This window comes from Salmo salar, chromosome 12 (assembly GCF_965601325.2).
Source record: "Salmo salar chromosome 12, fSalSal1, whole genome shotgun sequence".
Classification (NCBI taxonomy): Eukaryota; Metazoa; Chordata; class Actinopteri; order Salmoniformes; family Salmonidae; genus Salmo; species Salmo salar.
In genome coordinates, this window is record NC_138302.1 from 36,285,766 (window position 1) to 36,429,944 (window position 144,179).

At 42.7% G+C, this 144,179-nt stretch overlaps 7 protein-coding genes across 32 annotated transcripts in view; 4 read left to right on the plus strand and 3 right to left on the minus strand.

Moving 5' to 3' along the window:
- The first annotated feature begins 11,519 nt into the window (after window positions 1-11,519).
- Window positions 11,520-29,369, plus strand: aplf (aprataxin and PNKP like factor). Of its 5 annotated transcripts, XM_014131297.3 has the most exons (12): window positions 11,520-11,683; window positions 12,422-12,546; window positions 16,485-16,556; window positions 17,448-17,611; window positions 19,089-19,293; window positions 19,641-19,776; window positions 21,926-22,128; window positions 23,679-23,977; window positions 24,770-24,901; window positions 25,675-25,724; window positions 26,074-26,179; window positions 26,915-29,369. In XM_014131297.3, exons 2-12 carry the CDS (start codon window positions 12,454-12,456, stop codon window positions 26,943-26,945), a joined length of 1,491 nt encoding a protein of 496 aa, XP_013986772.3. In that variant the 5' UTR covers window positions 11,520-11,683; window positions 12,422-12,453; the 3' UTR covers window positions 26,946-29,369. The 5 variants fall into 5 exon arrangements, with proteins under 5 accessions (XP_013986772.3, XP_013986770.3, XP_013986773.3 ...); XM_014131295.3 differs by lacking the exon at window positions 26,074-26,179; XM_014131296.3 differs by lacking the exon at window positions 26,074-26,179 and having other exon boundaries at window positions 11,540-11,683; window positions 12,454-12,546.
- A 652-nt stretch (window positions 29,370-30,021) lies between these two features.
- Window positions 30,022-31,935, minus strand: prokr1a (prokineticin receptor 1a; the record flags this gene model as incomplete). The annotated part of the gene is given in 5 exon segments (XM_014131524.3): window positions 30,022-31,307; window positions 31,310-31,374; window positions 31,376-31,544; window positions 31,547-31,703; window positions 31,705-31,935. Coding segments are annotated over 5 exon segments (708 nt in total), but the record flags the coding sequence as incomplete, so codon positions are not given.
- Window positions 31,936-42,836: 10,901 nt separating this feature from the next.
- snrpb2 (small nuclear ribonucleoprotein polypeptide B2) lies at window positions 42,837-48,448 on the minus strand (the record flags this gene model as incomplete). The annotated part of the gene is given in 6 exon segments (NM_001146377.1): window positions 42,837-43,238; window positions 43,784-43,872; window positions 44,826-44,864; window positions 47,630-47,764; window positions 48,007-48,179; window positions 48,362-48,448. Coding segments are annotated over 6 exon segments (660 nt in total). The 3' UTR covers window positions 42,837-43,078.
- Window positions 48,449-48,861: 413 nt separating this feature from the next.
- On the plus strand, window positions 48,862-84,869 carry LOC106564840 (kinesin-like protein KIF16B). Of its 17 annotated transcripts, none has more exons than XM_014131288.3 (28): window positions 48,862-49,219; window positions 50,520-50,589; window positions 51,072-51,185; window positions 52,494-52,610; window positions 54,668-54,765; window positions 55,317-55,426; window positions 57,133-57,275; window positions 57,606-57,774; window positions 58,044-58,175; window positions 59,595-59,770; window positions 60,178-60,243; window positions 60,437-60,496; window positions 60,679-60,798; window positions 60,940-60,991; window positions 61,141-61,278; window positions 61,963-62,045; window positions 62,411-62,499; window positions 63,592-63,624; window positions 63,948-64,001; window positions 66,060-67,415; window positions 72,336-72,512; window positions 74,287-74,392; window positions 74,618-74,665; window positions 74,975-75,025; window positions 79,041-79,166; window positions 79,351-79,440; window positions 79,546-79,629; window positions 81,071-84,869. In XM_014131288.3, the coding sequence occupies exons 1-28, from the start codon at window positions 49,173-49,175 to the stop codon at window positions 81,239-81,241; spliced, it is 4,080 nt and encodes a 1,359-aa protein (XP_013986763.3). In that variant the 5' UTR covers window positions 48,862-49,172; the 3' UTR covers window positions 81,242-84,869. The 17 variants fall into 17 exon arrangements, with proteins under 17 accessions (XP_013986763.3, XP_013986764.3, XP_013986765.3 ...); XM_014131289.3 differs by having other exon boundaries at window positions 79,044-79,166; XM_014131290.3 differs by lacking the exon at window positions 74,618-74,665.
- Window positions 84,870-108,489: 23,620 nt separating this feature from the next.
- On the plus strand, window positions 108,490-119,971 carry LOC106564836 (ESF1 homolog). The gene is made up of 14 exons (XM_014131273.3): window positions 108,490-108,588; window positions 109,873-110,330; window positions 114,057-114,394; window positions 114,514-114,627; window positions 114,742-114,851; window positions 115,016-115,168; window positions 115,581-115,695; window positions 117,300-117,462; window positions 117,683-117,850; window positions 118,069-118,196; window positions 118,281-118,371; window positions 118,492-118,577; window positions 118,749-118,901; window positions 119,194-119,971. The coding sequence occupies exons 2-14, from the start codon at window positions 109,898-109,900 to the stop codon at window positions 119,533-119,535; spliced, it is 2,394 nt and encodes a 797-aa protein (XP_013986748.2). The 5' UTR covers window positions 108,490-108,588; window positions 109,873-109,897; the 3' UTR covers window positions 119,536-119,971.
- LOC106564837 (BTB/POZ domain-containing protein 3) lies at window positions 119,972-124,748 on the minus strand. 5 transcript variants are annotated; one of them, XM_014131279.3, is made up of 5 exons: window positions 124,493-124,748; window positions 122,911-123,157; window positions 122,622-122,712; window positions 122,252-122,370; window positions 119,972-121,912 (listed from the first exon to the last, which is right to left on the minus strand). In XM_014131279.3, exons 2-5 carry the CDS (start codon window positions 123,057-123,059, stop codon window positions 120,880-120,882), a joined length of 1,392 nt encoding a protein of 463 aa, XP_013986754.1. In that variant the 5' UTR covers window positions 123,060-123,157; window positions 124,493-124,748; the 3' UTR covers window positions 119,972-120,879. The 5 variants fall into 5 exon arrangements, with proteins under 5 accessions (XP_013986754.1, XP_013986753.1, XP_013986750.1 ...); XM_014131278.3 differs by having other exon boundaries at window positions 124,480-124,748; XM_014131275.3 differs by lacking the exon at window positions 124,493-124,748 and adding an exon at window positions 123,520-124,138 and having other exon boundaries at window positions 122,911-123,184.
- A 5,473-nt stretch (window positions 124,749-130,221) lies between these two features.
- The window catches only part of LOC106564835 (ERO1-like protein beta), a 32,048-nt gene continuing 18,090 nt past the window's right edge, over window positions 130,222-144,179 (plus strand). Inside the window, exons 1-4 of one of the 2 annotated variants that reach the window (XM_014131270.3) lie at window positions 130,222-130,747; window positions 133,672-133,791; window positions 135,298-135,381; window positions 135,773-135,814. In XM_014131270.3, the coding sequence (XP_013986745.1) occupies window positions 130,577-130,747; window positions 133,672-133,791; window positions 135,298-135,381; window positions 135,773-135,814 (417 nt within the window). In that variant the 5' untranslated portion in view covers window positions 130,222-130,576. Of the gene's footprint in view, window positions 130,748-131,632; window positions 131,938-133,671; window positions 133,792-135,297; window positions 135,382-135,772; window positions 135,815-144,179 lie in introns of those variants that run through there. The other variant, XM_014131271.3, reaches the window with a different exon arrangement.

Below are 144,179 nucleotides of genomic sequence, written 5' to 3' on the forward strand. Positions count from 1 at the left end.
TTGACCTCTTTCTCCCCTCTCTCTCCAGATGAAATCTTGCGTCTTGTGACGGCCGGCCGCCCAACAACCTGCCCGCTTGACCCTATCCCCTCCTCTCTTCTCCAGACCATTTCCGGAGACCTTCTCCCTTACCTCACCTCGCTCATCAACTCATCCTTGACCGCTGGCTACGTCCCTTCCGTCTTCAAGAGAGCAAGAGTTGCACCCCTTCTCAAAAAACCTACACTCGATCCCTCCGATGTCAACAACTACAGACCAGTATCCCTTCTTTCTTTTCTCTCCAAAACTCTTGAACGTGCCGTCCTTGGCCAGCTCTCCTGCTATCTCTCTCAGAATGACCTTCTCGATCCAAATCAGTCAGGTTTCAAGGCTGGTCATTCAACTGAGACTGCTCTTCTCTGTGTCACGGAGGCTCTCCGCACTGCTAAAGCTAACTCTCTCTCCTCTGATCCTTCTAGACCTATCTGCTGCCTTTGATACTGTGAACCATCAGATCCTCCTCTCCACCCTCTCCGAGTTGGGTATCTCCGGCGCGGCTCACTCTTGGATTGCGTCCTACCTGACAGGTCGCTCCTACCAGGTGGCGTGGCGAGAATCCGTCTCCGCACCACGTGCTCTCACTACTGGTGTCCCCCAGGGCTCAGTTCTAGGCCCTCTCCTATTCGCGCTATACACCAAGTCACTTGGCTCTGTCATATCCTCACATGGTCTCTCCTATCATTGCTACGCAGACGACACACAATTAATCTTCTCCTTTCCCCCTTCTGATAACCAGGTGGCGAATCGCATCTCTGCATGTCTGGCAGACATATCAGTGTGGATGACGGATCACCACCTCAAGCTGAACCTCGGCAAGACGGAGCTGCTCTTCCTCCCGGGGAAGGACTGCCCTTTCTATGATCTCGCCATCACGGTGGACAACTCCATTGTGTCCTCCTCCCAGAGTGCTAAGAGCCTCGGCGTGACCCTGGACAACACCCTGTCGTTCTCCGCTAACATCAAGGCGGTGACCCGATCCTGTAGGTTCATGCTATACAACATTCGCAGAGTACGACCCTGCCTTACACAGGAAGCGGCGCAGGTCCTAATCCAGGCACTTGTCATCTCCCGTCTGGATTACTGCAACTCCCTGTTGGCGGGGCTCCCTGCCTGTCCCATTAAACCCCTACAACTCATCCAGAACGCCGCAGCCCGTCTGGTGTTCAACCTTCCCAAGTTCTCTCACGTCACCCCGCTCCTCCGCACACTCCACTGGCTTCCAGTTGAAGCTCGCATCTGCTACAAGACCATGGTGCTTGCCTATGGAGCTGTGAGGGGAACGGCACCTCCGTACCTTCAGGCTCTGATCAGGCCCTACACCCAAACAAGGGCACTGCGTTCATCCACCTCTGGCCTGCTGGCCCCCCTACCTCTGCGGAAGCACAGTTCCCGCTCAGCCCAGTCAAAACTGTTCGCTGCTCTGGCACCCCAATGGTGGAACAAGCTCCCTCACGACGCCAGGACAGCGGAGTCAATCACCACCTTCCGTAGACACCTGAAACCCCACCTCTTTAAGGAATACCTGGGATAGGATATAGTAATCCTTCTAACCCCCCCCCCCCCCCAAAAAAGATATAGATGTACTATTGTAAAGTGGTTGTTCCACTGGATATCATAAGGTGAATGCACCAATTTGTAAGTCGCTCTGGATAAGAGCGTCTGCTAAATGACGTAAATGTAAGAAGAATCCTAGAGTGTCAGCTAAAGACTTACAGAAATCTCTGGAGCATGCTAACATCTCTGTTGACGAGTCTACGATACGTAAAACACTAAACAAGAATGGTGTTCATGGGAGGACACCACGGAAGAGAGCGAGGAAGTTTGCAAAAGAGCACCTGGATGTTCAACAGCGCTTCTGGAAAAATATTCTGTGGACAGATTAGACTAAAGTTGAGTGGAGAATGTGTGGAGAAAAAAGGCATAGCACACCAACATCAAAACCTCACCCCAATTGTAAAGTATAGTGGAGGGAGTATCACGGTTTTGGGCTGCTTTGCTGCCTCAGGGCATGGACAGCTTGCTATCATCACAAAAAAATGAATTCCCAAGTTTATCAAGACATTTTGCAGGAAAATGTAAGGCTAACTGTCCGCCAATTGAAGCTCAACAGAAGTTGGGTGATGCAACAGGACAACGACCCAAAACACAGGAGTAAATCAACAGAAGAAAATACGCCTTCTGGAGTGGCCCAGTCAGAGTCCTGACCTCAAGCCGATTTAAAATGCTGTGGCATGACCTCGAGCGGTTCACACCAGACATCCTAAGAATATTGCTGAACTGAAACAGTTTTGTAGAGATGAATGGTACAAAATTCCTCCTGACCGCAGGTCTGATCCGCAGCTACAGAAAACATTTGGTTGAGTTTATTGCTGCCAAAGGAGGGTTAACCAATTATTAAATCCAAGGGTTCACATACTTTTTCCACCCTACACTGAATGCTTACACGGTGTTCAATAAAGACATTAAAACGTATGATTGTTTGTGAATTTGTTTAAGCAGACTATGTTGGTCTATTGTTGTGACTTAGAAGATCAGATCAAATTGTATGACCAATTTATGCAGAAATCTAGGTAATTCCAAAGGGTTAACATACTTTTTCTTGCCACTGTATATACTATTAGTTCTGTTACTATACTGTAAACCAACGGTATCCTTTCAGTTGAGCGTACTAGCGCTTTGCCTGTCTACCAGATGCTGTTGCTATGCAACCTCTTCCTAGCTTGTTAGCATAACAAATTATTAGCTAGACATTTTACGACTTTGGGTGTGTTATTAAATTCAATCTTGAGTGCCAGAGTGCTCTCAGTGCGATCTGGGTGTTTGTAAATTCAGAGCGTTTCGCTCTCGGCGCGTTCAGAGCGCACACTACCAGGCAGTATCACTGGACGCTCTGGCAGAGGAGTAGGGTTGATCCGAGCAGTTTGACCTCACAACGGCAGTCAAGCACCAAAGCTAACTGGCTAACTTGCTAGCTACTTCCAGACACAAATGAGAGAACACTTCACTCTGACCATTTTACTCGCCCTAGCAGAGCTGGTTAGGCTGTTTCCATGTTATCCAGAGCATTGGTGACTGTAACTGTGCTGCTGGCAACAATTTAATTGTTTTTTTGCCAACGTTTACTGACACCAGACATATTCAGCTGGTGTTGAGTGTTCGTAAATTAATCAGTTATTCTGAGCTCTGGCACAGGAAATCTCAGACGAGAGTGCTCTGAAATGGGAGTAGACAGCCAGAGCGAATTTACAAACACACCCGAATGTCCATTGAGAACGCACAACGACTATGCCACTTAACTAAACTAAGAATGACAGGAATAATCAAGTCAAACTTTGGGTAGTTAGTTAGATAGCATCTAGTTAATATACTGACAAAGTTTGATGTATTAGTAGTCAACTGACATTTGGTAGCTAGCTAACATACCGGTACATACTGCTGTAATGATATGCTATGCGGTTTGTAAGGATAGCATAGCTAAGAAATTGTCAACCAACATAACATGCAAAGTAACTTATTTGAAAAGTCATTACTTTATTACATTGCTCAACATAATTAGTTAAAGCAATGGATTTGTATCTGCTTTCGTTGGACTTTGGCTGAATATTTTCCTGCCCTTTTCTTCAAATCTGAAAATGTTGTAAAGCCACGCCCATTTTCTGAAGAATTGCATTATGGGCTCTAAAAGCACGGAAAAAGTGTCCACTGCTTGTATACTTCGTATTTTGGCAAATGTAGTACGACATCCAGGAACTTTTGGCATACTCCATACTCAACTCAGCAACAAAAAAAAATAAAAAAATTCAGGACCCTGTCTTTCAAAGATATTTGGATTTTTATGAATTATCTTCACAGATCTTCATTGTAAAAGGGTTTAAACACTGTTTTCCATGCTTGTTCAATGGACCATAAACAATTAATGAACATGCACCTGTGGAACGGTCGTTAAGACACTAACAGCTTACAGACGGTAGGCAATTAAGGTCACAGTTATGAAAACTTAGGACACTAAAGAGGCCTTTCTACTGACTCTGAAAAACATCAAAAGAAAGATGCCCAGGGTCCCTGCTCATCTGTGAGAACGTGTCTTAGGCATGCTGCAAGGAGGCATGAGAACTGCAGATGTGGCCAGGGCAATAAATTGCCATGTCCGTACTTCGAGACGCCTAAGTCAGTGCTACAGGGAGACAGGATGGACAGCCGATCGTCCTCGCAGTGGCAGACCATGTGTAACAACACCTGCACAGGATCGGTACATCTGAACAGCATACCTGCGGGACAGGTACAGGATGGAAACAACAACTGCCCGAATTACACCAGGAACACACAATCCCTCCATCAGTGCTCAGACTGTCCGCAATAGGCAGAGAGAGGTTGGACTGAGGGCTTGTAGGCATGTTGTAAGTCAGATCCTCACCAGACATCACCGGCAACAACGTCGCCTATGGGCACAAACCCACCGTCGCTGGACCAGACAGGACTGGCAAAAAGTGCTCTTCACTGACGAGTCACGGTTTTGTCTCACCAGGGATGATAGTCTTCCCTGTGGCTCAGTTGGTAGAGCATGGTGTTTGCAACGGCAGCATGGTGTGTGCAACGCCAGGGTTGTGGGTTCAATTCCCACGGGGGGCCAGTACAAAAAAAAAAAAAAATGTATGAAAGTTGCTCTGGATAAGAGCGTCTGCTAAATGACTAAAATGTAAATGATGGTCAGATTTGCATTTATCGTTGAAGGAATGAGCGTTACACCGAGGCCTGGGGAGGTGGTGCACAGCATCATCGGACTGAGCTTGTTGTCATTACAGGCAATCTCAATGCTGTGCGTTACAGGGAAGACATCCTCCTCCCTGATGTGGTACCCTTCCTGCAGGCTCATCCTGACATGAACCTCCAGCATGACAATGCCACAAGCCATACTGCTCGTTCTGTGCGTGATTTCCTGGAAGACAGGAATGTCAATGTTCTGCCATGGCCAGCGAAGAGCCCGGATCTCAATCCCATTGAGCACGTGATGGATCGGAGGGTGAGGGCTAGGGCCATTCCCCCCAGAAATGTCCGGCAACTTGCAGGTGCCTTGGTGGAAGAGTGGGGTAACATCTCACAGCAATAACTGGCAAATCTGGTGCAGTCCATGAGGAGGAGATGCACTGCAGTACTTAATGCAGCTGGTGCCCACACCAGATACTGACTGTTACTTTTGATTTTGACCCCCCCTTTGTTCAGCGACACATTATTCCATTTCTATTAGTCACATGTCTGTGGAACGTGTTCAGTTTATGTCTCAGTTGTTGAATCTTGTTATGTTCATACAAATATTTACACATGTTAAGTTTGCTGAAAATAAATGCAGTTGACAGTGAGAGGACGTTTCTTTTTTTGCTGACTTCATGACCAATAAGCATGCTATATACACAATTTACATCACAAATAGTACAGTTAGTGTGGCTAGTATGAGTATTAACTAGAGGTCGACCAATTATGATTTTTCAACTCCGATACCGATTACTGGAGAACCAAAAAAAGCCGATACTGATTAATATATCGGCCGATATATATATTTGTAATTACAACAATACTGAATGAACATGAACACTTATTTTAACTTAATATAATACATAAATAAAATCTATTTAGTCTCAAATAAATAATGAAACATGCTCAATTTGGTTTAAATAATGCAAAAACACAGTGTTGGAGAAGAAAGTAAAAGTGCAATATGTGCTATGTAAAAAAGCTAATGTTTAAGTTCCTTGCTCAGAACATATGAAAGCTGGTGGTTCAATATTCCCAGTTCTTCAATATTCCCAGTTAAGAAGTTTTAGGTTGTAGTTATTATAGGAATTATGACTCGCCGACTATTTCTCTCTATACCATTTGTATTTCATATACCTTTGACTAATGGATGTTCTAATAGGCACTTTAGTATTGCCAGCCTAATCTCAGGAGTGGATAGACTTGAAGTTATAAACAGCGCTGTGCTTCAAGTATTGCTTAGAGCTGCTGGCAAACTCAGTAAAGTTTGAATGAAAGCTTACGAGCCTGCTGCAGCCTACCACCACTCAGTCAGACTGTTCTATCAAATATCAAATCATAGACTTCATTATAATATAATAAACAGAGAAATACGAGCCTTTGGTCATTAATATGTGTAACAGTGTAGGTTCCGTCCCTCTCTTCGCCCCAACCCGGGCTTGAACCAGGCACCCTTGCACACATCAACAACTGACACCCACGAAGCATCGTTACCCATCGCGCCACGAAAGCCGCGGCCCTTGCAACGCAAGGGGAACAACCACTTCAGGTCTCAGAGCGAGTGACGTCACTGATTTAAATGCTATTAGCGTGCACTACCGCTAACTAACTAGCCATTTCACATCAGTTACATATGGTCAAATCCGGAAACTATCATTTCGAAAACAAAACGTTTATTCTTTCAGTGAAATACAGAACCGTTACGTATTTTATCGAATGGGTGGCAACCTTAAATCTAAATATTGCTGTTACATTGCACAACCTTCAATGTTATGTCATAATTATGTAAAATTCAGGCAAATTAGTTCGCAACGAGCCTGGCGGCCCAAACTGTTGCATATACCCTGACTCTGCGTGCAATGAACGCAAGAGAAGTGACACAATTTTCCTAGTTAATGTTGCCTGCTGTTAGGGTTGAACTGGCTCTTTGTTTGCATAACCTATATAATATACCAGGGAAGCTATTGCTACAATATTAAGTATACAAACTACGGATAAGTCAACTGCTGAAGACAAGAACTACACCCAGCAACAGGAAGTGCGTCACGAGGTTGGGACCAGCCTGCACGCCAGCGATAGGATGAGTAAGTTTAAACCACGCTCATCCTCCCTCTGACAGGCCAGCATTGAGCGGGAACTATCTCTGTCAGAGTATATAAGGGAGAACAAAAGGATGTGACGTTCTCTTCGCTGTTTTGCCCTGCGTGGTGTTACAGTGAGACCGTATATACGAACATCATATTTACCATTCAAGTGTTTGCAATAATTAAAGAACAAAGAAATCATGAGATACTCTTTGCTAAATAATTTGTTCTAATACCAGATTCGAATTGACGTGACCCGACACGGCTAACATGAATCTTTTAACTAAATATGCAGGTTTAAAAATATATATTTCTGTGGATTGATTTTAAGAAAGGCATTGATGTTTATGGTTAGGTACATTAGTGCAATGGGCTTTTGTTAAATCATCACCCGTTTGGCGAAGTAGGCTGTGATTCCCTGTGGCTCAGTTGGTAGAACATGGTGTGTGCAACGCCAGGGTTGTGGGTTCGATTCCCACGGGGGGCCAGTACAAAAAAATGCATGAAATGTATGCATTCACTACTGTAAGTCGCTCTGGATAAGAGCGTCTGCTAAATGACTAAAATGAAATGTAAATGTAAAATGATGATAAATTAACTATATGCAACGCAGGACAAGCTAGTGTAACAGTATAGCTTCCGTCCCTCTCCTCGCCCCAACCTGGGCTTGAACCAGGGACCCTCTGCTCACATCAACAACTGACACCCCGCGAAGCATCGTTACCCATCGCGCCACAAAAGCCACGGCACTTGCAACGCAAGGGGAACAACCACTTCAGGTCTCAGAGCGAGTGACGTCACTGATTGAAACGCTATTAGCGCGTACCACCGCTAACTAACTAGCCATTTCACATCGGTTAACCTAGTAATATCATCAACCATGTGTAGTTAACTAGTGATTATGTGAAGATTGATTGTTTTTTTATAAGATAAGTTTAATGCTAGCTAGCAACTTACCTTGGCTCCTTGCTGCACTCGCGTAACAGGTGGTCAGCCTGCCATGCAGTTTCCTCGTGGAATGCAATGTAATCGGCCATAATCGGTGTACAAAGATTACGATTAATCGGTCGACCTCTAGTATTAACACACAGCTGATAGCTAGCTAGCTAGTTAACATTAGGTCACCGTTCGCGTAGTCAGACTTTTCTAAGTGGTAACATGCTAGCTAACCATGGCATCGGTCTCTTCAATGGCTGTTTTTGTGCGTATGGAACATTTCTAGCCTCTTGTATTTCAGCTCATTAAACATGGGACCAACACTTTCTATGTTGCATATATATATTTTTGTTCAGTATAAAAAATATATAATATCTACTTGCTAGGTTACGTGCTACATGTCGATGAGTTTGCGAGAAATGGCTCGAGGCATGACGTCAAAGTTTGCGTCAAAAATGTGTAGTTCTGTATGATATGCCGCATTCACGTGCTAGTCGGAACTCGTGCCGCGTTCAAAACAACTGGGAAATCGGGACTTGGAAATCTCAGACTTCCGACTTCAGTGCGTTCAGAACAACTGGGAACTTGGGGGGAAAAAAACGAGCTCGACTGGGAAAAATGTATTTGAACGGTCATCCCAACTCGGAATTCCAACTCGGAAACTCGGGTCTCTTTCTAGAGATTCGACTATCCGACCTGAAGCTCACTGATGTCATGATTTGACCTCGTATTTTTCAGAGTTCCCAGTTGTTTTGAACGTGGCATAAGACATTCAGAAATGTCCAATTTGCTAACTGGTTGTAGTTATACATGTGCCTCATTCAATGAATCAGACAGTTAGAAATGTCAGTGTTTCCTAGTTCTGACTAGCATGTCAACACAGCAATAGCCACATAAGTGGCTAATTTCCATTTCATTTTTTGGGGAGGTGAATATGTTGAAAAAGTTACCTTGTCTGAGATTTGCGCGGTTATCAAAACGTCACGCCAGCGTAAGCCTACACGAAACACAGACCTTAAATGAAGTAGTTCTAAAATCCTGATGCAAAAATGAATGGTTGAAAAAACGTATTCTTCTTCGACGAGGTTTAACGGCGTTTGGCATCCAATAAATATTGCATTACCGCCACACACTAGCCTGGAGTATAACTCCCTTGTACTTTACTTGAAAAAGATTATATATAATTATTATATGAAATAAATACAACAAATACTCTAACATCTAACACTACACTCACCCCCCAAAAATATTAACTTTTTTTTATTTACACTCTACTATTTAAATCTATTTAGTCCTACTTCAGCCCAACAGCCTGAAAGGATGGGACACCACCACTTAACACACAATGTAACTCTTCTGATGTCAAGTCTCACACACCCAAATACCGCTCTGCAGCTGCCACCACAAACTTTATTTTCTGCGAGTTACATTCCATCCCTGCAGTACAGATGATAACCATTGCTATAAATGCCAAAAATCCAATCTTACTGAAACATATATCACTTATTGGTTTATCCCTCTGTACTGGTACAGATCTACTACTGACACCACTCCTCTCAGGATCCCTCCCCCTTGACCCATCTTCCTCTACTTTCTTCACTGCTTCAGCATATGACAACTTCTGCACTACTCTAACCCTGGAAACCTCAACCTGCCTCTCTCGCACGGGACATGTATGATCGCCAGCCACATGGGCACCCCTACAGTTAACATATACCACTACTTCACCCAATGCTACACATTCCTTTCTCTCATGCCTTTCTGCATACTTCTCACACCTAGGAACCTCCCTCCTACACACTGCTGCCACATGCCCATAAGCTTGACATCTGTAACAACATAATATTTTCGGCACAAAAGCTCGTACAGGATAACTTTTATATCCTAACATCACTTTGTCAGGCAAAGACTCAACATCAAAACTCAAAATAACAGACAATGACTCTTCTGTTTCTCCACTCACGCCACCCTGTCTGCGTCGCACCAAACAACGAGCATCACAAACACCGGGAATCTTCCCCTTCAATTGGTCAGCTTTCACATTTACCACTACCCCAGTAATCACTCCTTTCAATGGCTCCCTTTCTTGAGAGCAAAACAATTCACATCTCTTTTCCCCATTCGTTTAACACGGAGCGCCTGCTCCCTCTGACCAGCAGAAACACAAACAATTATCACAAGACCACTTCTGGTTACCCTCACAGCACCCAACTCTGTTTTCACCCACCCTGAAACCACAAATGGATCAGCCAAAAGGCAAGGGTCCACTTTTTCCAAAAACCTCACTCATACTGTCACAGACTCATCTTCATCCTGACCCTCGGTGCAAGCCTTGGGCTCCGAGAACTTTACCACACCTACCACCTCCGTTACTTTGCCCTCATTCACTTCCATTTCTCCTCCAGTCTTCAACTCACTCTGCTTACACTTTCTACCATTCTTATTTAACAAACCATCTCCCTTTTTTTCCGCCATTTTACCCGACTCAAGCTCACCCTCTTCCTCCCTCGCTCTCTTAGACCTCCTCTGACCCCCTCCATATTCCAAGTAGAAGTCTCCTTATGATAATACTGCACTTCTCCTGATATACATCTTGTTCTTGCCTTGTCAAGGGACGCCATTTAACCAGCTGTCAAATCTCCGTACAATCAGCACGAGCCCCTCGGGATGTAGCGGTAAAACAGTGCATTCCACTTGTAAAGCAGCTGCTTCGTCTTGATGTTCTTCTTCATCAATAGCCAACACAAAGCTTTTCCATTTCAAACAAGCACACCATCTTTGTCGCGGATTCCTCTATTCCAGAAAATTGTGAAAAAACAATTGGATGGTAGAGACATGCTGTGCTACTACCCTCATGCCATGAATATGCATAGACAACTCCCATATAAAGTGTTTTTTCTCGAAGTTTCTGGGATGTCACGTGTCCTTCTAACAACTTAAGCATTACAAAACTTTTATTAGATCAAATAAACCTCACGTAGCAAATAAGTCATACTTTTTTTGTTGTTGCGCAAAGTCGACATTCATTGACCGCCATACAAATTCTCTCTTCCTCTCTGGTTACATGCTGACCAGACCGGACACGTCGTGTGTGCGAGCATCGCAAAATACATTTTGAAATCCATGTTATTCAATTATTGCATCCACACTGATCGAGCTCGCAAACGTGTCTGCGATGCCAAGGGCTAAAATAGAACTCCTTTCTATTTCTGAGGCAGATCGTGCTGCGAGTCCTGCCTCTCCCATCTCCTCATTGGTTTATAGAAGCAGGTACCCACGTGCCATCTCTTCATTAGTTTTACCCACGTGGGTGATTGAAAGACAAACTGTTTTGCTGGTTGTCGTGGTAATACTATGAAAGTTTAGATGCTGAACACCATATAAGTTCAAAGATGAAAAAGCCTGACTAGAAACGATTCGGTTGGCCGTTTTATGTGTGGATTAATTGTCGGAGTAGAGGACCTTGTGCATTTCAGGTAAAATAACAACTCAATGTTTATATCTCAGGACAAATTAGCTAGCAAAAGCAAGCTAGCTAAATAGGACAAATTAGCTAGCAAGTGCAAGCTAACTAGCCATACATGTTTAATGCTTTTCGACCTGTCCCCAAATTAATGTCATTGGTTCAGAGTTTGTTTTGATATTTTTAACCTGCGTTTGGTGTAGGGGGACAAAATCAATTTATGCACGATAGCGCACGCGCGCAGTCGGTTTGGCTTCCGCGTTACACTGGATTCTGGAGAGAGACGATCGTCGCTGAGGAGTGACGCAATCTGACGTGAGATAATGCACGCTCTCTACATAACAGCCCGGAAGTTTCTGAAGAAATCCATTAAGTTTTCACGTTTTACTCAGCACAAAGCTACCTAGAACAGGTAAAATAATGTATATAAATCATTTTGCACTAAGCAGTATACTCTGGTTGGTCAGTTAGGTAGCTAATTATCTGAGCTGCTATTCAGTAGACACAAGCTCCAAGGTGGAAGTCCAGCAGAGAGGAAGAGGCGAAGTGAGAGGGTTTACGCCGCTCAAAATCTGTCCACGGAGTGATGCATTTTTATATGGCGGTCAATGAGGGTGTCAAATTTGGTTAACCAAACATGTCATTGCTGATTTGCTACGTGAGACTTATTTGATCGAATATAAGTTTGGTAATGGTTAGGTTGTTACGAATGCACTGGTATAAGTGGACGTGCATTTCGGCAAATTTGAAAAAAAATATATTTTTTGTCGGAGTTAAAATGGTCTAACCCGATCTCGCCTCGAGTCTGCCTTCCATCTTTGAGGACATGCATTTCCATTGCTAGAGCGGTCACTCTACTATCTTGTCAATATAATAGATCATCTTTGAGTCTAGAGTCCGTCAAACGTTTGTCAGTTTAATGAATTAGCTAACTAGCATTATGCTAGAGAACATTTTGGAAAAACAAGTAGTTCAGCCAGCTAACTAAACATACATCCTCATTACAGCTGCCTTGTTTACCATGACAACACTTATTTTCAACTAGCTAACGAAACTAACCTGTAGTGAAGTCCACATTCATTCATAGCTACCAAAGTATGGTTTTCTACCACAGATGAAAGGGGATAATTATCATAGTCTTTCCTTATAGCATGTTATTCTGACTGCAACAACCACCCGCAGATGGCGGGGTTCGATCTCGTGCCTGTAGATGGTGGCAGTCCAATACACCTGCCTGAGGGGGAGACACTGCTGGGAAGGGGTCCATTCCTTGGCGTAAGTAGCTAGCTTTATTTGGAAAGTCTAGACTAGTAGTATGGAAAGCCGTTTTAACATAAATTAATTGCATTTTTTATATCGATTATTGTATTTTTATATCGATAATTGAATTTTTTATGTAAAATTCGTATTATCGATATTCAAGCCATGAATGCACTGCACTAGTTCTTTTAAGTGGCTGTGAGTTAGATTCCCCCTGCAGACCAACTTGTCATTAAAATTATACAATTATTGATATAAATCAAATGTATTTATATAGCCCTTCTTACATCAGCTGATATCTCAAAGTGCTGTACAGAAACCCAGCCTAAAACCCCAAACAGCAAGCAATGCAGGTGTAGAAGCACGGTGGCTAGGAAAAACTCCCTAGAAAGGCCAAAACCTAGGAAGAAACCTAGAGAGGAACCAGGCTATGAGGGGTGGCCAGTCCTCTTCTGGCTGTGCCGGGTGGAGATTATAACAGAACATGGCCAAGATGTTCAAATGTTCATAAATGACCAGCATGGTCAAATAATAATCACAGTGGTTGTCGAGGGTGCAACAGGTCAGCACCTCAGGAGTAAATGTCAGTTGTCTTTTCATAGCCGATCATTGAGAGTATCTCTACTGCTCCTGCTGTCTCTAGAGAGTTGAAAACAGCAGGTCTAGGACAGGTAGCACGTCTGGTGAACAGGTCAGGGTTCCATAGCCGCAGGCAGAACAGTTGAAACTGGAGCAGCAGCACGGCCAGGTGGACTGGAGACGGCAAGGAGTCATCATGCCAGGTAGTCCTGAGGCATGGTCCTAGGGCTCAGGTCCCCCGAGAGAGAGAATTAGAGAGAGCATACTTAAATTCGCACAGGACACTGGAGAAATACTCCAGATATAACAGACTGACCCTAGCCCCCCGACGCAAACTATTGCAGCATAAATACTGGAGGCTGAGACGGGAGGGGTCAGGAGACACTGTGGCCCCATCCGATGATACCCCCGGACAGGGCCAAACAGGCAGGATATAACCCCTCCCACTTTGCCAAAGCACAGCCCCCACACCACTAGAGGGATACCTTCAACCACCAACTTACCATCCTGAGACAAGGCCGAGTATAGCCCACAAAGATCTCCGCCATGGCACAACCCAAGGTGGGGCGCCAACCCAGACAGGAAGACCACGTCAGTGACTCAACCCACTCAAGTGACGCACCCCTCCTAGGGACGGCATGAAAGAGTACCAGTAAGTCAGTGACTCGGCCCCTGTAATAGGGTTAGAGGCAGAGAATCCCAGTGGAGAGAGGGGAACTGGCTAGGCAGAGACGGCAAGTGCGGTTCGTTGCTCCAGGGCCTTTCCGTTCACCCTCACACTCCTGGGCCAGACTACACTTAATCATAGGACCTACTGAAGAGATAAGTCTTCAGTAAAGACTTAAAGGTTGAGACTGAGTCTGCATCTCTCACATGGGTTGGCAGACCATTCCATAAAAATGGAGCTCTATAGGAGAAAGCCCTGCCTCCAGCTGTTTGCTTAGAAATTCTAGGGACAATTAGGAGGCCTGCGTCTTGTGACCGTAGCGTACGTGTAGATATGTACGGCAGGACCAAATCAGGAAGATAGGTAGGAGCAAGCCCATGTAATGCTTTGTAGGTTAGCAGTAAAACATTGAAATCAGCCCTTGCCTTAACAGGAAGCCAGTGTAGGGAGGCTAGCACTGGAGTAATATGATCAATTTTTTTGGTTCAGGTCAGGATTCTAGCAGCCGTATTTAGCACTAACTGAAGTTTATTTAGTGCTTTATCCGGGTATCCGGAAAGTAGAGCATTGCAGTAGTCCAACCTAGAAGCAACAAAAAAGTATATAAAAGTATATCAAACAAAAGGAACACCTTCCTAATATTGAGTTGCACCACCCCCTTTTGCCCTCAGAACATCCTCAATTTGTCAAGGCATAGACTCTACAAGGTGTCGAAAGCGTTCCACAGGGATGCTAGCCAATGTTGACTCCAATGCTTCCCACAGTTGTCAAGTTGACTGGATGTCCTTTTGGTGGTGGACCATTCTTGATACACACGGGAAACTGTTGAGTGTAAAAAACCCAGCTGCGTTGCAGTTCTTGACACAAACCGGTGTGCCTGGCACCTACTACCATACCCTGTTCAAATGCACTTAAATATTTTGTCTTGCCCATTCACCCTCTGAATGGCACACATACACAATCCATGTGTCAATTGTCTCAAGGCTTAAAAATCATTCTTTAACCTGTCTCCTCCCCTTCATCAACACTGATTTTGAAGTGGATTTAACAAGTGACATCAATAAGGGATCATAGCTTTCACCTGGATTCATCTGGTCAGTCAGTCATGGAAAGAGCAGGTGACCTTTATATTTTGTACACTCAGTGTATGTTAAAAAGGCATTCCATGCTAGTAGAGTTAGTTACGTCTGTGTTCCCCAACCCTGGACCTGGAGCGCTACTAGATATAACCAAATATTATTGGTGTAAATTACTGGCCAGTACAGGAAAGCCCCATACAAACTGCTGCCATAGATTTTGTTTTTTCAACTAACCTATTCTTAGTGATACTTTGTTCTCGTTTCGGTGAAAAAAGTAACTTACAAATGACAGTTTCCAGAAAATAACCAAATCTTTGGTTATATCACATTATCTAGCAAACAATCTGTAACTAGAGAGGTATCAGGATGGTTCGTATGAGGCTAAAAGCAGGCATCCCCTGGCCTGTACCTCTCCAGGACTAGAGTTGGTGACAGTTGCTCTAGCTAATGCTTCATTGGTTTAATCTGCAATAAATGAATTATGACCTTTCCACTTTATGCAGGTAGACGTCCAAGCATTTAATTGCTCACCAAATTATTATTATTATATATTTTTTTTCATTTAACTAGGCAAGTCAGTTAAGAACAAATTCTTATTTACAATGACGGCCTACCCGTCAATTTAGACAAATATCCAAACTAGAAACTTGGAGAAAAAAGTAAATACTGAACTGTACCTTGTTATATCGCCTCTGTCTCTTATGGAAAGAAATTGATGTCAGTGGACGTTTAAAATCCCTAGCCATACACCATTCCGTTCATGCATAATATACCTACAGTACAAACAATTGTCTTTGCCCAGTCTGTACACAATTGACGGTGGCAATTCTTGGGAATTTCCAAGTACTGTTTGACTTGTTTTTTATTCAGTTTCTGATTTCCCATTTGATTTCAGACTATAAAAAGCTGTAGAATATATATATCATGTTGTACCTAAATTAAACACAATGTACTTCCATGAAAACAGAACATCTACCATGAGGCAAAGATGCAGCTTATTAGACTACCTGATTATGACTATTGTGAAGTTAAAATATGCATTTCCTGGCTGGTTTCCTGGACCCAGATGAAGCCTACTCCTGGACTGGACTAAAAATCATGATTTTCAGGAGTAGGCTTCATTTGGATCTAATTAAACTGTCCTTTGGCGTTTTACTGAAGTGCATTTCAATTTGCAATGGCAGATTTTTAGACTGCAATCAGATCAGTCTTACAGTGTAATATATGTATTGAATTTGTAAAGAAAATGCTTTGACGTGAATTTCAATTAAAGATCAGTTCTTAGGATAATCATTTGAGTGTGAGTCACATATTATCAACATGCACTTATAACCTTATTTCAGCAGCCCAAAACTTTTTTTATTCTCATTATTCAGGACCCTTTACTATGGAAGTGCCCTTCTTCATTTTGTATTGATTTGTATTGTCCGGATCTCCCGCCTGCTGAGTGCCCGTTGTCTCTCAGGTCTGGGGCCGTATCAAGCACCTCATAATACGCTGATGTAGGATCTCCCTGTCCATATAATCTTCTTCATTAGGATCTAAAAGGCTAAACTGGTCCTTTTCAGCTCTCCTACTCTGAGACGTTTTAGATATTTTGAATACGGGCCCTGATCTGTGTGTTTCAGGTCAGCGACAAAAGAGTCTCCAGACACCACGGCCTCCTTGAGAACCTGAACGGGCAGCTGCGCATCAAACCTGTAGGCTCAAGTAGAATTTATTCTTTATTCCGAGTAGACTATTCTCTCTCATCTAGGGCTCAAGTGCATATTAAGATAGCTAAATGCCGAGGTGGTCTATTGTGCCAAAAACAACAAGTCTTTGAAATCCGACATCAATAGTATGTTCAAGATGGCCCCTCGGTAATCACCATGTTTTATTTTTATGTTTTGGAAGGGTTCTTGAACCATTTGAGAACTTGTAGATTTTTACCCCAGGGAGACTGTCTTGTGTGGTCTTACCACACCTTACCTTTATTAGAAATTATTTTATTTAATAGTTTAGAGTAAGCGAATAGGGCCCAACACTTATGATTTCAATGGTTTATTTTAGTTGTGCAGCAGATTCATTTTCAGTAATGGTTTGGTCTAAAACCCCTCCTCAGGCTGCCTGTAAAATGACAGAGATTCTCTCCATTTTGTCAAAGGTCACAGCCTGAGGATGTAGTAAGGCCTTTGGACAGCAACATTGCTGCAGATGAATTAAGGTTAAGAAAAAACACTAGGAACATTTGAATTCAAGTAGTTGTAACCTTCTCTTTCATCTAGTCAGCTTACTGAGATTTTGGCAATTACCACTCAAGGGCAACACTTACACTACATTAAAGGGTTAGTGACATTTTGGCAACTAACTAACTTTACTACTTAACCAGAGTCAGATGAACTTACCCCGAGTCAGTTTCTGGAACAATTGCTGACTAGCATTAGCATGCTAGCCCTTTAAAGTGAAGAGTGGTGTGAGAAAGACACTTATTTTAAAAGACCACTAATTGTTTACAGCCAGCTGTTGTGCGGAAATAACAAGTATATCCAACTGCACATCATGGCCACCAATAACTCAAAGAATGCCATTCTTATTCTTTCCAATCCCAGACGCATGTGAACCCCTGCTTTTGTCAGTCCTCACTGGATGACCTCCCACAACCCCTGGACAGGAACCAGTGGCATAACCTTGGACAGGGAGACATCATCTCCCTTCTTCCTGGGAAGTACATCTACAGGGTGGTGGCCGTGGGTGGAGAAGATGGAACACCCAGGTAACTCTACTCCTCATCTCAACCCCTGCAGTTTCCCCTCAAGGTCTAAATATCGAATTGGCTAAAACTTGAAACCAATAAACAATGAAATCTGAAAAATGATGACTGGTTCACACGTGCACAAAGACGTAGCTTTTGAATTTTTAAAAATATTTCTATACACAGTTGCTTTTTTTTGTACTACAAGAAATACAATTTCTACAGGACTAACAACCCCTAATGAATGCATCTGTCTAATAATTATTGTTTGCAGTTTTGCATTTTACCATTGTGTGCTATAGTTAGCCAGTTCCCTTGGTAACCATGAGTGCATAAAATTATCCTAAGTCTCCTTTTCATGCGTTTTCACATTTCTGATAACCCTGCATACTACAGCATACAACAAAGTTCTACATATGTAGGATCTTAATTTGGTCACCTTTTTGCAGGAGAACTTTCCTGCAATCCAGGACATTTTTAACTTGTAGTGTATTTGAGTTTTAAAAAGGCTTTCATGCAAAAAAATATTCCTCGAAAAATGATTTTCTCTGTGAATTACGTACTCACCTTATATGATGGGAGTCGTGATATCAAATCTATAGTCTAACAAATATTGGCATATAAGATCATCTGATTCCTTTTTAAATTAAGCTTTTCAACATCACCCTCTTTTTACCTATAAAGGTCTCATAATGTAGCTAACATCTTTGAAATCAAATCATGTATTACCTAGACTACTTAATATATTTTTCGGGTCCATGCTTATGTATTCCTACTTACACCTCAGGTTTAAACCTTTGTTAGCTTTTCCGATTGGGAAAACATGTCACAATTAGTCGCATTACGTCTCCAGTAGCAAAATATTTTGTGGAGAATAATTAGTCGCTTAACATTGCTATAGAAAAGGTCATACTAGCAGAGCGACTCCTTAATGAATAGTTTTATATCTCCCTGTTTCTATGTTTCCTTTGAATACACGCAAACATCATTATCTATTTGCCGGTCAATATGCACATTGTGATTTATGAACGGCTCGCATCCCGGTTGTGCATCCTGATCACCCTTAGACAGATTTGGAAAGATAAGGATTGTCCTCTGGCACTGGCATCAGACATTAGCTTAACTAATTGATTTTCAAATGACTAAATTAATTTCTGCCTTTCATCTCCCAAAGACAGGCTAGACTGAGTGGACTGAATAGGAATAAATACAAGTGTCTTTTATCTCTTTTCTATGTAAAACCAACACCCAAGCAACATTAACTTATGTCATATTTTTGACATGGTGGTCTTCTGTTTCTGAATTTTTACGTTGTCAGTTTTTTTTTCTTCTTCACGTTCCATTTTTGTTTGAAGATTAGATCAAAAGGATCCTAACCAGGCACTCGAGTCAATTTAGCTGCGGTCTACTGCCTACGTTAAAGAAGGAACATGCATGACTCGTGTAACCGGTGCAGAGAAGGTGCTCATGTTCGCAACAAGTTGTCTCTCCCTTGCAGAAACAGTCAGGCTCTTCAAGATGAAGACGAGGCTGTTGTGAAGTCTCCTCCTGCCTCCCCTGGACCAAGCGACGAACCTGCTTACCCCACTCGACGGGGCACGGGGTGGACACCAAGCTCCCACCAACAACAATCTAGACTGGGAGGTAGTGTTGACCAGAAGGAGCCATATGAACAGCTACCTAACCCGCCTACCTCAAACCAGGTCAGGAAATCTGTAGTGTTAACACACGTTTTATCTTGAGATTTACTGTTGGCTATTTTCCTGGGATCCCACTGCTGACACCAATTTACGCTTCATATTCTACTTCTGACACCATTTAGCCTTGTAATCCCATGCCTAGCACCATTTACCATTGGAATCCCATGCCTGGCACCATTTACCATTGGAATCCCACTTGTAACAGCTATTAACTTTGGGATACCACTTCAGACACCACTATCCCAGGGAATCCCACTCGTGACTCCAATTAATATGTATATTTCTAAATGTTTCCTGTGAATATGGTGGTACCAATAAACCCGGTTTGCGTTGTGGTTGTGTGCTCACAGACAGAAGCTGGGGTAGCTGAAGCAGAAAATGACAAGAACGAGCCGAAACGTGAACCAAAGAAAAGAGTGTTACCTGCTTGGATGACTGTACCCATTGCATCTCCCAAGAACACCACCACCACCACCACCACCAAAGGTATCGCTCCTATTTAGGGCTGTGACATAATGGGATTTTGGATAACAATTAATTGTCATGCATATGACGGCAATTAACGTTATAATTGTTATTATTACAAATTAAGACAAGATTCCTCATCAAATGAATGATGCCAGGTTAGAGTGGATTGGCACATTTTACTATTGACACAAGGTTAGTGCATGAGAGAGATGGAATAACCTAGTTGTTAACTGCTGTTGCTATTTCTGAATAGGTCTAACTAGTCAGACTTCCACCATTTTTTTTTTTTTTAATAGAATATTGATATGTTTATTGCCCTACTTGATTCACGCACTGAATGAACTGTGCTGGAAGCAGTTAGCTGTGTCCACTGCTTCCAAGGAGCGGTATTGAACTGTAGTTCTATGTCATATGTGAAAAGAAAGCTGGAAAAGCACGAGAAATGGCGGATCTGTGCTCAAATCACTGTTTGCTTGCAAAAAAGAAAATCAAATGCATTAAGTTTTACGAATAGTTGCTAGCTTTACAAGGCTCCATGTTAGGATTCCTCTGAGAGCCAGTTGTTAAGAATCGAATCCTACTTAAATGAATAATAATATAAGGGGCTTACAACCCATTATCTCAACAGGATGCACTGCATTGGTTTTAAACTCTTACTTCTATTCAATACAACTTGAGGCCAATTGCTTGTTACTTTACATATAGCCACCCTTTAAGTATGTGTGTGTGTGTGTGTGTGTGTGTGTGTGTGTGTGTGTGTGTGTGTGTGTGTGTGTGTGAGAGAGAACATGTACAAAAGGATGTATCAACACACAACTCTTACAAGGTCTTGTACAACAACAGCAGAGGCCAAACCATAGCCTATTCTATTGGCAATCACTACAGTAGTTGATAAATGGAAAACTTGGGAATTTCTAATCTTGAGTCGGGAAGGGATCTTGAGAGCTAGGCCTACATTACCTCAACGTTCGCTGTCATGTGTAATTTTGTACGTCTACGAGTGGAACACTTTGAAACAACCTACCACTCTTGAAGATGTCAATATCCTCTTCGGCGTGCTGTCAAACCTTACTCTTTTGGATTAAGCCTTTGTTATTTCCTCATATCGTTGCCCTAGTTTCCTTAAAGTTCCCCTGAAAGTTTCAACGTCCTCATACTGACTCCCTCTGGAGTCTAGTGACCCATTTACCATGGTGCATCCAAAATGGCACCCTATTCCCCATAGAGTGCACTACTTTTGACCAGGGCCAATAGGGCTCTGGTCAAAAGTAGTACACTCTGTAGGAAATAGGATGCCATTTGGGACGCAGACATGGTTTCCTAATGCTAATTTAGGCTACATAGTGCTGACGTTATAGTAAACAATGTCAAAAAGGTTATCCATTAGGCTTTAGATTTGTAAATGGTGCAGACAGTGGCTTGCTCTGATTGATAGCCAATGCCTCTGAGCAAGCCTTTTAACAGGGACCGTCAATCTATATTTTAGGTTACGTCAATCAGCGGTCGACAGCACATAACCTTTTTCAGATTCCTAATTTCCTATCTTGAATTTGATCTAGGATCAGTTTTCCCTTTTCATTTATAATGAAAAGGATTACATGAACAGGGGGGACCTTATCCTAGATCAGCACTCCTACTCTGAGACGCTTTGAGAACAGGTCTGGGCAATGAATGGCATTAAGTGAATAATTAAACTCCAGGGAGAAACTGAAACCAGGGTGGACACTGCAGCCCCTGGGCCCATTTTTTATTTTTCTTATCCGAATTTTGCCTATCCGATTAGGATTAAATGCATAAAAATAGAAGGAATAGAATGGGAGTCCCCATTCAAGTCAATGATTCGTCCTTTCTATTCATTCTATTTCTACGCATTTAATCCTATCCAGTAGGCAAAATCCAGATAGACAACCTTTGAAAAATTGGGCCCTGATGATCAGAGCTTCCCCATCTCTGCTGTTTTCATTGTGATTTGCACCTGGCGTCCCTTTATCAAGGATGGGCAACTCCAGTCCTCGGCGGCCTGAATGGTGTCGCACATTTTCACCTGCCTTTTGAGAACATATATTTTCATTGTTATAGCAGTCACTCGACTATCTTGTCAATATAATAGATCATTTTTTTTACATGACACAGTCGACCCGTTCACCCAGAATCGTCCTCGTTTTAGGATTTGGAAATCGAGGCAGAGGAACCGCAACCCCAACTACAAGCACCAACCAGGGCGCGGCCAAACGGGCCAGGTACACAGTGCCCTTGTCAGGGGAGGAAGAGTCTGAACACAGCGAGGCAGAGCCAACACCCAGGAAGAGGGTGAGGAGGAAGAAGAGTGACGAGGATGAGGACAATGAGGAAGAGGTCCAGTCTACAACAGTTGAGTGTATACTAACGTGTGTGCGTGTGTGTGTGTGTGTGTACACACAGTACAAGTCAAAAGTTTGGACACACCTACTCGTTCAAGGGTTTTTCTTTATTTTTACAATTTTCTACATTGTAGAAGGAAAAGCAGCCAACAAGTGCTCAGCATATGTGGGAATTCCTTCAAGACTGTTGGAAAAACATTCCAGTTGAAGCTGGTTAACTTTTTTGGGTTTCTACATGATTCCATATGTGTTATTTCATAGTTTTGATGTCTTCACTATTATTCTACAATGTAGAAAATTGTACAAAAATAAAAACCCTTGAATGAGTAGGTGTGTCCAAACTTTTGACTGGTACTGTAGGTGCACAGGTTGAAAGAAATTTGAGTAATCAAGGTGACGGACAATGACACATTCAATACCGCCATGCACAATCTTGCCTGGATCTAGCTGATCTAGGGTGTAATCATTAGTACAACAGTTGCAAACAAGAGTTTCTTTTGGACAAATTCAGGAATGTTTATCTCCGTTTTGTTCCATTTGCTTCCGTTTAAGAAATGTTTTTCAACAGGATCTGCGTAATGAATACACCCCTGATCACAATCAAACACAGTTCACTTTCATAGCAGCTACATACAAACAGAATAATCCCTTTGATCGTTGGATAATTCCTTCTCGCATCCACACACTCTCCTCCTTTCACCTTTTCCCGTCGCTTGTGGACTTCAGTGCACAACACATCAGCTGTCTGTGATCAGCCGAGAGAACCTTTGCTAACCAAACCTTCATGTCATCATAACCGCCAAACGCTACACACAGCCTACATTGTTGTCACCATATTAGCTAACGTCAAGTCAACATAGCTACTAAACTATCGTGTTAGTTAATCCGCTACAATCATCCAATAAAGTGTACAGTTAGCAAGCAGTTTAGCAGTTACGCTGGTGGGCCCCGGTGGCAATAAATGAAAAAAACTATAAACACACCCTGACTTGTAAGAGTTTGTGTTGGATAGCCTCTCTCTTTGAGTCAACTACTCACAACATTTTATGCACTGCAGCGCTAGCTAGCTGTAGCTTATACTTTCAGTACTAGATTAATTATCTGATCCGTTGATTGGGTGGACAACATGTCAGTTCATGTTGAAAGAGCTTTGATAGGTTGGAGGATGTCATCCGGAAGTTGTCATAATTACTGTATAAGTCTATGGAAGGGGGTGAGAACCACGAACCTCCTAGGTTTTGTATTGAAGTCAATGTACCCAGAGGAGGACACAAACTAACCTTCCTCCGGCTACACTATGGAGCTACCCTACAGAGTGCTGTTGAGGCTACTGTAGACCTTTATTGCAAAACAGTGTTTTAATCAATTATTTGGTGACGTGAATATATTTACTATAGTGTTTTCTAAAAATAACTTTTAATATGTTTAACTATTTACATTTTTCAGAAATACACTGAGGATGGTCCTCCTCTGAGGAGCCTCACTGTTGTCTGTAATGTGCAGTATTGTGTTTGTTGTGTGTTGTTGGTTAATGTACAGTTATGGTATATCACTCCGCAGGAATTTAAAGCCAGGCAGCAGGTGACGCCTAGTAAAGTAGAGGAGAGCGAGGAGTCGGACCACTTTGACGTGGAGGAGGACGATGGAGAGAAGAGAAGAGGAGGAGAAGCTTCCACAGTGAAAGGCAGCAGCACTTCTACGAGCAGAGCAGAGGCCAGTGAGTCCGAGGACCGGGGGAGAGAGCCTCAGAACGGTCAAAAGGTCGGCAAGGGGCCTCAAGGGTCAGGTGGCGTTTCAGGCCCCGCCCAGTCCAAAGCTCGGCTCAGGACGACCTGCCCCTATGGAAAGGACTGTTACAGGTACATCCCCACATAACATTGTCTGAACAATAACTGTTAGAAATGTTTATTTAAGATAGTACTTGAAAAGACCTGCAGTTCTGAGAACATGAATTTAGTACGGCAAATGTTCCAACAAGTAATTGAATTCAAAGACTTGCCATATTTGATGGGTATTTTTATTTTATGTTGCTCCGGGTACTACAGATGAGATAAGTGCACTTTAGCTATTATGCATGTTACAAAACAAATGTATTCTGTTCAAATTGGTTCCACGGCAGCTCTTTCTGATATCAAAGAACTGAACATGTGCAGTATGTTTTTTCCCCCCAGATAGTTTCTCTTATTTAAGGTTGTGTTTATTTTCAAACCACAGATAGTTAAAGAACAACTACGTGAAGAATGGGATAAGCTACTGTATTGTCCAAGATGAGAGTGCGTCCCAAATGGCACCCTATTCCTTTTATAGTGCACTCCTTTTGACCAGGGCCGATTATGGCTCTGGTCAAAAGTATTGCACTGCATGTGTGTATATATAGGGAATAGGTTGCCATTTGGGACGTACACAAGGATTAGCCTAGATAGGGCCACAGGGTCCAAAACTAAATGGCAGAGAGCCGGTTCAAATGTAGATTCTCTTTATTGAGGCAAAGGAAATGAGCAAAGAGAAAGTGCTAGCTCAAAAGCTAAATGTTCTTCAAAGAATACCAATCAAAATGGGATCGACCATAACTTTCAGTGAGTTTCACTGTTTTAATAGCGAGCTTTCAATGATTTTCTTCTCAAAATTATTATTTCTTATTTCTATCAAAGGAAAAACCCAGTCCACTTCCAAGAATGCAGTCACCCCGGCGACAGCGACTACGAGGACAGTTCCGCGAAAGACGAGGAGGAAGAGGAGGACGCGGACCGACCTGAGTGTCCGTACGGCACAGACTGCTACAGGTAGGATGCACACCACCATTACAGGATAAAGGAGACTGGTATGTAGTCACCATTACAGGATAAAGGAGACTGGTATGTAGTCACCATTACAGGATAAAAGAGACTGGTATGTAGTCACCATTACAGGATAAAAGAGACTGGTATGTAGTCACCATTACAGGATAAAGGAGACTGGTATGTAGTCACCATTACAGGATAAAAGAGACTGGTATGTAGTCACCATTACCGGATAAAGGAGACTGGTATGTAGTCACCATTACAGGATAAAGGAGACTGGTATGTAGTCACCATTACAGGATAAAGGAGACTGGTATGTAGTCACCATTACAGGATAAAGGAGACTGGTATGTAGTCACCATTACAGGATAAAGGAGACTGGTATGTAGTCACCATTACAGGATAAAGGAGACTGGTAATCGTGTCTCAAGACCACTGTTGTCAGTAATGGCAGGAAAAAAGTAGCCTAATAGCTCCTACAATTTCAACAGGAAAAGAGAATATAACCTATTTATTATAGCCAGATCTCTATGACCTCAATGGAACGTTCTGGATACAGGAAGGTTAAATAAAAGAATAAGCCAGCAATCATAGTACTCGGATGACAGGAGAGTGTCTGACTGGACTCAATTTGTTGGCCTCCATTTTAACCTTGAGCGGTTGATATCAGCGACCAAAAGGCTTGCACAAAAGGAGAGTCTGACATTTTAGCCTCATTGGCATTTGACAAGTAGTCCTTGGTAGTAAATCAACCATTTTCCCTGTTTTCTTTCCAGGAAAAACCCTCTTCACTGGAAGGAGTACAAACACACCAAGAAGACTCGAGGTATGTTCATTTATAGCTGAGAAAGAAAGACATGCTAACCTCTCACCACCCCCCCCCCCCCAAATGTTTTTTTGGTTCCTCTTCAATGCAGAATATAATCAGCCGTACATCAAATGAATCCAACTGATATGCAGAGCAGAGAGAAAGCCGAGACATAAGAGAAACCTTTGATCTGAAGCAATGCTGTAAATGCCATGGATTGTGCACATGCCCAACAATCTTATCTGTGCTATTGGATTGTTTGTTTTAATCTTTCCAGATTTAGTCAGACAGCGATGTGTATGCATATCAATACGCTGTCGCACTAGGGAATACATTGACCAAACCTATAATCCACATTCCCCTCCAGAGTTTAAAGAAGCAAAAACGATGAAACCAATTGCCCTCCATTTCTCTGACGTGACGTCAGCAGGATCTATAAACTCATTGGGTAACGTTGACTTTCTGAAAGGGAGGTGTGTAACTCAATTTGTATTGCCTCATCTTACAGACTCATATTTATGATATTGAACATGACAAGACACTGATCTTGGGTCACTTTTTCATTTTCCGCACTAATGGTTAAGGTAAGGATATGGGAAGGGGATGCTAATCCAAGATTGGGTTGGGCAAGCTTTTTGACTCGAGGGGCACATCGGGATTTCGAAATTCATTGGAGGGCCACGCAGATTCTTTTTTTAACGATTTATTTATCAAAATCCATTTCCATTTTTATTTCTATTTATAATGCCCCACCACCATCAAACCTATTGCCGGCCATAGTTTGCCCACCCCTGTTCTAGATCATTACCAAGGGAAACTTCACCCCAGAGCGTAGGTCACAGGGTTGGGTAGGTTACTTTCTAAATGCAATCCATTCCAGTTACTAGTTACCTGGCAAATTGCTTTCAGTTACTTTTGGATTACTTTCCCCTTAAAAGGCATTAACAGAAGACTTCTGGTCGGACTCGCTCAGGTGGAACAAACTTAAACTTGCGCTTTTTTTTCAATGATGAATTGAATGATACCTATTTGAATCCTGTTATGAGTGAATGTAATAAAATACCGTTAGCCGTGCTGTTTTTGTGCTACGTACCATAAAATATTGATAAAGACACAACCAATGTCTTGTGCTAGCATCAATGGAATTATACAGCACGTTGATAATACTAGAAATGGTCGTTAACAATGTTATACAATCCCTTCTGCAGCGAAAAAGCCGGTATCATACAACAACGATGATGATGATGATGATGATGATGAGTTTGGGGACGATGACAGCTTCATCAATGATGAGAGCGAGGACATTGGTGGAGACTCTGACTATGAGCCACCTGACTCAGACGACAGTGGCAAGGAGGACCTCAAAACACTCAAGAAAGAAGCCAAGGCCTTCACAAGGTCGAAATGAACTAATGGCCTAAACTGGACTAATCTCCCCTTACCTGTTTTAAACTAAGCGTGCTATTTCAGCGGAGTATACCTTTTTTCCTCTATTCAAACACACTTGGAATCCAGCAGGTTTACAATCTCGAATAATATTAGACTCCCTGTGCTGGGAAAATACAGTCAACAATTTACCCCATCAGTTGGGACGAATCAATAACAGGATTCTTGACTGATTTGTGTATGATGATGTCATAATGCTGACTTTACCTTTTAAAAAGTGATTGAATTTATGTGTGATACACAATGATACTTTCTTGGATAGTAATTAATCACAAACATTTTTGACGTGTAGGAATTCTTGGTTATTGGTTTGTTTGAATAGTATGGACAAGCTGTTATTTTTACTTCCTTTAAAAATAATTGATCAGTGCCTTCAGAAAGTATTCACACACCTCGACTTATTTCACATTTTATTGTTACAAAGTGGGATTAAAATGTAATTTTTTGGTCAATGATCTACACAAAATGTTTTGTAATTTCAAAGAAAAATGCTAGATTTTGTATTCATTAAGGACAATAATCAGTACATGTTAAACACCTTTGGGTGTGAATTGTTTTGGGTAAGTCTCTAAGAGCTTTGCACACCAGGATTGTGCAATATTTGCCCATTATTCTTAAAATAATTATTCAAGCTCTGTCAAGTTTGTTGTTGATCATTGCTAGACAGCCATTTTCAAGTCTTGTCATAGATCTTCAAGCAGATTAAAGTCATAACTGTAATTAGGCCACTCCGGAACATTCAATGTCGTCTTTCTGAGCAGCTCCAGTGTAGATTTGGCATTGTGTTTTAGGTTATTGTCCTGCTGAAAGGTGAATTCGTCTCCCAGTGTCTGTTGGAAAGACAACTGAACCAGGTTTTCCTCTAGGATTTTGCCTGTGCTTAGCTCTATTACGTTTATTTTTATCCTGGAAAAACTCCCTAGTCCTTGCCGATTAATAAGTATATCCATAACATGATGCAGCCACCACCATCCTTGAAAATACGAAGAGTGGTACTCAGTGATGTGTTGAATTTGCCCCAAACATAACATTTTGTATTCAGGACAAAAGTTAGTTTCTTTGCCACATTATTCACAGTTTTTAGTGTCTTTTTGCAAACAGGATGCATGTTTTGGAATAATTGTATTCTGTACAGGCTTCCTCCTTTTCACTCTGTCATTTAGGTTAGTATTATGGAGTAACTACACTGTTTTAATGACCTCATGGTGAAATCCCTGAGGGGTTTCCTTCCTCTCCAGCAACTGAGTTAGGAAGGACGCCTGTATCTCTGTAATGACTGGGTGTATTGATCTAATGAATAACTTCACCATGCTCAAAGAGATATTCAGCATCTGCTTTATTTGATTTTTACCCATTTACCAATCGGTGGCCTTCTTTGCGAGGAATTGAGAAACCTCCCTGGTCTTTGTGGTTGAATCTGTGCTTGAAATTCACAGCTCAACTGAGGGATGTTACAGATGATTGTATGTGTGGGGTATGGAGATGGGCTAGTCATTCAAAAATCATGTTAACCACTATTATGCAACTTATGCGATTTGCTAAGCAAATGTTTACTCCTGAACTTATTTAGGCTTGTTATCACAGAGGTTGAATACTTATTGACTCAAGCCATTTCAGACAATTCTTCTTCATTTGTAAAACATTCAAAACATAATAATTTGACATTATGGGGTATTGTGTGTAGGTCAGTGACACAAAATGTAGTTCTTTAATCCATTTTAAATTCAGGCTGTAACACAACAAAATGTGGAAGAAGTCCAAGTGATGTGAATACTTTCTGAAGGCATTATAAACAATGTATAAAACCAGAAGTTGTGTTTAATTGATAGTAGTTTGTCATGATTTTTATACTCAATGCCAGTGTCATGGTTTTTCTACAGTAAATATGCTTTTATAGAACAATATTCATTGTCTGTCTCAATGTAGAAATATTTGTAAAAATACAATGTTTGTTGTATGCTGAATATTTGTTTACATTTTCATGATCCTTCACTTGGTAATTGTAAAGCATTCTAAACCTGACACATTCACTTCCTTATTCATGGTTCCAATTACATTATCACCTCTGGGATCATGAGAACCCAGAGTGTAATACAGTGTTTAATTCTTTTTTTTTTTTTTTTTGTGAACAAATTTAGATTTATTTTGTCATCCAGTTTGACCTCTCATTTTGTAAACCAATCAACATGCATTAATTAATAAACAAAAACACTGCCAGACAGCCTCATGTTTTTCACCTGGCAGTGGTTTTAATAACATCTCCCTCACAATTCACCCTATTTTGTGGACAGCATAACAAAAATGGGTAAATACAGCTCCATACATTGTAAAAAATATGTTCATAGATGTTCATAAGAAACAGGAAAATAGATAAAAAAGGGAAAATACTGAAATTATCCTAATTGGCATGTTCTCCTTTCCCATTTTCTGGAACCTGCTGGAAAAATATACATAATGTGGAGACAGGTTGTTTGATTCCTATGACTAATTCGAGCCTAGAAGTGGTAAGGGTTCTGACTTGAATTACTGTAAATGTCAAGCGTATGTCTCATAACAAGTACAAGTTAACTGGAGAAGACCCTCCTGTTGGTCTCGTAGCATAACAAGCAAGGCAAAAACATTTCTTTTTTTTTACACTATAACAAATGTAATTGCTCCCATGTATGGCGTTACCATATGAAAACGTTAACAGCAATTTTGTAAAAGAGAAAGAAAAATTGGTAGGCTACAACAGTGACACACTTTCTATAATTGATTTACTCCTAAAATATGCTTTTGAGTCAACCTAATGGTTTATAGTTATCATCATTCTTGAGATCCCAAAAGGTAGCTGTGAGAACTCAAAGTAGCCTGAGGAATTTCAACGCCAATATGAACCTGGTGATTTCAATTTTTACTTCACCCTCTACTTGAACAGATTATCATTAGTGAATTTCTTTCAGCCATTTATTTGACATTACGGATGAAAACTGAGGAACTAATTGATAGCGAAAGAAGCAGTGACGATGTCACCAAAAAGATCCTCCCATGCTTTTGAAGCTGATCTGGGACCAGCACCAACTTGCAGCGGTTATTTCCTCCCGATCTCACTCCTCCTGTCAAATGCCAGGCTTTACAGTGTGACTCCTCTGATGGCCATTGTCAAATCAAATTTTATTTGTTACATGCAACGAATACAACGTGAAATTAAAGTAAATAAAATAGTGTCAAACAAGAAAGCACGTCTTAATTGATTTAACCTAACTGTTAATTGTCTAGCTAGCCCCACGCCACAATTCTATTTTAGATTCTTCGATTCGATAAGTCTGCTAGTTTGTCTTTGATTATAATTTTTTTTAAAATTAGAATCGAGAGTGCTCTTATTATTTAAAAACTATCTTGAATATTTCATATACAAATGTGTATTAGAAAGCACTATAAACTGATAAATTATTTATTGTAAGACATAGAGACTTGAAATAACCACCTGAAATAACTTGTTTGTTTAGTAACCTCCAGGATTTCATCAAATCAAGCCTCTTGAATAAATACGGAGAAAAATCCTTTCAAAGTCTAATGCCCTCCTCGTGAGTGATTCCACATTGTGAAGAAATTCTAATTCCATTAAACTTTCACGTTTTTTTCAAAATGGCCTCCATGATAGCAGTGACAATGTGAGGCATTGTACTAGTAGGAACTAAGTTATCAACGTGGCAGGACAATGCATCAAATTCACATCAAAATCGCAATATTGACATGTGCAATGTCCGTATCGCAGAAACATGCAATATTTTGAAACGTCACTCAGCTGCGTGTAATGTCCGTTTTTATAGTTTACTCCGTCATCTCTCTCGTGGCTGTTTCCCACATACAAAGCCCCGCCGGCTGTCACTCGAGCAGCACAGTTCAGCCCTACTCTGTGTCAACAGTCTGGACCTCTTGTCCAACGCCAAATCGTTCCTTTGACTCAATCTTATATCTCACCCTTTTGGCTCTTAAAGAACGGGAAAAGTGTGCAACATGCCAGAATCTACTTGGACAAGTGGTGGTTCTACCTTTCGATAGTGTCGATTATCTCAGGATCAGGCCTCTATCTCAGGCGTGTGCACTCTACATCCTCTGTCATGCGTAAAGACGAGGTGTGCTTATCCGCCGTCGTTCCGCTGCACATTTGACAGACTTCCAGAGCAGCCTGGTCACTGTCCGCATGCACTTGACGTTGTTGCGGACGCTCACGAAACAACGTGTTGATGACCCCGTTGCTCATGGCAGTGCACTCGATAATGTAGAAGGCCACCAGGGAGTTTCTGTCCCTGGAGATCAGTGTGGGGTGGAAGTCCCGCACCAGTATGAAGCCGTAGTACGGCGCCCAGCAGAGCACGTAGGCAGCCAGCACCGCCACCGTCCTCCGCGTCTGTGCAGCCGCTTCCGGATCTGTTCTGTCTGGAAGCCAGGCACGCTCTTGAACCACAGCTCCCGCAAGATCCTGGCGTAGCACAGGGCCTTGACGGCCACGTGCCCGGCAAACTCCAGGGCGAAGAGGAAGTAGGAGTGGTAGTAGAGCTGGTGATCCCACGGGCCAGATCTGAGCGCAGACGGTCTTGTGGCTCTGACTGGAGATGTGCGGGTATGTGGTCTCAGAAGCAAAGTAGGCAGAGGGGATGGAGATGACGATGGGTATGATCTACACGCCCAGGATCAGGCTGTAGGCCGTCTGGTACTTCATGCGAGGCTTCATAGGGTGGACGATGGCCATGTACCTGGGAACACAAGGAAAAGACAGACGATGCAAAGAAACCAGTTGGAAGGTTTGAGTTATGAGTGTCAAGGTGTTTTATGTCAAGCTTTATATGCCAGGGAGTTGGAAAGACCAAGTGATCTCTGAGGTTATTGAATGATCTTGGATGTTCTTGGAAAATCTGTCACAATGTAGAACTTGATTGATGGGACTGTTAACTAGGGCAAATTATTCATATCCCAAACCTGAAATGATATTATGGAGCTTACAGTCTCTTGGCTTCCTACCAAACACTGCACATAGCAATAATGGGGAATTTGGAAATGGTTTAGCATTTTGAGATGATGGGAAATTAAATATCAATGTTTACCTAGTTGGGCAGGTCAGCAATGATTAATAGGAGCACGTTGCCTTGTCCAAGTAACTTCCTCCCATATTATTCGAGAAGGGCAGTGTGATAGGACTAACTAAAAGCAGGTGATGGATTTTGGTGGGAAACCCATTGGTTTTGCTCAATTACTCTTACTTCACTGGGAATGTTATGTTACCACACAACATGGCTGTTTGTCAGTGCTATATCATCTTAGTTTCGATTTTTTTTATTTCCCCTTTATTTAACTAGGTAAGCTAGTTGAGAACAAGTTCTCATTTACAACTGCGACCTGGCCAAGATAAAGCAAAGCAGTGCGACAAAAACAACAACACAGAGTTACACATGGAATGAACAAACATACAGTCAATAACACAATAGAAAAAAGTCTATGTACAGTGTGTGCAAATTTACATTTACATTTACGTCATTTAGCAGACGCTCTTATCCAGAGCGACTTACAAATTGGTGCATTCACCTTATGATCTCCAGTGGAACAACCACTTTACAATAGTACATCTATATCTTTTGGGGGGGGGGGGGGTTAGAAGGATTACTTAATCCAATCCCAGGTATTCCTTAAAGAGGTGGGGTTTCAGGTGTCTACAGAAGGTGGTGATTGACTCCGCTGTCCTGGTGTCGTGAGGGAGCTTGTTCCACCATTGGGGTGCCAGAGCAGCGAACAGTTTTGACTGGGCTGAGCGGGAACTGTGCTTCCGCAGAGGTAGGGGGGCCAGCAGGCCAGAGGTGGATGAACGCAGTGCCCTTCTTTGGGTGTAGGGACTGATCAGAGCCTGAAGGTACGGAGGTGCCGTTCCCTTCACAGCTATGTAGGCAAGCACCATGGTCTTGTAGCAGATGCGAGCTCAACTGGAAGCCAGTGGAGTGTGCGGAGGAGTGGGGTGACGTGAGAGAACTTGGGAAGGTTGAACACCAGACGGGCTGCGGCGTTCTGGATGAGTTGTAGGGGTTTAATGGCACAGGCAAGGAGCCCCGCCAACAGCGAGTTGCAGTAATCCAGACGGGAGATGACAAGTGCCTGGATTAGGACCTGCGCCGCTTCCTGTGTGAGGCAGGGTCGTACTCTGCGAATGTTGTAGAGCATGAACCTACAGGATGAGGTAAGATAAGGGAGGTAAGGCAATAAATAGGCCATAGTGGCAAAATAATTACAATTTAGCAATTTAAACACTGGAGTGATAGATGTGCAGAAGATGAATGTGCAAGTAGAGATACTGGGGTGCAAAGGAGCAAAAACAAAATGTAACAGTATGGGGATGAGGTAGTTGGATGGGCTATTTACAGATGGGCTATGTACAGGTGCAGTGATCTGTGAGCTGCTCCGACAGCTGGTGCTTAAAGTTAGTGATGGAGATATGAGTCTCAAGCTTCAGTGATTTTTGCAATTCGTTCCAGTCATTGAACTGGAAGGAAAAGCGGCCAAAGGAGGAATTGGCTTTGGGGGTGACCAGTGAAATATACCTGCTGGAGTGCATGCTACGGGTGGGTGCTGCTATGGTGACCAGTGAGCTGAGATAAGGCGGAGTTTTACCTAGCAAAGACTTATAGATGACCTGGAGCCAGTGGGTTTGGCGACAAATATGAAGCGAGGGCCAGCCAACGAGAGCATACAGGTCACAGTGGTAGGTAGTGTATGGGGCTTTGGTGACAAAATGGATGGCACTGTGATAGACTGCATCCAATTTGCTGAGTAGAGTGTTGGAGGCTATTTTGTAAATAACATCACCGAAGTCAAGGATCGGCAGGGTAGTCAGTTTTACGAGGGTATGTTTGGCAGCATGAGTGAAGGATGCTTTGTTGCGAAATAGGAAGCCAATTCTAGATTTAATTTTGGATTGGAGATGCTTAATGTGAGTCTGGAAAGAGAGTTTACAGTCTAACCAGACACCTAGATATTTGTAGTTGTCCACATATTTTAAGTCAGAACCGTCCAGAGTAGTGATGCTAGACGGGCGGGCAGGTGCGGGCAGCGATCGGTTGAAGAGCATGCATTTAGTTTTACTTGCATTTAAGAGCAGTTGGAGGCCATGGAAGGAGTGTTGTATGGCATTGAAGCTCGTCTGGAGGTTTGTTAACACAGTGTCCAAAGAAGGGCCAGAGGTATACAGAATGGTGTCGTCTGCGTAAAGGTGGATCAGAGAATCACCAGCAGCAAAAGCGACATAATTGATGTATACAGAGAAAAGAGTCGGCCCGAGAATTGAACCCTGTGGCACCCCCATAGAGACTGCCAGAGGTCCGGACAACAGGCCCTCCGATTTGACACACTGAACTCTGTCTGAGAAGTAGTTGGTGAACCAGGCGAGTCAGTCATTTGAGAAGCCAAGGCTATTGAGTCTGCCGATAAGAATGTGGTGATTGACAGAGTCGAAAGCATTGGCCAGGTCAATGAATACAGCTGCCCAGTATTGTCTCTTATCGATGGAGATTATGATATCATTTAGGACCTTGAGCGTGGCTGAGGTGCACCCATGACCAGCTCGGAAACCAGGTGGATAGAGGACAAGGTACGGTGGGATTCAAAATGGTTGGTGATCTGTTTGTTAACTTGGCTTTCGAAGACCTTAGAAAGGCAGGATAGGATAGATATAGGTCTGTAGCAGTTTGGGTCTAGTGTCTCCCCCTTTGAAGAGGGGGATGACCGCGGCAGATTTCCAATCTTTGTGGATCTCAGACGAAACGAAAGAGAGGTTGAATAGGCTAGTAATAGGGGTTGCAACAATTTCAGCTGATAATTTTAGAAAGAGAGGGTCCAGATTGTCTAGCCCTGTTGATTTGTAGGGGTCCAGATTTTGCAGCTCTTTCAGAACATCAGCTATCTGGATTTGGGTGAAGGAGAAATGGGGAGGCTTGGGCAAGTTTCTGTGGGGGGTGCAGGGCTGTTGACCAGGGTAGGGGTGGCCAGGTGGAAAGCATGGCCAGCCGTAGAAAAATGCTTATTGAAATTCTCAATAATTGTGGATTTATAGGTGGTGACAGTGTTTCCTAGCCTCAGTGCAGTGGGCAGCTAGGAGGAGGTGCTGTTATTCTCCATGGACTTTACAGTGTCCGAGAACTTTTTGGAGTTTGTGCTGCAGGATGCAAATTTCTGTTTGAAAAAGCTAGCCTTTGCTTTCCTAACTGCCTTTGTATATTGGTTCCTAACTTCCCTGAAAATATGCATATCGCGGGGGCTATTCGATGTTAATGTCGTACGCCACAGGATGTTTTTGTGCTGGTCAAGGGCAGTCAGGTCTGGAGTGAACCACGGGCTATATCTGGATAAAGTTACCCTGGATAATGATGTATATTCCTATTCATACATTAAATGTGCTTTCTGTGATGACAGTAAGGTGATTTTCTTATCTAGGTTAAGTTTGTGGAACAGGAGATAGTTGCTTTCCACCTTTTTTTGGTCATGATTAATTTTCCTACATATCCTATAGCATGCAGCTAGCAATGCTATCTGACTTCACCATTTTGGAGGGAACTCAACAGCTTGATGGCACTTGCAAAACTTCGTTTCGACTGGCTTTTGGTACAACTTGGAGTGAAATGAAAATAAGTAAATTGATGTGATAAAAGCAGAATAACTGTCACACTCATGTTCAAAGGTTTCCAGCCTATGTTTGCAGGCATGTATCATGAGCAGTCACTGGACCTAGAGCAGCTTTTTCCCCCAAGCCAGAAGACTGCTAAATAGTTAACCAAATAGTAACCCGGACTATCTGCATTTAACGTTTTTGACTCATCACATACGCTGATGCTACCGTTTATTATCTGTCACTTTATTCCTAGTTGTATGTACATACAGTGCATGAGGAAAGGATTCAGACCCCTTCCTTTTTCCATATTTTGTTACTCTAAAATGGATTAAATCATTTCCCCCCTCAATCTACACACAATACCCCATAATGACAAAGCAAAACAGGCTTTTAGAATTTTTTGCAAATGTATTGCAAATAAAAAACAGAAATACCTTATTTACATAAGTATTCAGACCCTTTGCTATGAGACTTGAAATTGAGCTCAGGTGCTTCCTGTTTCCATTGATCATCCTTAATATGTTTCTACAACTTGATTGGAGTCCACCTGTGGTAAATTCAATTGATTGGACATCATTTGGAAAGGCACACACCTGTCTATATAAGGTCCCACAGTCGACAGTGCATGTCAGAGCAAAAACCAAGCCACGAGGTCAAAGGAATTGCCCATAGAGCTCTGAGACAGGATTGTGTCGAGGCAAAGATCTGGTGAAGGGTACCAAAAACAACAAATGTCTGCAGCATTGAAAGTCCCCAAGAACACAGTGGCCTCCATCATTCTTAAATAGAAGAAGTTTGGAACCACAAAGACTCTTCCTAGAGCTGGCCGCCTGGCCAAACTGAGCAATTGGGGGAGAAGGGCCCTGATGGTCACTCTGACAGAGCTCCAGAGTTCCTCTGTGGAGATGGGAAAACCTTCCAGATTTAAGGACAACCATCTCTGCAGCTTTCCACCAATCAGGCCTTTATGGTAGAGTGGCCAGACGGAAGCCACTCTTCAGTAAAAGGCACATGACAGTCCGCTTGGAGTTTGCCAAAAGACACCTAAAGACTCTCAGACCATGAGAAACAAGATTCTCTGGTCTGATGAAACCAAGATTGAACTCTTTGGCCTGAATGCCAAGTGTCACATCTGGAGAAAATCTGGCACCATCCCTACGGTGAAGCATGGTGGTGGCAGCATCATTCTCTGGGGATGTTTTTCAGCGGCATGTTCTGGGAGACTGGTTAGGATCGAGGGAAAGATGAAAGGAGCAATGTACAGTGAGATCCTTGAGTAAAAACCTGCTCTAGAGTGCTCAGGACCTCTGGGGCAAAGGTTCACCTTTCAACAGGACAACGACCCTAAGCACACAGCCAAGACAATGCAGAAGTGGCTTCAGGACAAGTCTCTGAATGTCCTTGAGTGGCCCAGCCAGAGCCCGGACTTGAACCTGATCGAACATTTCTGGAGAGACCTGAAAATAGCTGTGCACCAACGCTCCCCATCCAATCTGACAGAGCTTGAGAGGATCTGCAGGCAAAAATGGGAGAAACTCCCCAAATACAGTTGTGCCAAGTTTGTAGCGTCATACCCAAGAAGACTCGAGGCTGTAATTTCTGCCAAAGGTGCTTCAACAAAATACTGAGTAAAGGCTCTGAATCCTTATGTAAATGTAACATTTCATTTTTTTTATTTGCAAACATTTCTGCAAACCTGTTTTTGATTTATCATTATGTAGTATTGTGTGTAGATTGAAGGGAAAAAAATATTTGATCAATTTTAGAATAAGGCTGTAACGTAACAAAATGTGGAAAAAGTCAAGGGGTCTGAATACTTTCTGAATGCACTGTATATCCCTTAAACAATGTCAACTACGCTTCGGTCCTTTTATTGCTCACACAATCTGTATTTGGTGCAAAATTGAAAAACAATGTAACTGGCAATCAAAATGGCATGCCCATACTCCAATATTTCACAATAATGCCTTGCAATTTGGAGGGCGGCCTTTTGCATCCCCCCAATGGTCCAAATGTGAAATCCGTACCCTTGCTTATATCGTGGACAGTAATGGTTTGAGAATATTCCAAGATTTGAAATGCATATCCACATTACCAGGCAACTCCTTTTTCTATATTTACAACTTGAGTCAGCTTATGGAGTTCTTTGGGAAACCCAACTACCGAACCATCCAATGAGGGAATTTATAAATAAATGATCTGGGCTCCCCAAAGGACTGATGTCTATAATATATATATATATTTTAAATTGGACTGACAAGCGACCCAAGTTGCTAGGGGGATGGAGACATGTTGGGGGAATGGGGTGGGAGGTGACTTTTTGGCTCTGTGGTATGATCATGGTGATCAATGCTTTGTATTTGCGTACTTAAAAAAAAAAAAAGGATTATTTTTAAGTGGCAGCCCATGGGTGGATGCGAGCTAACTATGAAATTATACAAATGTGTGTATTGTGCCTGTACACACACACACACACACACACACACACACACACACACGAAAATGACACAATTAATAAAGATTTAGCCCCCGCCCCCAAAAAATGTGTTTGACAAGAATTGATGATGATGCTATCAAAAACGTGTTATATTCCAGTAATTTTGGAACACTTCTGCCGTTATTAATGTATGATAATTATGATTGAGGTATTCAGGTTACTCACTAGTTCATAAATTGTCTACATTAGGTATCATTAACCCTGTATCCAAATCTTCATAATATACCAACCAGCACTATTTACAATGTAAGTAAGAGGCACCTATGATAAACTACAGGCCAAACTGTGATCTACGTGCAATGTACTGGATGTGTTGGGTGAAACAGTGGAAATAGGGAACACAACATCATTTGCTAAGCTGTAATGCGTGATCTCGTCTAATCTTTGTGAAAAACATCTGAGCTATAAATGAACATCTAGTTTTTTAGGCTACCATCTAGATAGGTAGGCTACTGCATAGGCGATTAGCTCTCCCTTCACCCAAAGCTAGCCTACATTTGTAACAACTCTACCCAATTACATATTGTATCAACAATAGAAAGTTATAATAAATTACATTTGTTGAGCGCTTTTCCTTTACGGACGTAAATCGCAAAGCTCTTTACATTGAGAGTAACCATTAAAATCAAAAAGCTTTAATATAGGGCTAAAAACACCAGAAATGAAAAGAGAGCTAGCGGTCTAGTACTATACAAAATACAGAAAATAATAAGGGCGGTCACAAGGACAAAACAATATAACTTGAAAATAATGTATAAGAGCAACAACAGATACCACGACATAGATCACATTAAGCGAAAGCCAGTTTGAAGAAGTGTTTCTTGAGTTCAGACTTAAAGCCAGTGGTGGTCTGGGGCCTGTAGGGGTGGGGAGACACAGTTTTTAGGCGTGTCTTTGAGTGAACGTGAAGACTGTTTGGGGCTGAGGAGTTCACTGAGGTATTGGGGACCAGAAGCATTAAGGGATTTGAAGACTAACAGGAGGATTTTGAAGTTGATTCTGAATTGGATGGGTAGCCAGTGGAGAGAGGCTAGAATGGGGGTGATGTGGGCAGATCTCTGGGTTCCCGTGAGGACCTTGGCAGCTCTGTTCTGCACAAGCTGCAAGCCTGTGGATGCTGTTTTTCGGGGAGACTACCAAGGAAGGCCTTTCAGTAATTGAGTCGGGAGAGTTAGTATGAACTTTAGCAAGCCAGTAATATTAGTCGCAACTCTAGCAAATGACATTTGTATCAATTCTAATCTTAGAACTTTTGAAGAAAATATCTACCTGAGGCTACCGTTTAGAATTTGGAGACAAACTGAAATTACATTCACACTGTCAAATTTGAATACAGATTATTGTAGGAAGTAACTCCAGAAATAGTTTAGTATTTGGTAGCCTAACTCTGCACACTGCCAACAGGAATGAAATATCAATATGACCGAGCAGGGCCAGCAGCAGTGTAGGAGGATATATGCAAATAACATAGGAATAGTAATTGTTCTATTATAATCAGATCGCCTTGTGACGTAATGCTGCGGGCCAAACACTCCATCCCACCTAAACAGGCTGAAATTCCAGGCTTTTTTACTCTTCAAATAGCTCTTACACAGAAAGGGCATTATGATCATTTTCACAATTTCAGAGTGTTATTTCGACCTCATAGTGTGGAAATATAATTTAACAATATACACAGCTCTGGAAAAAATTGAGAACACTGCAAAAGTATCCTTTTCTCTGGTTTTACTATTTATAGGTATGTGTTTGGGTAAAATGAAAATGTTTGTTTTATTCTATAAACTACTGAAAACATTTCTCCCAAATTCCAATAAAAAATATTGTCATTTAGAGCATTTATTTGCAGAAAATGACAACTGGTCAAAATAACAAAAAAAATATGCAGTATTGTCAGACCTCAAATAATGCAAAGAAAATAAGTTCATATTCATTTTTAAACAACACAATACTAAGGTTTTAACTTAGGAAGAGTTCAGATATCAATATTTGGTGGAATAACCCGATTTTCAATCACAGCTTTCATGTGTCTTGGCATGCTCTCCACCAGTCTTTCACACTGATGTTGGGTGACTATATGCCACTCCTGGCCCAAAAATTCAAACAGCTCGGCTTTGTTTGATGGTTGTGACCATCCATCTTCCTCTTGATCACATTCCAGAGGTTTTCAATGGGGTTCCGGTCTGGAGATTGGGCTGGCCATGACAGGGTCTTGATCTGGTGGTCCTCCATCCACACCTTGATTGACCTGGCTGTGTGGCATGGAGCATTGTCCTGCTGGAAAAACCAATCCTCAGAGTTGGGGATCATTGTCAGAACAGAAGGAAGCAAGTTTTCTTCCAGGATAACCTTGTACGTGGCTTGATTCATGCGTCCTTCACAAAGACAAATCTGCCCGATTCCAGCCTTGCTGAAGCACCCCCAGATCATCACCGATCCGCCACCAAATTTCACAGTGGGTGTGAGACTGTGGTTTGTAGGCCTCTCCAGGTCTCGCACACGACAACAGTCCCCGGATCCACAACCTCCTTTATCAGAATATATAGATGTTATAGGTATAGAGGGTTAGATAATATACACTGAGTTTACAAAACATTAGGAACTCTTTACTCTTCCATGATATAGACTGACCAGGTGAAAGCTATAATCCCTTATTCATTTCAACCCACTTCAATCAGTGTAGATGAAGGGGAGGATTTTTAAGCCTTGAGACATGAAGTGTGTATGTGTGCCATTCAGATTGTGAATGGGAAAGTACACCGGCACACCGGTTTGAGTGTGTCAAGGACTGCAACACTGCTGGGTTTTTAACGCTCACCAGTTTCTCGTGTGTATCAAGAATGGTCCACCACCCAAAGGTATTCCAGCCAACTGTGGGAAGCATTGGAGTCAAGATGGACACCTTATAGAATCTATGCCCTTGAGGGCAAAAGGGTGTGCAACTCAATATTAGTTGGTGTTCCTAATGTTTCGTACACTCAGTGTAGGTATGTGTGGGAGGAAATCCAGAGTCCCTTAGTGGAGGAGTGTGTGTGTGGGACCCAAACCATCGGTCACTGTGACTGCAACCTATCTTGACCTGCACTTTGAGCCAACAACTGAGTGTGTATGTTTGTGTGGTACCTGCCTGGTAAAATACCCTGACAGTAAAACATTGGGGCACGTGTTGAGGACTAGCTTAGGGGAAATGGCTCTCTTTGATGCCAGTCAGTGCTAATATAGAGCAGAATATAGTACTACAGCTCAAGCAGACCAGTTAGAAGTGGAGCAGATCAATATCCAGACACACGTCCTAAATGGCACACTATTACCCAAAAAGTGCACTACTTTTGACTGGAGCCCTATGGGAATAGGGTGCCAGCACTAAATACGAGAATAGGGTACCATTTGGGATGCACACATACAGTATCTTATCTTAAACCAGTTGGTCCATTTACCAGAGATTCCCCCTCCCAATGGAAAATGTGTCCTATCTTCACGAGGCACTTTATCACAGCATGCGATTTTCAAAAGCAGTGAACATCTGGACTCGTTGTGACGCCATCACATTTTATAAATCTTTGGGAGATAAATCTGTTTCTCATTTTACCCTTCTCTCCATTGCTCCAGGGAACATATACAACTTGATGACAAAGGTATAATTGTTCATTTGGAAATTGCTGAACCCATTGAATGCACAAGCTTTCATCAGACATCTGATCAATACGTTGTGTTCTGACTATATATTCGTACACACTATTATTGATGTGTCTGTCAGTTGAGATGCTGAAGTATTACGAAGGCAGGCAGACAGTGCTAGATCCGAATAGATTGAACAGTCTGAATGAATGGTAGCGAATTTACTATTGTTGGGAATGCTGATCCAATAGCTTTGTATTAACCTCCAATTCAAAGTTAGGAAGTCAATCCAGCCACTTTTAAGTATTGTTTTGGGCTAATGACTGCAGGAGAGCCCAGATGCTAAACCCAACAGCAGAACTGGCAAGAGGGGTTTCCGAAGTTTAAATTGAGCTGTAATAACTGTATTCAGGTCAATCTGACCATAAGACATATAGCCTATGCTGGCACTAAGACTGCACTCAATGAGCTGTATACGGCCATAAGCAGGAAAACACCCATCCTAGTGGCAGCGCTCCTAGTGGCACTGGGACTTTAATGCAGGGAAACTTAAATCCGTTCTACCTCATTTCTACCAGCATGTTAAATGTGCAACCAGAGGGGGGAAAATTTTTTGACCACCTTTACTCCATACACAGAGACGCGTACAAAGCTCTCCCTCGCCCTCCATTAGGCAAATCTGACCATTTTTACGTGACTGGGATGGGAACTATAACAATTTGCCCACTTGATCACTGGACCAATGATTAGCATCCCCAATGTGAATTTGCAAAGAAAACAATTTCACATTCATGTTTTCAGAGAGTAAGGATGTCATGACACTACATTTTTACATGTTATTGGGCTTGAATCTAGAATCACCAACTGTCCTTTTGAGGCCTTCAGGACCAGGGCTATAAATTTGGAACATGTCAGAGGAAGCATCTGAGGCACCACAGTTACACAAAAGTCCTTTATTACTGCGCCATATAAAATAGAGACGATGTTTAGAGGATTCTCTTCACACTCCACCTCACAGCGACTGCACAGAAATCAGTCAAAAAAAACTAGGAAAACTCCTGGGAGATTCCACAGTCGATGCATAAAAACGAAGGGGGGAAGAAAAAAAAAATCAGGGGGTCCAACCAATCTCTAACCCAGAGTCCAATATGTGTCCCCTGTCCAGTGAAGTCATCGTGGGAACTACTTCTTTGCATAAGTGATCTTCATGGCGCATTGGGCCGTAATCCGGAAGCCCTGCAGTGCATCTTTGGCCACTCCCGCCTGGCCCTCGCTCTCAAACTCTACAAAGGAGATGTCGTGTTTGCCAGGGACGAGTCGCACCTCTTTGAAACCAGGGAATCTACGAGGAGAAAAAATAAATACAAATTTAAATCATGGGTGTATTGAGAGAAAGGAAATGTTCAGAAAACAGAAATGTCATGAATAGAGCTGACGTGATCTCCCTTTTCTACATGGCAGACAAACAGGGTTGTTCTACACAACGCATTTCTATCTGAAAGTTCTATAGTTTCGGACCGTCTTGAACAGAGCCCCAGTTGCCATGCTGCAAAATATAATATATCAAAGGCTTCACCACCTGGCAATGGTGAAGTGTGAAAAATATAAAGCAGAGGTGCTTAAACGTTTTCAACTCGAGACCCAAATGACAAATTGGCTGTCCACTTGTGACCCAAATCGTCCTCCATTATACCTCACAACCCACCTCTCTCACACGCTCAGGGCTCCGACCCATAGTTTAAGAAACCCTGATATAAAGCTACTACTGTATATTTCACAGGTTCATGAGCCAGACTCAATAACAATTGCTGCCAAAGTTGAATGAATGCAAAAATCAGGCATCTAGGCTAGTTTACTCATTTGACAACAAGATCATTCAATACTCACTGATTGAACAGCATGGAGAGCATCATTTCATTAGTTTCCTCTGGCAGGTTATTAAGGAATAAAATGTAGTTGGGTGGATTGTCTGGAACCTAAAAAGACAAAAGAAATCAGTCTAATTGTCACAAAACCTTCATATAAAGCATTTTTTACAGCTTAGTCAATAAGCAGACCAGACTATCTGTAGCACTCCAACCGTTTATCCAAACAGGGCGCGTCAAACAGTAAAATGTTCCTAAAGTAGTGAGAGTAGAGATTTTTGCAAGAATACAAGGCATTGCAACATTGTGCTTATTAAAGAGAGAGTCCATCATCCCAAGTGATTTAGTCACTCAGAAGGGACATTTGCTGAGTAAACACAACCCCATTATACATCTCAATGGAGTTGAGTTGCGATGAGTGTCGGCGGAGTGTACCCTCTTTTACAGTCGTATCAGTCGATACTTTAAATGCGTACCTTGTACCCATGTTTCTCCTGTGTAACTATGTTCTATTCTTTGGATGCTGCAATCCGTCGTTTTTTTTGGAAAACAGCGTTATTTTACGCGACCTCCGCCAAGGGAGCTGTTTGTTAACGGAGAAGGAGCAGCCACATCACTGCACAGCTGATTATTTTGGGGGGGCAGGAGATGCAAAGAATGCAATTTCTTATCAAAAACTATGGATTACAACTCCCACTGACAACTCTATAACAATCAGGACAAGCACAGGTACACTGTTAGCATCAAATCATTTCTAGAAGCAACGCGTGGTAGTGCATGTTTGAAGTCACCAACTTCATATTCTATTGGAAAACAGTGGATTACACAGAGCAATTTGACAGACGTCACATAAAATGCAGTTTTTTTTATCATAAACTACAGGTGGCAGCACCTAAAGAAAAGAACACAGGTACAAGGTACAAATATTGACTGATACCGACTTGATGTAGTCGTAGGTACACTCGCAACGCCACGTATGTGAGGCGGAGTTTACTGAGCAAAAGGGAAAAGAACAAGTTCACTTAACATTCTAGGTTATTATACTTAGGGCTAGAAAGGCTTACCTGCATGGTTGTTGGAACGTTGTTTGTGCTGGCTGATCCCTGTTAAGATAAAAGATAAACAAGTTATGAAAATCACGTTGGAGTAAAATGACTGACTACATTCAAAAGCGTACAGGATGGCATATAGGCTCTGGTCAAAAAGATTGACTATAATATATAGTATGCTCTGGTCAAAAAGATTGACTATAATATATAGTATAGGGAATTGGATGCCATCTGGGAAGCATTCATGTAGCCTGTGTGCCGATGCTGGCACTAAGACCGCACTCAATGAGCTGTATACGGCTACAAGCAAACAGGAAAACGCTCATCCAGAGGCGGCGCCCCTAGTGGCCCTGGGACTTTAATGCAGGGAAACTAAAATCCATTTTAACTGATTTCTACCAGCATGTTAAATGTGCAACCAGGGGAAGAAACAACAAACTAGACCACCTTTACTCCACACGCAGAGATGCTTACAAAGCTCTCCCTCGCCCTCCATTTGGCAAATTTGACCATAATTCTATCCCGATTCCTGCTTACAAGCAAAAACTCATACAAGAAGACCCAGTGACTCAGTCAATAATAAAGTGGTCAGATGAAGCAGATGCTAAGCTACAGGACTGTTTTACTAGCACAGACTGGAATATGTTCTGGGATTCTTCCTATGGTATTGAGGAGTACACCACACCAGTCACTGGCTTCATCAATAAGTGCATTGATGACGTCATCCCCACAGTGACTGTAGCGTATACCCCAACAAGAAGCCATGGATTACAGGCAACAGCCGCACTGAGATAAAGAGTAGAGCTGCCGCTTCAAGGAGCGGGACTCTAACCCGGAAGCTTATAAGAAATCCCACTATGCCCTCTGACGAACCATCAAATAGGCAAAGCGTCAACACAGGACTAAGATTGGGTCATACTACACCAGCTCTGACGCTCGTCAGATGGGGCAGGGCTTGCAAACTATTACAGACTACAAAGGGAAGCACAGCCGAGAGGTGCCCAGTGATACGAGCCTACCAGACGAGCCAAATTACTTTATGCTCGCTTCAAGGCAAGCAACACCGAAACATGAATGAGAGCATCAGCTGTTCAGGACAACTGTGTGATCACGCTCTCCATAGCCGATGTGAGTAAGACCTTTAAACAGATCAACATTCACAAGGCCGTAGGGCCAGATGGATTACCAGGACGTGTACTCTGAGCATGCGCTGACCAACTGGCAAGTGTCTTCACTGACATTTAACCTGTCCCTGACTGAGTCTGTAATACCAACATGTTTCAAGCAGACCACCATAGTCCCTGTGCCCAAGAACACTAAGGTAACCTGCCTAAATGACTATCGACCCGTAGCACTCACGTCTGTAACCATGAAGTGCTTTGAAAGGCTGGTCATGGCTCACATCAACACCATTATCCCAGAAACCCTAGAACCACTCCAATTTGCATACCACCCTAGCAGATCCACATGATGCAATCTCTATTGTACTCCACACTGCCATTTCTCACCAGGACAAAAGGAACGCCTACGTGAGAATGCTATTCATTAACTACAGCTCAACGTTCAACACCACAGTGCCCTCAAAAGCTCATTACTAAGCTAAGGACCCTGGGACTAAACACCTCCCTCTGCAACTGGATCCTGGACTTCATGACGGGCCACCCCCGGGTGGTAAGGGTCGGTAACAACACATCCGCCACACTGATCCTCAACACTGGGGGCCCCCCCCAGGGGTGCGTGCTCAGTCCCCTCCTGTACTACCTGTTCACCCATGCGTGCATGGCCAGACACGACTCCAACAGTGACAACAGTGGTAGGCCTGATCACCGACAACGATGAGACAGCCTATAGGGAGGAGGTCAGAGACCTGGCCGTGTGGTGCCAGGATAATAACCTCTCCTTCAACGTGATCAAGACAAAGTAGATGATTGTGGACTACAGGAAAAGGAGGATGAGCACACCCCCATTCTCATTGACAGGGCTGTAGTGAAGCAGGTCGAGAGCTTCAAGTTCCTTGGTGTCCACATCAACAAACTATCATGGTCCAAACACAGCAAGACAGTTGTGAAGAGGGCACGATAAAGCCTATTCCCCCGCAGGAGACTGAAAAGATTTGGCATGGGTCCTCAGATCCTCAAAAGGTTCTACAGCTGCACCATCAAGAGCATCCTGACTGGTTGCATCACTGCCTGGTATGGCGACTGCTCGGCCTCCGACCGCAGGGCACTACAGAGGGTAGTGGGTATGGCCCAGTACATCACTGGGGCCAAGCTTCCTGCCATCCAGGACCTCTATACCAGGCGGTCAGAGGAAGGCCCTAAAAATTGTCAAAGACTCCAGCCACCCTAGTCATAGACTGTTCTCTCTGCTACCGCACGGCAAGCGGTACCAGAACGCCAAGTCTAGGTCCAAAAGGCTTCTTAACAGCTTCTACCCCAAAGCCATAAGAGTCTTGAACACCTAATCAAATGGCTACCCAGACTATTTGCATTGCCCCCCTCTCCCTTTTACTCTGCTGCTACTCTCTGATTATTATCTATGCATAGTGATTTTACCTCTACATTACCTCAACTAACCAGTGCCCTCGCACATTGACTCTGTACCGGTACCCCCTGTATATAGCCTCGCCACTGTTATTTTACTGCTGCTCTTTACTTATTTGTTACTTTTATTTTTCACTTATCTATTTTTTACGTAACACTTATTTTTCTTAAAACTGCATTGCTGGTTAAGGGCTTGTAAGTAAGCATTTCACTGTAAGATCCACACCTGTTGTATTCGGCACATGTGACAAATAACATTTGATATACTTGTCTCACCAGTGCTGGTTTCTTGGCCACATTGGCCACTTGATCTTGAGCCTTCTTCTTCCTATCCTTCTTCTTGTCCTTGTCCCCAAATGTGCCTCTGATTTTGGAGATCACCTCAGAGTCTGTCTTAGCATACTGAATGCGCTGAAAACAAGAGACAAGTACAATGAGATGTACGCCGAGCACTGACCTGGGTCGTATTCACTAGAAACCAAATGGTAGAAAACAGACCGAAAAGCGGAGGAAGTGTCTGAAACTCCCGTTTTCATTGCAAAATGTTTTGCTGCTAAGGCGCGAAAAGTTTTGCTGATATACGGCAATGAATACCACCCTGTACTACTATCATTTGTGGAAATGACATACACAACTACTAAGTAATAACTTACCATAGGCTTATTGTAGAAAGGAAATCCTTGAAGTTGACGCAGTGCGTTCGTAGCTGATGCTAGCTCTTTGAACACCACAAACGCCTGCCCTCTCATCTTCATGGTTTTCATGGCAACAATGTCCATGACTTGCCCAAACTGAGAGAACAGGGCATAGAGTGACCGCTTCAGTTCTAGAAGGCAACAACAACACATGTTACTTCACTGTTGTTACTTATAGACCATCGACACAGACAAATACATATATGTAAACGTAGTACAGCTCCAGTACAAGAGGATAAATTGCTATCTAGCTCTGAGGGAACGCTGTAGCTAGCTACATGATCTTGGATCAATGATGCACTGTGATTCTTACCATCCTTCTTGATCTTATCATTTACATTATTGATGTAAATGGTGTGGTTTGGTCGAATATCCATGATTAACAACTGTCCCCTTTCACCTGGAACAACAACAAAACAAAAACATCGCCACATTAGCTGGGTAGGTTAGCTTGCTAGCTAGCTGTAGCTACTACTGGCTAGTTAGTACAGTAAATGAAACTGTGAGGCACGCTAGCTAGTTAACATTTCTAATAAGCTTCATCACCTCGAACTGATAGCTGGTGCTACTGAGCAGACACATGTACAGATTAAACAGATCAACATGTATGTGTGCAAACAAAACTGATTGCAGATAAACTGACTGTTAGAGCTCACCTCTCTCTACACACTTTCCAGAAAACACAGGAAGTAAATGTGTGCGCGCTGGTTCCTGATTCTTCTTCGGTTAATCAAGAAAGAGTTCTCTACCGCCATCGTCTGTACAGGAGTGTAACAATTTTCCCCACGAATGTATTTTGTCCTCTCTGAGTACTCGTATCAGCTTTGTGATTTACTAGCTGATGACACTTTGTGAGTTGAGTTTGATTATTTTTCTGTGACGGCAATGATAGCAGGCTGATATAAAGTGCACGCTCAAGTCTCAGGAGGGAGCACAAGTAGCTAGCGCTCTTCTTTTCAAAGTAACCTTGTGCAACCGGTCTTGAGGTACAGAGGGAACTGGACACAGACTCAAGATACTGAAACGCGCTTGCCACATTTATTTGTTCTTAACACGATTGGACTGTGCCTTTCAAGGACAACTGGATCTAGTAGCCGGTGAAGCAGACAGAAAGGGGATGTGCAATGGCATCGGTGCGGGTAGCTGTCCGGCTCAGGCCTATGAACAGACGGTAAGTAAAGCAAAAAACATGCTAAACAAACAAAAACGGCCAAATTACGCTATTATTGTTACTAATGGTTATGTTGTTTTATTTTAAGAGAGGCGACCGGCTGGACACTGGTTCACTGTGATATATTGTAACCAGTTCGAACTTCTAACAGTTTAATGCACTCTAATTTGTCTGGCATCATATGACTGGCCATGTTGCAGGAAAACTGCTTAATATATGTGTCATAACAAACACTGACGTTGCCACAACTGTCTCTTCCAAAATGTAAAGGGATACAGCATTTGGGATGTACATGCCAACCACACTCAAAGGAACACGGTGCCCACCACTTGCTCTTGCTAATCCACCAATAAGCACACAAACATTATTTTAGGTGGCAGACAGCTGGCGAGGTGACGGGTGAACAAGTTTAACCGACAAAACAAACATGAAGAGGTTGAACTAGAGCTACCATGGCTGTGCTGTGTCCGGTATTGGGAGTTAGTATTGGCAGCCACCCAGGGATTATGGGACGCCTTAATACTTTTCTGACAAACTATTTCCAACACTAAATAGGATACATGCATAGCTGCATGACAGAAGACAACCACCCTGCCACTTACTCTACACACCTATGTTAAATGTGTGTGTGTGTGTGTGTGAAATATGATGTACAGATGCCAAATAAGTAAGATGCACTATGCACCTGTAGAAAAACAAGGAAGGATTCTGAAGGAAGTAACCTTTCACACATTTTTTGACCAATCAGCCCGGAGTATAATCTGGTCCAGTTGGCATCGTGTTGATGGTAATCTGTTCGGCAGTAGAATGTACGGTTTTATTTCATTCCAGTATGTCTTACTGGAAAGGCCACTAATAATTAAAGCTTGAACTGAATACTTCCACAGAGGGACTAGGAAGAGTCATACCAAGAAACATTTCCTCCAGACTTCTAGTGATCAATTAAGCAAATAAGAACTGAGAGGATTCAGTTGGGGCATTCTTCCAGACCCCAGACGGCCCCATCTTAGAGAGAATGTAGTCTTCTACAAAGATAACAATGCCCAACATTCTAGATCAATTAGTCACAGTAAATTTGTTTACTATGTTGTCTATTGTTGCTAATGTAACGGGTACCTTTTCTTGTTGGTCGAATTTGTGAATCACAAAGTACTGCAATTTGGTACAACCTGAAAGTAATAATTTTCTTACTGATGCTCCTTTATTGGTTCACTGTCTCTGTTGCATCATGGTTTGGCTCAGAAAGGGAAAGCTTAATTATTTGGAAGTGTTAACCTGTTTTATGTTTTTAATTTTACAGGGAGAAGGATTTGACTGCCAAAAACATAATTGAAATAAAAGGGGACAAGACCACCATTACAAACTTGAGGGTAATTTTAAGTTTTAAACAGCCTTTCTACAATAATAATCAATTAATTAGCTAGGCCTGTTTTTCTTTCTGTTTGGCAGATGTTTAGCATAAAGTGTTATTGAATATTATTTTTAATACTAGTTCTATTTCATCAGTTAATTTAATACATTATTTAATTATTTGGTCTTAACATATGATCAGTGAACATGCCTCGTGTCCGGGGCTCCTGAGTGTCGCAGCGGTCTCAGTGCTAGTGGCGTCACTACAGACCCTGGTTCGATTCCAGACTGTATCACAACCGGCTGTGATTGGGAGTCCCAAAGGGCGGCGCACAATTGGCCGAGCGTCGTCCAGATTAGGGTTCGGACGGGGTAGGCCGTCATTGTAAATAAGAATTTGTTCTTAATTGACTTGCCTAGTTAAATAAAGGTTAAATAAATACAATTGCACTCCGCTTTGTGTTTAGAGTATATTTCAGCCTATTTTGTTGTATTTCATTAGATACCAGATGGCATTACCGGCGATTCGATGAGGGAGAGAAAAAAGACCTTCACCTATGACTTCTCCTATGACTCCGCCGACAGTAAAAGCAACACCTTTGTCTCTCAAGAAAAGGTAAATGTCATATTTTGGTCTGAAAACGTGATCTGTACTAACACTTTCTGTTGTTTTTTGTTGTTGTTTTTTTCACGTTTTTGTTGTTGTCCAAATCAGGTTATAGTCAAAGCAGCTTACATTTGCCTCTGTTCAGGGGTCATTTCATTTTTTAAAACTTGTAGGACATTTTTGTTACGGATGGAAGTTTTATTGAGTCAAAACCGTTTACTAATGTTCTGTTAGTCTAGTCTACATGTTGACTCACAAGCCTCAGACATAAGATATGAATTACTGTTGTGCAACTTTCTTTTATTTTTTTATCATAATATTTCATCATACAGGGGTCAAAGTAGATTTCATTTCTGGTACAGTACCTTCTCACATGTGGAGGCCTAAACAGATTTACTTATATAATCCCTGTTAAGATCTCTGTGGGCCTAATGGGAAAGACCTGTTGTTTCATTTGAATGTATTTATTTTTAATGTGGCATTAACATAACCAGTCATTATGTTTTCATCTGATTATCAAACAATCGGATGAAAGCCTGGTTACCTGCACACGTTCCGCCACTCTAAAATGATTCCTGAATGCATACTGTGAACTGTGTACCCGCCATTAGAATAATGGAAAGGGACATCTGTAACAAAACACCATGAATGACATGTAATGAATGACATTCAGTAATTGTTTTTGATCAGGCTTACACTTGTAGCCTGAATTGATGCGTCCACTGTCCACGTGCATCTCGGTCACAGCCACTCTTCTGTCTTTGCAAAATGTGTTATTGCCCAACCGCATCGCATTTTGGAGCGTATTCCACACGTTTTCAAGTCCATTTGCTAATTTCTCATGTGGGCGACATGCAGTAATGATAAATCATATTGTAGTGGCCTACAGTTTTCTTGGAATCTTTGTTTTAATTATTGTGATAGGCTCATGTTCAACCGGTACAGTGTACCCCCTGGACCTTACCGGCTTACTCTCACCCCTGGCATCATGTTAGTGCAGTATCAACAGCAACACAGCCTATGAGTTAACTGTTATAAATGTGTTAAAATTATGCATGCATAAATTCCATATTTTTGAGTTTGTGCTGCATTGGCTAGTTTCTTTCACTGACTGTTTACAGTGAGATCTGTTTTAGACAGTTAGATCTGGGGCCTGTTCAGGAGGTCGCAACCTTACGGACCATTCAGATCTAAATGTACTGTTTGGAACAAATGAGTCCCTGTCATTGTGAATCATATCCGCTACATTCCAATTTGCCAAAGCTCTGAACATTTCCCCTTTTTGAACAAGCCCATGTTTGCCCTCTTCCTTTGTAGGTGTTCAAAGACCTGGGATCAGATGTCCTCAAGGCTGCGTTCCAAGGCTATAACGCCTGCATCTTCGCCTACGGCCAGACCGGCTCGGGGAAGTCCTACACCATGATGGGAAATCCAGTGAGATGAACATTCCCTTTCTCGTCCTGTGTTCATAAAACATATCGGAGTAGGAGTGCTGATCTAGGATCAGGTCCCCCTTGTCTATATAATCTTATTCATAATTATCTAAAAAGCACTCCTACTCTGAGACGCTTTATGAATACAGGCCCTTGATTCCCAAATCAAAGACTGGGCTGTGTTCAGCAGGGCACAACGTTGTGGAATGTTTAAATATACAGTACAAGTCAAAAGTTTGGACCACTACTCATTCCAGGGGTTTTCTTTATTTTTACTATTTTCTACATTGTAGAATAATACTGACGACATCAACTATGAAATAACACCTATGGAATCATGTAGTAACCAAAAAAAAGTGTTAAACAAATCAAAATATATTTGAGATTCTTCAAAGTAGCCACCCTTTGCCTTGATGACAGCTTTGCACACTCTTGGCATTCTTTCAACCAGCTTCATAAGGTAGTCACCTGGAATACATTTCAATTAACATGTGTACCTTCTTAAAAGTTAATTTGTGGAATTATTTTCCTTAATGAGTTTCAGCCAATCAGTTGTGTTGTGACAAGGTAGGGGGGGTATACAGAGGAGCCCTATTTGGTAAAACACCAAGTCCATATTATGGCAAGAACAGCTCAAATGAGCAAAGAGAAACGACAGTCCATCATTACTTTACGACACAAAGGTCAGTCCATATGAAACATTTAAAGAACTTTGAAGGTTTCTTCAAATGCAGTTGCAAAATCCATCAAGAACTATGATGAAACTGTCTCTCATGTGGACCGCCACAGGAAAGGAATACCCAGATCTGCTGCAGAGGATATGTTCATTAGAGTTAACTGCACCTCAGATTGCAGGGCAAATAAATGCTTCAGAGTTCAAGTAACAGACACATCTCAACATCAACTGTTCAGAGGACACTGCGTGAATCAGGCCTTCATGGTCGAATTGCTGGGAAGAAACCACTACTAAAGGACACCAATAAGAAGAGACTTGCTTTGGCCAAGAAACACGAGCAATGGACATTAGACTGGTGGAAATCTGTCCTTTGGTCTGATATGTCCAAATTTGAGATTTTTGGTTCCAACCGCAGTGTCTTTGTGAGACGCAGAGTAGGTGAACTGATGATCTCCGCATGTGTATTTCCCACCGTGAAGCATGGAGGAGGAGGAGGTGGTGTGGTGGTGCTTTGCTGGTGACACTGTCAGTGATTTATTTAGAATTCAAGACACACTTAACCAGCATGGCTACCACAACATTCTGCAGCGATGCGCCATCCTATCTGGTTTGCACTTAGTCCCACTATCATTTGTTTTTCAACAGGATAATGACCCAAAGCACACCTCCAGGCTGTGTAAGGGCTATTTGACCAAGAAGGAGAGTGGTGAATCAGATGACCTGGCCTCCACAATCACCCGACTTCAACCCAATTGAGATGGTTTGGGATGAGTTGGACCGCAAAGTGAAGGAAAAGCAGTCAACAAGTGCTCAGCATATGTAGGAACTCCTTCAAGACTGGAAAATAGGAAAAATAAAGAAAATCCCTTGAATGAGTAGGTGTGTCCAAACTTTTGACTGGTACTGCACAATGTACAACGATCATGCATGACATGGAGATAAGGAATCGGGTCTACTTTGTTCATGACATTTCTGGAACTTTCAACAACAATTGTTTACTCAACAAGGCTGTTTTTTGTTATCAGACTATTGGGACTTCAATCAATCGTGGAGACCCTAAGCAAATATCACAGTAATGAACGAGGGCTCCGACAGTCCAGTTTTGCTTTCACAAGTCTAGGGAAAAGTGATTAGGGGAAAGTACAAGGTTCATAGTGTCAATTTTCTCTGTGGACTCTTGTTTTGGAGAAAGACTAAAGCCAAACGTGACATGTTTAGAGTCTTCCTGTACTGGATTATTTTTAAGAACTGTTCTGTAACATATCAACAGGTTTCCTCAGTCCAGTCGGCCACTGAACAGGGGTCAATCGTTGTCAGACTTATCGTGAACTTAACATCTGCGTTTGATTAAGTGTTTGCTCTATGGATTTATTTTTCATCAGGGAGATGCTGGTCTCATTCCACGGATATGTGAGGGTCTGTTCAGCCGGATTGCTGGGATGACTCGTTGGGATGAGGCCTCCTTCCGCACCGAGGTCAGGTAAGAAAACTGTGTTCATTGTCATTCCCTGGAATTTTTGGAAGAATTCATTAAGAAGCTTAAAGGAATAATCCACTCAAACAATATTTTGGGATTTGTCGCATTAGTCTACTGTTGATACTGTCCCAAAATGTTGAGCATGTCAGCAATTAAGTTTTCAAGATTATAACACGTTGTCACAGCTGGTGTGATGCGTTTTGCATCATATGATGCGAAACTCATCATACACTGGCTGTGTTTCTACCTGTTTGAACTGCAATCGGTCCAATACACATGAAAACATTAAATGACCGCGGGAATCGATAGAACATCGCTCAGAGATGCACAAAAACGATTTAACATTCAAAATGGGTGAATCTTTCCTTTTCAATGGTGGCTCAATGAACACTTTTTAAATATAATAAAAAGTGATTGCACATGATCAATAGACGTTTCAGCAATTCGTACCTCATCCAAGAGATGACAAAAAGAGTCCATAATAATAATTGGTAGATGTCATCAGGCTAAACTTGACCTCTGAAGGACCTTTTTTATCCTCTCAATGTCATCAGCTACCTGGAGATCTACAATGAACGTGTCAGGGACCTGCTCAGGAGGAAGTCTACCCAAACCTACAACCTGAGGGTGAGGGAGCACCCAAAAGATGGACCCTACGTGGAAGGTAAGACAGCATTATTCTTTTTGGATCATAATCAATACGTGTATTTTCTCTATTCATTCTAAGACTGATCCCACACCTGTCTGTAAGGCCAACTGATGGCTCCCAAGCTCATTATAACATTATAACAGTGGCTATCTCTGTATATGAACTCCCTGTGTTAATCCAGTCTGACCCCAGACCTGTCTCAACCAGAATGATGGCTCCCAAATTCATTAAAACTAAAGGTCGACCGATTATGATTTTTCAACGCTGATACAGATTTATTGGAGGACCAAAAAAAGCCGATACTGATTAACTGGCCAATTTTATTTTTTAAATTTGTTTATTATTTTGTAATAATAACAATTACAACAATACTGAATTAACACTTTAAATTTTTTTTAACTTAAATAATGAAACATGCTCAATTTGGTTTAAATAATGCAAAAACACAGTGAAGAAAGTAAAGAAAGAAGAAAGTAAAAGTGCAATATGTGCCATGTAAAAAAAGCTAACGTTTAAGTTCCTTGCTCAGAACATATGAAAGCTGGTGGTTCAAAATTCCCAATTCTTCAATATTCACAGTTAAGAAGTTTTAGGTTGTAGTTATTATAGGAATTATGACACGTTGACTATTTCTCTCTATACCATTTGTATTTCATATACCTTTGACTATTGGATGTTCTGTTAGGCACTTTAGTATTGCCAGCCTAATCTCAGGAGTTGATAGGCTTGAAGTCATAAACAGCGCTGTGCTTGAAAGTATTGCTAAGAGCTGCTGGCAAACGCAGTAAAGTTTGAATGAAAGCTTACGAGCCTGCTGCTGCCTACCACCGCTCAGTCAGAATGCTCTATCAAATCATAGACTTAATTATAATAAACACAAGAGAGCCTTTGGTCATTAATGTGGTCAAATTCGGAAACTATCATTTCGAAAACAAAACGTTTATTCTTTCAGTGAAATACGGAACCATTCCATATTTTATCGAACGGGTGGCAACACTAAGTTGAAATATTGCTGTTACATTGCACAACCTTCAATGTTATGTCATAATTATGTAAAATTCAGGCAAATTAGTTCGCAATGAGCCAGACGGCCCAAGCTGATGCATATACCCTGACTCTGGTACAATGAACGCAAGAGAAGTGACACAATTTCCCTAGTTAATATTGCCTGCTAACATGAATTTCTTTTAACTAAATATGCAGGTTTAAGAAAATATACTTCTCTGTATTGATTTTAAGAAAGGCATTGATGTTTATGGTTAGGTACATTTGTGCAACGATTGTGCTTTTTTCATGAATGCGCTTTTGTTAATCATCACCCGTTTGGCGAAGTAGGCTGTGATTCGATGATAAATTAACAGGCACCGCATTGATTTTATGCAATGCAGGACAAGCTAGTTAACCTAGTAATATTATCAACCATGTGTAGTTAACTAGTGATTATGTGAAGATTGATTGTTTTTTTATAAGTTTAATGCTAGCTAGCAACTTACCTTGGCTCCTTGCTGTACTCGTGTAACAGGTAGTCAGCCTGCCTCACAGTTTCCTCATGGAATGCAATGTAATCGGTGTCCAAAAATGCCGATTACCGATTGTTATGAAAACTTGAAATCGGCCCTAATTAATCGGACATGCCGATTAATCGGTCGACCTCTAATTAAAACAGTGGATGTCTGTCTCTCCGTATTATGAACTCATGTGTTAATCCAATCTGACCCCAGACCTGTCCAAGCACTTGGTGCAGAACTATCACGACGTGGAGGTGCTGATGGAGGCGGGCAATATCAACCGCACCACGGCCGCCACGGGCATGAACGACACCAGCAGCCGCTCGCACGCCATCTTCACCATTAACTTCACCCAGGTGGGCCTCTAGGCGAGCTAATGCTACAGCTACCGCTAGGCTAGCTACCGCTACTCCAGGAATGCTCAACTCCAGTGCACAAGGGCCGCAGTGTAGTTGTCCTTGTTTGTTAGTTTGGGACTGATTCAGTTACCAAGTGAGTGGACTTCTAGCCAATCAATGCCATTAAAGGGGTTGCCACTAATAGCATCTGTGTGAGGCACTTAACCATTCTAGGACAAATAGATGCATACACTGTAGAATGCACCCACAGTTTAAGTGCAACGTTTCGACTCAAAGGTCTTCATCAGACTTCAGGTTTTTTTTACCCGTTTTCTCCTTCCTCTCCAGGCTAAGTTTGACACGGAGATGCCCTGCGAGACGATCAGTCAAATCCACCTGGTGGACTTGGCGGGCAGCGAGAGAGCGGACGCCACCGGTGCCACGGGAGTCCGGCTCAAGGAGGGCGGCAACATCAACAAGTCACTGGTCACCCTGGGCAACGTCATCTCCGCTCTAGGTGGGTAACTGTTATACCAACTCTAATATCAATGAGACCGCAGAAATGAGCACATATTCATTAAAGTCGCATTATAATATTTTTTTTGTATGGAATAAAAACCCTTATCTGGCAATGTCTTTTAGCTTGAATACGCAGGCCACAATAATGTTTTCTCCTTACAATATTTGAACCACAGTAGTGTTCCTATGTCTTACTTCTACTGAATATGCAGAGTTATTCATTTTCTTATTGATTGATCTGAAATCTTTTTCCCTGTCTTGGTCCAGCGGACCTGAGCCAGGACGGAGTGAACACCAACTTGAAGAAGAAGCAGGTGTTTGTGCCTTACAGAGACTCTGTGCTAACGTGGCTCCTCAAAGACAGCCTGGGAGGCAACTCCAAGACCATCATGATCGCTAGTGAGTCCTTAATAATGCGAAATGTCTTGCATTTAATCAAATGTTTCCAATCCTCCCCTTGAAAAGCCCCAAATCCACCGGACTCGGAACCCTGGTTTTTACCTGTCCACTTCAGTATATAAGGGGAACCCTGGATTCTCATGAAAATATATCTATAGATCAGATCCTGAGCCAGCCATGCTTCTTACTGGGATAAAACAACGGCGTCGCTGCGGATCCGACTTTTCTGGACCCTTCTTCCCGACAGCTAAAGGTCCCGAAGCTTCTGCGCATGTGCGGGATTCTCTACTTTAAGCACAGTCTCTGCTTTACTCATAGAGAACAGGCTATTTATTAAACAAATGGTGCTCGTTTAATAAAGTTGGATCAAAGCTTGATCAATGTCTGCAAGATATCATCTAATAGGATAGTATAACTTTACTTTAAGACAAGAAAAAAAAAATTCTTATGAGATTTTAGCATGATTGTGCAAAATATATATTTTTTTCTCATGTGGCCAAAACTCAACAGCATGTTCCACTAGGCAAAATATGTGCTTTGATTTAAACTGAACGCAGGAAGACTATCCTATAGTTTAACACCATCTGCTCAAAAATGTGCACATTTGATATTTAACGCCACAGTTTTTGTGACAAAACTATCCGTGAGTTGAAAATGCGATGGAAACATATTGACCTTTTAGATTTTTATTCGGTGCATGAAAACTTAAGCGAAAAAGTGAATATTGTGTGCACTACGTCAGCACGCACTGTCTTTTATCTGCAACAAGTTTGTTTGGTGGAAACATACCCCTGGTGTAAAAATGTGCATGTTTTGTTTGAGGATTTTAGAATATTCTCATTAAAATCTGTTGCCAATTGGATGGAAACCTAGCTACATTCAACAAGTTTTTACATGGCGTTGTACATTTTAGCTGTATAGATTATGTATTTTGGACGTTTTCAGTGTATTTTCAACACACAAAAATTACACAAAGTTAATTTGAGGTAACTGATTTAACTCTGGCAGTCCTATCATGCGCAGAATGTAATTAGGCTCTTCAGCTCAGGGGAAAAGGGATCTGGGGGGGCGGGATGGGGAGGTTACCTAGAGATCTGCAGTCTTTGCCATAAAACAATAGGGACCCCAATTATTTTATTTTTTTACAATTTTACCACAGCAGGAAGCATGAATGTGCTTTGCAGACATTTCTGGGTTCCTAGTCCAGTGTACTTGGTGCTAGAATTTGAGAACATGGCTTTCTAAACACTTGATAAGGCTGACCTTTATGTATAATACGCTTAAGTGTGGTGAGTGGCCACAAGCTAAATATCTGTGGTATGTTTGCAGTCAAAGATACAGTATTGGAACACGGCAAATATAAAAGTGTTTTGTAGTACGACCAAGGTTTCAAAGATGTTTTGCTCTCGTTTGCTGCAGCCATTTCACCTGCTGACGTCAACTACGGCGAGACGCTGAGCACTCTGCGCTACGCCAACCGTGCCAAGAACATCATCAACAAGCCCACGATCAACGAGGACTGCAACGTCAAGCTCATCCGAGAGCTCAGGGCTGAAATCGCCCGGCTGAAGGCCCTTTTGGTCCAGGGAAACCAGGTAGGGGATTTGTCACACTGATCTGAATTGTGTGTGTTGATTTGTTTAGGGCATTGGAACTCAACTATCCTGTCCACTACAACATTTTCTCTGGCCCTTCAAGTATATTTATTTCATAGACAAAACAGCTCTACAATACACTGCCTTACAAATTATGTAAAAAACTGTTATTGTATACAAATGGGTATAGCAAACATTTATTTTGTTAATTTATGGGCACATTTTTATAATGCATAACTAGTACATTATGTTTTATTGAAATGTAACATGTCCACCTTTCCAGCTACTGGCCTATGACCTTGTTGTGTTTTAAATGTCCCATCTAATCTAACTAGATCGCACTGACTTAGGGAGTATTGAGGTGTGATTCAATAATGTATTGATTGTTGGTTGGTTTTCATCCTCAGATTGCACTTCTGGATTCACCCACTGCTCTGAGCATGGAGGAGAAACTACACCAGAATGAAGCCAGAGTAAGGCCATGTGGATTGTTCCTTTTTAGAGTAAAAATAAACACGATTACCCAAAATAAGCTATCGACACTTTGCAAGTGCGGTGTTCTATTCTTCAAATCCATAAACGAACAGGTCAACCATTTTCAGCAAGTTAGTGATGTGATCTCATCTTTAACATTCAATACATCTTTTTGTGCTATTTCTGTCATAGGTGTTGGAGTTAACCAAGGAGTGGACTAACAAGTGGAATGAAACTCAGAACATTCTCAAGGTGAGTGGGTATATATTTGTATAAAATGTCTAATTCAATTTAGCTCACAGAAGCACTCTGGTTATATACCTTTTTTTTTAAATTATAGTCGGCTGTGAAATTTAATTGACTTATAAGTCAGAAACCTCAATTAATTCCTAATGACTGACAATATCTGTCTTCCATTGATCTCGTCTTTACAGGAAGAAACCCTTGCCCTGAGGAAAGAGGGAATCGGTGTCGTCCTTGATTCTGAGTTGCCTCATCTAATTGGTATCGACGACGACCTCCTAAGTACTGGCATCATCCTCTACCATCTAAAGGTCAGTCACAGTTGATTTGATTATTTTTACAAATGAGTTTTTTTCTCTCAGATTGATTCACAAGTTAATATGTCCTCCTATTAAACGTAAATAGATGTTACATGGACTTGACATGCTGTATCGCTTTCATTTTTGTCCCAGGAGGGCAGGACATATGTTGGTCGAGACGATGCGTCGACTGTTCAGGACATTGGTGAGTGGCCTCTGTTACATTCTCTATCCGCTGTCATACTTTGCTACAAATCAGGACAAAGAAACAATTCATAATGGTAATACGCGCTCACACACACACACACACACACATACACTGTCTTTCCCTCTCATTCTCTCTCTTCTCTGTAGTTCTCCATGGGCTGGACCTGGAGAGTGAACACTGCATGTTTGCGAACCAGACTGGCACCGTCACCCTGGTTCCACTCAATGGGGCCCAGTGCTCTGTGAATGGAGTGCAAGTGACAGAAGCCTCCCCACTAAACCAAGGTATGCGCTTTTGGTCGCACATTATTTGGATTGTCTGGATTTTCCATCTGTAGATGCTACTCCAATGTTATTTTAGAGTTTTTCGCAGTACGTCTAACCGGCCTCATAACCCCAGACCACGTGTATGGTCTCGTGTGGGCGAGCGGTTTGCTGATGTCAACGTTGTGAACAGAGTGCCCCATGGTGGGGTTATGGTATGGACAACAAACACAATTGCATTTTATTGATGGCAATTTTAATGTACAGAGATACCGTGACGAGGTCCTGAGGCCCATTGTCGTGCCATTCATCCGCCACCATCACCTCATGTTTCAGCATGATAATGCACAGCCCCATGTCGCAAGGATCTGTACACAATTCCTGGAAGCTGAAAATGACCCAGTTCTTCCATGGCCCGCATACTCACCAGACATGTCACCCATTGAGCATATTTGGGATGCTCTGGATCGACGTGTACGACAAGTGTGTTCCCGGCAGCCAACACAATGATTGTTCTGTGAATGCCCAATCCCACATTTACTAATCTTTAGTCATTTTTAGAAGTAGTGTATGTATGTATGTATGTATGTATGTATGTATGTATGTATGTATGTATGTATGTATGTATGTATGTATGTATGTATGTATGTATTATTTTTCCTTATTACCTTTATTCAATGTTTATTGTTCTATTGTGTTTGATAGGTGCTGTTATCCTACTGGGGAGAACCAACATGTTCCGTTTCAACCACCCTAAAGAGGCAGCGAAACTAAGGGAAAAGAGGAAGGTAACACCGAAGGCTCTTTAACTCAAAGGCCTTTTAAAGAAGCTTATTAGTTGCAGTACTATTCAGTTGTTGTTATTATTATTATTATTAATATATGTGGATGATCTATGCTCCCCAAGGGTTTAAATCAAGGAAGTCATGACTCGTATAGCTTATTACTCATGTAGCCAAGCATTTTGCTGCACCTGCGATAACATCTGCAAATCTGTGTACGCGACCAATAAACTTTGATTTGAAATAACCATCTAGTGGAAGGGCACGTTTACTGTAAGCCTTTTGGGATGCAGGCGACTTGACCAATGAGTCATCATGAGGTCAATGGTCATGTTGTTGAACTTTTGTTGTGTGTTGGACATTTTTCCCAGAGTGGACTGCTCTCCTCCTTTAGTCTGTCTATGACCGATCTCAACAAATCATGTGAGAACCTCTCCACGGTAATGCTCTACAACCCAGGGTGAGTGTACGTGGGTGTATGTATCACCTAATCCCAAATCAGCCTCTAGCCCCTACTGTCTATGCACTTGTGGAGATCTGAGAGGATTGGATAGCTGTAGGCAATACGGAGAAAACTCAAGAGGGCAAGGTGATGCTATTCCCATATTCCTTATACTAATCTATTCCTCTCAGATCACCAGGAGTGCATGGGGCGTAGGCAGTAGGGGCTGGTTTGGGATTAGTGAAATGTATGCTCCAGCGCATGAATGATTCACCCCAACTCCCTCTGCTCAGTTCCCCCTGCCTTCTCAGGAGTTCGTAAGCGCTCCTTTTCCTACATTCGCTTATGTCCGCTGCTGCTCACCCGCGTGACCACTGACTGAAGCAGTGAATTGATTGTATTTTTATTTTTTTTATAAATAAAAATGTGTCAGTTACTTTGCTGAAATACAATGTTACAGTACCCAGTCAAAGACATCAGTGTTGTGGTAGTTTTTATGATGATCTAGGCGGTTGGCACAGGTGTAGCTCAAAATGGGGGAAATATTTACTTTGGATTGGAGGAGGTCTGTAACATTGCAACTGCTGTGACTCAAGCCTAAATCATGTGAGCTGGTAATGCTGCTCGTCACAAATGCCACATCTCACAAACTCTATGGCCTTCATTGATTCTATTACAAACTCTCCAAAAATCTGTTGTGCCAGCGATTCATTTTGCTTGTACAGAACTGCTAGAGAATGCATTCGTTTTGTTGTTTTACAGCACCCCTTGTGGAGGAAGCACGTAGTCTTCTTTTCAGTTTTGGACAATACAACAAGTAATGCCATAGTTCTTACTCCTAATTTAGACCTAAACTGGATTTTTTTTAAACCTAGAACAACCAACTAGGTACCTACTAGGTAGGTATGCACACATAGACAAAAAACAGCTACGAAATTAGTAGGTCCAGAGCAACCATGGATATTCTGATGAATACACAGCCAGTATTTAGTGAACGTTGGTGACGGTTATGGCTGTGTTGTTTTAACTCCTTTGTGTAATTATTGCTCTTCATTGAGTCTAATTTTAAAAGTACAGTAACTAATGTATCTCTGAATCCTCCCTTGGCAGTCTCTTCACTGAAAAGGGGCCCATCTATCTCAGGTAGACCCGACCAGAGTGTTCAATGTTCACTGCTTTGTTTTAACAATGCTAGTGAAACATGACACATCTTTTTCACTTTGTCCTGACACCACTGCTGTTTGTTTGAACATAAGCCACCATACACTTGTTTTTAGTTATGATTTTGCACGTTGCCCCGCTTGCTTCAATCACTGTTTTGTATGAAGCTCTTCAGTCATGCCAATTGCAGCCTTCATTTCTGTGATCATGCCGTCTCGTTGAGTAATACTCTAGTGTGTATTTGAGTCCAGTCTCCCCTGTCATTGTTTTTAAGCCAGCTAAATGCTATTGGTGTACTTGCCTAGGTTGGAAATTGAGAGGCAGCAACGGGAAGAGCTGGAGAAGCTGGAACACAAAAGGTGCGAGGGGAGGTGCGCACGTGCGCGCGCTCACATTTTGACTGTACAAAAAGTCCAATGTTGACTCAATAGTCACCTGCAATACACCACATTGTAGGAACGGTGTGAGCTTTTTAAAAGCAAATATGCTGATGTCACATGATTATTGGAGACTCTTATTGTTAGTCGTACAATACTAGTCATACAAAAAATGTCTTGTTTGCTATGTACAGTACCAGTCAAAAGTATGGACACTACTCATTCAAGAGTTTTTCTTTATTTTTACTATTGTCTACATTGTAGAATAATAGTGAAGACATCAAAACTAAGTAACACATGGAATCATGTAGTAAACAAATATATTTTAGATTCTTCAAAGTAGCCACCCTTTGCCTTTGACAGCTTTGCACACTCTTGGCATTCTCTCAACCAGCTTCACCTGGAATGCTTTTCTAACAGTCTTGAAGGAGTTCCAATATATGCTGAGCACTTGTTGGCTGCTTTTCCTTCGGTCTGCGGTCCAACTCATCCCAAACCATCTCGATTGGGTTGAGGTCAGGTGATTGTGGAGGCCAGGTCATCTGATGCAGCACTCCATCACTCTCCTTGGTCAAATAGTTCTTACACAGCCTGGAGGTGTGTTGGGTCATTGTCCTGTTGAAAAACTAATGGTAGTTCCACTAAGCGCAAACCAGATGGGATTGTGTATCACTGCAGAATGCTGTGGTAGCCATGCTGGTTAAGTGTGCCTTGAATTCTAAATAAATCACTGACAATGTCACCAGCAAAGCACCAACACACCATCACACCTCCTCCATGTGTGGTTCCCACCGTGAAGCTTGCAGAGATCATGCGTTCACCTACTCTGTGTCTCACAAAGACATGGCGGTTGGAACCAAAAATCTGTAATTTGGATTTATCAGACCAAAGGACAGATTTCCACCGGTCTAATGTCCATTGCTCATGTTTCTTGGCCCAAGCAAATCTCTTCTTATTATTGGTGTCCTTTAGTAGTGGTTTCTTTGCAGAAATTTACAGTGACTTACAAATTGGTGCATTCACCTTATGATATCCAGTGGAACAACCACTTTACAATAGTGCATCTAAATCTTTTAAGGGGGGGGGTTAGAAGGATTACTTTATCCTATCCTAGGTATTCCTTAAAGAGGTGGGGTTTCAGGTGTCTCCGGAAGGTGGTGATTGACTCCGCTGCCCTGGCGTCGTGAGGGAGCTTGTTCCACCATTGGGGTGCCAGAGCAGCGAACAGTTTTGACTGGGCTGAGCGGGAACTGTGCTTCCTCAGAGGTAGGGGGGCCAGCAGGCCAGAGGTGGATGAACGCAGTGCCCTTGTTTGGGTGTAGGGCCTGATCAAAGCCTGAAGGTATGGTAATTTGACCATGAAGGCCTGATTCACACAGTCTCCTCTGAACAGTTGATGTTTATCTGTTTCTTGAACTTTGTGAAGCATTTATTTGGGCTGAAATTTCTGAGGCTAGTAACTCTAATGAACTTCTCCTCTGCAGCAGACGTTACTCTGGGTCATGGCGGTCCTCATCAGTGCCTGTTTCATCATAGCGCTTGATCATTTTTGCGACTGCACTTGAAGAAACTTTCAAAGTTCTTGACATTTTCCGGATTGACTGACCTTCATGTCTTGAAGTAATGATGGACTGTCATTTCTCTTTGCTTATTTGAGCTGTTCTTGCCATAATATGGACTTGTTCTTTTTACCAAATAGGGCTATCTTCTGTATACCCCCCCCCACCTTGTCACAACACAACTAATTGGCTCAAATGCATTAAGAAAGAAAGAAATTCTAAAAATGTATTTTAACAAGACATACCTGTTGAAATGCATTCCAGGTGACTACCTCATGATGCTGGTTGAGATTATGCCCAGAGTGTGCAAAGCTCTCATCAAGGCAAAGGGTGGCTACTTTTTGAAGAATCTCATAAATCCAAATATATTTTATATTTATAAACACTTTGGTTACTACATGATTCCATGTGTGTGTTATGTCATAGTTTTGATGTCTTCACTATTATTCTAATGTATTATTTATATTTGGTTGGTGTGCAGGAGGCTGATTAAGGAGATGGAAGACAGGCAGAAGTGTGAGAAGGCGGAGCTGGAGCTCCTGCAACAGGAGGTGGAGTCCCAGCGCAAGGAGTCTGAGCAGGTGCAGCAGCGCATCCGCCGCCAGGAGGAGACCCTCCGCTGCCGCAGCCAGGACATTGAGAGCCGCCTGCGTGACCTCTTGACTGAGAAGCAGCGCTTTGAGGAGGAGCGCCACCGCGAGACCAAGGAGCTGGAGCTACAGAGGTGCCAGCGGCTGGAGGAGTGTGAGGATGAGAAGCCACAGGACGAGGAGGCGCGTCTCCATAGCGAGGCGGCAGAGCGTGCCGAGCAGACAGAGATCTTCCGTGAGCTGGAACGGCTGAAGCAGGAGAACGAGGAGCAGGCGGTGCGGCTGGAGGCGGAGAGGCGGAGGCTGGAGGAGGGCGAGCTGGAGCAGCTAGGCCTGGTGGGGCGCCTGGAAGAGCAGCTGAGGGAGCGCCACGAGGCGGCGGCTGCCCTGCTGACCCGCGAGGACACCCGGCGCCTGGACGAGGAGCGCCGTGCCTTGGCCGAGATCCGCGAGGCCCTGCTCTGCGCCAAGGAGGCCAGCGGGCGCTCCGACTGTGACGGAATGGGTGTGGAGGCCGGGCACGCCGCCCAGGTCCGTTACACGGACTTCAAGGCAGCACAGGTGAAGGAGCTGGGTCAGTTGGAGGAGGGGCTCCTGCAGCAGAAGAAGTGCCTGGAGAAGGAGGTGGCTTCAGAGCGCGCTGCCCTGGCCCTCCTGGTCCACACTCACAAGGAGCGGCAGCAAAAGCTGCGAGAGACCCAGGAGAAGGGAGCACAGGACGCCTCTGAACTCTCCCAGGAGGAGCAGCGGATGCACCAGGCCGAGCAGTGCCTCCTCTTCAAGGAGCGCCGGCTAGCCAGCCTAACCGACAGCCTCCTGCCGGCGGTGGCCGAGGAGAGGCAGAGGGCGGAGGAGCTGCAGAAACTCGGAACCTCCACTGGTGCTGACAGCATATCCAACATCTCCCTGGGACTAGACAACACCCTGTACCAGGTGGAGAAGGAACTTGAGGAGAAGGAGGAGCGCCTTACCTCGCACTGCGCCAGCGCCGAGCAGCTTCAGCAGCTGCAGGAGACGTACGAGTTCACGGCCAACGTGGCGCGCCAGGAGGAGAAAGTGCGACGCAAGGAGAAGGAGATCCTGGAGTCACGGGCGAAGCAGCAGCGTGAGGCCCTGGAGCAGGCGGTGGCGCGCTTGGAGAGAAGGCACTTAGCGCTGAGGCGCAGTGTCTCACTGGCCCCCGAGAGTGAGGAATCCAGGCGCAAGGCCTCCATTCTGGGGCCCGCGCGGGAACTCGACCAGGAGAGGTGAGCACGCTTGTTATTTACTGTCACTACAGATAAATCTGTAGAATCAATGAATAGTAAAACATTTGTCCTTTTAGTGGAAGGTGTGTAGTAGACACATTGCTGTCTGTTAAGGTCATGTTTTAAGTATCCCTATATTTCTGTTATTACGGTGCTATCACTCTGTTATTAGTGTGCCTGCGCAAGAGTCTCATTGATGAACCTGGCCTGAGTGTAATGGCAACCATGTATTGTGCTAATACGGTTGAGTAAACGTTGTTAAACTGGAACCTTGTTGTATTTGAGTTAACATTGGTAGCAGAGGATGGTTAATAACTACAATGTGCCACCTCGCTTCGACGAGGAGGTCTTATGAAAGTTGAAAAAATGAACTTGGAATCTGGACACGGGTTACTAATCTGGACAAGAAAAAGCAAGCACTTGCGGTGGTATTATCGCTCAAAGGAAGAGCGAGAGAGACAGCACTGGAAATATCCATTGAGGATTTGAACAAGGATGATGTTATGGGAACTTTGATCAAAGCACTGGATTCTGTGTTTCATAGAGAAGAGAAAGACCATGTCTACGAGGCATATTCTAACTTTGACAGTGTTACTAGAGACATTTCGGTTGCAATGATGGACTACATCATTGATTTGGACGTGGTTCTCCCGGATGCAGGGTTAGCTTTCAAGTTGCTAGATACTGCCTGTCTGGATGGTAGGGAGAAACTGTTGGCTTTGACTGCTTGTACTATGCTGAATTTTGCATCAATGAAGTCGGCACTGAAAATAATTCTGGGTGAAAAGACGTCTGTCGCGCCAATAACAGATGGAATGCAAGTGAGTGACGCAGGATATTACACTGAGCATCGGAGAAAAGGCGCCAAAGTCACATTCTCATGACAAACAGACGAGGACGCCATTGCCCGGCACACATCCACTGGACAGATATGGATCAAAACGTGCTATTTGTCCAAGCACTTACCTTTGGGTTAAAGACGGTCCTCATAAAAATGAACAAGTTAAACTTAGAGGAAAATGTTACACTGCTCTCTCTTTGTTTTTACATTGCATTGTTTTCAAACGAATCTGCTTTTGATACTGAGATCTTTATAGTTGAATCCTTAGGCTGTGCTGTGATTGATACTGCATGTACGCACACAGTTTGTGGTGCCAAATCAAAGTTTATTTGTCAAGTGCGCTGTATACAACACAGTGAAATGCTTACTTGCAGGCTCTAACCAATAGTGCAAAAAAGGTATTAGGTGAACAATAGGTAGGTAAAGAAATAAAACAACAGTAAAAAGACAGGCTATATACAGTAGCGAGGCTACATGCAGACACCGGTTAGTCAGGCAGATTTGAGGTAGTATGTAGATATGGTTAAAGTGACTATGCATATATGATGAACAGAGAGTAGCAGTAGCGTAAAAGAGGGGTTGGCGGGTGTTGGGACACAATGCAGATAGCCTGGTTAGCCAATGTGCGGGAGCACTGGTTGGTCGGCCCAATTGAGGTAGTATGTACATGAATGTATAGTTAAAGTGACTATGCATATATGATAAAAGGAGAGTAGCAGCATCGTAAAAAGAGGGGTTGGGGGGGGCACACAATGCAAATAGTCCGGGTGGCCATTTGATTACCTGTTCATGAGTCTTATTGCTTGGGGGTAAAACTGTTGAAGACTTTTTGTCCTAGACTTGGCACTCCGGTACCGCTTGCCATGCGGTAGTAGAGAGAACAGTCTATGACTGGGGTGGCTGGGGTCTTTGACAATTTTTAGGGCCTTCCTCTGACACCGCCTGGTGTAGAGGTCCTGGATGGCAGGCAGCTTAGCCCCAGTGATGTACTGGGCCGTACACACTACCCTCTGTAGTGCCTTGCGGTCAGAGGCCGAGCAATTTCCGTACCAGGCAGTGATGCAACCAGTCAGGATGCTCTTGACGTTGCAGCTGTAGAACCTTTTGAGGATCTCAGGACCCATGCCAAATCTTTTTGGTTTCCTGAGGGGGAATAGGCTTTGTCGTGCCCTCTTCACGAATGTCTTGGTGTGTTTGGAGTTGAAGGGTCAACCAACTAGTGTTGGGGCAGAACCCTAATCTTCCCTCTATTGGTTGACAAGCCACCAGCACTAGAAGGGACTAGTGTGAGTGCATGGGTGGGACAGCACCTTTCAGCACTACATGCAGCGAGAAAAGCGTTCACTGAAGCAGAGTGTCCAGAGAGAATTCGCAGGGCTCTGCGTAAACAGCTTCGACACACCGACAAAAAGTGCGAGACTGGAAACAAAGTGTACAACAAACAAGTTGACTGTCGAGTGGAAAGGACCGGGAGTAGTCATTGGCTAAGATGGTGTGGTGATATTTATGAGGCACCATTATCAGGTGCATCACTCAAGATTGCTGAAAGTAAATGATCAACAAGATAGAGCGGCTGTTGCTGAGAATCAGCCTCCTAATGAAAATGACAAAAATTACACCTTAACAGACACAAACCTACCAGATGTCGCATCCAAAGATATGGACACTGAAACTGACACAGGAAATTGAGCAGAGACCTTCAACCATGCCACAGATAATACTGTTGAGCGTTCAAATGAGAAAAACATTCAACAACAGCCACATGTGTTAAGACAACATGGTTGTTCCCATCTGAAAACTGGACAAACTGTTAAATACATGGACAGAGAAAGTGGTATTCCACATACAGCAACCATCATTGGACGAGCAGGAAAAGCCACAGGAAACCACCAGAACTGGTACAACTTGCAGTACTCTGAACTAGCTATACTTTCTGGGTCAGCTGACCTGTCATTTGTAGATAATCTGAGAATTGAACCCATGGAAAATCAAGAAAAACAGAATGACATTCAAAATGATGATGTACTTGAAACAAAGGATGTGTCATTTGACTCAGCTAAGCTAGATGAGCTCAGTAATTGGAGTAAAAATGGGGTGTTTGAGGAAGTCAAAGACATTGGCCAAAAATGTGTCTCAACAAGGTGGGTGTGTACCCTTTTAAAGAATCCTTACCTGGAATAGTGCCAAAAGCACGTCTAGTGGCTAGAGGTTTTGAGGAGCTGGCTGCTAAAGAAGTCCCAAAAGATTCACCGACATGCGCCTCAGTCACTAAGCTTACTACTGACAGTGATCTGCTAGAAAAAATGGAAACTTCATTCCATAGACATCAAACCTGCATTTTTGCAGGGAACAGAGCTGTCAAGGGTCATTCACATCTGACCTCCGCCTGACGCTAAGAGCAAAGGAACACTGGAAAAGTGTGTATTCCCTGGCAGATGCATCACTCTACTGGTACAACAAAGTCAAGGCAACAATGCTGAGTACAGGTGGAAAACTGTCACAAGTGGATCCTGCAGTCTTCTATTGGCTTGATCAAGACTGCAATGTGACTGGAGTACTTTCCTGTCATGTTGATGACTTCATCTGGGGTGGCTCACAGACCTTTGCTAGATCTGTGATTCCACACCTCAAAGCTGTCCAGGTCAGCCGTGAGGAGCATGATCATTTTTGTATGTTGGCATAGAGTTTATTACAGTTGATGGAACAATACTGATGCAACAGGAGAGCTATATCAAGAATCTTCAACCTATCCACATGGATTATTCAAGAGCCGTACAAAGAAATTCCTCTCTCTGTGGAATTGAAGTTGATGAATTGAGAGTTCCAAGATGGGTTAAATTCTATGGGTTGCTAGACAGAGTAGACCTGATGTTATGTTTAATGGCTGCAACTTGGCATCCAACACAAAACACACCACTGTACAAACCATTCATTAGGCAACTGAAATCACAAGTGACTCTAAAGTTTCAGCATGTTGGAAAATACTCTCTGAAACTAGTTGTCTTCAGTGATGCTTCCCTAGAGAATGTTACAGATGAAGGCACACAAGGTGGACATCTGATTGTGTTAATGGGTGAAGGAGGATGATTCTCACCTATCTGTTGGCAGTCAGAAAGGATCAGAAGGGTTGTCCGAAGCACACTTGCTGGAGAAACCCTTGCTCTTGTGGATGTAATTGACAATGCTATCTTTCTTGCAACTCTGTTCTCAGAGCTTACCACTGGTGAGACAAAATGGCACATTCTACCTGTAGTTTGTGTCACTGACAACTACTCATTAGTTGATGCTGTGAAGTCAACCAAGTCTGTCACAGAGAAAAGACTTCGTCTTCAGATTAGCAGCATCAAGGAACTTATTCAAACACAGAGAATCCAGCGGATTCTGTGGTCGACCACAAAGGAACAGCTTGCTGACTTTCTGACTAAAAAGAGAGCATCCGGTCTTGTGCTCCTAAAGGCACTAGCAATGGAAAGTGGCAGCTTGAGTAATACAAATAAAATCTTTGTCACACAACCCATTTGTAATGGGTAACTTAAATAATACTTGGGACATTTATTGTATTTATTTGTCTTTAAAGAAAAGTGTGAGATTGTTAAGTTCATGTTTTAAGTATCCCTATATTTCTGTTATTTTACGGTGATATCACTCTGTTATTAGTGCGCCTGCGCAGGAGTCTTGTTGTAGATGAACCTGGCCTGAGTGTAATGGCAACCATGTATTGTGCTAATACGGTTGAGTAAACGTTGTTAAACTGGAACCTTGCCGTTGTCGTATTTGAGTTAACACTGTCCACATAATTATGGAAAATGTAGATAAGCTTATGTCAAAGTTTCAAGAGATGATGCAAGATGGTAAATGAGTGTCATTGATGAGTGATGATGGTATTATCACATTGGTCAATCTCTCCTGTTTAAAATTGTGTTCCTCAATTGGTAATATGATTATGGACATGATAAATGAGTAACCCCGCCTTTTTATAATGATATTGTACTAATAGTTTTGTGGAATGAGTGTATTTATCATGACTCTTTGGGTTCATAGACGCATGACAACTTTCCATCTTCTCTCCATGTCCTCAGGGTGGAGCAGGAGATCCATAAGCTGAAGCAGAGGATCAGTAAAACTGAGGGAAGTGGAAGGAGTCACACTGGGAGCTGCGATGAAAAGACCAGTCTCAGCACCCCCCCTGTCAGCCCAATCCAGAGCCTACCCCCAGTGCTTCCTATCGCCGATGACGGGTACAGTGCCTTCAGAAAGTATTCACACCCGTTGACTTTTTCCACATTTTTTTGTTACAGCCTGAATTTAAAATATATATTTTTTTGTCACTGGCCTACACAAAATGCCACATGGAAATATGTTTTTTTAAATTTTTACAAAAAAACAAAAACAATAAAAATCTGAAATGTATTTAGTCAAGCAGTATTCGACCCCTTTGTTATGGAAAGCCTACATTTATTTATTTTATTTTTTTAACCTTTTTATTTAACTAGGCAAGTCAACAGATTTTTACCTTGTCAGCTCGGGGATTCGATCTTGCAACCTTTCGGCTACTAGTCCAACACTCTAACCACTAGGCTACCTGTCGCCCCAATAAATGAGTTCAGGAGTAAACATTTGCTTAACAAGTCACATAAGTTGCATGTACTCACTCTGTGAGCAATAATAGTGATTAACAGGATTTTTTAAAGGACTACCTTATATCTGTACCCATACGTACAGTTATCTGAATGATCCCTCAGTCAAGCAGTGAATTTCAAATACAGATTCAACCACAATGACCAGGGATGTTTTCCAATGCCTCGCAAAGAAGGGCACCTATTGGTAGATAAAAAGCACGCTTTGAATATCCCTTTGAGCATAGGGAAGTTATTAATTATACTTTGGATGGTGTATCAATACACCCAGTCATTACAAATATACAGGCGTCCTTCCTAACTCAGTTGCCGGAACGGAAGGAAACCGCTCAGGGATTTCACCATGAGGCCAATGGTGACTTTAAAACAGGGTTTAATGGCTGAGTGGAAAGAAGTCTGTACAGAATAAAAAATATTCCAAAACATGCATCCTGTTTGCAACAAGGCAGTAAAATAATACTGCAAAAAATGCGGCAAAGCAAATCACTTTTTGTCCTGAATACAAAGTGTTATGTTTTGGGGCAAGTCAAATGCAACACATTACTGAGTATCACTCTCCATATTTTAAAGCATAGTGGTGGCCGCCATAGTGGTGGGTATGCTTGTAATTGTTCAGGACTGGGGAGTTTTTCCAGGATAAAAAAGAAACGGAATCGAGCTAAATCCTAGAGGAAAGCCTGGTTCAGTCGGCTTTCCACCAAACACTGGGAGATTAATTCACCTTTCACCAGGACAATAACCTTACCGTAGTTGCTTACCAAGAAGTCAGTGCATGTTCCTGAGTGGCCGAGTTACAGTTTTGACCTAAATCTGCTTGAAAATCTATGGCAAGTCCTGAAAATACTTGTCTAGCAATGATCAACAACCAATTTGACAGAGCTTGAAGAATTATGAAAAGTATAATGGGAAAATGTTCCACAATCCAGGTGTGGAAAGCTCTTAGTGAATTACCCAGGAAGACTCACAGCTGTAATTGTGACTAACATTTATTCACTCTGGGTTGAATACTTATCTAATCAAGAGATGTATTTTTTTTTTGTACTTTTTTTCTTTTGGGCAAATGTTAGATTTTTCTTTCACTTTGACATTTTGTCTAGATCGTTGACAAAAAAAGACATTAAAATGTATTTAATTCTCACTTTGTAACACAACAAAATGTGGAGAATGTAAATGGGTGTGAATACTTTCTGAAGGAACTGTATGTGTCAAATCCTATGCAATATTCACAATGATTGCCAGAAACAGCACAGGCAAATTTGTTGTAGGTGGGGAATGATGAAATGTAGATGTCAAAGTAACTACCAGATGATCATATTGAAGATGCCATATTTTTGGACCCTAGGGTTGGCCATTGTAGATTGAGTGTCTAATAAGTTTCCTTATCCGTTGACAGGATAAATGCATACATTGAGGAGGAGGTTAAGAGAAGGTTACAGAAGCTGAACCTCTTCAATGGTGACAAAAACATTGAGCTCTCACTTTCGTCTGAATCTCTGCAGGTAAGCATCAATGATAATAACATTGTTTTGTTTGCATTCTCCGTACAGAGCGTATGCAATATTAAGATGGTGATATTTCTCAATCTCAAGAATATATTATTGATGTTCAAACTCATAGTCTTAGTCACTGTAGCCTCCCATACAATGGGAGCTTAATAAAGAAACCCCCATTTGGAAATTGTGCCTTTTGAAAAATAGCAATTATAAAGTTCTTCAATCCTACAGGAGGACAAAGAAGTTAATGATTCTAGTTCTGTTACATTAACAGATGAGGTAAGCCCAGGTCCTCGACACGGTACACAGAATGGACTATAATCTGCATGCATTTCTGATAATTCTCTATAGAGGTTACATGGACCAATCACATGGGATCTTTTTCCAACCTTTCTCTAATTATGTGGATGATGTTTTGCCTCGTTTTCTTTTCTTTTCCCCAATAGGAGAGGAACTCTGCTGCCTGATGGCGAAGTTATCCATTTACCGCAGCATATGCAATTTTAGTTTGAGATGAATTTGACATTGCATTGTATCTTTTAGTATTTTTTTTGTCATTGCTTAGAGGTGTGGTCTTATTCATTACAGGATGACAACAAGCTGCAAAACCCTGTTGACCCTAGGAAATTGAAATATGAGGTAAGACTTGAGTATTTTCTTTTTTTTGTTGGAGATGAAGAAACTAACCAGACATTTTTAAACAATAATTTAACTTGAGTGGCAATCATGCTGAATCTTCACTAACCACCACACCAACTATGGAAGAAATACATGCCGTTTGTAAAAGGAGCTTTGGGGAACATCCTGTTTTACAGGAATCCCAAATTTGTATCTTATAAACCATATATGATTCCTAAACCAATAACCTTTTTAAGACCTTTATAAAGAAATGGCAAAAACATAAGAATATAGCTGTTTATGGGGATATTGACTAGAAAAATCAACACAATCACAAAGAAGCAGGACATTGGATAAAATACTGAATTGGCTAAAGGAAATCAGTCACTGACAGAGGAGGCCAACCTAAGTGTAGAACAGGATAAGGAGAAATGTCCAGCCAAACAGGGTTGATATCTGGTTTTGTAACAAAAGGACAAGATTGCATGGAAGCCTGGCATGTGTAATTTTGTATTTATGCTGCATAACAATCATCAATCTCTTTTAATTCTGTTTTGAATTGTAATCTTGCTCATCTGGATTTTATTTCAATCACAACTGGATTTTTACACTTGGTGGAGGAAGAACTTAATTTACTGGGGTGAGAATGAATACTTGAAAGACTATATAATTCAGAGCTGTGATCTCTGGTTTGAAGTTATAGTCATGGAATCCCCCCCTTGTCTACACAGAAAGACTCCATGCCCTTGCTGTGGCGTAGCTACCTGTATGTCCCAGTACTTGAGACGAGCACTCACCTGGAAGGGCATACAACAAGTTCAGAAGAAGAAGGTGCAAAAGACCACTCGGAGTTAGATAAAATTGGCAACCCAGAAGGGGCAACCAAAGTCTTGGCACAGAAGGGCATAATGCCTTATAAAGAGGGTGAAAAAGCAAAATGGTGGCAGGTGGGAGTGAAGGGGAAGGTTGACCAAGCTGAGAGTGAGAACAATGGCTGTGATTTTAAAACCAAGGACTGGGGATTTAGGACTACAAACACAATAGTCAGTGAGGATGGAAGTAACAGCCAATGTAGCCCAGATGAGGGCGTAACCAATTTTAGTTGCAACATTGTTGACAAGACCAAAAGTCTATCATATTCTCAGTCCAGAGAAACCAGAACAGAAAACCCAGTGTTGCACGGACTCACACAGTTTGACTCTGTGGAAGCTACCAAAGTTCAGAACACAAGCAAGACAAGTAACGACACCGCAACCGTGATCAACTCTGAAGTCCCCATACTGAGACAAAGTTCAAAGAGACAAATCGCCATCAAGGGCTACTTTGGTCTCAACAAGATCCCTAAAGGGTCTGTAAATGGGCAGGTGCAGAGGAATCTGGTAACTTCAGAACCGGATCGACTAACCAACGAACTGGGAGCCAAACAGAGTTACGTCCTTGGATACTTGGCAGGCAAGCTGTCTGGAGTTTACAACGATGCTGGACGATATCTGCAGAGTACACGGGATATCATTCGGCAGGTTCGAGCAGGAGAGACTTCAGCATTGACTACTACATTCTCTCAGTACATGACCATAGTTACAAAAGATCTTCCATTTGTTCAGAAAAAGCAGCTTGACCCTTCAATGAAACCCGACTCAAGGCAGAATAAAGTTCATTTTGCCAATTTGACAGGCAATTGCCTTTTCAATGTACCCGAGAAAGGTCATATGTCTGCAATTACAGACATTTCATTATGGCCTAAAGGCTCTGTGACAACATACAAAGACGGGAAGCCTGTAGTTTATTGTCAGACGCTCGTGCAGTTTCCCATATGCCTTTCAGAATTACAGTCTCTTCCACTTCAGAAGATTCTCATTCGTTTGTACTGTGTGACGCCCAAAATCGCTGCCACTTCCCACCACCTTTTGGGTATCTACTGGCTAAACGTTGCCAATTGCAAACAGCCTACACCACAACCAAGTTGCTTACTGTTATCAGAAACCGACCTCTATGCAGTCTCCGCTGGTACTGGTTTAGGTAACAACCAGCCTTTGGCAGTTTTTCAGCACTTCAGTCTCTCGCACATCAAGGAGATCCAAGTGAGCTTTGCTGGGCAGCATGTACGACTCCTGGGCTCCACTGAAGACACCATCTTTGTCATCTTCACCCACAGCAAAGAGCTTACCCAGGAGCTATGCTGTACCCTGCTGAAAATCCTTGCCCCGGCAGAGGTTCAGGAAGGCCCAGGAGCCCACCCCTTGCTTTGTGGAGACCTCTCATGCCTCTCTCTGGACTGGAGGTCCCACGTTCCAGACCTCCTGTTGGATTGTGGCCTCTGTGTTACCTCACGCTTTAAGAGGATCATGGCGGACCTGCTCTACATCCTGCACGGCAACATGGAAGGACCCAACAAGCCCTCCTTGGCTGACATACACCTTCTTCTCTACACTTCTATCAAGGTGGAGAACTATTCCACCTCACGCCAAGATGTCCTTTGCCAGTTCTTTCTCACAGACAACCACATAGGCCTGGTGCAAGAGGATGCTGTGTTCCACCCGGTACCTCGAGGCTCAACTCTGGTTCCCATCCAACCCCAGTTTCAGGGAGTAGAGCTGCGCAGACGCTCAGACATCCGATGTGTGCTTGTGAGACACAGCGATAGATGTATGGTGCTTGACATCGCATTCTCCACGACTCACAAAGGGCAGATTGAGACCAAAAGAAAAACCAGGAAAGGCGTAGCCATTGTCCCTCTACCATCTGATTGCAGGCCCCCAGCTGATTCCTGGAAATTAACTTTCAGCTCTACCTCGGATGCAGCAATCCTAATCAATCATCTGTCAACCTGATTTTAAGGCTGTGCTTACAGGTCATAAAAGGATGTAATGCTAATAGGTAATAAAAGGAAAGGAGTTTAACTGCCACTGCAGGCCTGAAGTGTAATGACCATGCCGTCCTGCTGAACTCTTGTTTTCTGTCAGCGTTGCACTTGAGCAAGAAAGCCATGGTGAGTTGGCTAGCCAGCTACATTCAGTATTGTCAGCCAACTGCAGTTATGAGAATAATAATCAGCTAGTTAGACTGATGACATTAGGGTTTGCATACTATAAGAGTTTAGCAACATTATAGTAAATATTTTACTTGTAAATCCTATTTTGTTTGAGCATGACGGCACCGTCCTACCACTTCCAATGTGTATTTAAGACTCTGTTTAAATGATTTGTTTGATTAGTTCATCTTTTTTCTTTTTTTTTTAAAACATCATTATTGTAACATGGGAACCATGACTTTTGTAATTGTTAATGTACATCCACAATGTCAATATAACATCTTATTGAAATGTATCTACAGGATCCTCATGAACATTGTGTTATAAGAAAATACATGTCCATATTATGAATATAGATCAATACTAAAATGTAAAGGTGTAACTCCAATGGCTGCCATTGATTTTATAGTATTTTATAGTATATTTCAATGCTTCTCTTTACCATACTGCCACTGTGGTGGTACACCTTAATCAAATCGTTGTCACTTCAAGAACAGTTTTACTCACAAACCTAATTGTTTTGTATTGGTGTAGTTAGTTAATTAATTGGATATTTCATAGATTTTCTTTCCCACTACAGGGAGTAGGGTGCCCTTTTGTTTAGTCAACTTAGCTCTCCTTCTCTGTTCTTACATGAATGCTCACATAAATCATTTATGGCTGGTGAAATCGTTTTCTTCAATATGTTTGTGTATTTGTTTATGCATATCAATCATATGGTAATGTGCAATATGATTTTGAGGAATATGTGTGAAAAGTAACATGAATGTCTGGTGTACAATATGACTTGTGACTATGATCACTGCAATAATGTTAATAAAACATGTTTAATTGTTTTAACAAAAAAATAAAGATAGTGTTCTGAATAAGCCTTTGTGTTGCCTGGTGGTATCTCGCTGTTCTGTTTCATACCCGTTCACTGTTGTCATATAAATAAGACTCCACCTTCCTGTCCATATTTCTCTCTCTCCCAATTTCCTTTTATTCCACCCATGTCTTTCCCAGCAGCGATTTGTCTCTGTCCCTCTTGGGACCAACTCCGGCTGCCTAAAGGACCCCGTTAGAATTAGCATTCCTCGCTACGTTCTCAGAGGGCAAGGGAAAGATGAGCACTTTGAGTTTGAAATTAAGGTAAGCTTCTCTTGTTAAGTATCTCTCAAGATCCAGGATCATCACTTTGCTGTCTCTGGTCTTGCGTACATGTCTGACAGGTCCATGTCTTAGTACTTATTTAGTGCTCAATTTTTAGAATTCTGGTGTTATTCAATGAGTTAGTTGTATCAGTCTTGTACTCAGTACTTTCCTCTCTCTTTAGATCACTGTAATGGATGAAACATGGACCGTCTTCAGGAGATACAGCCGCTTTCGGGAAATGCACAAAACTCTCAAGATGAAATACCCTGAGGTAAAAGACTGATGAACTAGGAATTACTACATACAACATGTCCTCCCCTATTGGAGATAGTCGTAGTATAATCGATGCGATCTTAATGACCTTCTTCCATACCAGCTTGCAGCTTTAGAATTCCCTCCCAAAAAACTCTTTGGAAACCGAGATGAGAGAATGGTTGCTGAGCGGCAGAGTCACTTGGAGGTGGGTGCTGCCATTGACACATACTATTGCGTTTCTTAACAGTAGTATATTTAAGTTGTAATGACTGACAGGGTTATCGAAATCTGTCAATCAATGACAAAAGTCTGAAGGTTTGTTATTCTCATCCATCAGTTCAGAGACCTAATTGTTCCCTAACATACATTTTAAAGTAGTCACCAAACTGTCCATCGCGAGGCATTCCTAGTCGATCAGCAAACATTTCTGTAGAAAAGCCAATGATAAAGCCTTACGCTCAAATTTCTTGTTTTTATTAGTCTTGCGCTGTTGGCGGTAGGTGCACTTGATTCAGAAGCCCTGCGCGCTGGGTAGGCAAAGTGTTTCCATTTTTTAACCAAGGGACAAACTCTGCCTACCCTGCAGACCAAGAGAGCTAAATCAAGTGTTCCTACTGCGCTGGCCAATCGGATAGCTCAAGTCACCATGCCTAGAGCTTCCACGAACCCACAGCAAAGTTTGATACTAGCCTAGGTGAGTTCATAACTTTTAAAACCCTGACCAAAGCGAGACTGTTAAAGATGCAGCAAATAGCTGATGTGTTTGAGTGAGTTCATGTTTAAGGTTTTATTCAGCACTGTTTTTATTTAACACTTTTACTAAACTTAAAAAGCGTTTCTCCCTACTTCTACTCGCGCTACAACCACCACTGCAGCTGCAATGAATGAATCGACAGGCCTGCGTTTTTATTATTAGCAGCTCGTTGTGTTTTTTGTTGTTGTTGTTGTTTTTCGCCCCTTTCTCTAGTCATAAGAACAACGTGAATTTGTGCATGAGGCAGAAATAATGTAGTGCGACTTGAGTTTCGCCATTAGGTGGAAGACTGTCCCCTCTCTCTGGTCAGTCTCCCCGAGGAAAGGAGAGAGCAGGGAACTTGAGAGGCAGACCCTCTGCTGCTCTCTCCCTCTGCTAAACTGACCATCAGATGCAGGTACCATCAGTACAGTAAAAAACAGAAGCTAATTAGTTGCAAATTATTTCAATTCATGCTCAGTTGTCCCTTGCAAAGCCTTGTTATCAAGGCTTAAGTTTTGAAATATATATATAGTCTCTGAAGGCCAAGCATAGTGAAATATGTTGTAATAATGTATTGGGCCTACTGCACAAACCTCATTAATGTTGCATAGGCTTACATTCTTTTAAGTCATGTTTAAAAAATAATAATCTGAGCGGTAGATCTCTGTTTGCTCTTTGACAACGAAAAGGTTGGTGACCCCAGATTTTTTTTTAAAGTGTGTTTGAACTGTAGATTGCACTGTAGGAATGATTTATTGTATGGATAAGAAGAAATATTGTTCTATGGTTGGATGACTAAGCAGGAGATAAATGCTCCATGCTACTGTCATTGCTAATTCACACCCTACTAATCTATAGTATTCTCTCTTACTTGTAGTCATACCTCACTCTTCTCCGTTTGCTCCTCCAGAAATATCTGAAAAACTTCTTCAGGGTTATGATGTCGCCCTCCTCGGGCTCTCCGCTCCGCACTGATTCAGACTCTGAGGGTGGTCTGCAGCTGTCCAAGTACACCATCTGTGACTTCTCCCCGTTCTTCAAGAAGGGCGTCTTTGACTACAGCAGCCATGGAACTGGTTGAAGACATTTTTAGATGAGGACGGGTTGGAGCTAGCCTTGCCCCAGATCTTTTTATGCTGTTTTGCCATTTCCTAGGGTCATTGTCATGCATTGACCATTGGAGTTGGCGAGATGGCGCAAACAGATCTGTGACCAGGCTGCGATGGCGCAGCTTTAATCCCAAAACCAATGTGTGCAGTGCCTTCGCAGGTCGCAGTCTAGGTGTTGACCTCAGTACAACCAAGTTATCAGAGGCACTAAAGAACAGATATCTAACTTACTACTCACCTTACTACTTTTTTTCTTCTAGATCTCCTTTCCTACTCACTCTCCTTCCTTTCTTGTGGAAATGGTACTTCTTTTATGAGGACCAAACGCATGAGAAATGGTCTTATCTTATAAGTCAAGTAAGTAATGTAATGACAACCGGTGTAGAATATTTGCTATTACAGTGACACAAAATGGTTCTAAAGCGGGCCTTGCTGAAAGGTAATGCAACTGCTGCCAATCTAGAAGACTTACTAAGTCATCTACTCTGCTCTCTTCCTGTTCACCACAGTTTACTCAGAAATAATGTTTTGAAGGGAGGCTTTACAAAAAAATTATTTTTATGCAGCTATAATTTCTTTGGCAACTCTAGTTTCTACCATTTCTGGTGATCTGCAATTGAGACTGACATGTGCTGTAACTATGGGAACTGACCATGAAGGCATTATTCTTCACTACTTGTAGTGTTGATAAATGTATCCTGTTTCTGTACGGGTCATGGCTTCTCGAACTTGCTTAAAGGGGATGTTCGTATTTTATAACTTAATGTTAGATGGTTCCTCATCATAAAAGTAGACTAACCCAACCATGGGTTACATTTCTTCTAGCCCAAAAATGAACTTCCCCTTTTTTTAATGTTGATACCAATTTCTCATTATTACACAATGTATCAATTGTAAATAGTCTGAGGAGAGGAACTTTTGAGTGCAATAACAAGGACTCATGATCACTCCCAATGTAGGTGAAATGTTAACTAGTCATTTTGGTGAGCTGTCGCAGTAATAGTCTTTGACTTCACCTTTTAATGGTAGCTACTACAGTAAAAAAAAACAGTCAAGCTGATGTCACATATGGCATTGGTGCAGGTTGAATCATTGTTCTCACAATCCTGAATACTATCATTGAACTAATGGTGGCACAGTATAGTCGAGACTGTGTATTTTTGGGCCTAGGCAGTTGGTGTGCCTACTGGTTGTGAAAGCTGACGCTAACAGTGTTGCTCTCCATGTTTCCAGCTGTCTAATAGAATTACGCTTTTGTTGACTGCAAGTCTTCTGAGTTTCACACTTGAATCAGCAACAGTGACTGTATTAACACTTCAGAAACACTTTCATACCTTAGTACGTCTTTGTAAATCTGTAACAAATAATTATTTAGTGTAGTGCAAAAACTTGAATCACTCCCTTTGTGAACCATATTGTATACATATAATGTATATTTGAATGTTTATGTGCATAGTTTTCTAAATGAAGTGCTTGTACACACGCAATGTAAACTATTGACATTGAATGTCATAAAAGGGATTGTATATTATAACTGCTATTGTTGATTTCAGTTGGAGATGATTTAGCTTTGATATGTTAATGATGTAAGAGGAGTATTACTTTGCTTTACTGGTGTCCATTTTGAGACTCCAAGTTGAGGGATTGAAGTTGGTCATATGTAAGTACTGTAGTATAAACTTTGTTTTATATTAAAAAAAAATTGAAATTGGAATATAATTAGGATTATTGATTTTCATAACTGACAGCTCATTTGTGAATTTGTCCTGTAAAAACACTTAGCTATCTGCAAAATAATGTACAGCAAGAAACTGATTAGCTGTACCATTTCATTGAAGTTGTAACTGACACATTTACAAAATCAATACATTTGATAAAACTTCTGCAATATATTTTGATGTGGCATTGTGTGTTTATAACATGGATGCAACTGATTAAAAGTGGACAGTTTATGACCTCTTGAATATCTTACAGGAGTAATACACTTACTGGTGTAATACACAGCAAGCATATCAAACAATTTCTTGCGTAACTCATGTTGAAATGGGTGTAATATTTTAAATACTTTCAATTATGAATTACGGTGCATTCGGAAAGTATTCAGACCCATTGACTTTTTCCACATTTTATGTTACAGCCGTATTATTAAATTGTTTTTTTCCCCACAGCTACACAACAAAATACCCCATAATGACAAAGCAAAACCAGGTTTTAGAAATTTTACCAAATGTATTAAAATTTCAAAACTGAAATATAACATTTACATAAGTATTCAGAACCATTATTCAGCACCTTTAGCAGCGATTACAGTCTCGAGTCTTCTTAGGTATGACGCTACAAGCTTGGCACACCTGTATTTGAAGTTTTTTCCCATTTCTTCTCTGCAGATTCTCTCAAGTTCTGTCAGGTTGGATGGGGAGCATCGCTGCACAGCTATTTTAAGGTCTCTCCAGAGAGGCTAGATTCGGTTCAAGTCCGGGCTCTGGCTGGACCACTCAGGACATTCAGAGCCACTCGTGCTTGGTCGTTGTCCTGTTGGAAGGCGAACCTTCACCTAAGTCTGAGGTCCTGAGAACTCCGGAGCAGGTTTTCAAGGATCTCTCTGTACTTTGCGTCGTTCATCTTTCCCTCAATCCTGACTAGTCTCCCAGTCCCTACCGCTGAAAAACATCCCCACAGCATGATGCTGCCTCCACCATGCTTCATCGTACGAGTGGTGCCAGGTTTTCTCCAGAAGTGACACTTGGCATTCAGGCCAAAGAGTTCTTGTTTCTCATGTCTTTAAGTACCTTTTGGCAAACTTCAAGTGGGATTTCATGTGCCTATTACCGAGTGGCTTTCGTCTAGCCACTCTACCATAAAGGCCTGGTTGTCCTTCTGGAATTTTCTCCCATCTCCACAGAGGAACTCTAGAGCTCTGTCAGAATAACCATCGGGTTCTTGGTCACCTCGCTGACAAAGGCCCTTCTCCCCCGATTGTTCAGTTTGGCCCAGCGACCAGCTCTAGGAAGAGTCTTGGTGGTTCCAAACTTCTTCCATTTAACAATGCTGCAGACATTTTTTGGTACCCTTCCCCATAGCTGTGCCTCGACACAAATCAGGCGGCAGGAAGCATAGTGGTTAGAGCGTTGGACTAGTAACCGAAAGGTTGCAAGGTGAAAATCTGTCATTCTATCCTTGAACAAGGCAGTTAACCCACTGTTCCTAGGCCGTCATTGAAAATAAGAATTGGTTCTTAACTGACTTGCCTAGTTAAATATAGGTAAAAATATATATTTAATCCTGTCTGTGCTCTACGGACAATTCCGTCGACATCAGGGCTTTGTTTTTTGCTCTGACATGCACTGTAAACTGTGGGACCTTTTTTAAATTTCTAAAAACCTGTTTTCACTTTATGAGGTTGTGTGTGTGTGTGTGGTGTGTGTGTGTGTGTGTATGTAATCAATTTTAGAATAAGGCTGTAACGTAACAATGTGGAAAAAGTCAAGTGGTCTGAATACTTTGCGAATGCACTGTATTTTGACTGTGTGTGATTGTGTGTGTATATACAATAATTATGTGTATACTATTCCTGCATTAAAAGCTAAGCAATTCACTGACCATTCCAGTTAAGTTCCGTTTTCATGATCTAACTCATTTAAGGTGACATGTACATACTCCAGTATTCCGAGGCAAGTTCACACACGCCTCGAGGCTACAGGACGGAAAAATACACTGTTACGAATCCCTTTGGCCCTGCAGTCTTGGGGGGGGGGGGGGGGAACGAGACCCGTAACATAACTCATGCAAATTATAATAGTGAAAAGGAACAGTGAGAACAAAAACCACAGACAACTTAAATCTACCGTCAAACACTATAGGTTTATTGTTTAAACACACAGTAATGGGGTGTGGGGAAAAAGGGGCTGAGCTGGACCCAAGGAAAGAAACAAATATCCAAAAACACCCCTAAGCTAGACTAGCCTGCTTCAATAACAGCTAGCTAACTAACCAATAAAATACAGCAGGTGGTCTGCCCAGTTCTAACTCGTTCTTAGACAAAGTATTCCTACGGGTTATGTATGCCCATGGGCGACTTGTCTTGGTACCCCCTTTTCCCACCATCAAACAAACAGTCAACACTTTAACAAAACCATACTCAGGTGCCGGACAAATGTGACATGTATGGGCAAAAACAAAAGCGTGATCTGCATACAAGGAGAGAGATTGAATGACTGCTAGATTGAGCTTCTGACTGGGTTTTTAAACCAAGGGAAAGGGGCTGTGATAGGCTAATGGAAAAGGTGCAGGTGTCTTCTGATTGGGGAAGGATGATTGCCACCTGTGAGGGGAGAAGGAGAGAAAAGAAATACACACACACAGGATACACACTCAGGATACCAGTATCCGTAACATACACCAATATCAAATAGCCTTGAAAAAAACAAAGTGATGTCTTAATGATTCAGAGTGACTTGCAAAGACTCGTCATGATAATTTCCTGTAGATTTATTGACAAGGAGTTTATGCCCTCACTGTTGTGACATCAGTTTGCGGAATATGGAGCATGACATAAGGGGATTCACTTTGTTTAGGAGTACCTTCACCCTTCGTTCCTGGAACACCTGCCAGGTGATATATAGACTCACTCTGAACCTGAGTGCTGCATTCTGCTCTCGGCCTGGCCCCATGATCCTTTATGACAGCATAGATGTGGTCGTCTGCAATGTTCTTGCCTTCCACTTCAGGCCTTACTGTTCTTCTTTTTGAGGAATATCTCCAGATGAAGATGCTCATTAACAGAAACACCCCAAAACCAGAAACGACACCAACCAACACTTGCTTAGTATTATTGTGTCTAGTGTTTGGTCTTCTCTCTCCAGAACAGTTGGTTATAGGGACACTCTTGCCATTGTCTGATGTCACTCTTAGATATACTGTTGGTTGCATATTGCAGAAGTAGGTCCCAGAGTCTGAGGCTTTCAAACTCACTATAACCAATGACTTGTCTGTTATTGAGCCATAATGTTTGCCTGGATCAGAAATGTGTTTTCTGTCATCAACTCCATCTTGAATAGTGACAATGTCTACTGTCTTACAATCTATTTCTCTGCTCCATGTTACGCAACTTCCCACAGGGTGATTACAGCTCAAGGTTACTGTTTGTTTCTCAGGCATTGTCTTTTGGAGTATCTCTGTCATAAGAAACATCAATAAAAGGTTAGGATCCACACCTCAAGATGCTATATTTTTTTTTACCCTGGATCTAACCGTATAGTAGTCCATTCTTTCAGATACAGTGGGGGGAAAAAGTATTTAGTCAGCCACCAATTGTGCAAGTTCTCCCACTTAAAAAGATGAGAGAGGCCTGTAATTTTCATCAAAGGTACACTTCAACGATGACAGACAAAATGAGAGAAAAAAATCCAGAAAATCACATTGTAGGATTTTATGAATTTATTTGCAAATTATGGTGGAAAATAAGTATTTGGTCAATAACAAAAGTCTATCTCAATACTTTGTTTTATACCCTTTGTTGGCAATGACACAGGTCAAATGTTTTCTGTAAGTCTTCACAAGGTTTTCACACACTGTTGCTGGTATTTTGGCCCATTCCGCCATGCAGATCTCCTCTAGAGCAGTGATGTTTTGGGGCTGTCGCTGGGCAACACTGACTTTCAACTCCCTCCAAAGATTTTCTATGGGGTTGAGATCTGGAGACTGGCTAGGCCACTCCAGGACCTTGAAATGCTTCTTACGAAGCCACTCCTTTGTTGCCTGGGCGGTGTGTTTGGGATCATTGTCATGCTGAAAGACCCAGCCATGTTTCATCTTCAATGCCCTTGCTGATGGAAGGAGGTTTTCACTCAAAATCTCAGGATACATGGCCCCACTCATTCTTTCCTTTACACGGATCAGTCGTCCTGGTCCCTTTGCAGAAAAACAGCCACAAAGCATGATGTTTCCACCCCCATGCTTCACAGTAGGTATGGTGTTCTTTGGATGCAACTCAGCATTCTTTGTCCTCCAAACACGACGAGTTGAGTTTTTACCAAAAAGTTCTATTTTGGTTTCATCTGACCATATGACATTCTCCCAATCCTCCTCTGGATCATCCAAATGCTCTCTAGCAAACTTCAGACGGGCCTGGACATGTACTGGCTTAAGCAGGGGGACACGTCTGGCACTGCAGGATTTGAGTCCCTGGCGGCGTAGTGTGTTACTGATGGTAGGCTTTGTTACTTTGGTCCCAGCTCTCTGCAGGTCATTCACTAGGTCCCCCCCGTGTGGTTCTGGGATTTTTGCTCACCGTTCTTGTGATAATTTTGACCCCTCGGGGTGAGATCTTTCGTGGAGCCCCAGATCGAGGGAGATTATCAGTGGTCTTGTATGTCTTCCATTTCCTAATAATTGCTCCCACAGTTGATTTCTTCAAACCAAGCTGCTTACCTATTGCAGATTCAGTCTTCCCAGCCTGGTGCAGGTCTACAATTTTGTTTCTGGTGTCCTTTGACAGCTCTTTGGTCTTGGCCATAGTGGAGTTTAGAGTGTGACTGTTTGAGGTTGTGGACAAGTGTCTTTTATACTGATAACAAGTTCAAACAGGTGCCATTAATACAGGTAACGAGTGGAGGACAGAGGAGCCTCTTAAATAATTAGTTACAGGTCTGTGAGACCCAGAAATCTTGCTTGTTTGTAGGTGACCAAATACTTATTTTCCACCATAATTTGCAAATAAATTCATTAAAAATCCTACAATGTGATTTTCAGGATTTTTTTTCTCATTTTGTCTGTCATAGCTGACGTGTACCTATGATGAAAATTACAGGATTCTCTCATCTTTTTAAGTGGGAGAACTTACACAATTGGTGGCTGACTAAATACTTTTTTCCCCCACTGTAATTGAGTAGGAAAATATGAATGTTGCTGCCTATGATGGACAATGAAATCATAAGCAAGACTGAGCTTCGATCAGACTAGACTGAGGTTAAAATAGACTGAATAGTTGTGTACAGTTTTTCCCATTAGCCAACAAAGCTCATGATATTACCACAGGTGCACACCTTGTCCAGGTCTTCAAACAACCAATACAATGATTTGGACACATTTTAAAATGTACTTACCAGAGCAGGTATTGCAGATATACCCAAAGATTAGAAAGTTAAGATAAATGAACATCTTTGCTCTGTAAATTGTCTGGCTGACTGGGAACTAAGGTCAGACCTCAGTCACATTTTCATTTATATGAGGAACTTCTGACTATTACTGAAGTGTGGGCGTGTGCATGTGTTTGTACATACACACTTATTTTTATAAAATTCATACATACTGTATATAATATGGTCCATCATTCAACATACTGTAATAGAGATACAATCATTGTATTTTAACGCATTTTAATGGTTATTTCTCAAGATTGACCACTGCATATTTTCCATGATAAGTACATATGTTACATTATTAAATATTTATTTACACAAGAAAAATACAAAATTATGATAATTAAAAGACAAAATAAATGCACAAGTGTAGGAGACATAAAAAACACGAGGCTTGTAAAGCACCTCCCCCTTTCAAATCTAAATGTAAAAAAAAAAGACAAAACATACTTTATTTATCCATTATAAAAATCAAGTTTACATTTAGTACAGGATATGAGAACAATGTAATGATAAAATAACATGACATTTTGTCAGTGACCACAAGTTCAGATGTGTGAATCCAGCTATGAAATAAAGAGCCCACTGTCCAAAATAAAATGTAAATGATATATTATTGCAATGCAGTTATACAAGAAGTAAACACTATGTCAAGGCATGTACACAGGGGGATAATGTGCAATTTGTGCATGAATAGGAACCTCTAGAATTACAGTGCATTCGGACCCCTCGACTTTCTCCACATTTTGTTACGTTACAGCCTTATTCTAAAATTGATTCAAGTGTTTTTTCCCATCAATCTACACACAATTCCCCATAAGAAAAAGCAAAAACAGGTATTTAGACATTGTTTGCAAATGTATTAAGAATAAAAAACTGATCACATTCACGTAAGTAATTCAGACCCTTTACTCAGTACTTTGTTGAAGCACCTTTGGCAGCAATTACAACCTTGAGTCTTCTTGGGTATGACGCTACAAGCTTGGCACTCCTGTATTTGGACATTCAGAGACTTGTCCCGAAGCCACTCCTGCGTTGTCTTGGCTGTGTGCTTAGGGTCATTGTCCTGTTGGAAGGTGAACCTTCACCCAAGTCTGAGGTCCTGAGCAGGTTTTCAAGGATCTCTCTGTTCTTTGCTTTGTTCATCTTTCACTCGATCCTGACTAGTATCCCAGTCCCTACAGCTGAAAACATCCCCACAGCATGATGCTGCCACCACCAGGCTTCACCGTACGAATGGTGCCAGGTTTCCTCCAGAAGTGACGCTTGGCATTCAGGCCAAAGAGTTCAATCTTGGTTTCATCAGACCAGAAAATCTTGTTTCTCATAGTCTGAGAGTCCTTTAGGTGCCTTTTGGAACACTCCAAGCGGGCTGTCATGTGCCTTTTACTGAGGAGTGGCTTCCGTCTGGCCACTCTACCATAAAGGCCTAATTGGTGGAGTGCTGCAGAGATGGTTGTCCTGGAAGGTTCTCCCATCTCCACAGAGGAACTCTAGAGCTCTGTCAGTGTGACCATCTGATTCTTGGTCACCTCCCTGTAGATACAGTGAATTCAGAGAGTATTCAGACCCCTTGACTTTTTCCACATTTTGTTACGTCACAGCCTTATTCTAAAGTTGGTTTAAATTATTTTTTCCCTCATCAAAGTACAGAGATCCTTGATGAACCTGCTCCAAAGCGCTCAGGTCCTCGGAAGGTGAACCTTCACCCCAGTCTAACAGGACAAGACCCTAAGCACACAGCCAAGACAATGCAGGAGTGGCTTCGGGACAAGTCTCTGAATGTCCATGAGTGGCCCAGCCAGAGCTCGGACTTAAACCAGATCGAACATCTCTTGATAGACCTGAAAATAGCTGTGCAGCAACGCTCCCCATCCAACCTGACAGAGCTTGAGAAGATCTGCAGAGAAGAATTGGAGAAACTCCCCAAATACAGGTGTGCCAAGCTTGTAGCATCATACCCAAGAAGACTCACGGCTGTAATCGCTGACAAAGGTGCTTCGACAAAGTACTGAGTAAAGGGTCTGAATACTTATGTAAATGTGATATCTGTTTTTATTTTTAATACATTTGCAAACATTTCTACAAACCTGTTTTTGCTTTGTCATTATGGGGTATGGTGTGTAGATTGAGTGGAAAAAAGGATTTCATCCATTTTAGAATAATGCTGTAATTTAACAAAGTGGAAAAAATCAAGAGGTCTGAATACTTTCCAAATGCACTGTACTATTAGTACAAGAAAAAATCATTTGGACGCTGCACATATCAAGTCTAAGAAATGCCACAACATTTTTACAATTCAGCACACAATATTGACAGACAGACAAGTAGTTAACTTGTGTGTAACCTTTTTTTTCATATATTCTAACAGAAACAAAGGATTATTCATTTATACAACAACTGACAATCTTGAAATTGACCAAGATAATAAAAAATGACCACGGTGGTCATGACCTCGCTGTAGAGCCCTAAATTCACGTGGTCAAACTCATGGCCCCATCTCGATGTCTTCAATAGTAGTCTCACCAATGGCTGCAGCTCTCCTTTTTGACCAATATATCAGAAAGAATATAATCATTATCATTCACAAGAACTCCAAAACCAGTGACTAAAGCAACACACACTTTCCAACGGGCTATGGGAAGTTGGTCTTCTATTTTCTACATGTATTTGTTGTGCTTTGTACATTGACATTGGTCCCACTCTGTGGTGGGGTAGGTTGGGACCTCTTTTGCAGATTATTATGTAACTCTTAGATCTGCCGTTGGTTGTCTATTGCAGTAGTATGTACCAGTCTGGGGTTTTCACTCTAACTATAACCAATGCCTTTGTCTGTTGGTGAACCATGTTTGCCTGGATCAGAAATGTATTTGACGTAGACTTCATCTTGAACAGTGAGAATGCCGACCTTCTTTCCATCTATTTCTCTGCTCCCCACCGGGTGATTCCAGCTCAGGTTAGCTGCATTCCTCTCAGGCACTGTCTGCTTGATTATTGTCACGATAATTTTTATCCCAATGGTTGAACTCAACTATCACTCAAGCTTTGTCTATTTCCCCAGAGGTCGTAAATCTCCGGTTAATAAAGAATTAGACAAAGTCTCAGATTCTGCAATAGATCAATACTTTTTTCAGAGAGTACTCTGACTTCAAAATGAGAACACAATCTTTTTATAACACACACACACACACATGAACTCACATCAGTAGAAACTCCACCTCTCTTTAGGTGGGCTGTATTTTTCCACAATACTAACACATAGTTTCTCATTATCTTCTGCAAGCCTAGCCATTCCTAACAGTTACGCCCCTACCTAGGTTGGGGAGGCCTCTTTCCTGTTATTGGTTTCAGAGTCATCACAAGTCAACAGTTCAGTTGGCCCTGAATGTCTCAACTATACCCAGCTCATATTGCGAAATAGTAACACAATGGCCTAGTCACACACATTATTGAATTATGACTCTTAACACATTTCATACAATTATATGGTTTCAGGGTGGAATACTTTAGTCATTATCTTAAACATACAAATTATTCTATCAATTATCTCTGTCATAAAGAACATGAATTAAGAATGACTTCTATATCTCGAGTCTAGATCTGAGGATACAACAATAGATGGTGGACAATTGTGTAGTTTACTCCAAATACTGAGCTCATGATAACACCGCAGCTTAATACTTTCACGCACCACAACGTCAAAGAAAGACATGGCTTTTGAACACATCAAAATGTACTTACCAGAATAGGCACTGCAGAAATACCCAAAGACGAGAAAGTGTATATAAATGAACATCTCTGCTCAGTAAATTGGCTGTGTAATGTCTGACTGACAAACATGTTTGAGGAGTAGTTAATCCACCACTGGCCTGCTGGCCCCCCTACCTCTGAGGAAGCACAGTTCCCGCTCAGCCCAGTCAAAACTGTTCGCTGCTCTGGCACCCCAATGGTGGAACAAGCTCCCTCACGACGCCAGGACAGCGGAGTCAATCACCACCTTCCGGAGACACCTGAAACCCCACCTCTTTAAGGAATACCTAGGATAGGATAAAGTAATCCTTCTAACCCCCCCCCCCCCCCCCCCCCCTTAAAAGATTTAGATGCACTATTGGAAAGTGGTTGTTCCACTGGATATCATAAGGTGAATGCACCATTTTGTAAGTCGCTCTGGATAAGAGCGTCTGCTAAATGACTTAAATGTAAAAATGTAATGAGTAACCGATTACATGTAATCTGATTACAAAAAACTTGTTAACAGCTAAAATATTGAGTACAGATATTTATGAAGAAAAAAAAACTAGATTGTTACTTCTTGGATTACTTTGAAATTCACAAAAGATGTTTTTGGTACAAAAAAAAACGCATGAAATGAAATGTATGAAAATGTATGCATTCACTACTGTAAGTCGCTCTGGATAAGAGCATCTGCTAAATGACTAAAATGTAAATGTAAATGTTGGAAAAAAAATATATTGACACCTTTCTGTTTTCTCAATGACATTCAATTCAGAGTTGAAAAAAGGTGCAAGTTTGTTTGTTCCACCTGAGTGAGTCTGGCCACAAGTCAGAGACCACCATGATAACACCATTTGAGTTTGATTGATCCTTTGTCTTCTAATGCCTCAACAATCTAAAAAAGATAGGGATCAAAATTATTGGCACCCATTTTCAGTACTCCAGCAATCCTACTATGGCGAGGATAACGACCTTGAGCCTTTTTGTAAAATGTTTAATGAGATTGGAGAACACATTGGGAGGGATCTTAGACCATTCATGCATAAAGAATCTTTCCAGATCTTTGATATTATTTGTGGATTTCGATGTGTGATTGGGGTTATTGTCTTGCTGGAAGATCCACTTGCGGCCAAGTGTCAGCCTTGTGGCAGAGGTGACCAGGTTTTGGGTAAAATGTCCTGGTACTTTGTAAAATGAATGATGCCGTACACCTTAAACAAGGGCCTCAGGACCAGTGGAAGCATAATAACACCATAACATCAGAGATGCACCACCATATTTGACCATTTTCAACGCCAAACCCACAACTGGTGTGCGTGGCCAAAGAGCTATATTTTCATCCCATCTGACCATAGCACCGGTTGCCATCAAATCAAATCTTATTTGTCACATGCGCCGAATAGCATAAAATGCTTACTTACAAGCCTTTAACCAACAATGCAGCTCAGAAAATAGAGTTAAGAAAATATTTACTAAAGTAAAAAATGTAATAAAAGTAACACAAAATAACAATAACGAGGCTATATATAGGGGGTACCGGTACCGAGTCAATGTGCAGTGCATGGTACGAAGCCTCCAGTGATGATCCATGGCCCGGAGCATGTAGGGATGATCCATGGCACGAAGCCTCCAGTGATGATCCATGGCCCGGAGCCTGTAGGGATGATCCATGGCACGAAGCCTCCAGTGATGATCCATGGCCCGGAGCCTGTAGGGATGATCCATGGCACAAAGCCTCCAATGATAATCCATGGCCCGGACCCTCCAGTGATGATCCATGGCGCGGAACCAGTAGTGATGATCCATGGCACGGAGCAGCGAGGGAGGTACAGCGTCGAGATCAACGGCTAGGCAAGCAACAGGAGGCCGAGAGGCAGCGGCAAAAAACATTTTTTGGGGGGGGCACACGGGTAGATTGGCGAAGGCGAGGTTAAGACCTGAGCCAACTCCCCGTGCTTACCGTGGGGAGCGAGTGACCGAGCAAGCACCGTGTTATGCGGTGATACGCACAATGTCGCCAGTGCGTACTCGCAGCTCGGTGCAAGCTCCTCACCGTTGCCGTGCTAGAGTTGGCCGGCAGCCAGGAAGTAGTGCACCGGCTCAACGTGTCTAGTCTCCAGTGTGTCTCTTCGGCCCAGGTTATCCTGCGCCTGCTCTATGCACGGTACCCCTCATTCACCAGCACAGCCCAGTTCGTCCTGTACCAGCGCTCCGCCCTTGCCGGGCTACAGTCAACATTGAGCCAGGACAGGTTGTGCCAGCCCTAAGCGCCAGACCTCCAGTGCGCCTCCAAGGCCCAGTGTACCCTGTGCCTGCTCTGCGCACTCTCCCTCCAGTGCGCCACCATAGCCCAGTACGTCCTGCGCCTGCTCCGCGCACTCTCCCTCCAGTGATCCACCATAGCCCAGTACGTCCTGTGCCTGCTCCTCGCACTCTTCCTCCAGTACGCCTCCATAGCCCAGTACGGCCGGTGCCTGCTTTGAGCACGCGGTCCTCAGTGCGTATCCCCAGTCTTGTGAGACCGGTTCCAGCCCCCCGTAGGAAGCCTCCATTGATGATCCATGGTCCGAAGCCTCCAGTGATAATCCATGGTACGAAGCCTCCAGTGATGATCCATGGCCCGGAGCCTGTAGGGATGATCCATGGCACGAAGCCTCCAGTGATGATCCATGGCCCGGAGCCTGTAGGGATGATCCATGGCACGAAGCCTCCAGTGATGATCCATGGCCCGTAGCCTGTAGAGATGATCCATGGCACAAAGCCTCCAGTGATGATCCATGGCGCGGAACCAGTAGTGATGATCCATGGCACGGAGCCTGCAGCGAAGGTCCCCAGTCCGGAACCTACAAAGACGCTCTCCAGCCCAGAGCCTCCAGCGACACTCTCCAGCCCGGAGCCTCCAGCGACGATCTCCAGCCCGGAGCCTCCAGCGACGCTCCTCAGCCCGGAGCCTCCAGCGACGCTCCTCAGCCCGGAGCCTCCAGCGACGCTCCTCAGCCCGGAGCCTCCTGCGACGCTCCTCAGCCCGGAGCCTCCAGCGACGCTCCTCAGCCCGGAGCCTCCAGCGACGCTCCCCATTCTGGAGCCTCCAGCGACGCTCCTCAGCCCGGAGCCTCCAGCGAAGGTCTGCAGCCCGGAGTCTTCAGCGACGGTCTGCAGCCCCGAGTCTTCAGCGACGGTCTACAGCTCCGAGTCTTCAGCGACGGTCTGCAGCTCCGAATCTTCAGCGACGGTCTGCAGCCCCGAGCCTCCAGCGACGCTCCTCAGCCCGGAGCCTCCAGCGACGCTCCTCAGCCCGGAGCCTCCAGCGACGCTCCCCAGTCTGGAGCCTCCAGCGACGCTCCTCAGCCCGGAGCCTCCAGCGAAGGTCTGCAGCCCGGAGTCTTCAGCGACGGTCTGCAGCCCCGAGTCTTCAGCGACGGTCTACAGCCCCGAGTCTTCAGCGACGGTCTGCAGCTCCGAATCTTCAGCGACGGTCTGCAGCCCCGAGTCTTCAGCGACGGTTTGCAGCCCAGAGTCTTCAGCGGCGGCCTGCAGCCCAGAGTCTTCAGCGGCGGCCTGCAGCCCAGAGTCTTCAGCGGCGGCCTGCAGCCCAGAGTCTTCAGCGACGGCCTGCAACCCAGAGTCTTCAGCGACGGCCTGCAGCCCAGGGTCTTCAGCGACGGCCTGCAGCCCAGAGTCTTCAGCGACGGCCTGCAGCCCAGAGTCTTCAGCGACGGCCTGCAGCCCAGAGTCTTCAGCGGCGGCCTGCAGCCCAGGGTCTTCAGCGGCGGCCTGCAGCCCAGAGTCTTCAGCGGCGGCCTGCAGCCCAGAGTCTTCAGCGGCGGCCTGCAGCCCAGAGTCTTCAGCGGCGGCCTGCAGCCCAGAGTCTTCAGCGGCGGCCTGCAGCCCAGAGTCTTCAGCGGCGGTCGGCAGTTCAGAGCCTCCGGCGCTGATCCACGGTCTGGTTCCTCCGGCGACACATAAGCGGGGGGATCAGCGGGCGGTGTGGGGGCTACGCCCCGAACCAGAGCCGCCGCCAATTATAGATGCCCACCCGGACCCTCCCCAATAGGTTCAGGTTTGCGGCCGGGAGTCCGCACCTTAGCTAGGCCAGGGTGTGATAGGTGGGTGGGCATTCTATGTTTTGTTTTCTATGTTTTGGCCGGGTATGGTTTCCAATCAGAGGCAGGTGTCTATCGTTGTCTCTGATTGGAAGCCATACTTAGGCAGCCTGTTTTTCCTTTGTTTTTTTGTGGGTAGTTGTTTTCCGTTTAGTTGTGAGTACCTGACGGAACTGTCTGCTGTCATTTTTGTTTAATTTGTAGTGTTCATTCTTTCATTAAAATTCAAGATGAACATATTCCACGCTGCACCTTGGTCTACTCATTTTGACGCCTGTGACATAGTGTGAAACAAATTATCTGTCATGCAGCATGTATATCAGTCACTGTTACAACACAGTGTTGTAGCCTTTCTCAATCACTGTCTGGCTTACACTGAATCTCTGTTGATAGTATTAGTAAAGTGATACACTATAAATAAATGGTGACATCTGGCTGATGTCATTGAGTGGACTTCTCTTGGGAGACAGTCACCTATCTACTTTGGAACTTACCCCGTACTTTAATTTCATTGCTGTTTAATTTTCTTTATGCAATGGCTGCAGATGTTTCGTCTACGACTTATTGATGGCTGGCCGACCTTCGAGAGGTCCCCAAAAGACACGTTCGCAGAGCCTCTTTTAGCTGGTTTCGCCTGCCAAGAACAAAACAGCATTAAACATTGCATCTTCACCATTGACATTATATTTCTGCAAATGTAATTTGCAAACATATGAGCGAAGATCACACACCTGTGAGTCATGAGGCTTCCAACCAATCATGTAGAGGATCTCAAATGTTGCAGGAACAGACCCATTCTCACATTCCATACATCTCTGAGGGAAATCAATCAAATACAGTATCAGCATCTAAAACAACTGGTACTGGAGAGCTGCTGGTTGTGCATGATTTTGTTCCAAGCCTGCGCTAACACACCCGATTCATCTGCTCATCAAGATTTGTTGAATCAGGTGTCTTTGTGCTGGGCTGGAACAAAACACTGCACACCCAGCAGCTCTCCAAGACCAAAGTTGGTGATCACTTCTCTAAAGCAGAAGTTTGATATAAGAGTTACTTCTGCATAGGGATGAATCAAAATTCATAGAATGGGTAACTAGAGGAAAATGGGGGAGGGTCATGCTTTTTCAATTTCAGTTAAAGGGATTTAATTATTTGTATTTTTATTATATATACACTACCGTTCAAAAGTTTGGGGTCACTAAGAAATGTCCTTGTTTTTGAAAGAAAACACATTTTTTTGTCCATTAAAATAACATCAAATTGATCAGAAATACAGTGTAGACATTGTTAATGTTGCAAATGACTATTGTAGCTGGAAATGGAAGATTTTTTATGGAATATCTGCATAGGCGTACAGAGGCCCATTATCAGCAACCCATTATCAGCAACCATCACTCCTGTGTTGTGTTAGCTAATCCAAGTTTGTCATTTTAAAAGGCTAATTGATCATTAGAAAACCCTTTTGCAATTATGTTAGCACAGCTGAAAACTGTTGTTCTGATTAAAGAAGCAATAAAAATGGCCTTCTTTAGACTAGGGTATCTGGAGCATCAGCATTGGTGGGTTCGAATACAGGCTCAAAATGGCCAGAACCAAATAACTTTCTTCTGAAACTTGTCAGTCTATTCTTGTTCTGTGAAATTAAGGCTATTCCATGCGAGAAATTGCCGAGAAATTTCCAAGAAACTGAAGATCTCGTACAACGCTGTGTACTACTCCCTTCACAGAACAGCGCAAACTGGCCCTAACCATAATAGAAAGAGGAGTGGGAGGCCCCGGTGCACAACTGAGCAAGAGGACAAGTACATTAGTGTGTCTAGTTTGAGAAACAGATGCCTCACAAGTCCTCAACTGGCAGCTTTATTAAATAGTACCCGCAAAACACCAGTCTCAACGTCAACAGTGAAGAGGCGACTCCGGGATGCTGGCCTTCGAGGCAGAGTTGCAAAGAAAAAGCCAAATCTCAGACTGGCCAATAAAAGATTAAGACGGGCAAAAGAACACAGACACTGAACAGAGGAACTCTGCCTAGAAGGCCAGCATCCCGGAGTCGCCTCTTCACTGTTGACGTTGAGACTGGCGTTTTGCGGGTACTATTTAATGAAGCTGCCAGTCGAGGATTGTGAGGAGTCTGTTTCTCAAACTAGACACTCTATTGTACATCTGTGTATGTGTGTGTTAAATGTGTTCAAATCTTAACATTATTTTCCCTTATTTTACAAAACTCATCTCCCCTTGTGCACTTTTCCAACACTCTCCTACATCTACAACTTCTGCTCATTGAACATCTCATTCCAAAATCATGGCCATTAATATGGAGTTGGTCCCCCCTTTGCTGCTATAACAACCTCCAATCTTCTGGGAAGGCTTTCCACTAGATGTTGAAACATTGCTGCGGGTACTCGCTTCCATTCAGCCATAAAAGCACTAGCGAAGTCAGGCACTGATGTTGGGCGATTAGACTTTGCTCACAGTCAGTGTTCCAATTCATCCCAAAGGTGGTTGAGGTCAGGTCTTTGTGCAGACCAGTCAAGTTCTTCCACACCAATTGACAAATAATTGCTGTATGGACCTTGCTTTGTGCATGGGCACGTTGTGATGCTGAAACAGGAAAGGGCATTCCCCAAACTGTTGCCACAAAGTTGGAAAGACAGAATCGTCTAGAATGTCACTGTACGCTGTAGAGTTAAGATTTCCCTTCACTGGAACTAATGGGCCTAGCCCGAACCATGAAAAACAGCCCCAGACCATTATTCCTCCTCCACCAAACTTTACATTTTGCACTATGCTTTGAGGCAGGTGGCGTTCTTCTGGCATCTGCCAAACCCAGGTTCGTCCGTCGGACTGCAAGATAAGATGGCGAAGCGTGATTCATCACTACAGAGAATGCGTTTCAACTGCTTCAGAGTCCAATGGCGGTGAGCGCTTATGCACTCGGCGGTCCCATTTTGTGAGCTTGTGTGGCCTACTGTACCACTTCGCGGCTGAGCCGTTGTTGCTCCGAGACATATCCACTTCACAATAACAGCGCTTACAGTTGACCGAGGCAGCTCTAGCAGGGCAGAAATGTGACAAACTGACTTGTTGGAAAGGTAGTAGATTGAAAGTCACAGAACAGTTCCGTATGGGCCATTCTACTGCCTATGTTTCTCAATGGAGATTGAGAATACTTATTGATCTGAATACTTATGTAAATAAGGAATTTCAGTTTATGTATAATGTACAAAAATGTATTAAAACCTGTTTTCACTTTGTCATTATGGGGTAGTGTGTGTATAGTGATGAAGATTTGTATATATTTTACAAATCTTCATCACTATACACACACTACCCCATAATGACAAAGTGAAAACAGGTTTTAATACATTTTTGTACATTATACATAAACTGAAATTCCTTATTTACATAAGTATTCAGACTGCTGAGCTATGTACTCAGAATATTGAAAAATGTGCTTTTGCCGAAAAGCTATTTTAAAATCTGACACAGCGGTTGCATAAAGGAGTACTGTATCTATAATTCTTAAAATAATTGTTATGTATTTTGTCAACGTTTATGATGAGTAATTTTGTAAATTGATGTGGTCATTCACCGGAGGTTTTTGGTGGGAATACATTTTCTGAACATCACGCGCCAATGTAAAATGCTGTTTTTGGATATAAATATGAACTTTATCGAACAAAACATACATGTATTGTGTAACATGATGTCCTAGGAGTGTCATCTGATGAAGATCGTCAAAGGTTAGTGCTTCATTTAGCTGTGTTTTGGGTTTTTGTGACATATATCCTTGCTTGGAAAATGGCTGTGTGGTTATTTTTGTCTATGTACTCTCCTAACATAATCTCATGTTTTGCTTTCGCTGTAAAGCCTTTTTGAAATCGGACAATGTGGTTACATTAAGGAGAAGTGTATCTTTAAAATGGTGTAAAATAGTCGTATGTTTGAGAAATTGAAATTATGATATTTTTGCTGTTTTGTATTTCGCGCCATGCTATTTCACTGACTGTTGAATAGTGTGGGACAGTCACGTCCCACCTTGCCCATAGAAGTTAAATGCCTATGTGCTTGTCTGTGTAAATAGTAAGTGTTCTCTCCCTTCTTATTTCGCAGGTTCTAGTCAATGCTACTATTTCGGCCTGCTGTGCAGAATAGTGTCTGGGCAATGGTTCAGTGTCTAACACCTTAGTTCCTGAAACCAACTAAGCTTTCATTCCCCTTTTAGTTTGGCTAACAACTACTTTCAACAAAATCATCATATCTCTTCCTAGCGAATTTACCAAACTTAAAATCAAAACTAAAATACATGCCTCTTCTCCTAAATTTTCATATATATTTTTTAAACCAATGGATCCGATAGTCTCTCCATGAATTAATATCCTAAAGCTAAGCGAACCAAATTCTCTTCCCCTTTTATTCTTATTCTGTAATTTCTGTCTGTCACGGTATTATTTCTGTCCCCCATTTCTCGGGAGAGCCTTACACTCTGCCATCTAATCCTGTTTATAATTTAACTATGCTGGTCTCCACTCAGTAACTGTTATCTAACCCTTCTGTGTCACTTCTATCTTCTCTTCCTGGCTTATGCTCTCCTCCTGCTACTCCCAAACCATCAAGGTCTCAGCAGTGCAGGGGAGGACTTCTCCGTCTGCCCTTCCTTCTATCTGTCTGTCGCTCTTTCTCATAACAGTCAGTGTCAAATATTGGTTCTGTTTCCACCTATTGACTAACTGTCTCACTGTCTCCCTGGTTGCACTCCTAGATTTTAGAAAAATCAACATGTCTATGGTAGTAATATCAAGATTATTGCATAGTTAAGTAAGTTTATCTGATACTCTCAATGATCCTGGGTCACCACGGATGTCATATATCCCTGTCCTGTTGGCTTAGAATATGTACTAAATACTTAACCTAAGTCTTACCATTATTAAACTTTTCTTGCTAAGATTATAACCTTATTCAACAACAAAATATAATAATACTATTATATCAATTTCACAGACTTGTTGTGTTAAATTTCTTACACTGCATACAACAACAGCTGACTACCTAAGGGAAAATAAACTTAGCTAGATAATGTATAAAAATACTACTACTGGTCAAAAGATATTCTAATAACATAATCAGATCAAAATCACTAATCTGAACAATTCCACAAAGAAAAATCATTGTACCCTTATGGTTCTAGGAAAATAGACTTAAGGAAGCCTACCCTTATTCTAAGGCTTTGCCCTTTCAGTCTTCTCATTGGTTCAAATTACAAATATGTCTAAGAACTTTAAACTCCATCATCATTATCAGTTATACAAATTTCCTTAAAATTAGTATTACAAATGACCTTAAATTCACTATCCAAATGGCTTTTCAATGAGGCTGATCAGACCACAAAGGAAAGCCATGATAGAAGTCAAAAGTCATACCACCCTTTCAGAACAGTGTTTCTTACTACATTAGACAAATGAAGGAAAAACCATCACACATTTCCCCCATGTTGGATCCCAGGTTCCCAGAACATTTCCCTTATCAAAAGACTTCACGTGTTTAGTTAAAACTCAGAAAACAAAACTTCAACGATTCCATGTGTATGTAACTTCTAAGATTCCATATGTGTGTATACCCCTTTAAGAAATGACAGTGTCTGGTTCTGTGGAAGTAGCTCCACTTCCACAGCAACATGAGTGCTGTCATAGTGTAACCACTTTGACCCTATAGTTCTCTCTGGAGTCTTAAGTAATGCTTCCTCATAGACTGGATCTGGACCTGGGTGTTTGTTATACCATAAAGTACGGTGTAAGTCATCGGGGGACATTTTAATGAGTCCTGGTACTACTTTGTCTGAGAGTTCCATCAAGGTTTTAGGAATATCCATTACACCCCCCCCCCCCCCCCCCCCCCCCCCCAGTAAAATCCTGACTGTAACAATAACATAGTTCCCCGTCCCCACAGACGATCATATTGTCTCTGACAATGTATGCCTTCATTCCACTCTCAGTGGGAGTGGTGGCCACATTCAGTTTAGTCATTACATCTCCACCTAACAAGTTGACAGGGCATAGTTTGGATATTAGAACTGGGACAGTGGCTTCTCCCCCAGATGACTCATGTTTCAGTGTTACAGGAGCGGATAGCCGTTACATGAATTGATGTCCTGATGCTGACCGTACTATTATCTGTTCCCCATTACACTTCAACCCATTGGGAGCATTGTCTGCACAGATTGCTGTACGACAAGCCCCAGTATCACACAGAAATGTAATTTTCTTTCCCATTACTGTTAATGTTAAATAGGGTTTCTGTTCCTGTTGTAATGCCAAATCAATCGTAGCCAATTCAAAAACTTCACAATCCCTGTTTATAACCAAATCCTGAAAATCCTCATCATCTCACTAGAGTCTACTCCCCTGCTCCCCCTAATTAGTAATGCCTCATTTTCCTCATCCTCCTCTGAGTCTGGCTGTGGGTGCCTGACCTTCTTCTCTCTGTATTTGCCAACACCCACTCTCTTGCCTCTCCTGTCTTTGTTATTTTTACAGTCTCGGTGATGATGGCCTACTTTATTGCAGTGTTTACACGGCTCCTCACATTCTCTAGCAAAATGTCCTGTCTCACCACAATTGTAACATCTATTTCCCCCTTTCTCTCCTGCCTTGCTATTCTTTCCTCCCCTGTCACCTCTACCCTTCCCTGCAATCTCTCCTAGAGTGGCCATCAAATACTTTCCCTTCCGTTCCTTCTTTTCTCTCTCACTTTTCCCGTGCTGCTCATAGTGGACTGCATATCTCGTTACTTCCCTCAGATCTGCTAGCCCCCACCCTACGAGGTTCTGTTTGATGGTACGGCTTATCTCGGGACGCATTCCACTGAGGAAAGCAATTTTTAATTGCTGATAATACGGGCCATCAAATCCATCCACTACCGGGGGTTCTATTAACCCACTATTTGAGTTGAACACGTCTTTTAATCTCTCTAAGTATTGACTTATAGTCTCACTGTCTTCTTGTTTACACTCGTGGACCTTGGAGAAATCTGCATGTCGGTGATAGTGTTCCCTCAGATTATTACACAGCTGTGTGATTTTCTCAACATACTGTCCATCTATCGCCCAGGGCACTACTACCAAATCACCATGTCCTGGTACCAAATTTCCCCAAACTGCTGCCCAGTCTTTTCCCACCAGCTGTCTAACTGCTCTCTCTACTTCACCCGTGTTAAGTTTAAAGCTGGCTGCCAGAGCCTCCAAATCTCTCTTAAACCCATCCATTCCTGTCTTGGGATGTCCTACCCCTTCTACCGCCCTGGCTACATCCCTCTGAGTCCATGCTCTATATACCTCTAGTGTCGGCCCCTGTCCGTCGTCCCCAGCTCGGGGGTTAGGTAAGGCTATCAGGAGGTACTGACTGCCTGTCCTCTCCTTCTCCTCTATCCATTCAGAATCATCCCCACTTTCCTCTTGTCTATCCCTATCCGGACTTTGGTTATGGGAAACGAGTCTACTGAGGACTCTGGGTCATGCAGCCCCAGAACACGCTCTCTTCCCTTAGTTCCCATCTTTCTCCCTTCCTCTGTGTCTATCCACTTTCTCAATAAAGTTGCTAAATCCTGTCCTCCTTTCTGTGTCTCTTCCTCTCTACCTCCATCGGCTCCCTGAGGACCAGCATATGGGGGAGGGGGTAACGGGACGGGCGGCACCTGGTTTGATTGCCTCCGTTTCATTACCACCACCTCGTTATCTGGGTTTTCCCGCCACCCCTGGTCTGCCAGGGAGGGGTACCATTTGGGCTTAGGTGGTGTCTCTGTTTTTCTCCACACAAAATTATAAAAACAGGTCACCAGATATAAATTCCTTCGGATATACCAGCGTCCAACACCCAGAGTACATTAAAATCCTTTATAAACACTCCCGCCTTTCACTCTCACATCACTCAATTCAACATTTAATGCAATCATACAGGTGCTATCCCCCAAATCCGTGAATAAAGAGCACTGACCTTATTTTTTTGCAGCTGAGGTTTCAATGTTGGTAGGATCTTGTCACCGCTTCTGTCGTATGCCAATTCGCCACCGGCCTGTAAAGAACCCTCAGCAAGGGGCCAGGTCTTTAATCTACGGATATTTCATCCGCCCATGCACGGTGTCTCCATGGAACAACAGGAGCAGGTATTGAGTTCCGGCTGTCGAAGGACCAAGCTGTCACTGGAATTTTTTCTATCCCAATGATAATAATTAACAATCAATAAGCCTTGACTAATTCCCAAGGTTTGTAAGACACTGGGTAAAGAATAATTAGGCAAGGACTCAGCTTTCTGCAAAATGTCTATACAGTTTATTCATAGAAAGTTCTGAGGTCCAAATAACAAAGACATTCATTTTATGCTAACTCTCCACTTACGCACATACCTCCACACAACCAGTAGGTGAGTTGTATCCCTCCCTGGAGTTCTCATCACTGTTAATCACTATCCAGTGCTGTCTGTTCCTTTCCCCTGAGATTAGGGGGACCTTGAAGGTTACTCCCTGTTTTCTCCTAAGTCTCTCCAGGTCGGGTCAAACACATGTCTACAGTTCCCTTAGTCTAACTAACACACATACACACATTTCCCTTCCTCCCGGGTCTTCTACTAGACCTTATGGGAAAGATGAACAGAGCCCTCCCGAGTGGCGCAGCGGTCTAAGGCACAGCATGGCAGTGCTTGAAGCGTCACTACAGACCCGGGTTCGATCCCAGGCTGTGTCACAACCGGCCATGATCTGGAGTCCCATAGGGCGGCACACAATTAGCCCAGCGTCGTCCGGGTTAGGGGAGGGTTTGGCCGGGGGAGCTTTACTTGGCTTGTTGCGCTCTAGCGACTCCTTGCCAGGTGTCTGCAGGCTGATTTCGGTCATCAGTTGAACAGTGTTTCCTCCGGCACATTGGTGAGGCTGGCTTCCGGGTTAAGCGGGCGGGTGTTAAGAAGCGTGGTTTGGTGGGTCATGTTTCAGAGGACGCATGACTCTCCGGAGCCCGTTGGGGAGTTGCATCAATGAGAAAATATCGTAATTGGATCGCAATTGGATATCACGAAATTGGGGAGAAAAAAGGGGTACATTTGTTCATCTTAAATTTCTTTTACCCCCTTTTTCTCCCCAATTTCGTGATATCCAATTGCGATCCTTGATGAGAGTATTTTTTATTTAACTAGGCAAGAACAAATTCTTATTTACAATGACGGCCTAGGAACAGTAGGTTAACTGCCTTGTTCAGGGACAGAATGACAGATTTCTACCTTGTCAGCTTGGGGATTCGATCTAGCAACCTTTCGGTTACTGGCCCAACGCTCTAACCACAAGGCTACCTGCCGCACTCAGAACCTCAGACTGGGGCGAAGGTTCACCTTCCAACAGGCCAATAACCCTAAGCACACAGCCAAGGCAAAGCAGGAGTGGCTTTGGGACAAGTCTCTGAATGTCCTTGAGTGGCCCAGCCAGAGCCCAGACTTGATTCTGATCAAACATCTCTGGAGACCTGAAATAGCTGTGCAGTGACACTCCCCATCCAACCTTACAGAGCTTGAGAGGATCTGCAGAAAAGAATGGGAGAAACCCCCCAAATACAGGTGTGCCAAGCTTGTAGCGTCATACTCAAGAAGACTCAAGTCTGTAATCGCTGCCAAAGTACTGAGTAAAGGGTCTGAATACTTATGTAAATGTGATATTTCCTTTTCTTATTGTAATAAATGTGCAAAAATTTCTAAAAAGCTGTTTTTGCTTTGTCATTATGGGGTATTGTGTGTAGATTGATGAGGGGGAAAAAAACAATTTAATCAATTTTAGAATATGGCTGTAACATAACAAAATGTGGAAAAAGTCAAGGGGTCTGAATACTTTCCGAATGCACTGTATGGATGATAATATTAGTATAAGACGGTTTCATTTCAAGTATGTCTTTCTCCACTATGTAGCTCACCTTGGTAGATTGCAGCTGCAGCTAAAATGGTGTCTCTGTGCAACATGGACTTCTTGTTCCAAGCGCAGTTGCTCTCCCTGGAGAGTTGAAACAACGGTGAAAACTCAGCATTCAGGCACTAAACATAATTTACAGTTTAGTGAGACAATTACCTATGAGATGATGAATAGAAACAATTAAACTATAAAAACTCAGTATGAACAAAAAGCACAGATCTACAACAGTACAACTGTGGTATACAGTAGACCTACCTTGCAGGTCACTCATGATCTCAAGTATCCCAGGATAGTGCACTTGAATTTCATCAACGTCCTACAGAAAAATAAAATGCAATGTTATCGCTTGCCGCAAACACAAACATTATAATTTTGCGCTAATATCACAGCTAGGACCACAGAATAAAATAGAACACTCATATTAGCCTATATTGTATATCTATGGCGAGGAAACCCAAGGCCTCACCGCTGTCAGCATACTGAAGCCTGCCTGGCCCAGCAGGTTGCCCAGGTCTGTGACGGCCGTGTAGGGGGACACTTTCTCTTGTGTTTCTCTGAGGACCGAGAAGAGCGTTAGATCATCCAGAAAAAAACAGAAGTCCCTCCATAACATGCCTCTGATTTTACAGACCATTCTATCAATCTAATGATCTATAATTAGTGGTCTCTGCTCATAAACACAATCATTCCACCTAGGCTATGGATGTTCTAACAGAATTACATATTAGAATTCCTATTAGTAATTTAAAAGGATACAAGGAGAAGATTTAACTCACCAAGTACTTTTCTGAGATGTCAATTAAGAAGAGCTGCTCAACTACTTCCTTAAAAGAAAAGCACAATTCAATATTCAGCCATACATAGTGAGTTAACATTTTCCCTAAAAGGGGCAATTTGCAGTTGCTACATCCATTTTTGGACTTATAAATTATTATGTACCCATTGATTCGTGAAAAATACAGCTAATAAATGCCTCATAAGCTTAGTTCAACGGTTGTACCTCATCAGAACCCAAAACATTTATAAGCTTATTTTACTCCAATGTTTGTCAACAAAGTAAATGTAAACAAACACAATATAGCCTCAAAACATAGTTAAAACTATAATTTTGATATCATGGATATATTGCAGCCATAGCTCTGTCTATGAATTTGAGAGTGGTTACATTTCTCCAGCCTCATCCCTCAACTTTTTACTGAAACAGGGGCGGGGAACGCTTTGTTATTGTTTAAAATGCTGCCCGCCTTTTTATGAGCAACCATTGAAGGCTACCTTGTACAAATGCTCAGCAATGTGACTTTTCCCACAGCCAATGTCCAATGTCAAAGGAAATGTCCTGTGAAAATAACTCCAAAATGTCAGCAAAATACACACCCTCACAAGCACAGATATAAACTTGCATTTCAACAACAGTGCCATGAATGTGACAATTTTCATAGACTATGTCCATGCATCACAACTTCTGTTGCCTTACCTTGCAATGTCACAGACACCGTCTGCAACTCTGCTTCCAACCTGCACATGAATATGAACAGTACCAGAACACATACATTTTCTTGGATAAAAGAGAGCTAAAACGGGACAAACTATCTCATACAAATACAGCTACAGTATACCTCATCTCTTCAGATAGTCATATTTGTCACTGTCTTGTAGTGATGCAGCCTATTTCTTCTGTCTCCTCTTCATAGTGGTGTCAAATACATTCATTGTACCTCCAGCCCTGCCTGACAACTGCATCTGAATTTTGGTTCATTGAAAACACCGAATTTTGGAAGAAGACAACTCTTTCACCGGTGGAAACCTTGAATGAGCTGTCATGACATTTCTTTGTGAATGAGCTACATCATGTTACTGAGGGACCAGACATCTGAAGCTGCCTATTTTCAAGACTCTCTGGCAGACACAACTACCATTGAGAAAATGACTACCTATTGCATTGTTCATTTTTACAAATTGTTTACAGACTAACGAGCTAATTACAGTAATACGTAGCAAACCATTGCACAACAAATTAATTTTTAAATTAATATTCCAGTCGTCCACATTGAATGACCTCACCACAGTGGACAAATAGAAAATATGGAACTTATTTTTTCCTCCTTAGATAGAAAATGTGGAACTGGATTTAAGTCTGTCCACTAGTTTTACCCCCTCTTCTTGTTGTAAGGGCTAATGCATATGGTGCTGATTTCATGTTTAAGCTCTAATGATACATGTATAATGCTTAATGTATGTATTGAATTTGAATACATTATGTATTGAATATGGACTGAACTGTGGTTTTGTACTTCCTGGCTTGCCGTATGCGAAAAGGGGTGGGACAAGAAAAAGGTCACGGAAGTGGTGCATGCTGGGAGAACACGTGGATATCGGTACAATTTCACTGAAGAAGTTGTTTTGGTAAGTCTCTATTCACCAAAATACTTTTGCACTCTTTATCGCTGCCAAATATTTCCCAGTTTACACTTTGAATGGTGTTCTTTATGCTAACTGCTGCTCTTGGAATGGCCCTTTTCAAGTGTTGTTTACATGTCTGACTCGTGTGTCTGACTTATGTATCAAAAGTGTTAGCTTGCTTGTAAGCTATGCAATAAAACACTCACTCGTTAGAATAGTATGCACCCAGGGTATTGCATTGTGGTGCAGTGTATCTACTAGGACTAATAGAGAGTGGGAATTAGCTTATGTCATTCTGAGCTTACCTAGCTAGCTAACTACCTAGCTCGGGTGCCCATAGAGAATGATAGAGGCCTCTAGTGGCCAAAAGGTCATTTTTTTAGCATGGGAAGCGCCATTGAGGGCTTCCACCATTTTAATGTAGTCAACTGGGTGGGACTTCCAACTTCATTGGCTGATCCCTCCTGATGATCCGGTCTGAGTCATGTCCAACCTGGTCATTAGAAGGGATCAGACAACCATGAAGAAGAAAATGGACTACTTAAAGTTGAGATGGCCTCTGGAACAGATGCTATAATGTAGGGTGTTCACTTGCTGCTGTACAATGTAGAGAAAATGAGGCAATTCAAGAGGGTGCTATGAAATTAATGTCAAAATGTGGTTTTCTTTGCCATCATAAATTACATAGCATGAATCATTATGGCAACTGCTCGGCCTCTACAGAGGGTAGTGCGTACGGCCCAGTACATCACTGGGGCCAAGCTTCCTGCCATCCAAGACCTCTATACCAGGTAGTGTCAGAGGAAGGCCCTAAAAATTGTCAGACTCCAGCCACCCTAGTGTACTGTTCTCTCTGCTACCGCACTCCTCAACAGCTAATCAAATGGCTACCCAGACTATTTGCATTGCCCCCCCTCCCCCCTTCTATGCTGCTGCTACTCTCTGTTATTATCTATGCATAGTCACTTTAATAACTCTACCTACATGTACATATTACCTCAACTACCTCGACACCTGTGCCCCCACACATTGACTCTGTACCGGGACCCCCTGTATATAGCCCAGCTATTGTTATTTACTGCTGCTCTTTAATTATTTGTTATTCTTATTTCTTAGTTTTTTATTTCTTATTCTTTTTTAGGTATTTTCTTAGAACTACATTGTTGGTTAAGGTCTTGTAAGTAAGCATTTCATTGTAAGGTCTACACCTGTTGTATTCGGCGCATGTGACAAATATATAATTTGATGTAATAACTTCCATTGACAAACTGTCTGTCCTCTTTATAGATACTGCTTCGACGACTTAGCCATCATGGCTTCCAAAAAGGGCCAAAGCGGCGATGACCGCTTCCAAAAAGTGAAAAAGGACCCACGCTTCTGGGAAATGCCAGAGAAAGAGCACAAAATCAAGATTGACAAGCGCTTCCAGTCCATGTTCCACGATGATCGCTTCAAGCTCAAGTACACGGTCGACAAACGCGGCCGACCTGTCAACCACACCTCATCCGAGGACCTGAAACGTTTCTACAATCTTTCTGACTCTGAGGAGGAAAAGGAGGATGGAAAGGATAAAGAGGAGGCGAAGAAGAAAAAGAAGACAAAAGCAAAGTTGGGCTCTGTGGAGGGAGAGGATAAGGGAGTGGATGAGCCTAAAAAGCCTCTGAAGAAAGGAAAAGCTTCACAGTTCATAAAGAGTGGACCTAAAGGAGACCAGCCTATCAGAGGAGTCAGACTGTGTGAGGAAGGTAAGTAGTAGAGGGGACCTTATTGTATGACCTTATGACCCATAACATGCATTACACCTCAGGGCCCCTGCTAAAGCAAATACGTTAAAAACAAATGTTTCAAGTTTTGTCACGTGCACAAGTACAGTGAAATGCCTGATTTTGAAAGCTCTTTCCCAACAATGCAGTAATCAATATCAGTAGTACTATAAAGTAAAGTAGAACAAAAACACACGAGAAATAGAAATAAGACTACGAGTAAGTAAGTAAGCTATATACAGGGTCAGTTCCAAGGTCAGTGCCAATAATATATTTACAATGTGCAGGGGTAGATATAGAGCCCTTTCTGTGTTTACAGAAATTGCCGTACGAGGGCGATTCTCACAAGTTGGTGGCAGAACAAGGGGGAGTTTTTATAGAACATCAGCAAAAAAAAAAATATTTACATGTTGCTTATTTAAGCATGCATTTCACACTACTTTTGGATTGTTATTGGATTTTAAGGCTCGTATGAACGTCCTGCTAATATAATGTTTGTGTCATCATCGCAAATCAACTGCATTATACTTAAAATTCACTTGGCTAGCTGTTGCTACAGGCTATATCAATGAGCGTTAGTATTGTAGCTAACTGCTGCATCCCAAATTAGTTATTTTGCAAAGATCATGATCAAATATAATCTTAGTGACTGTTCAAGCAACAATCAAAACATTGCAAGTGTATGAGAACCTCCAAAAGGTTATTTTGTTAAGAAGTAATAAAAATGTAAATCTAAGCTAAGTTGAATGGGTGCAGATGCCGATGGCTTTCCAACTGCCGCCAAGAGTCAATGTGTCGTGTACTGGAAAAGGGTCTATGTATTGGTATAAGGTGACTAGGCATCAGGATATATGATAAACAGAGTAGCAGCAGTGTATTTGGTGTATGTGTAGAGTACCGGAATTTCCGGACTATAAACCACAACTTTTTTCCCACGCTTTGAGCCTCGCGGCTTAAACAATGACGCGGCTAATATATGGATTTTTCCCGCTTTCAAATAAAAATAAATTTAAAAAACACATTCTGTGACGTGCTCAGTTTTTGGGCGGCATGAAGCTTTCATTAGACCAATGAAATTGCCGAACGGGTTAAGGTCAAACAACTTTTTTGTTTACTGTTTAGATTAAATCGAGCGCTCTCAAACTTCCCATCATTCTGATTACGGTAGTCATTTTGTCACCCTGATTCCTCGGGGTACAACAAAGTATTTGCAGCCACTCGACATCAGTGTAAATCGTGCATTTAAGGTGGCGCTCCGTGTTCAGCGGGAGGCTTGGATGACAAGTGGGAAGAAATCCTTCACTAAAACGGGCCGCATGCAAAGAGCAACTTATGGACAAGTCTGCCAGTGGGTCCTGACAGCGTGGAGCATTGTCAAAAAATCCACTATCATCAACGGGTTTCGAAAGGCTGGACTGCTGCATGTTGAAGAGTGCTCAGCGGGGGATTTGCCTCCGGATGAAAGTGACGAGAGCGACATTGAAAACGATCCAATATCGGATGAAGCAATTCTGAGGCTATTCAACTCCGACACCGAAGGAGATGTTTTCAGTGCACAGGAGAAGGAAGATGGTGACCAATGACTTTCTTGGTGGGCTCCTGTTTACTGCACATTTTTATTTTTGTTACAAGCCGTGTTTCGTTAAAGCCTATTTATTTTTGTTACAAGCCGTGTTTCGTTAAAGCCTGTGTAAAGTTAATTTGTTTCAATGTACCGGTAGGCACTGCGGCTTATAGACATGTGTGGCTTATTTATGTTCAAAATAATACTTTTTTTAAATTCAGTGGGTGCGGCTTATATTCAGGTGCGCTTAATAGTCCGGAAATTATGGTAATTATGAATGTATGTGAGTAAATGAAGTGTGTGTTGGAGTGTGAGTATGTAAAGTCCTGTGAGTGTGCATCATAGTCAGTACAAAAAACTGATGAAACATTGGGCAATGAGTTGGATTGAAGACATAAATATATAGCTCTAGAGATGATGACGGTTTTACTTTGACCTGCTTGCTCAGTCCTAGCAAAGCTGCTAGTGCAGTCGGAAAGTATTCACACCCCTTCCTTTTTTCCACATTTTGTTACGTTGCAGCCTTATTCTAAAATGGATTAAATCAAAATTTTAAAATCCTCATCAATCTACACATAATATCCCATAATGGGTCAGAAGTTTACATACACTAAGTTGACTGTGCCTTTAAACAGCTTGGACAATTCCAGAAAATGATGTCATGGCTTTAGAAGCTTCTGATAGGCTAATTGACATAATTTGAGTCAATTGGAGGTGTACCTTCAAACTCCGTGCCTCTTTGCTTGACATCATGGGAAAATAAAAATAAATCAACCAAGACCTCAGGAAAAAAAATGGAGACCTCCACAAGTCTAGTACATCCTTGGGAGCAATTTCCAAGCGCCTGAAAGTACCACGTTCATCTGTACAAACAATAGTACGCAAGTATAAACATCATGGGACCACCCATCCGTCATACTGCTCAGGAAGGAGATGCGTTCGTTCATCTCTAGGAGACAGTACTTTGGTGCGGAAAGTGCAAATTAATCCCAGAACAACAGCAAAGGACCTTGTTAAGATGCTGGAGGAAACGGGTACAAAAGTATCTATATCCACAGTAAAACGAGCCCTATATTGACATAACCTGAAAGGCCGCTCAGCAAGGAAGAAGCCACTGCTCCAAAACCGCCATAAAAAAATCCAGACTACGGTTTGCAACTGCAAATGGGGACAAAGATCGTACTTTTTGGAGAAATGTCCTCTGGTCTGATGAAACAACAATAGGACTGTTTGGCCATAATGACCATTGTTATGTTTGGAGAAAAAAGGGGGAGGCCTGCAAGCCGAAGATCACCATCCCAACCGTGAAGCACGGGGGTGGCAGCATCATGTTGTGGGGGTGCTTTGCTGTATAAGGGACTGGTGCACTTTACAAAATAGATGGCATCATGAGAGAGGAAAATTACGTGGATATATTGAAGCAACATCTCAAGACATCAGTCAGGAAGTTAAAGCTTGGTCGCAAATAGGTCTTCCAAATGGACAATGACCCCAAGCATACTTCCAAAGTTGTGGCAAAATGGCTTAAGGACAACAAAGTCAAGGTATTGGAGTGGCCATCACAAAGCCCTGACCTCAATCCCATAGAAAATTTGTGGGCAGAACTGAAAAAGCGTGTGCGAGCAAGGAGGCCTACAAACCTGACTCAGTTACACCAGCTCTGTCAGGAGGAATGGGCCAAAATTCACCCAAATTATTGTGGGAGGCTTGTGGAAGGCTACCCAACACATTTGACCCAAATTAAACAATTTAAAGGCAATGCTACCAAATACTAATTGAGCGTACAGTATGTAAACTTCTGACCCACTGGGAATGTGATGAAAGAAATAAAAGCTGAAATAAATCATTCTCTCTACTATTATTCTGACATTTCACATTCTTAAAATAAAGTGGTGATCCTAAGTTGCCTAAGACAGGTAATTTTTACTAGGATTAAATGTCAGGAATTGTGAAACTGAGTTTAAATGTATTTGGCTAAGGTGTATGTAAACTTCCGACTTCAACTTTATATATATATATATAAAAAAATAAGCGTGTATGTGTGTATATATGTATATGTGTGTGTGTGTGTGTGTGTGTGTGTGTGTGTGTATGCTCATTGTCTTGAAGTTTGTTGCTGCAATCAATACATGCTGTTTTTACAGGTGACGAAGAGGAAGATGACAAGGTGCCTCACGTTGAGGGGGACGAGGACGATGTGGACCAGGCGGCCAGCATCTCAGACGGCAGTGAGGATGAGGAAGACGAGGATGAAGCAGATGTGGAGAGTGACGTGGAGAGCGGCTCCGAGGACGAGTCCGGTTCAGAGTCAGATGAGGACAGTGACATCAGCGAGCCTGATCTGGCCAGGGGGAAAGGCAATGTGGAGACCAGCTCGGACGAGGACGACGATGATGACGTGGAGGCCATCTTGAAACATGAGGAGGAGGAGATCCAGCACGACTGGGGCGAGCTGTGCAAGGACGCGCCACGGAGTGAGGAGGTGAGGTCTAGGACTGTGTCTCAATTGTCCAGAGTGACTTCCTCTTCTCATTTCCTTTCGTCGTCTAAAATGACATAAGAAATTGCATGTTCCAATATTGTTGTTTTTTACTACAACAGGTAACACAAAGGCTGGCCGTGTGTAACATGGATTGGGACCGGATGAAAGCCAAGGACCTGCTGGCTCTGTTTAACTCCTTCAAGCCTAAAGGAGGGGTTGTGCTCTCTGTGAAGGTAAGGCTACATTAATTTGCCTGCTGGCTGTCACTCAAATATGATGGATGTGACACTGCTTCACCAGACCAAGTCACAAATGTTGTGTATGGTTAACACTGTGTGTTTGTTTAGATCTACCCCTCAGAGTTTGGGAAGGAGCGGGTTCAGCAGGAACAGACCCAGGGTCCCCTGGAGCTGATGGCCCTGCCGGAGGATCCGGACAAAGACACAGAGGAGGAGATGTATGATCTAGCTACCCCATTCACACATCTCTATCCTCCCTATATTGTTCAACCAGAAATGAACCAGAGATACAATGTTGTGGTCCTAACAGATCAAAGATAGGCAGTGAAATAGTTTCTATGAAAAGTGAATTAATATTAATTTATGTGTTTGTGTATTGCAGGATTTACAGAGAGAAGATGCGGGACTACCAATTCAAGCGGCTGAAGTACTACTATGCGGTGGTGGAGTGCGACTCGCTTGACACAGCTGCTAAAATCTACCAGGAGTGTGACGGCTTTGAGTACGAGAGCAGTTGCTCCATCCTGGACCTGCGGTGAGGGAATAGACAGACACTCATTTATACTGAAGTGTACACTGGAGGAAAATATGTTCAATGAAAGTGTAATAGAATGTACTGTATAACTTGATAACGTAAAGCATGGTAATGAAGCTGTCCTCAAAAGAAGGAAGGAGATGCGTTCGTTCATCTCTAGGAGACAGTACTTTGGTACACAACATCTTATCAATACATAAAATAACATAATGGCACACATAGTGATGAATCTCATCCTTGCTTAATATATTACCAGTATATCATCGTACATCAAGGTATTGCACTTGGACATGCTAACTACTTATTAGCATGATACCATTATCTGTGCTGCTGGTTCATTCTAAACATTAGGATGTCACTATACTCCCATGCTAACTGTTGTGGTGGTCCCCCCTCTCTTCCGTGGGAACAGGTTTATCCCTGATGATGTGACGTTTGATGAGGAGCCAAAGGACTTAGCCACAGACGTGGACCTGTCTGCCTACACCCCCAAGCTCTTCACCTCCACAGCAGCAGCCACGTCAAAGGTTAGACACACTCCGTCTAATAATCTCTTATGGTCAAAGAAGAATATTTCCTCCATGGTCTCCAGGCTTACCACCTGTGGAGCGATGGTCCTGCAGTACACTGAACAAAAATATAAACGCAACATGCAACAATTTCAAAGATTTTACGGAGTTGCACTTCATATAAGGAAATCAGTCAATTTAAATAAATACATTTGGCCCTCATCTATGGATTTCACATGACTGGGAATACAGATATGCATCTGTTGGTAACAGATACCTTAAAAAATAAAAGTAGTGGTGTGGATCAGAAAACCAGTCAGTATCTGGTTTGACCGTCATTTGCCTCATGGTGCGTGACACATCTACTTCGCATGGAGTTGATCAGGCTGTTGATTGTGGCCTGTGGAATATTGTCCCACTCCTTTTCAATGGCTGTGCGAAGTTACTGGATATTGGTTGGAAGTGGACCACATTGTTGTACACGTCGATCCAGAGCATTCCAAACATGCTCAATAGGTGACATGTCTGGTGAGTATGCAGGCCATGGAAGAACTGGGAGATTTTCAGCTTCCAGGAATTGTGTACAGATCCTTGCGACATGGGGCCGTGCATTATCATGCTGAAACATGAGGTCATGGCGGCGGATGAATGGCACGACAATGGGCCTCAGGATCTTGTCACAGTATCTCTGTGTATTCAAATTACCATCTATAAAATGCAATTGTGTTCATTGTCCGTAGCTTATGCCTGCCCATACCATAACCCCACCGCCACCATGGGGCACTCTGTTCACAACGTTGACATCAGTAAACCGCTCGCCCACACGACGCCATCTGCCCGGTACAGTTGAAACCAGGATTAATCCGCGAACACACTTCTCCAGCGTGCCAGTGGCCATCGAAGGTGAGCATTTGCCTACTGAAGTCAATTACGATGCTGAACTGCAGTTAGGTCAAGACCCTGGTGAGGATGATGAGCACGCAGATGAGCTTACCTGAGACAGTTTCTGACAGTTTGTGCAGAAATTATTTGTTTGTGCAAACCCATAGTTTCATCAGCTGTCCGAGTTGCTGGTCTTAGACTGTCCTGCAGGTGAAGAAGCCGCATGTCAATTATCTGGCAACAGCTCTACGAGAAGACCAAGGCCACCCAATTGCACGCTTCCTCAACTTGAGACCAAACTTGTCTGATAAATTATTTTGTGGCCTTTTATTGGCCTCAGCACAAGGTGCACCTGTGTAATGATCATGCTGTTTATTCAGCTTCTTGATATGACACACCTGTCAGGTGGATGGATTATCTTGGCAAAGTAGAAATGCTCACTAACAAGGATATAAACAAATTTGTGCCCAAAATTTTTGTGAATGAAGTTTTTTGTGCGTATGGAAAGATTTTGGGAAATCTTTCATTTCAGCTCATGAAACATGGGACACTTCACATGTTGCGTTTTTTAAAATGTTTTTGTTCAGAATAAATCTGAATTGTTCAGATTGACATTTTTTGCTGAATATTTGCATCTCGTACATTTCCCTCTAGTACTATCATCTTTAGTTGAGAAAGGACTCTGTAGTTATATTTCAGGTTGTTTACATTTATGACTTAATGTGCGTTTTCCACCCCAGGTGGAGTTGACCTGGGACGAGACAGACCATGAGCGTGTCACTGCCATGAACAGGAAGTTCAACAAGGACGAGCTGCTGCAGATGGATTTCAACGCCTACCTGGCCTCCTCCAGCGATGATGAGGATGGAGTGGAGATGGAGAAGGAAGAGGAGCTTCCAGAGGGTAAGAAGAAAACAGAACTTGGAAGTGATTTTGATTAGCTTTTATAAAATACCTTTCAAACCTGTATACTCGAAGGACAAAACCTCACTTTAAGGTTATTATTCTTTGTGCTGGTAGATTATTGCCAACAGGGACAAATCACTATTACTGTAATTTTAAAGGAGAGATGTTATTGCATATGTTTGTTGCGTTGACTTTTATTTCCCCTTTGGTCACCTAGTTAAACAGCCAGAAGAGGCCAGCAAGGAGGTGGAGAAGAAGGTCAAGAAAGGGAAGCAGAGCAGCGGCAAGCAGATAGAGAAATACAGAGAGCTGCTGAAGAGCATCCAGGAGAAAGACAAGAAGAAGGAGGACAAGGGCATGGAGATGGAGATCACATGGGTGCCAGGTAGGGACAACAACAAAAAATCCCGTGGCAGACAGACATTTCCATTGTCGGTAGTGCAACTTTTCATTGTGTCAGTGCAACTTTTTGTTGTCAGACAGTGTGACTTTTCCCATATGTCGAAATAGTGTGACTTTGACTCGTCAGTACAAATTGCATTTAGTTGGCACAACCAACCACTAAGCAGCCTCATAATTACACTCCCATCTTCCTCACCTCAGGACTGAAGGAGACAACTGAACAGTTGGTGAAGGAGAAGCTAGAAGGAAAGGACAAGCTGACACCCTGGGAAGAGTTCATTGAGAAGAAGAAGGACAAGAAAAAGCAGAAGAAGACCAAAGGAAAGCAGGTGAGATCACTAGATTAAAGAAGGTTGTTAACTATCTCACACACATTGTATTGGAGGGTGACAGACTTTTTTTCTTTCCTTCAGGAATCGGATGATTCGGACCTCAGTGGCGATGAGCTTCCTGCAGACGTTGACTTTGATGACCCGTTCTTTGCTGAAGAGCTTGGTTCTACGGGTGAGTCGCACCGTGAATCATAATCAGTTGCCACATTTACTCGAGTGCACCAGTAAAACGAATCACAATATGCTTTAATGGATGATTTGACCATGACTTGTTTTCTTCCTAATCTCCCAGATCTGAAAAAGAAAGCAAAGAGCAAGAAAAACAAAAAGGTGGAGGAGAGGACACCTGAAGAGGAGGAGGAGTTGGAGAAACAAAAGGTAGGTGTCAGTGACGTGGAGTTGAAAGCACTCGTATACACTAATGCAATGGACTTAATACTGTTATTGGTATTCAGAACGTTGCACATTACATTTTGTGAGCAGATGTCTTGACACGGTTTGAGTAAGCTAATCAAGAGTAACCCATTTTATTTCTTCATAAACCCACAGGCTGAGATGGCCCTGCTCATGGACGACGAGGACGACGACAAGCACAAACACTTCAACTACGACAAGATCGTAGAGGAGCAGAACCTGAGCAAAAAGAAGAGGAAGAAGCTTCTGAAGAAGGACAACACGAGCCTGGAGGAGGACGACTTCCAGGTCAGAGCAGCCTTTTGGTTTCTTTTCATGGCAAAGAAATAGCTTGTAGTCAACAGGCGGTATTTTGAAGTGTTTCTTTTTTTTAACCATCGTTTCTCATTGACATCAATTAATGATTTCGTAGTCTCAAATCAGGAGCTTCATGAATACACTTATTGATAGGGGAGTGTAGGTTACATTTCCTGGAAGGACCATTTTTCTGTGGCCTTAAGATGCACAATTTGTTTTACTGTCGAGGCTTTTTTGTAGACTTCAATGAAATCTCACCCCCCCAATCTCTTCTCTCTGACAGGTGGATGTGAAGGACCCTCGTTTCCAGGCCATGTTCACCTCCCACCTCTACAACCTTGACCCGTCCGACCCGGGCTACAAGAAGACCAAGGCCACCCAGAGCATCCAGGTCGAGAAGCAGCGCCGCAGGGAGGAGCGCCAGCGCGACCAGGACGAGGCGCTCAAGAGCTCACAGGCCCCGCCCGCACAGGAAGTGGGAGCAAAGAAACAGGAAACAGATGCCAGTGGCCAGGCAGTGGCTGAAACCACCAAGAAAATGGACCCCGGACTGTCCATGCTCATCAAGTCTATTAAGAACAAAACAGCGCAGTTTCAAGCACGGAAGAAACAGAAGACCATGTAGGTCTTTTTAACTGGACTATTGAGGACAATGTTTCTGGGTGAAAAGCTATGGACTCTTAACCAGTAGCTATGTGCAGTGGCATTACGCTACGCTATCTCTTTGTGATGAAGATACTGTTGGTGTGTGTGAGGCCTGAGATAAAAGCCTTGCCCACTTTTATTGTGAACTATCACTCTACAAAAGAGGTCTAATCAGGAATATGAAGTTGAAGATAAAGTTAGAATATTTTGTGTATTTGAATGGGAAAATATGCTTATTAACATTGAGACACTTGTATAAACCATGTTCTGAGGGACTGCCAACAGTACATGGTGGTTTGATAAATCTCTGAATATTATTTTTTTACTCTTGATTTACATTATACAAACCTGCTCTATAGCCCCAGTCTGAGCCCTTTTTAAAATACTTATTTTATATAAAAAGACACTTCACACAATTTTCAGAACTGGTTAATTGTATTTTCTATATGCAACAACAGTACACATTCATAGGTCCATTGATACTGTCAAACTCACAGCACGGCAACATTCTCATTGGAATCTCATTCTTCAACATTTCATACTGATTCATAAAATAAAAAATGCCCTAAATTAGTGTAAGCAAGATACAAAAAGGCTGTCCTGTTTGAAAAGAGGACCAATAGTAGTGCAAAAAAAAGTTAGCTATATACTGAGAGGGCAACATACTCAAGTATCTTAAACCTCAGCACAGGTTTACATTGCCATTTTGAGGTCTATTCTCAGTTATATTAATCTCACAGAAAACCCAAGGGGATACTTGGATTGAGAGGTAACAATATAAAATCTTAGAAATTGCACCATCAAATGTTTAAACTATTTACCAAGTTAAAGTACAAAAATATTTGATTATACATTAAGTATCCTCTATATCAATGTCGAGTTTCTTGCACAGGTTGAAATATTTTGTTTTCAAGTTGTAGTGTTTTCCTTAGGAATGTTTGAAGGAAAAACAAAAAAAAGATACCTGCAACATACTAATCTTGTTAAATGAGAACTGTGCTTCATAAACAGAACAAAAATGTGTGAACCATGTTAAGTGTTAGGACCAACCCTTAACAAATGCCTATCCTTCATTTCTAAGAAAATATTTGGTCACTGCAACCCAGTTTAGTCAAAATACAGTCACACTAGGTCCGACATACTCATAAGGCAATTAAATATTGAACTAAATAACCACCACAATAAATTGGATATGTTTGTTTTTTTCAAACCAGGTATACTTTTAAAGCCATAGTTAAGAGCTGATGCTTTCTGAACAGCCGGGGGGGTGCATTTACTGTGGCAGTAAAGATGGGAGGGTTACGTTTCCCTCACGTTCGACACCTCAAGCGTAAAAGATGAGCTCAGGAATTTGCCCCCCCTGCACACCCGTCCCATTGGTGCTGTCCGAAGAGCACTGGAACTGGAAGGTGACCTTGCCACACTGCACCTCAGTCATCCCCTCCTGGCCAAAGTAGCTGAGCTCATTGCCGTCCAGCACGACGCTAGCCGTGTAGAATGTGTCGGGCTCGATCTGCACAGGGTATTCAAACCACACTGGGAATGTGCTGCTGGAGCCATCCGAAAAGTACTTGATGAGGCTCTGGCCCAGCGGCACGCCCTGCCTCTTGAGTTCAATCTTGGCGCTGTACTCTGCTGAGCCGCAGCTGGAGCCGTACAGGCCGAAGCCGGCGATGAACACTCGCTTGTCCACGGCGAACTGGATGCTGTCGCAGCGGCCCCGGTAGCGCCACTGGTTACTCCGGTAGGCGCACGACTGGAAGCGGTGGCAGCGCTGCGGTGCCAGGCCCTTGCGCAGCTTGCTGGCAAACAGCAGGTCAGGCTTCTTGGCGGCCGTGTACCACAGGAAGATGTCGTTGGTCTCGTTGAGCGTCAGCACGCCCGACTGTGCCGCACTGTTGGCGAAGTCATCCAGCGTCATGGTGGGAATGCGGATCAGGTAGATGGCCTTGCCCAGCGCCAGCCGTTTGTTCTCAATGGTGGGCGTCAGGCCCTGGCGCTGGCATTCGGCCTCAGCCCAGCTCAATGCCGCCTCGAACACCACCATCTCCTTGGCATTGAGCGTCTCGCGGCGCAGGATACTCTCCAGGGTCACCGAGTCGATGTCGGTGAAGCCCTCGGAGCGCAGCGCCAGCTCGGCTTGGGCGTCGATCACCTCCCAGCAGCGCTGCGTCAGGTCGGGCTCCTCAAACAGGCAGCTCTGGGAGAGCAGAACGCAAGCATTCTTGGCGCTCAGGCTCGTCTCGAGGAAGTTGACGCATGCCCGAGCCAGGTGGGGCACGATGTACTTCTTGGCGGCATAAAGCGTAGCCAGGACAGTATCAGCACACAGGTCGATCTCGTCACAGTAGATGTACCTGGCAGACCAGAGTGGGGAGAGTCAGATTAGAGCTCGACAAGTTCACTTCAACTTCTCATTTATGGGAAGGCTAATTTTATAATTTCACATGCCATTGCATTGTCAGCTGAATATTCAAAGGGACACATTCTAACATGAATACGGCCAAGTAAAACTTATCTGGGAAAAAAACTTGATGTCCCATCATTCAGTCAGAGACATTTTTCCTTTATAGCTTACTTGCAAATACCATCAATCAGCCTACATTTCAAATGAACTAAGGTCGCCCTCATTCTGAAATGTACAATGAACACTGGGACTGCATCTAATGAGATGTCAGGGGGCGCCGGGCACGTACTTCAGCATGGCTAGGAACGAGGGAGGCTCCACATCAGGGATACGGATCTCTTCCTTGTCCTCTGCCAGTTCACCATAAAACATGGCGTGGAACACATTACTCCCCACAGCCAGCACATACTGAGGGACAGCATGGAAGATAGGGAGTCACATGAGAAAAGGAAGAGAAGCAGAGGGAGCAAGTTATGGTGGGAGGATGTATGAGGGATAGAAGGTGGAGAGAATATACATTTACACATATATAAATGTAGATATTTGCTAAATGATTTGGCATAAAGAGGCTGGTATAGAGACATCATATAATTGCATTTTAACATTTTTGTCATTTAGTAGACTCATCTGTCTGTACAGGTTTAAAGGGGATTGATTACCTTGTGCCCAGGTACTCGCTGAGTCCCTCCTGGGGGGCCAACGACAAAGTGAACATCTGCCATCAACTCATTGTTGAACATGACTGAATTCCTGTGAAAGCATGAGTCATATGATTAATAAACAGTGTCCATGGCATCACATTCAGAATTCAGTATATGCATGTAAGAGCTGGCAGACCCAAGAAATGTGTTTTCTTTGGCCATTTTAAATCTATTAAAATGTACACATCGTCTCCCCTCAAAAGGAAGTAGAATCCCAGTTTAACTACTGGTTACTGGGGTCACCTACCTCTCTCGGATGGTAGGATAGAGCCCTTGCCAGTTGCAGCTGTGAATGGTGTTGTTGTTATTCAGGTTCTGCTGCTGGTATTGCTGCACAGCTGTTTTGGTTGAGGATGCTGGGGCCAGCTTCTTGGTGGGAAAGAGCTCTGCAGCCATCTTCACCCCACTATTTCTTGTTAGGGTGATCTCATGGCAGGCGTGAGGCTGCGATTGTTGGGGCAATCCTTTAAATTGCCTTTATTTGACGGTCGTGGCTGACACGGGAAAGGACAAAAAGAATGCTAGCAACAAAAACAAAGTTCTAACGTTAGCTAGCTACTGTAGCTGGCTAATGTTAGCTAACATAAAATAGTTCGCAATGTAGTCAAACAATACATGCAAAAATACACACGATAAACATCTAACGTTACCTAGCTAGATTCTAGAACGTTGTTTAAATCAACGCTTACATTTTAGACGTATTAGCTAACGTTAGATATCTACCTGTAGCCAGTTTGCTAACGCTAGCGAACTGCTAGACTGCGGTCAAGACCGGCCAGATGTGATACAGGAAATGGCTAATGAACCCTTGTTTTTTTGAATTTGGCAAAACCGAGAACGGTAGCTATCCTCTTACCTGCCGCATTTGACGTCAAGTAGCTATCACCAATCGTAAAGTGGGCGTCCGACGATTGTATGAAACGTTTCCACATGCAAGTGGCTTGCTACACAACTCGAATGTACACAATACACATCTGCCAGGCACTATTGTTTAGGTGTAATACAAGTTCATACCACTACGAGTTAAGGAGGGCTGTACTCCATTTTTTTGTTTTTGTAGAATGCTGAACAGGAATCCTTTCAAAGCTCTTGTTCATTTTTGTGACATTGATAAAGAAGAAAAACATTCAAGCATATTGTCACTGATATATATTTGTGTAGGTATTGAAGTTATTTCAAAATAAATGTAACACAGTGTTTGTGAGTGTTTCTACTGCCTCTGCCCAGTGTTATCACGTTAGTACTCAGTCTCGAGACCACATATTGACTGTCTCCGTGTCATTGACATTTGTACTCGGTCTTGACTCGAGTTCTCACTGTCCGAGACCATCATTTCTTCCCGAGACAAGCGGAGTAAAAAAACGAATAATTACCGGTTTCCATTCAGTCAGCGCATAAAATCCCTTCGTCAGGCCAAATATATACACTCCTTTCTTGAAACATGATTATGTTATTAAGAGCCGTTATATTATATATATATATATTATAGGCATGATTGCGCAGTGACGAACCTATAGGCATTCATTGTGTGGCAGGTTCGAGATTCTGGAAGGACTGCAACCGTAATACAAGCGCACTCATGTAGGAGAGTGCACTTTTTGTAAAACACAGGGCCAGCGGTGTAGTGGAGGGTATACGCAACGTATGTATACAATTTTTTTTGTCAGTGGTCATTGCTTATATTAATTTCTTAATCCCTATTGATGCGTATCAAAGTAGTGTAGTGGAGGTATACGATTTATCAATTATGTAGTACAATAGAGAAATGATGCACAAAATATCCTACACAATCGCAAAGTACGTGAAATATATTCACATTCTCACCGCACCTCCTGAGCTGGAAAATCTTGTGCAATACACCGACGCATGTCTTGTATCCAAGATCCTAAATGGCCTGGCTCCCCCTCTACTCAGTACTTTTGTTAAACAGAAAACTCAAACATATGGCAGAAGATCCACAAGATCTGCCATGAGAGGACACACACAACTGCACCAGCTATCACACTTTAACAAAAAAACATGAACACTTCGCTAAAGGCCAATCAGACTTGTGAATATAATCCCTAGTTGTGTATTGCCGCTTTCAAGGTTGTCTGTAGTTTGTGAGGTGTGGAAACACTTCGTTGCTTTTATGGATTTTGTCGTGTTGCTTTTTGTGCTATGTTCCTTTGTTTGCATACTACATCTTGCTTGTCCTATGTTGCTCTGCGTGTGCTCACTACTGATTGATTGTCTGTATTGTTATTGTAATTGTTTTTAATAACCTGCCCAGGGACTGCGGTTAAAAATTTGCCAGGTGGCTAAAACCGGCACTTTTACTGAAACCTTGATTAATGTGCACTGTCCCTGTAAAAATAAAAAATAAACTCAAACTCAACTCGCACAGCCTAGTTTCAACGGGATATAATCTGCAGGCAGCAAGAGTGTGCAGCTCTCAACTGGTTTTAACATCGGTAGCCGGTAGGGTAAGAAAGACGTTTCAATGTATGATCTCTACCAGTAAATGCTAACTAAGGGTATGCAAACAAGGTATTGAAAAAGTTTAGGCCTTAGTGTTGGTTAGTAGGCTATTTGTGATGCGCAATTGTCATCATCCACTGTTTGCATCAGGGGCGTAGACATGGATAGGCCTGGGTGGACAGAGGCCCACCCACTGGGAAGCCAGGCCCTGACAGGCCCATCAAATCACATTGATGTGGTTTAAGCATCGTTGTAGATTTAGACCATAAAAAAAAATCTATAAAAAGAATGTGTGATTTTTGAGAGTGAAAATCTTTCAAATGTTTTGGAAAACAACAAAAACAACAGGAAAACATAGTATTTTTCACGCATGGTGCTTTTCCTTCGCTGGGCGGGCCGTTTGGGAACGTTTTGGCAAATTCGAGTATACCCACTTCTCTAGTCACCACTACACCACCGCATAGCACTGATGGAAAGACAGCAGTCACAAACAGCATGATGTTAAAGGATAAGCAGTCCATAAACACGGACATAATAAGCCAGTAGGTTCCAATCATAAGTTTACAAAAACACAACCATTAAGCATTTCACAATCGAAATGTACAACTATTACTTCCCATTGCAAAAAAACATTTCACGTTTAGCACACAGTAACCTGACCTAAAGTTTAAAGTGGAACGTATAGCATTTTAACTACTTTGCAGAAACAAACAGACAATGATAATATCAGTCAAAAATATCAAATTTCCAGTTTATGCTACAAAACCAACTTTATAAGAGGTTTTAAAAATAGGTTCTATTTGACTCCATGTTCCATGGTATACACTAAGGCATTGTTGGCTGAATAGATGGATGCAGTTCAATGCATTATTAATATAATTCACCAGTACATTTCTTGGTATTCCAAAAAATATTTCTAAGGTTGTAAATCACAGCTGGCCTGGTTCATTGCTTGCTGCCGGTACATTGTTTGCTGCCTCCATTCGGGATGCACTGTTTCAGTTTCAATGACTCAATATTCTGGAGTCAAATGAATGAATGTAACTAAAGCTGGAAAGGTCAATACAATCAAACTAGCAAGGGCAATGATCACAAGTCAGTCAACGTGGCTAATAGGCTAGAGTATCTATTTATGTAGCAAGCTAAAAACACAGAGCCTAACGTTAGCTAGAGTTGCTAGCTAGCTGCTAGGAGGATGTCATGTCATGCCATTGGAGGAGTGGGTGAGTGTGACTTTTTCCACTCATATCATTTTTCGGTGGCTATACACAGCGAGAGATGCAGGTGTCATTTGGTTAGCTAGCATGAACTATTATACTGTGATACAATTAGCATATATCTTGCATTCGTAAATTCACCCTGACTATGTACTCCGACGTAGCACTGAACAACTGATGAATTTACAAACGCGCAACACCTGCTGAATATGACCGTGTCAGTAAACATAGGCAAAAAAACGCTCTACTGTAGATAACATGAAAACAGCCCAACCAGCTTTGCTACGGTGAGTAAAATGGTCAGAGTGAGGTGTTCTCTCATTTGTGTCTGGAAGTAGCTAGCTATCAAGCTAGCCAACTCTAGACAGTTAGCTTGGGTGCTTTGTTGGGGCAAGCATGCACTGGCAGGCAAGCTGCAGAAGGACGAGGACGCTCCAATTCTCCATCGTTTATCAGTGCAATTTTGACGGACAACTTGATTAAAAAGTTTCGGAGGGTTTATCTAGTGTTCCTTCATTATATTTTAGCTCATCTTGTTCTGGCTTGCATTAGATGTTGACCTTGTTGTTGATGTGGGTCAGAAGTTTACATACACTCAATTAGTATTTGGTAGCATTGCCTTGAAATTGTTTAACTTGGATCAAACGTTTCAAGTAGCCTTCCACAACCTTCCCACAATAAGTTGAGTGAATTTTGGCCCATTCCTCCTGACGGAGCTGGTGTAACTGAGTCAGGTTTGTAGGCCTCCTTGCTCGCACACACTTTTTCAGTTCTGCCCCACAAAGTTTCTATAGGATTGAGGTCAGGGCTTTGTGATGTCACTGCAATACCTTGACTTTGTTGTCCGTAGGCCATTTTGCCACAACTTTGGAAGTATGCTTGGGGTCATTGTCCATTTGGAAGACCTATTTGCGACCAAGCTTTAACTTCCTGACTGATGTCTTGAGATTTGCTTCAATATATCCACAATTTTCCTCTCTCATGATGCCATCTATTTTGTGAAGTGCACCAGCCCTCCTGCAGAAAAGCACCCCCCACAACATGATGCTGCCACCCCCGTGCTCCACGGTTGGGATGGAGTTCTTCGGCTTGCAAGCCTCCCCCTTTTTCCTCCAAACATAACGATGGTCATTATGGCCAAACAGTTCTATTTTTGTTTCATCAGACCAGAGGACATTTCTCCAAAAAGTATGATCTTTGTCCCCATGTGCAGTTGCAAACCGTAGTCTGGCTTTTTTATGGCGGTTTGGGAGCAGTGGCTTCTTCCTTGCTGAGCGGCCTTTCAGGTTATGTCGATATAGGACTCGTTTTACTGTGGATATAGATACTTTTGTACCTGTTTCCTCCAGCATCTTCACAAGGTTCTTTGCTGTTGTTCTGGGATTGATTTGCACTTTTCGCTCCAAAGTATGTTCATCCCTAGGAGACAGAACGCGTCTCCTTCCTGAGCGGTATGATGGCTGCGTGGTCCCATGGTGTTTATACTTGCGTACTATTGTTTGTACAGATGAACGTGGTACCTTCAGGCGTCTGGAAATTGCTCCCAAGGATGAACCAGACTTGTGGAGGTCTACAATTTTGTTGTTGTTGAGGTCTTGGCTGATTTCTTTTGATTTTCCCATGATGTCAAGCAAAGAGTCACTGAGTTTGAAGGTAGGCCTTGAAATACATCCACAGGTACACCTCCAATTGACTCAAATGATGTAAATTAGCCTATCAGAAGCTTCTAAAGCCATGACATCATTTTCTGGAATGTTCCAAGCTGTTTAAAGGCACAGTCAACTGTGTATGTAAACTTCTGACCCACTGGAATTGTGATACAGTGAATTATAAGTGAAATAATCCGTCTGTAAACAATTGTTGGAAAAACTACTTGTGTCATGCACAAAGTAGATATCCTAACCGACTTGCCAAAACTATAGTTTGTGGAGTGGTTGAAAAACAAGTTTTAATGACTCCAACCTAAGTGTATGTAAACTTCCAACTTCAACTGTAGGTAGAGGTAAAGTGACTATGCATGGATAATAAACAGAGAGTAGCAGCAGCGTAAAAATTGGGGGTGGGGTGGGGACAATGCAAATAATCCGGGTAGCCATTTGATTAGCTGTTCAAGAGTCTTATGGTTTGGAGGTAGAAGCTGTTAAGAAACCTTTTTGACCTAGACTTTGTGCTCCGGTACTTCTTGTGGTGCGGTAGCAGAGAGAACAGTCTATGACTAGGGTGGCTTGAGTCTTTGACAATTTTTAGGTCCTTCATCTGACACCGCCTGGTATAGAGGTCCTGGATGGCAGGAAGCTTGGTCCCAGTGATGTACTGGGCCATACGCACTACCCTCTGTAGTGCCTTGCGGTCAGAGGCTGAGCAGTTGCCATACCAGGCAGTGATGCAACCAGGAGGATGCTGTCGATGGTGCAGCTGTATAATTTTTTGAGGATCTGAGGACCCATGCCAAATCTTTTCAGTCTCCTGAGAGGGAATAGGCGTTGTCGTGCTCCCTTCACGACTGTCTTGGTGTGTTTGGACCATGTTAGTTTGTTGGTGATGTGGACACCAAGGAATTTGAAGCTCTCAACCTGCTCCACTACAGCTCCGTCGATGAGAATAGGTGTGTGCTTGGTCCTCCTTTTTCTGTAGTCCACAATCATCTTCTTTGTCTTGATCACATTGAGGGAGAGATTGTTATCCTGTCACCACACTGCCAGGTCTCTGACCTCCTCCCTATAGGCACTCTCATCATTGTCAGTGATCAGGCCTACCACTGTTGTGTCGTCGGCAAACTTAATGATGGTGTTGGAGTCGTGCTTGGCCATGCAGTCATGGGTGAACAGGGAGTACAGGAGGGAACTGAGCACACACCCCTGAGGGGCCCCTGTGTTGAGAATCAGTGTGGCAGATGTGTTGTTACCTACCCTTACCACCTGGGGGCAGACCGTCAGGAAGTCCAGGATCCAGTTGCAGAGGGAGTTGTTTAGTCCCAGGGTCCTTAGCTTAGTGATGAGCTTTGAGGGCTCTATAGTGTTGAACGCTGAGCTGTAGTCAATGAATAGCATTCTCACGTAGGCATTCCTTTTGTCCAGGTTGGAAAGGGCACTTTATTTTTATTATTATGTGCAAGGCAAAATAGAATGCCATTTTATTTTATCTTGCAGAACAGTTCAAACAACTGCCAATAGGACATCCAGCAGCCTGTCCTGGTCCAGGTTCTCCACCCTGGGGGTCTGCTCTGAGGAAGATCTTGTCTTCTTCCTCAGGTAGTTGGGGAACCTCTTCCAGGCAGAAAACTTTGGCATTGCAGTAGAGAAAGCCTCAATTTCCTTGTCATCGGCATCATCATGGTCCTCCACTTCAGCCACTTTAAGCAGTGTCCTGGACTGGCTTCTGCTGGAGTCCTTCCTCCCCATAGTGCTGTAGGTAGGCCGCTCTACAGGAACTCCTTCCTCCTTCAGAGTGAGGACCTCGTACTCACACCTCGGAAAATTGGCAAAGGACCAGGAAGAGTCTCCATTCTCTGAGGAGGGATCAGCATCTTCCTCCTTTCACCAAACAGCCTTGCAGCCAATCAGCCTTTCCCCAAGAGGGTCTGATGCAGAGATCTCGATATTGTCTCTTTGGCCAGCATCTTCCAACTCAGTGCAAATCATCACTGACAATGTTTTAAACCTTAGGGCCTAAGGAAAACCTAACTGGAGACTAGATATGAAGAAAAAAATACATCAGCTAGTGCTGCAGAAACTACACTGCCACAAATTAGTGTATTTTCATTTGGCTATTATAACAAGTCACATGAATGCGTTTCACATGCATACACACAGGATGTAAAACACGCAGTAACATTTTATTCATTTTTACTGTACGTCCTTCACCTGTACCCCTTTGCTTTCCGTAGCTGATTTTTTTTTTCAATCGTCTCGGGTCGACAACTGTTTTTTTAGATGGCAAAACTTGGGATTTTCGGATTTGTACATATTATTTACAACGACTACTGGTGATACTAGACATTATCACAAGTTACTTCTGAAGAAACAGTTGTACAGCTGTTAGCTTTGGTTGGAGACTTTCATTTATCATTACGACAAGCGAAGAAGCTTTTCTCCGCTGTTTGTTGTTGCTAGTGCGCACTACCTAACGACGTTAGCTAGTAGCACATCATCATTAGCTAGCCTGCCAACTATCCATCTACATTTCAAAACTGTTCTTTGTTTTTGTCTTTCGTGGCGCGTTGCATTTGCATCAGTGATGATAAAAAATACGATACAATCCGCAGGACTTCTGGTTTTGTTGTGGTTGTTATTTGGGGACTTTGTCTTTGTTCTGGGTTGGTTTCACAACAGAGTCAAAACGTACAACAACCAATATTCTTCCAAAGAAGATGCTCCTGACAGTCAAGACCAAAGCTGTTTTTGTCACGTAAGTACATTGAACTTGCAATATCAATGTCCGTTTAGGAAGGCTAAATGACTGCGTTGGAGGAACAGTCTTCTAGCATTTTCTACTGTCACGTTAATTTGACGTCATCATACCGAGATATCTTGCTGGCGCCCTAACATTGCCTTATCCAACTTTATGGACAACCGGGCATAACATCTAACCCTAATCATATGGTTTATTTTGCCTTGCAAATCGAAACACACTGACTTGTAAAAAATTATTGTTAAAATGTATGGATAAAGATACTCTTAGCCAGCTTTTTCCTGAATTCAACAGTTGTTTGTAATTGCTGTATAATGTAATTTGACACAACCAATATCTCGTGCTTGTGCGCATATCAACTCAATAACGTTACCATTGTCATAGTCGAACTTTCCCTTATCATGCGAATATCTGATTATAATTCACCAAATCTGCCACTTCCATTCTCACACGTGTTTGTATGCCTATGTCGTGCTATGTATCTTTTCTTGATGTTTGTCATTCATGCCAACTTTTGAAATAAGTTAGCTACTGAGTTGACTGGTTGTTTATGTGATCGACGGCTGACTTGACCCACATACTGCAATCAATTTTTTAAAACTATGGCACGTGTCTTTATTATTTCTAACAAATTGCACTCACATGAGTAATATGAGAAGACCGAGACGTGGTGTCGTCTGATTGGCCATACTAAAGTTTCCTTCCAATGAGTTTGTGGGACATGTAGTCTTCTCTTCCGTGAGTAATACTTGTTTTAAATGTCCTTGAATCGAAGTGAAGACTACAAATGTCAGGTATAGAGGCGGGACTAAGTTTGACAGCTGCAGACATATCTTGTTTGGAGGCGAGGCCTGGGCAGGAGAATTATGCACGAGGAAAATAAGTGGCCTGAAATGACAGCTCATCCCCAGGTTAGTCAGAGTCTTCCCATCAACTCTGGCAAACTCTCACCTGTCTGTTGAAGTAGGATACAGCAGTCCATAAGGCTGGTCTTAGTTTTGTAATTTAAAACTACTGTTAAAGATAGCAGCTCCTCAGAGAAATAGGAAAATTAAACTATTTTTAATAAACAACAACCAGGGAAACTGCTCAATGGTTTTGAACTCACCGGCATGCTCAGAGGACTTTGTTACTTATGGATGGCTTCACTGCTTCCCATCACGTTCTCTGGACAGCTACACTCAGAGGTCAGATATATGGTTATGTTTCCAGCTGTGGGCTATATGATGATGCTTGTGTCAATGTACAACAGTTAGTTACATTTCTGACATATTGTCACAATGACATAGAATAAACTGAAAGAGAAACATCTTTCTGCTGTTTTGTATAGTAGCCAGTTGGTGAAACTAGTTGTCAGTAACAGCTGGTCAGATAGGCTACTCGGGTTTTCTCCTCATCATGACACACAACCACTGATGTGAAAGTGACTGAATAGTCTACACTGTGCTAAGAGAACTTAATTTCAAAGAATTCTTGCAACATGCAGTCTTGCGCAACTTGTTCTTATAAAATAGCGTATGTCTCTGCTTTGGTGACAGTAACCCACATACCTTTCATACGACTATAGTTAGAATATACTCCTGAAATGAGATTAACAAATATTTTCTATGACACCATTTGCATTGATTGAGTCTAGACCTGAATACTTTATGATGAGAGAGAGAGAGTGGGAAGACTTAGGTGTCTTCTGGACCAGACCAACGCAGACTTTCTTTCACAAAGCAGCTGTCTATTTCATTATGCGTGGGAGAATAAAGCCGATTGTTCACAGGTATCAAATGTATGAAAAGGTGGAGGGAGAATGGTAAATGTTTTGGTAACCAAATTTTGGTCAACAACCTCAACCGGCAGCTGGGACAAACGTCATGCTGCTTAAGTGTTTTGTGGTGTTTGAGAGTATGTGGCAGTTTTAAAGTAGGCAAAATGTAAGAGGAAGTTAAGATTTGCAGGCAAGCTTTTGCCCTCGTTCTGTCCCTCTCTATCTCTGCCCCCCCCCCCCCCCCCCCTGGCTGAATCCCATATCACCCACTTCCCCCCGCCCCACGGCCCTCCATTTGCACCAAAGTGTCCCAAAGCTGAAGGAGGGAATATTATGGAGGGTTTAGGGCCTAATTAGACCCTCCGATAGCCACTTTGACGAGCCAACGCTGCTTCAGAGCGGAGTGTTATCACATAACGCACTGCATTATTTTATTTTGTGCAATTTCACCCCAACAAGGTGTACCCTAAACAAATGGTTAACGGTTTGGTCTGCAAGTAGCCTAGTTTTAAAGCAGCCCATGATATGCTTTATGAATATAAAATGCGGCCCGCCAATGCACGATTGAACATAATAGCGTGGCTAATGTGGATCATTTCATTTGAGCGGTAATGGCTAGAAACAAGCTAGACTTGTTTTACTATTAAACTTAATGCTGCTATTGTTTTTAATTTCGTAAAGCAGCATGTGTTTCTTAACCAGGCAAAGGGTGTGTGGTGGTGACTGGTTAGCTACAGGGAAACAAAAGAGTCACCTGTGCGATGTGTATAATCGGCGGTGGCGCTTGAGCGGAGCCTGTCTGCCTAACCTGCCCACATTCACCGCTTTTTCCCCTGCAGCTCACCAGCTGATGTAGGCTAGGCTGTGTGTGGCGGGTTCTTCGCACTGCTGAACAGAGCCGTGCTGCACATCTGTACTGTTAGTATTAATTGTGCTTATTACTGAAAAGCTCTCAATCTCTCCAAAAACGCTTGTCCAGTCCACTTAGTAGTCTGATTTTATCTACAGAGATAATTTAGTCGTGTCTCGTTTTAGTCAACTGAAATGAACAATCTTTTTTGTTTAGTTATTGTTTTTCCTGGGTCTATTTAGTCAGTTATGGTGTACTAAAATGAACACTGGTGTACCTTAATTCTTAAGGCGTTCTCCGTGTTTCCCTCAGTTGACAGGCGTCTTGGATGACTGCTTCTGTGACATTGAGAGCATCGATGTCTTCAACAACTTCAAGATCTACCCCCGCATTCAGAAGCTGACCGAGAGAGACTACTTCAGGTACTACAGGGTAAGTACTAAATAGACTTGCAGAGAGGACTAAACACCCCCTCTGCATCTTGATCCTGGACTTCCTGATGGGCCGCCCCCAGATGGTAAGGGTAGGTAACGACACATCCGCCATGTGCCCGCTTCACGACTGTCTTGAGAGCATCGACGCTAATATGGCTAATTTTAGCCATATTAGCATAGGCATGACATGAGTCAAAACAACATCGCAACGAGCCTCCTACGATTCCCAACATGGCAGCTTCTTGTTATTGTTGCTAACTATCTGACTGTTCAGAATCATAACCCCACACGGCCTTCTGCCTCATTGATGCTTGCGCATTGTTTTTGCGACGTGTTAAGCCAACCCTTCTATAAGAAAGGCTTGTTTTTGTTGCAAAACATTTTCCGTTGCAAAACAGTGTGCTCTAATGAATACACCCTGACCAGGAAAAACTTGCTTGGGCACTTGTTAAAGCAAAAACTAATTGACCGTACGTTCTAATTATGGTATGGGATACTTGTCAGGTATAGTAAGTGTGAAAATTAGATGCTCCTCATACTGAAACCTAGGTATTAGAAAGAATCCATGAGGATGACATCACCGTGTGGATGTAACTGAATCTTAAAGGGAAATACAGTAGGTCCAGTCCAGTGCTGACAAACCTTGTCATCCCTCTTTCCCAATCATCCTCTTTTGCTTCTCTAGACAGTCTTACGAGTTGCTCATATGTAGAACCTGATGCAAATATGATATCATTCTCTCTGATAACAGGGGACAGAGTGCTGTTACATTTGTATAACTGCTCGAACGCTTTCCCAACACCTAGCATCCATAAGAAACATTGAGGCCCATTTGAGTCACTTAATCTTTTCACAAAGGCAGTAAAAGAACAATCACTCAGTGTGAGTCCAGCTGTTGCGTTCATACACCATTCATACACACCAAGCTACCTCATTCTAAAGGCCCTTTTCCCACTGTGAACATCCCATCATGAACTCTGAAAAGGAAGAATGGACTCATAGGAACATCATTAATATTTTCAGAATACTCATCTGGCCCCTAGTGTGATAATCCGGTTAAGTTTCTGTCTTCCACTGCCGCTGGTTAGTAATCTGCTGCTCTAGTAGTCACCATCCCATTGACTGAGCGACACTTTTGAACCCACAGACGGTGTCACCTTTTTTATAATTATGAAGTATTCTCCTCATACTGTGGCCTTCGTATGAGGTTGACGTGTCCAATGACGAGCATGAATGGAAAAAGGTCACCAGCAGCGACTATTCCCTGTGGCGTTTACGACGGAGCTGGTCTCTGGCACACGTCAACGGAAAGAGAATCTGAGTCATTTGTTAACATCATTATTTGAGACACTTATGCTCATACATATGTCTAAATTGGGAAAACAGTGAATTTAGCCTAGCTGTTCTGTCTTGCCTGTCTCCAACACATCACATCTCTGTGTGACGCAGTCACTTTTATAGCATATACCATGCCATCCCAACTCTTCTCTTTTCTTCTCCACAGGTCAACCTGAATAGGCCCTGTCCCTTCTGGGCTGACGATGGCCACTGCTCCATCAAGGACTGCCAAGTGGAGCCCTGCCCAGAGGTCAGTTCAACCGACCCACAATTATCTACGTTGGTCTCCAAATCGACTTCTAGTATTCATTACCCACAGGCACCTCCTGTAGGTCTGAAATGGTTAAATAAGTATTGGCAATGTGGTGAAAATTCCACGTAGGCTACAACAAGGTGGAGCTATTATTAGTATATTGCTAATCACTCTAATTCTTTTAGTTCTAGGCCTACAAGAAGAGACCAGGGCAAGGGCCCCTAACCCCTAGTGGGTTAATTTACAATTGTTAATATACTGTTTCCCGAGTCTTTGTATTGTAATCTTTGTTTTCTGTTAGTTATAGCTAGCCTCTGTGACCTGCTTTCGGCGTTGACAGTGATGTTCACCTGTCCCATCGGTTTTCTTTGTGTGTGTTTGTTTACAGAGCAAGATTCCAGTGGGAATTAAGTCTGGAAACTACAATAGGGTAAGGCGGTCACTCCCCAGACAGGCAACGTTCACGCAGTCATTCAACTGTAATGAATACAAACACACTCTACAAACATGTTAAAATGAAAGGAAAGAGAATATACCATATGCACTCTTGATTTTCATGCAATATGGCAAAGAAACAGGAGTGTGCTTACTGTGTTCTAAAATAATTAGGGCAAAGGAGTAAGTTAAACAGAATACTGTGTAAATTGATGGTTGGAAGGATGTATAATAGTTGGATATGTTCTAAAACATGTTCTATTTTATATCTGATTTAACTGAGGGTCTCTGGAGTGTTATGTACATGTAGGCTAGGCTACCTCTAGAGAGCAGACAGAAATAGGAAAGAGAAGCAAGCGTTTGTTTGCCTTGTCACAGTGTGGCCAGGTAAATAGTGTGTGTGCTTGTTCCAGCACTTTCTGACTAGGTTACGTCCAAAATGGCACTCTATTCCTTATATAGTACTCTACTTTTGACCAGAACCCTTTGGGCCTTTGGGAATAGGTTGTTATTTGGGACGCATTCTCTCTGTCTGTCTTGGCTGCTGATTCCATACTTAGTGGCCACTGAAATAGCTCATTACTCTCTGTCCTCCTGGCTATCTCCTGTGGTAGGGGTAAGCGAGGGACATGTTTGTTGGCGAACACTTGGGTCGTGTTCAGTAGGCACGAAAAGGAGTGAAGCCGGTAGGTACTATCTGATTTTGTCCAATTACAAATGCTTGTTTTTCTTCTCTTCTGCAAAGTGTTTTTTTATGTGCCCTAATGAACACGACCCTGGCGTAGTGCCTTCTGTTTGTCTTGCAATGACCCACCAGTGTTTGTTGGACATCTGGACTGATTGCCAGTCAAGGTCAAATTCTGCTGTATCTTTAGTTAGTGGGAAAAGTTGATGTTTGGACACATCGGTTGAGCTTTTCAATGGGCTCCTAGTTTGGTGTATTTAGTCCCATGGCTTTTTCACACTTTCCACTCCAGCAGGGGCTATATATATGATAGGGGTAGTTACATGGCTATAGGCTACATAATGTACAGGGCAAGGTTTATTGTTTTTCACCTTTAATGAAATCAACCTCATCTCAAAGATTTTCGACCAACAGCGTTAAGCCAGACAGCTCTTCAAAACTTTTCAGTAGTTTATTAGCCACATCTGGCTTGACCTCCCGAGGTCTCTGGTCCCTTATTGTGTGGTCTGTTGTATGAGGATTTTTGCCACATCACCCCCAGTGTTAGGGGTTAGCGCTAAGTGTGCTACGGGAGACGTGTGAGGCAAAAGGCTGATTTTAAATTCGCAGTTAGAGCTGTGGTGGTGCTCTCCCACAGCTGGAGGCACAGAGGGAAAACTGTCTAGCATATTCTAGGCAGCGTTGGCTAGAGACGCTATGTGGCTGGCGACGTGGCCATGCCGCAGGAAAAAGCACAGCAGGTGCTTGTGTGTGAGGTCGTGACGAAACATTAGCTGACTGTGCACATTAGAGTTGTTTATTTAGCTTTTAATGCTTCGTTGCTAGTGGCATTAGCTTAACCAATTTGTTTAGCCCCTCAGGCATTTTTTTTTCTTGACTGACCTTCTATTTAAAAAGTTTAGTCCTATTGCAGACAGTGTGTGAAGAACTCAAGTTGAAGTATGCAGAGTAGGGAGCCCTATATGACGGATTTAGCCTAGCCTAATTGATAACAAAGATGAGTCGTTCCATTTGATTTCAATCACCTTTTGACTGCACCCCTTTTGATTTTAACGAAACGTTTATTAATACATATTTATGGTAGAAGTGGTCAGAAAGTAGCTTTTTGGGCTTAAATGCCAAAACATTTAGGAGATAGAGGTGCACATAGATGACCCATACCCCTCCCTACCATGAGACATCCATGTCTTCATCACTGGAAAAGATAGAAGGTTGAGTTTGATATAAGTTTTTAAATTATAGACAGGGTTGTCAAACTATTGTACAATTTTGTGACAATGACATACATTTTGTTTTACCTATATGTTGTATTTTAGACCCGATTTTACATCATCTGAGGTGTTTGTGTTGTGGCAGCATCAGCATGATCTTGAATACAGGTTGGATGTCGTGTTTTGGGTGATACATGATCTTAAATGGCAATACAATTTGAAATGTCAACTTTCAAATAAATGGTAGCACAAGGATGGTTGGAGGTCCACACATCAGCTTTAAATAAGAATATCTTTTGTTTTAAATTATACTGCCAATCTTCCATAGGAAACCTATTGAAATAGAGATAATAGAGTAGACATTCCCATTTCAATTGACGTTTGATGGTGGGTGGACTAGTGGCCATCTTTGTGGTAGTAATTGGAAGTTTACATTTCAATTCAATTAATATTTAAATGATGCACCAGCTAAATTGCAGGGATATGTCCTAGGGTTGAGCAGTATCCAGATTTCCATACCTTCACACCGTGCTTGTGCCATCCGGGATATACTGTATTACCGGTAGTGCATAATTATAACGTTAAAAAAGCTCCTAAGACGTCACTTACCAAAATTGCTAACAAAATGCTAACAAGTACTAAGGAATACTCATAGCGGATGCTAGGTAAATGCTAATGAGTGCATGCAAACATTTACTACTAGGACAGACAACCCAGCTCATGAAGTTATGCAAGTATCGCAAAACACAGTTTGTAGCACGCACAAAACAAATATTATGCAGCAGGGAACTTAATACAGGAGGGGATGGTCTCTGCTGCTCCAATAAGCTTGATCTTGCAAGCTAACATTAGCAAGTTATCAAAATTAACAAGTTAGTAAAAACCCAGCTGGAGAGAATTTATTTATAGTTAACTTAATAGTTATAGGATATATAGCTGGCAAACAGTAGTGAATTTCATACAAGTGTAACTTGATCACCTCACTTAAGTTGTGCTGCAGGAGTGACTCACCCATGTTGCTCGTTGTGCTTCTTTGTAAACAAACACGATTGGCTCAAACCGCTGTTTTTGGGGAACTAGTACCGGTAAGCTTCATAATGAAAAATGATTTAACGGCCGAAATGATGAACGCAATCTGGCTTATCTATTACCTAGTGGACAAGTTGACTGCAGGTATTTATATATATAAAAAAACGTCACTTACCACTATGCTAACAACATGCTAACAAGTACTAAGGGATCCTCATAAAGAATGATCACATTTTGTACAGTTTCTTACCTAAACTTTACAAGTAACTCAAAAACGCTACTCACAGTTTGTTGCATGCAGGGTCACCACTTTAGTTTTAGAAGTGGGGGGGACATAACCTGGTGAATTTGTTTGGGGCATCTAAAGCTAATTGCCTGCATTTTTACACAATTCAATGTGCCATCTCCATTTAGAATAAAAAGTAAGCAAAAATGCCCACAGTCATGAAGCTAGGTAAGAGATCATTGTTAAATTTAAGTGATTAATAAGACTGAGCTAGATCGAAGGTAATTCAATAATAAATAGTGTGTTGCACCTAACAAACTCTTTAAAAAAGACTTTTGAATTGTCTTCATTAAGAAGTCCTCTATATCAAATTTCAGCCAGAAAGACCAACCAGGCCGAGCCACCTGCATGCCTGACCCCCACCAGTCTAGTCAACTCAACTCTCAACACAATATCCTTCCTAGTTCACACCTTTTAATTTTCTTAATTCCCAAGGGAAAGTTTTGGAAACAAAAAACAAAACAAAAAAACCCACATACACCTTAAATATACATTAACACACAGAAACCGCATATCTTCTATATAATTAATCTCATAGGACTAATAGTACTGTAGAGCTCTTTTTACTTGCACACAATATAGCTTGGTCGCCCCGTCTTGTCCCTAGGGGTCCAACATCCTGCAGTCCCCAAACCCAGCCAACCCACCCCACTCAGCTTTAGGATCTTAGTGAAACAATAAAGGATTTGTTTCGGTTGTGTTAGGCCAAGATCAGAGTGACAACCCACAGGACGGCACACCCCCAGGGCCAGGACTGTGCAGCCCAGCAACTAGGGATTGCCTAAATGGGTATCTCCCTTGACGTGGGCATGTTTTCAATACAGACTCCTTTAGTCGTACTGTAAGACAGGTATTCTCAAACTGGGGTACGCCAAATAAAAATGTGATTCACATTTCAAAACAAACAAACCAAAAAATGTTCACAGTCCATGTTCACAGGTTTTCTTCTCGCCTGAGTAGCCTCATTTCACTGCCAATTTTTTTTAACCATCTAGTGTTCAGCGAAATAACAACACAATGTCAAATACAGGTAGCCTAGTCAAATAATTTACATCCAATCACGTTACTCTCAGGGGAATTCCACATACGGACGTATGTAGCCAAACGTAGCTGCTGCTCATGTTGGTGTCTGTACTGATGGCGCAAAAGCCATGACAGGGAGACATAGTGGTGTGGTAATGCGCATGCAAGCAGTTGCTCCCGATGCCACTTGGGTAGACTGCAGCATCCACCGAGAGGCTCTTGCTTCCAAGAGAATGCCTGACAGCTTGAAAGACATTTTGGACACTACAGTGAAAATGGTTAACTTTGTTAAAGCAAGGCCCCTGAACTCTCGTGTATTTTCTGCACTATGCAATGATATGGGCAGCAACCATGTAACGCTTTTACAACATACAGAAGTGCACTGGTTATCAAGGGGCAAAGTATTGACACGTCTTTTTTAAATTGAGAGACGAGCTTAAAGTTTTCTTTACTGACTGTCATTTTCACTTGTCTGACCGCTTGTATGATGACGAGTTTCTCACACGACTGGCCTATCTGGGTGATGCTTTTCTCGCCTCAATGATCTGAATCTAGGATTACAGGGACTCTCCGCAACTATATTCAATGTGCGGGACAAAAATTGAGTTCTTGATTAAGAAGTTGGAGCTCTTCTCTGTCTGCATTAACAAGGACAACACACAGGTCTTTCCATCATTGTATGATTTTTTTGTGTGCAAATGTGATACAGCGACGCACCTGAGTTGGGTGCACAATTACGCCATTACTTTCCTGAAACAGATGACACAAAGACCTGGATTTGTTAACCCTTTCATGCCCTGCCTCCAGTCCACTTATCGATATCTGAACAAGAGAGCCTCATCGAAATTGCAACAAGCGGTTCTGTGGAAATTTTATTTAATCAGATCCACTGCCAGATTTCTGGATCAGGCTGCGCTCAGAGTATCCTCCCTTGGCAAATATTGCTGTTAAGACACTGATGCCCTTTGCACATACTTACATTACCGTTCAAAAGTTTTGGGTCACTTAGAAATGTCCTTGTTTTTGAAAGAAACATTTTTTTTGTCCATTAAATAACATCAAATTGATCCGAAATACAGTGTAGACATTGTTAATGTTGTAAATTACTATTGTAGCTGGAAATGGCAGATTTTTAATGGAATATCTACATAGGCGTACAGAGGCCCATTTATCTGGTGTTTGCGGGTACTATTTAATGAAGGATCTCAATTACAGCCTCGAGTCTTCTTGGATATGACGTTACAAGCTTGGCACACCTGTATTTGGGGAGTTTCTCCCATTTTTCTCTGCAGATCTTCTCAAGCTCTGTCAGGTTGGATGGAGGGTGTCGCTGCACAGCTATTTTCAGGTCTCTCCAGAGATGTTAGATCGCTTACAAGTCCGGGCTCTGGCTGGGCCACTCGATGACATTTAGAAACTTGTCCCGAAGCCACTCCTGCATTGTCTTGGCTGCGTGCTTAAGGTGGTTGTCCTGTTGGAAGGTGAACATTCGTCCCAGTCTGAGGTCCTGAGCACTCTGGAGCAGGTTTTCATCAAGGATCTCTGTTTTGCTTCGTTCATCTTTCCCTCTATCCTGACTAGTCTCCCAGTACCTGCTGCTCAAAAACATCCCCACAGCATGATGCTGCCACTACCATTGTTCACCCTAGGGATGGTGCTAGGTTTCCTCCAGACATGATGCTTGGCTTTCAGGCCAAAGAGTTCAATCTTGGTTTCATTAGACCAGAGAATCTTATTTCTCATGGTCTGAGAGTCCTTTAGGTGCCTTTTGGCAAACCCCAAGTGGGCTCTCATGTGCCTTTAACTGAGGAGTGGCTTCTATCTGGCCACTCTACCTTAAAGACCTGATTGGTGGAGTGCTGCAAAAATGGTTGTCCTTCTAGACGGTTCTCCCATCTCCACAGAGGAACTCTGGAGCTCTGTCAGAGTGACCATCAGGTTCTTGGTCACCTCCCTGACCAAGGCCCTTCTCCCCCGATTGCTCAGTTAGGCCGGGCGGCCCGCTCTAGGAAGAGTCTTGGTGGTTCCAAACTTCTTTCATGCAAGGATGATGGAGGCCACTGTGTTCTTGGGGACCTTCAGTGCTGCAGACATTTTTTGGTTCTCTTCCATAGAGCTGTGCCTCGACACAATCCTGTCTCGGAGCTCTAAAGATAATTCCTTCGACCTCATGGCTAGGTTTTTGCTCTGGCATGCACCGTCAACTGTGGGACCTTATATAGACAGGCGTGTGCCTTTCCAAATCATGTCCAATCAATTGAATTTACCACAGGTGAACTCCAATGAAGTTGTAGAAACATCTCAAGGATGATAAATGGAAACAGTATGCACCTGATCTCAATTTTGAGTCTCATAGCAAAGGGTCTGAATACTTATTTATGTAAATAAGGTATTTTTTATATATATATATATATATATATATATATATATATATATATATATATATACTGCTCAAAAAAATAAAGGGAACACTTAAACAACACAATGTAACTCCAAGTCAATCACACTTCTGTGAAATCAAACTGTCCACTTAGGAAGCAACACTGATTGACAATAAATTTCACATGCTGTTGTGCAAATGGAATAGAAAACAGGTGGAAATTATAGGCAATTAGCAAGACACCCCCAATAAAGGAGTGGTTCTGCAGGTGGGGACCACAGACCACTTCTCAGTTCCTATGCTTCCTGGCTGATGTTTTGGTCACTTTTGAATGCTGGCGGTGCTTTCACTCTAGTGGTAGCATGAGACGGAGTCTACAACCCACACAAGTGGCTCAGGTAGTGCAGCTCATCCAGGATGGCAATCAATGCGAGCTGTGGCAAGAAGGTTTGCTGTGTCTGTCAGCGTAGTGTCCAGAGCATGGAGGCGCTACCAGGAGACAGGCCAGTACATCAGGAGACGTGGAGGAGGCCGTAGGAGGGCAAGAACCCAGCAGCAGGACCGCTACCTCCGCCTTTGTGCAAGGAGGAGCAGGAGAAGCACTGCCAGAGCCCTGCAAAATGACCTCCAGCAGACCACAAATGTGCATGTGTCTGCTCAAACGGTCAGAAACAGACTCCATGAGGGTGGTATGAGGGCCCGACGTCCACAGGTGGGGGTTGTGCTTACAGCCCAACACCGTGCAGGACGTTTGGCATTTGCCAGAGAACACCAAGATTGGCAAAATCGCCACTGCCGCCCTGTGCTCTTCACAGATGAAAGGAGGTTCACACTGAGCATGTGACAGACGTGACAGAGTCTGGAGATGCCGTGGAGAACGTTCTGCTGCCTGCAACATCCTCCAGCATGACCAGTTTGGCGGTGGGTCAGTCATGGTGTGGGCTGGCATTTCTTTGGGGGGCCGCACAGCCCTCCAAGTGCTCGCCAGAGGTAGCCTGACTGCCATTAGGTACCGAGATGAGATCTTCAGACCCCTTGTGAGACCATCTGCTGGTGCGGTTGGCCCTGGGTTCCTCCTAATGCAAGACAATGCTAGACCTCATGTGGCTGGAGTGTGTCAGCAGTTCCTGCAAGAGGAAGGCATTGATGCTATGGACTGGCCTGCCCGTTCCCCAGACCTGAATCCAATTGAGCACATCTGGGACATCATGTCTCTCTCCATCCACCAACGCCGCGTTGCACCACAGACTGTCCAGGAGTTGGCGGATGCTTTAGTCCAGGTCTGGGAGGAGATCCCTCAGGAGACCATCCGCCACCTCATCAGGAGCATGCCCAGGCGTTGTAGGGAGGTCATACAGGCACGTGGAGGCCACACACACTACTGAGCCTCATTTTGACTTGTTTTAATGACATTACATCAAAGTTGGATCAGCCTGTAGTGTGGTTTCCCACTTTAATTTTGAGTGTGACTCCAAATCCAGACCTCCATGGGTTGATAAATTGGATTTCCATTGATTATTTTTGTGTGATTTTGTTGTCAGCACATTCAACTATGTAAAGAAAAAAGTATTTAATAAGATTTTTTCTTTCATTCAGATCTAGGATGTGTTGTTTAAGTGTTCCCTTTTATTTTTTTTGAGCAGTATATATATATATATATATATATATATATATATATATATATATATATATATATATATATATATATATATATGAATGAATGAGCAAACATTTTTTTAAATACTT

Bases quoted from the DNA above. Each gene is read 5' to 3' on its own strand.
- LOC106564836 (XM_014131273.3), top strand. From the start codon at position 109,898: ATGGCTTCCAAAAAGGGCCAAAGCGGCGATGACCGCTTCCAAAAAGTG. The intron at 114,852-115,015 runs GTATGATCTAGC...TGTGTATTGCAG, and splicing joins AAAGACACAGAGGAGGAGAT to GATTTACAGAGAGAAGATGC. The intron at 118,372-118,491 runs GTGAGTCGCACC...CTAATCTCCCAG, and splicing joins TGAAGAGCTTGGTTCTACGG to ATCTGAAAAAGAAAGCAAAG.
- aplf (XM_014131295.3), top strand. From the start codon at position 12,454: ATGGCGGGGTTCGATCTCGTGCCTGTAGATGGTGGCAGTCCAATACAC. The intron at 19,294-19,640 runs GTCAGGAAATCT...GTGTGCTCACAG, and splicing joins ACCCGCCTACCTCAAACCAG to ACAGAAGCTGGGGTAGCTGA. The intron at 23,978-24,769 runs GTACATCCCCAC...TTTCTATCAAAG, and splicing joins TATGGAAAGGACTGTTACAG to GAAAAACCCAGTCCACTTCC.
- LOC106564837 (XM_014131279.3), bottom strand. From the start codon at position 123,059: ATGGCTGCAGAGCTCTTTCCCACCAAGAAGCTGGCCCCAGCATCCTCA. The intron at 122,371-122,621 runs GTAATCAATCCC...GCTGTCCCTCAG, and splicing joins AGCGAGTACCTGGGCACAAG to TATGTGCTGGCTGTGGGGAG. The intron at 121,913-122,251 runs GTACGTGCCCGG...CTGGTCTGCCAG, and splicing joins TCGTTCCTAGCCATGCTGAA to GTACATCTACTGTGACGAGA.
- LOC106564840 (XM_014131281.3), top strand. From the start codon at position 49,173: ATGGCATCGGTGCGGGTAGCTGTCCGGCTCAGGCCTATGAACAGACG. The intron at 52,611-54,667 runs GTGAGATGAACA...ATTTTTCATCAG, and splicing joins ACACCATGATGGGAAATCCA to GGAGATGCTGGTCTCATTCC. The intron at 57,775-58,043 runs GTGGGTAACTGT...GTCTTGGTCCAG, and splicing joins CAACGTCATCTCCGCTCTAG to CGGACCTGAGCCAGGACGGA.